Here is a 143,765-nt window from a genome sequence, read left to right on the forward strand (position 1 = left end):
GTGGAAACTTAAATTCCTGTAGAGCTGCTTTGCAACGATTTGTATCGTAAAAAGCGCTATACAAATAAACTTGAATTGAATTGAATTGAATTGAATTGAATTGAATTTAATTTAATTTAATTTAATTTAATTTAATTTAATTTAATTTAATCAGTGAAAGTGAATAACGGTCAGATCATAAAGAGCACTAATTACCAAGGTTATTGAAAAAAAAAAAAGAATATAAAGATGAAGTATTAAAAATTTAATGAATACAGTATATTAACAAACAACACATTGGCAATATATTTTACTTTTGTATTTTACATTTATACAAAAGTAAAATATTTTGGTTTTTATTTTTCTTGCCGTTTTTAACCATTTCAATTGGACACTTTCATGGCATAATATTTTATTAATGCAGCTGTTTGATGTTTATTTATGAATTATAAAACATAAAATAACTTATTTATTATTTATTTTAAAGTGTCAGGTCCATCTCATGCATAATGTTCAATTTGGTGTTCTATTACTTTCTGAAAATCCAATACAATATTCTTTATAAACATAACTATTAAATGAGCTATATTATCAAACATAAAGTTAGCTAGTTTTAAACACATTTACAGTATGTATTTATAAATGGTGATTTTGTCCGAATCAGCTGAATTGATATTCTGTTCTTTGTAAAAAATGAATTAATAAAATTACCATAAGCATGATGTGTATCCTATAAAAAAAATTAAAATGAAACATTCCATAAAATCTTGTCATATTCAATAAATAAATGTTTATTAATATTTGCAAACCAACATTTGGTACCAAACTGTCTAGGCTCTCCTGAGTGATAGCTTCATTTAATCTAAATATGCAACCCTGTTACCCATTCTGGCATATTTACTGCTCAAGTCACACCGAGCCATCATTAAGAAAACATTACCGCACTAACTTCCTCTTATCTTCACCGTAACTGCATCATGTGCCGTTTTTTGTGCTAATCTAAAGCGGGTTGACAAGCACAAATACCCTTTAGCTGAGGACTAACATTTCACTCAATGCTGGCATGATTACTCTTCATTAGGCTGTAATGTGACAGTTTGACAAGTGCAGTGGCTGTTTTAGTCACCTGCTGATGTGCGTACATGGCCCAGTGGAGATGAGACCTCTCTGGAAGTGGCCATTAAGCACAGTTCATCTGTCAGACTTCAGTCCATACTCAACCTCCACTACACTTCATTTGGAAAGAGAAATCCCAGCGGGCTTTGTGTCATTTATAGCAGCGCTCATGTTCATTAAGACCTCAGCGGTGGCCATGTATATTTCAGTGCTACACATCGTGTCAACGCTTGCAACGATACTCTTTTTGTAAAAAGTGAACTACATTTTTACTTGTATATCCAAACAAAAGCCTCATCCAAACTGTGTTAGCGTTTTCCTCTAATGCCAGAAAGCAGAAATCAATCAGACTAGAGGTGAAGCTACCTTCAATAAGACGTCACATTAAAATGTCCCAGCTTTCCACATGTTACAGCTGTTCTTGCCTCCATTTCCACCGGCTTGTCTTTCATTAGACAAGAATGTCTCAGTAAAATGTCCCCCCATTCAAGTCGGTTTAAACAGTCAGCTCCAATGGGTATTCATTACACACGGATTGGTAACTGGCGAGGAATTGTTTTCCTATACATAACGGTCGGATGTGTAATCCAAGCCGTTTGCAATTAATTAAGAAACACTGTGTGCATGTGGCCACTTGTACTTGGACAATGGCTGATTCGTTTTGGACTGCAGAAAATTTAAAGTATTTGATGTTTCCGAATACTTGAGCAATGAAGTCATTCCACTGTTAAACTTTACAGTAATCTAATTAAAGCTGAAGATTTGGCATTGCGACAACAGGCTTTAGTTTGAAGTCTAGATGAACAAAATGTAGACTAAACATTACTTTGAGTGGCTTTATTTTGATTATAGAAGAAAAACAGAATGACAGTTGAAAGATGTGCTTCTGTAAACATATAACAATCTTCCAGCATCAAATAAAAACAACAAAACAACCCAAAAGCAAAACACACACACACACACACACACACACAAAAACTCAAAACAACACACACACACACACACACACACACAAACTCAAAACAACACACACACACAAATCATAAACAACAAAACACAAACACAAAACAAAAACCTTAAAAAAAAACACACAACAACAAAACCCAAAACAAAACACAACAAAACAAGACACAAAACAACCAAACAAACAGAATCTGGTAACTTGTTGCGCAATGCTCAAAAGAAGACTAGGATATTCATCTGCAGAGAAAAGTAGTTCAAATGCAAGATCAATATAACTGCACATTTTTGAATGGAAGATATAATAAAAAATAAATAAATAAATAAACATTTCTGCACATTTCTGCTTTAAAACTGAACGCCTTGCCTCATAGACTCCCATTGTAAGTGTATACTGTTCTTGTTTTTACAAACTAATATGACAAACAAGTAATCAACAGCAGTGTTGGGGAAAGTTACTTTTAAAAGTCATGCATTACAATACTGTGTTACTCCCTAAAAAAGTAACCAATTGCATCACTTAGTTACTTTTTACGAAAAGTAATGCATTGTTACTTTTGTGTTACTTTTTAAATATGAGCAGGGCTTGATTGTTTGTTTTTTCATATAAAAAAGTTATATTTATAGCAAATGTAAAAGCCCTTTCACACACAAAAAAACTGTAATGAATAAACCTCAGGCTGAAGGAAAAGTAAAATCATGTCTGTACAGTAGAACGCATGAGAAGGTGTTCAACACTCTTCAGCAATAAAAAGACAATGAAGCACAATTGTTAGTTTATCTAAAGTCATTTTTGCTTATTAATATGGTCGAACTGGATCATCAAAGTTCAGCAGCAAAGACATTGGTTAATAAAATGGGATTAGATACATTTGAGTTATTTAACATTTAATTATTGCAGGTTTGCGTCATATTCTGAGTTTGAATTTCACTGTTTTAATTCGTTTTGATGAATACTAAATCTGTATTTTTTTTTTGCGAGTGGGATGAATTAATGCACATTCACATTTAATCTAGAACTACAGTGACATCATGTTCACACAGCGCACACAACACCTCTGTACATCTGATTTCTCCCAACATGGGGACAGGAGACTTGTCGGACAATAAATGGGAAAACAAAGTAACTGGCGTTACTTTTTTGAAAAAGCATCTCAGATATTTTCTTGCAAATTAAAAAGTAATGCGTTACCCCCAACACTGACCGACAATATGTCACAGACATCCACAGAGCTCGACTTGTACTAAGCCCAGAACATTCCTTTAAGCACAGAACACATTTTAGCTAAAAACAACTTCATTAATGTTCTGTAAAGTGTATTATAACAGCAGGCAACAAACAGGGAAATCAGACCCGATGTTATACCACTATGACAAGCCTCTGAAAAAATGTGCCACAATGTTCCCCCTGCAGCTGCTGCGACGCTTTAGCTAATCCACTTGCTTTGATGTGTCCATTTCCATCTACTGACATGTGATATCCACAACAGAGTCTGAATACTGCAAGGCTCAAAGCCATAGGATCCACCTGGGGTCAAAACACAGCATGGGACATTGAGCAAGGAGTGGCAAAAGGACACCAAAGAGGAAACGACACAAATTCACAAACAAGAACTACCTTACAGGATAAACGTAAAACTGCAGGGCAAATAGAAACAAGCGGGCCAGGACTAATCTTTGCATTAAAGCTCAGTTAAGCTGAGGAATTCCCTCAAGACTGCAGAAAGGAATTCTGTATAAACAAGCAATTGGTAAACATGGATATAAATAACACGATCGAGCGATGTTTGGGTAAAACGGCCACCAGTTACTCCAGTGACTGCTGGGACAGGTTTACTCACATCACAGCTGTTATCACTTCTTTTTTAGCTTAACTGTAGATATATCATCGTGTTAGGACAAACATGTTTACTGAGTTTAGAAAGCACTAAATTTATTCACATTCCTGAGAGGAATCTAAGCGAGCAAACAGCATAAATGCAACCGACTGGATCCGTCTTTATGAACAAAGCAACTGCATAATGAAGTCATATCACCATAAAACTGACTGCGATGCATCAAATCTGATAACGTTTTGTGGAAAGAGAACATTATTCATGCACCATTATAGTCAATCAATGTTAATTTAGCCGTTGGAGTTATTGACTCTTTCTAAATAAAAGTATAATCTTCCGAGACAAACGATTAGACACTGTAAAAAGTGAAAATGTGCAGCTGATCTGATCTGTTACTTTCGTCGGTTTAACCCAATGTAGTAAAGGTGATTCCGTCCAATTAAATATTTTGGACTTTTAACTAATTCACTACATATGTTTACATTTCCTGACCTTTTTTACGGTGTAAAATAATATCTTTTTACTTTGAGGAAGTTATGGTAATCACGGTTCTCTGCATTTTATATATAACACTTTTTGCGGTGAGAGGTTTGAAATGAATAATAAGCTAATGGAGATCTCATTTTAGAGGTTTATCAGCTAATGAAAAGGATCGGGCTGATCTTGGACCAAAACAAACTTTAGACATGGGTCGGGGTGTTGGAAAGAGGGGCTTGTTGTATTATTCAACATTTCAACAGTGCAAATTTGCTTATAATATTGCACACCAGCGCATATTTGGCATCCTTCACTGGATACAAAACATGTTTATTATCACTTTTTGTGTCTATTGAGCTTAACAACTACCTTTTCCTTGCCTGAAAATGCAGGTCCTTCTTGATCCATGAAACCAGATTAAAAAACACAAATCAATATACTCATTACAATGCTCAAGGAAACAAATCAGGACTAAAACTATAATAAACCCATCTATAATTATAATAAAATGTTTAAATGCCCCAACCGATATATAATTGTCAACAGGTGTCTAGACAAAATGTGAAAATCTCCATTGGCAATGCTTTTCATGAAGCCTAATAATGTCTTATACACACAAATAATTTATCATGAATCATTTCTTCCACAGATATGATGCATTATAGATATCAAAGAGTAGTGCATCAACACACCGATTATATTATAAGCCTAATGCATTATCCTCTTTGGTTATGGGTTAAAGGTTTGATCGAGATCACCTGCTTTATATATAGACCTCAGATACTCTTCTCGCATAGAGTCATGCTGCATTAAGAAGCACTTATAGTAGACCTCGCAAACGAGATTAGTCACTTCTCTGCATGGTTAAATTGTTCAAGGAATGCAAGCGATAGTTTTATGTTTTGTTAAGAGATAAGAGATGCCTAAAAATAGTTTAGGCGAGCATCTTTAATGTAATAACCTGGCCAACGTACACGCTCAGGTGCTCGCATATAAAGAGGTTCTATAAGAGCACCTGCTCTGTTTACCTGCACCAGGTGTATATTTAGAACAATCGCACAGAACTCCATCAAATACACTTTATAAAGTATGGCGCGTGGATCCCTCCAGTGCGGTTCGCATTTGGAGCGCTGGATAAATGTGCAATGCATATTCAGAAAGAATATGACTTCTAAACGCATTATTGATTTTATTTATCTTTTCTCTCATAGCCTACACTAAAAATAGGCTACTAAAACAATTGTAAAATAATCTAAAATAGCTATAAAGCATCCGTTTGAAACTCTTTGTAACAATCAGATATGAATTATAACAGGCTAAATATAGGCTATTCTGGGAAATAAATGATCAGCATTAAAAGCGCTCTGTGGGGGTGTTCACACGGGAGAAATTCTCGCGCCCAAAAACGCAATTGGAACACAACAGATTTGAGGCCATAAAAAAATGTGAGCAGTTCACACAGGACTAGTTCAAAAACAAATACACCAGCAGACTGGGTCTTTAGACCGAATTTGACGAGGTGAATTTTATGGCAAATACTATAAAAACAGCATGTGTTGCAACTATCAAATAGAGAAAGTTTATGGCATTTACTTCGAGGTGCACTACTGTTTTTAACTTGACACTACTTGACATCTTTGAATGGGTTAGCTCCCTCTTACCTGCCAGAGCTCCTCCTGCTAGGTCTTTGAGGTCTTCTGACCACTCCATGTTAATTGTTCAGAGGACAGAGTACAAGCGAAGGGGCTTTAATTCGCGGTGGCGGAGAGTTGCTCCCCTAAATATCTTTAAAAGACGTCTGAAGGCTCATTTTTTTTATGTTTAGCTTTTGAGACCGTAGTGTGTCGAGGCATCGGTCTCTGCTTGTATTGTATCTGGTGTTTTGTTATTTGTGGAATCATTTTTATTATTGTACAGCACTTTGGTCAACGCTCTGTTGTTTTAATAGTGCTTTATTAATGAATAAATGAAATGAAATTACTTAAAAATTCAGTGCTCGTAGTAAGAGATGTTGGGGGGGGGGGGGGGGGGGGGCAGACTGGACACAAGGTGTGCACTGAACAATTAATCGTGTATGAACGGCTCTTATGTCAAGACCAAATGAAGAGGATAGCTTGAGAAATTGAGAGTGGGCGCGCGCGAGAGTGTGTGTGAGAGAGAGAGAGAGAGAGAGAGAGAGAGAGAGATGGAAAACTCAGCTTGAGCTCTTCTTTCACTCTCCCTGAGGAAGCGTGCAGAACTCGAGACACTCTTCTAGCCAGTTTACCGAAGACACTGATCATGCGAGCGACCTCGTTTAATTTCCTAATATCGGGAGTTGATGAGCTTTGAATCCTCGGTTTCTCCTTCGATGGCACCTGGGATGAGTGCGCTGACTCTTGGGCTCGTGAGGAGACTGTAATCTGGTCATGGCGTTTCCTCAAGGATACTTGTACCAGTCGTCGCTGTCTCTGTACTCGTGTCCTCCATACGGCTCCAGCGCGATCACCGGACCGCGGACGGATGATCTGGGACGGTCCTCTAGCGGATCTGCTTTCGCCCCGTACGCGTCCACAGCCTTCAACTCACTCCAGTACAGCCCCGAATCCACAGCCCCATTCACTTCCTATGGGGTGAGTTTCATTCATAATAAAGCCCAAGGTGTATTTATTCTTGAGCAGTCTGGAGGTTTATTATGATTATTATATTATGACATCATGCCAGTGCCCACAGCTGGAGCTTTGTATTGTTATCGCTATTAGTACTTAGTTTTTCACAATATAGTGTTTGCTTGACGCCTAAGCGAATAGTTTTATCATTTGCCAAATATACGCTATGAAACATTTGTCAAAATATATTTACATTTGTGTTAAGCACTTTGACTAAAGCTTAGCGATAACATAAATGATCAAGAAACGTAGTGAACATAAGAAATTTAAAATATAGATAACGAATAGAGTTCTGTAATCGCGGAATTTACATTATATTGTTCAGAATATTCGTTTTTGTTTAATTTGATTTACGATTAGGATACTTATATTTGTGTGTGTGTGTGTGATGAGCTTTCATATAAACTTAGTCTACATCAGATCAATATAAATCGAATATTTTGACTGTGATTAAAGTTTACTATTAGGCTATTATTATAATATACTACAGTTAATAACGAAATATTCAAGACAATGTTTAACAGTAGCCTGGGAACGGATCCTCGTGGAAAACGGATAGTCTGCTCTGCTTCCCCCCCCCCTAAATTGTAATCTTTATGAATTCATTGCCCAGGGCTCCCCATATGACCCTTCTCCAGGCATGACTGGCTCTATAGGCTATCATCCGTACGCCGGTCCCCTGGGCCCGTACCCGTTTGGAGACCCCTCTTACCGGAAGAACGCCACACGAGATGCCACCAGCACCCTGAAGGCCTGGCTCAGCGAACACCGGAAAAACCCGTACCCCACGAAAGGAGAAAAAATCATGCTGGCCATCATCACCAAGATGACCCTCACTCAGGTGTCCACCTGGTTCGCCAACGCCCGCAGAAGACTGAAAAAAGAGAATAAAATGACTTGGACGCCACGGAACCGGAGCGAGGATGAAGATGAGGAAGACAGCATTGATTTAGAGAAAAATGATGAGGACGATGAGCCGCTCAAAACAGCCGAAACAACACAGACGACCAAAGATTTAGGTGCTCATTTTTTCTCCCTTGTTATGTCACGTATACGCGTGGCTGCATTGATATTATATTTCTTATATTTTATTAACATTTTTATTTTAAATAAATAGATTTTGTTTGAACAAATGTTAATTACAAATATTATCAGATGGCAAAAAGGTTCAATCTTTTGTGGTTTAACCATCAAGTAACTAATGCAATAGCATTATTACACAATGCTTGTTATGTTCGATATTATGTTCAATAATAATAATATGCTAATAGTTATCAAATTCAGGAGCTTCTGAGTTATGAATATTAATAAGCCTCCAAATGGGTTTAGATAATTTTCATGAAAAATAAAAAAATATATAATTATTTGTTTGTAAACAAATGAATAAAAAATGACCTTGACACCATGTCATGAGGGTCTATAGAGGTCCTCTGTAAAATATACTTTAGTGTTTTATGTTTTTCATGTCACATGATAACAAAATAACCCCAGTGTGTTGGTTACAGCATATTGCCTTTGATTTAGAGGACACACGTTTAATAACAAAACATCAATATTTTAAAAGAAAAGGGGGGAAATAATGTACAGCCTTTGAACTAACAATTTTTTCCTGACAAGTTTTACAATCAAGTTCCCACAAACCTTTACCGTCTCACACTTATTCTACCTATTGTCTTTTTGTTAGAGGAAAAAGAGCGTCATTGTTACGTATTTATATAGCCTATATATATTATAGAATCTTCTTTGTTAATTTACAAATATTGTCTATATTCCATGCTATTTGTCTGTTTCTAACAGGCATTTCTAACACTAATGAGTCTATTATCGTTTGATCGCAGTTGTCGATGACTGCACAGAAAGCCGCACGGAAGATCGGGACGCGGCGGACGCGGAGGACGCGGTCATCATCGACTGCGGAGAGGAAGAGGAGCCCACGACCTCCTCTCCCCGAGACGAGCTGAGAGAAACCGAGAAGCCCCTCCGTGAGAACTGCAAACCCACATCTGTCATTCATTCCCCAAACCCGACCCCCAAACCCAAACTCTGGTCTCTGGCCGAAATTGCTACGTCGGATAAGAGGAGTGACGAAGCGTCACAGCCATCAGGGGCGTTATCGCCCGCCGGGTCACCAGCGCAGTGCCCCTTTCCCCCCAGACACTTATACTACACATCTCCTTTCTACGCGGGCTTCACGAACTATGGCGCTTTCGGAAACCTGAGCGGTTCAAACCCGGCGCATCTGAGCGGAATTAATCAGGCTGTGTTCCACAGCAAACTGACCCTGGAGATGTGCAAAGAACTCACCTTCGAGCACAAGAGGGCGAATATGTAGTGTTTATATTTATTATCTCTTTATTGCAATGTAGGACGAATGGCAAAGCGTTCTTTCTGAACTTTCCACGAAGCATAAAACTTTTTATATTTAAAAAGGAAACATTCTTTTCTTAAAATATCTATCGTTTATTGTGAGGTATTTGTGTAAGAGGCCAAAGCACTAATTTCAAACCTTTTATTTTTTTGTTAAAGCTGTTAAATCAGCTGTTAAAATGATTTCGAGTGTCCTTGTTTGAACGGATCTTCACTTAGGCTAAATTGATCATCTGTGCCATTTTTTCTTTCTACTTGGACCACTTTGGATTTTCAAGCAAATTTGGCAATGCATATTCTAGAATCAGTTTTGTTTGTGGATAGTAAATTATGCACATGTTAAACTTAAAAAAAAAATATATATATACCCATTTTATTAAGAAATGTTGCAATAGTTATGTTGAGAGTTTTATATGCTTCAAGAGGAACTATATTAGGGGTGGCATCAGGAAATTCTCTCCCTGGTCTGTAGACATCAGTCAAGAAAATTTAGTTTCTGCAATGTTATTGCATCCAAGATTCTTTACATGTATTTTGACCCATTATGGATTATTCTATCATCTGTTCTTTGCAGAATGGTGTGCAGTGCCTTCCTGATTTGCTCACAACTGTGCTACACCTACATGGACTCAAAGAAAACACTCAATAGCTGTAAAACTCACCTCCTGGGCATAATACGGTGGATAAATTGTAAATTTAAATAGCACAAGTCAACATTTATTGCAGGGGGATTATGGGACAGTACTCTTAAGTGGAGGAGATATTAAATTTATGCTCCATAAAGCATCTTCTCATGAAATGTGTGTTGCTTTTTTCCTGTGATGCGGAAACAGCGAGGGGCTAAACATTTTAAAAGGTATTAAACGTGTAAATTCAAAATTTAGTAAACTCTTTGCAAGAAAGACAGGATTAGCATAGATTCCCCATTTCTGCTCGAGTCCGACATCAACAAACATCAGAGAAGCGACTCAGGCCCCGTGGCTTACAGGGGTAATACAACGTTTTTGTACACAAAACCATGAAAAGAGGCTGCAAGGACTTGAAAAGCTCTCTAATCCCTGCAGTAAATTCTGAGTTTGGGTATATATATTATACTCGGCGCAATGCTATTTCACAATTCACTGAATTCAAGGCTTTGTAACCGATGAAACTATCCAAACTATCCAATCATTTTACAGTCAACACAGTCATTTTATCTTTTTATTGCTTTACAAGAGGGTTTTGGGGATGATAGAGATGAGTTTTCGTTCTGTCTCTTTTGGTGTAAACACAAAATATCACTAGTAATTGCTGTAAAATGCAGCTGATGCATTCGTTCCAAAATATCTTTCCTCTAGTTCTGTTGCCAGCTGTTAAATATGCTTTCATGCATAAATGTTGAACCTCTTAAAAGGAGAAGACATATTGCTTTCTGTAATTTTAACGATATTTCATATATAAATGTCCTTTTTTTTTTCAAATGGCAAGATTTAAAAATCTGATATTATACATTAGGAACAATTAAATCCAATGATTTCAAACCTAAGTTATACAATTTTCTATCAAAAATTTACCCAAGATGACACATTCTTATACCATTATGACTCAAGTAGTGACCAAAAAAGATGCATTGATAACATAATATATTTTTTCTGTCACACTGTATGTTTCAGTCTATGAATTGTGGACAGTTCATATGAGAGAAAATCTTCATTCCACACCGTAATCAATATAGGTGGGCCGTTTTGAAGCATGCACGCTTTTGCTCTTAACTAAAGGCTATGTAAGGCTTTTAAAAGCATTGATTTGGAGCAGATCGATGGGGTCTGAGGGACTGTTTTCCTACATAGTGAGAAGGCAGTAACAGGCCGCTGATGAGCCAGACAGCACGGGACAAATTGTGGGTCATTGAGAGCCGGGTTGTTCATATTGCCACTTGACTACATCACTCTGCAGTTAAACTACAGAATTTAGAAACTGTTTTCTTAACTTTGTCTGGCTGACATTTATTAAATGTTTTACATTTGATAATGCATTGGAAATTTGTTTCTTTTTTTTTATTAAATATGAAGCTTTTATAACCACTGGGTCTCATTGACTATTTAAATTAGTCAAAAATGGGTCGCAGAATTGTTGTGATATCAAACGGAAGCGACAAAATGTCAAACAATAATATGAATGTAAATGCACGTGTTGTCAATGCTGCCACTTTCCAATCAAATTCATCTGAATTCATCAAAAGCTAGTCAAATGATGCAGATGGGATTTAAGACAGTTGAGGTGGGATGGAGGGGGGGGGGGGGGGGTTATTAAAATCACTTGCAATTATAATAAACATGGTTTGTGTTGAGAAATTGTATTTTACAGGAATTGTTAAGAGAACGGTTTTTAAAAGAACCTTTTTTTAAAGAATTTGAATATTTTTTCACCTTTTATGCAAAGAAAAGGTTCCATGGATGTTTAAGGTTCTTCTTGTAAAGAACCTTTATTTTTAAGAGTGCATCACGCTATCCAATGTAAGATCTGGATTCCAAAGCAAAACCAGTCGAGAACCACTGATCTTCCGATTTAAGGGTGAATTATTTGTGCAGTTATTATTCATTCTCCTAACAAGCACGCCATCCAGTGTATTATTGCATTACACACTGACAGTCCTCCAGGCTTTTGGCAAATAGATTTCATTTAGGGTTCAAAACGGCCAAAGACGCTGATGGCTCAATTTACTTAATAATAGATGGGAGGTAGTCTCTAAAATAATATTGACTTAAATACTCCCGCATGCTGAGCAGGCTCAGGCGGGCATTAAGAGAGGAGGCGTTTTAAACAGACAGCTGTGCTACAGCCTCAGGGCTCCTCTTTAATTGAAAGGATCATTAGGAGCCTCGGCGTCCCTTAGCAACTACAGTCCTCGCCGTGCAAATAACATGCATCGCTCGCCACAAACGAAACACAAGCCCGCTGTCGTCGCACGCCACATTCAATAAGAGCGCCTGACGCACGGATAATTGTGTGCTGACGGATGATTGGCTAATTAAGACATGCCACCTCACATTGTCTTTGGATGCCAAGGCTTGCTTGCTTATTTACATGAAAGACTGTGAATAATTTAGTACACCTGGAGACAGAAAACAATACGCCTTGTTTATTGTAATGGGAAGGAATACCAATTCTGAGGATTTGTGAAGTGAATTGAGCTGAGCATTATAATGTCCTGTGTCCAGCAGGTTAACAAACTGAAATAGAGTTAGAATTGCCAACAATAAAATGAAAAGTGTGCAAGGGAGGTCGGGGCTAGTTGTCACACTCACTCCAGTGAAGATTTCTCAGGGAGGGTTAAAGTTGTGAAAGGTCAAATCTGCATTGGCGCATACCATTGACCATTTTAAGTATTGACTATAAAAAATCTCACTGAAAATTGTTGATTTCCAAGGAAAATGTAGTCCGTTTAATCAATGTTAAAGCATAAGTAAGTTGTCACTATGGAAATCAGCCATTAGATGGCCTATTATAGACTTTTTAGACAAAACTTTAAACAATAAACTGATTAAGAAACAAAATATTTCATTAGAAATAGCAAAAAATTAAGGAAAAAAGGATCAAATCATAATTTTGGCCAACATAAACTAATAAATAAGTTTAAAGATACAAACCACGTGATCCACCTTCATAAAATTGTGACAAACTGCCCCAATCTGAGGTTTATGAAAAATACTCAACCTTTTCTCTTGTATAGTTCAGCCTTATACCTTGCTTTAACGTATCCTTGTGTTTTTATTATGTTCACTTTTTACCCAGCAGCTATTATAAAAATATGATGTTGGGATTTTATGATATGATGTTTGGAGGACAAAATGTTCTCTAATTTATGTACTTTTGAACAAGGTGTTCACAAACTCACTACAGAAAAACAAGCGTAATTGGAGTTTTGACTCCAAATCTTCCAATTACCTAGCTGTATGCCTTTTTGACAACGTCCCATTGTGAGACAACTAGCCCCAGTCTATTCTACTCATAATCAGCTCATGTGTTCCTTTCTGTCTGATTGCATTATTTCATGTAGGTGCAGGTATATTCTTTAAACAGCACTGAGCTGAAATCACATTAATATAAAGTGCACGAAAAGTGCATCCTAGATCTGATTAGCGCGCATCTTAACACCGCGAGGAACACATGAAGCATTTGCAGTTACGCGCTGACTTTGTAAACCAATGCATTCATCTCATCTGTTAGAGCATTTAGTTAAGCTGAAGGAAAGAGAATGTTATCCGGAAAGCCGGAACAAAGTTTGAAAGGCAGCGCTTGCAGGTTTAATATCGCTATATCACAAGCACTCCCGCATTACATCTGTAAAGCAACGCATTCAGCAAGAACAATTGACAGAGTGCCTCTGTATTCACAAGGGTTGAGTTATCATATTAAAAATACATTTATTCTAAGTCAATTTTTGAGATTGTTTGGCAGTGCTGGAAACAATAACATCATGGAGGACTCCATATTCCTGCCAGCACCCTGGGGTAGCGCTATATTTCTTTTTGATGTGATTAAAACACAATGATGAATATGGTTTGCTTTGTAGTTGAATAATGGCCCAGAAAGCGAGACTGCGCTATTGAATGGATTCCTTCATCTGAAATGGAAAGACACAAATATATGATTACATTTTTATCTATTCTGAAAGCGCTTTCCCTGATAGCACACCTACATCTCGGACACGTCTATTTTACGTCTGCATTTACATCTGCGAGACGTATTTTTTAGGGTGTTTGCTCATCTGCAATACGTCTATAGGACGTTTCCTTTTAGATGTCAAATAGACGTCTATTAGATGTCTTTAAGATGTTTATGAGTGTATGTAAAACTGACATTTGAAAGACGTCTGCCAGACGTTTGTAGACCGCAGATGCTTTCCAGATCAAGAGATCTTTAACAGACGTCTTGCAGACGTACGTGTGCTATCTGGGTTAGGTGATTTGCTGTAAATACTGCGGATAAAAGTTTTACATATATTATTTGAGGTTGCAGGTATTACCAGCAGTGGCTCATCCATTTTAATATCAGCCCAGCTGTTTTTATTATAACATTTTTTCTTTTTTACTAATAGGCAGTGGATAGATGAATTATTCACAAAAAAATGCTGCCACAAATCTAGGATGTTTTCCAGGCATTGCTATTTGTATGCTAAGGAGTTTTGAAGGGTTTTAGCACATTGTTAAATTCATTGCTTACTTGTCTAAAATAGCTCTCTTTGATATATATTGTCTTCAATAACTTCATCTAATACACCAGCATTCTGGCAACCAAAAACATTCAGCCGTAAAGGGGGGAACAAAGACGAATTGGTGGTTTCCGCCAAAATCGTTGACTGAACAAGTTAGCTCTTCTCCGATGTTGCGTTTTGACGCATACTAGTGTCTATTTCATTCACACCTAAGCTACAGCAAGAAAATATGTCAGCAATGTGGATGAACTCCACCGTGGACAAAACCGATGCTTTAGAGTAGCAAAATGCACATTTTGTTTAGCTAAAATATTTTGAGAGGCGGTTTATTGCCAAAGAACTTTAGTATGCCTGGATTATCACCTTTGAGCACGACACCCTGAATTCAAGTTAAATTACCCAAATTAATTTTTGATTTTGGGCCAAATGAACACATTCGGTTTTGGTGTTTCCGTAAAATAAAATCACTTTGGTGCATCACTGTTCATATCCATTTTTGTAACTGCTCCACATACAGTATAACTCTAAAATATTATGAAGTCATTTTTTCTTGTCTGTTTGTGTGTAGAATAATATTTCCGCCTGTTGGCTGTTGCCGCGGTAGGCGTCTGCGGTCATGTCTGCGAGTATCTCCTGCTGAGAGAAGCTCGAGGACCAACAGCTGTCAGGATCTGTTCTATGCCAGCCAGCCCTCTCATAATTCCATCTCGGAGTCATTTTTCACCCCAATAATCCATCACAACTGCCCCTAATCTGTACCAACTGCATCCTAGTGTTCTGATGCGTCACCTCCAGCAATCCACATATTAAACGTGGATTCAACCTGCAGTGAACATTTTCGGTGTTGGTTGGCGACATCACATCACAAACATACACTATTATCACAAACATACCCCCTACGATGCCCCTCCATCCAACTCTCTCCAGGATCTGGCAGTGACATATGTTATCACACCCCTGTTTTTCCAGTAACCCGCTACTCGCTCATACTCCAGAGATCTTGCCCTGCAGTCGCCTGAGCCACTGAGAAGATGCCAACATGCACTATAAATCACACATTATATAGATGGAACATCACATATACACATAAAACATCTTGAAGACATGACAATTCTTAGTGAAACACAAATTCCCCAGAAGACACAAAGTGATACAGGTTTGGAAAGAAATAAAGATGAGTAAATGTGACAGGAATTTATTTTTTATTTTTTGCTGAATTATCCATTAATGGTTTTCTAAACCATCATCTTGGGAGAGGTTATAACAAAAGCTGCTGATAAAAGCAAACCAAAGAAGAGGTGTTACATGGCAAACTAGCAAGGACAATGAAATGTGCCAGTAGCCAGAAATGTGCTCATTACTCAAAAACATGTATTTATTGCTCGTTACTAGTTACTTCTTTCAGAAGTAATATTATTACTTTACTTATTACATTCTGGCAACAGTAATTAGTTACACTACCAGTTACATTACTTTTCCTTCAAGCCCCACAGTTGTTGTAATTGCATATCTTACCCAAAAAATTCTTCTGAAATATTACTAAAAATATATTTCTGCCTCATCATTTGACCAAAATCCACATTGGATCGCAGTCAGAAGTTATTACAAACACTCAATGATTTTAAGGTGTCCATGTTACACGTTACTATTATAATAACAAAAAATATGCATAATTACAGCACGTAACCATAAACCAAACTACGTACATGTAGTTAATTAATATTACTCAGTACTTAAATGTATAGTTACACTTTAACAAGGACACCTTAAAATAAAGTAAAACCAATGATAATAGTGACTTTTAAGTGTTGTATTAACCTCATAATTTGTCATATCTTGAAGCTAATTGTAGCTATAATTTCTGTTACCCGCATACGATTATATTTCATGATGCAGTTGATCAAAATATATAGCATGAGTTCATTAGAAAACGTTTCATTTTCTAAAAATATTTTTAATTATAGTAATACAGTTTATATCGGGATCTACGTTGGAGGGCAAGCCATGTAATGCCAGAGTAGAGTAATGCCACAACTTACACATCAATGTTCAGATCATCTTTTCTTCTCTCAAAATCAATGTAATGGCATAAGCTTTTCCATATTCCAAGCTTGCCTGATGCTCCGGTGACTTCATGTGTTCATGAGTCGTGAAAATTATGAAAATAAATCTAGGAGTTATTGGATTGTTTGACTTCAAAGGGGTTAGGGTGACCAGACGTCCCGAAAAATTCGGGACAGTCCCGAAATCTAAGCTGCTGTCCCGAATCCCGAATCCCGCTCTAATTGTCCCGAAAATTATACTGAAGCAAAATCTTAAATAGTTATTGTCTGATAAAACATAAAAAACTGTCCGTGGAGCGAGGTTGAGTCATCCTGCAGCCTGGCAACCAGCCCCTGCCGGCTGCTCATTGGCTGCAGCATTTTTTTTTGGTTCATTAACTTCAGTTTGAAGTATAAAAATAGCCTAACGTTACTTCTATATTATATAAAATGATATGTATATGTAGGCTACTTATATTAATAAAAACATGATTGGTTCAGTCACTTTCGTTTGAAATTCATTATCTTTATTATTCATTATTCATTACCCCCCCCGTCCCGAATTTCAACCAATCTCATCTGGTCACCCTAAAAGGGGTTGAGGCATCAACAATAACCAAGTACGGTAACTAGCTGTTTTATGGATGGTAACTATTAGTAATTAGTTACACTACTAATTGCTGCACAGAATACTATTACTGTAACTAGTTACTTGTACGCTGGTCAGGAGATGTATTTAAAAGCTGCTACATGAATTGATAAGAGTGTGAATAAATGCAGACTTTGGCAGTTTACCATCTTCTTGAGTGGCAACTGATCACAGTCTATTATACATTTGGCTTCCAACTGATTCCATCTGCATTGCTAGTGGACACCTGTCACGGGACAGACAGTTCGCAGCTCTTCCCTTTTATTCCGCTTTTCACATCTGTCTGTTTTAAAAAATTGAAGTGACAGCAAGAGCGTGTGGGTGTTACCTAGTAACAGCTCCCTCGACTCCTGGTATTTACATCTAAAAAGTGAATCCTTGATGAGATGAGGAATATCAAAGACAACCAAAGAAGTGTGGAGTTTTTAATAATGTACCACCTGTTCTAAGCAGAGGCGTCAGTATGTCATGGGAGTTTTTAAAGCTTATAAATTCAGAATGAGGCGAGGTAGATGTCTATCATCATGAATATGCGGCTGCACTGTTCAAACCATCATGATTTTAGGGTAAGGCAATTTGAAGGGTGCAAATATAACTAGAGAGACACTTCTTGAGTCTGTCTGAAAGGCAGGCCTTTGAGAAATAATGATAGGTCACCGTTTATGTATGCCTCTGCCTCTTTTCAATTTGAGGCCCTCTTTTGTGTATTGTGTGTTGTACCTTCTAACCCTTGGCATTTTGAGTGTCTAGCTGTGCCATGTTGCTAGTCTGTCAATGGGGGTGGTGAATATACCACCCTCTTCAACTGAAGATCACACAGTAGGTAGCAAGTGCCATGGGCGGCAACGAGGGGGTCCACTATAAGGTACATGGCATTTGTGGTTTTTGCTGCTCGCTGATGCTGGCTTCCCTGCTGATAGCTGCAATTTCTGCTGAACAGTATACCATTATCTAAAGGATGCTCAGAGAGTTTGAAAGACAAGATAAAGAGAGAAATGGAAATATGCATCTACTGCACATAAAACAAAGAAATGTACATATGTGGATTAACTATCAAGTCTGAAAACTACGACACATATCCCCATATTCGAGATGTCCTAGATAAGAAACAATGACCAACGCTATGCCTCTCTGGGCTCAATTAGTTTTGTCTGATGGGTTGATCTGTCCGGCAGTTCAGATGCAAATAGACCAGAGCAGACAAGCCCAGACCCAGCACAGGTGTTACTTAGCATGGGGTCTGTCATCTACATCAAAAGGACACCTTTGACACTCCACATAACTTACAGATCCTTCTGCTGCCACCAGAAAGGAAGAACAAAAGAATAGGCTTGAAAGAGGAATCAATAGGCATATGGCAATTAATAAAACATTTTCCCACTGAATTCACTACAGAGGAAATTTCTTTGTTCTGTTTTCACAAAAGAAGGAGACTAGACAGAGCAGATCACTTAATGTTGTTTAAAATTTCGCTCTTCAGTCAAATTCTTGTCGGTGCCAAAAGGAGGGCTCACATGGACTTTCTTGTGCAGAATGTAACAATAATTCTCAGGAAGATTCTATGTAAATAGAACATCACTTAATTGATCAGTGAATGCAGGTGGCTCCTACTTTGGAAACCATAATGAGCATCGTATTACCCTAATGAATGGTGTAATCAATGGTGTAATGTAAAGGGTATAAACCAAGTGCATTGCTTTCGACTGCAGTAGAATTAAGAGTCATATTCAGAGACATTGACTCCAAGGCATATGACCATTCAGACTACACCTCTGGCATTAGGGAGGATTACAAGCCTCACCATGTGCAAGTACCCTAACCTCCACCTCCTTGCTCTTAATAGTGGTTCAGCAGAAAGGGAATTTTGTGATTATAGTGGAAATCCAGTATTATGGATGGATCCGTAATACCTAAACCTCTCAGGAACATTCCTGAGGACTGTAGCCATTAGAGTCTACTAGATAGAACATTTGACAATGTCTGGAATCCAGGATATCCTTGAGTAAATAGGGTTACTAGACATGGAATAGTCTCTATGTCTAGAAGTTAACAAAATAAGTTTCATTTGGAGGATATACTGATATAGGAGATATAACTGATATGAAACAATTACTTTTTCCAGTGAAGTTAAAAGGACCTACATACCTGGGACTGAATTTGTGGTTCCAGGGCATCCTCAGTTGTAGAGAGCACTTGTAGGCAGCCAGATTTGTTGAACTGGGTGGAATGAGGGTGCTGGTCTGTGTCTACAATATGCCTGGATTTACTGTTGATATATAAATCAACAAAGTCTTAAATGGTCTACTTTCCATATAATCGTGCTTCACTATCTCCGGTCATCCATTGCTGGGAAATCCAATGGTTCAACCAAACAAAGAAAGGGATAATGTTTATGAACTAGAAAATATTGGAAAGACTCCAGGACATATTGGTAACTGAGATCCGGGACTTCTCCATTACAACTGAAACTGACAACAGTAAGAGAATAGATATCTACCTCCTGGTTTAGCGTACTCCTCTAGACTAGGAAAGAACCAGGATATAGGACTAAGTCAGAATGGACACACTTTATTTTAAAGTCCAATTCACGCTATTAATAAGCCTTTAACTTCAACTTTTACCTCAATAAACTCCCAATTTGCTGCATATTAATAGTTAGTAAGGTAGTTGTTAAGTTTAGGTATTGGGTAAGATTAGAGATGTAGAATATGGTCATGCAACTATGTATGTACAAGTAGTTAATAGTAAGAATTGGTCCATATACTAAAGTGTTACCGAAATAATATTTATGAAATTATATCCACATTCAAGATATAAACTATTTCTCTTAACCCCACCTCTGAACAGCACATAAAAGTAGTTTGTTTACTTTACATATTGGTCAGAAGTGACTGGTACTAGGCTATAATAACATTTAAGGTAAACTAGACTGCATTCTGTCTGGCTCTGTATATCTAAACATGTGTTCACATCAGAGTCGTTCACATAGAATAGAAAATTCTAATATACTACAATCATATAACTTTCTCAGACCAAAAAACAAAACAAAATGACCATTCAAGAGCAATTAAACTAGCTTTAAACTACTTGTAATTCATATGCCACTCAACCCTTCTACAAGTACACAGGCACATACACACATCACTACCCTGTCCTCTTATCCAGTGAGAGTCTTGACTGTGGGGAAACAGCTTAGGATAAAGTTAATCATGCATATAATTGGGTTTTGACTCTTGTGTCTGCAGGGGCCTGACCTGCCGGTATCAGGATGAGTAGCCCATCACCTGAGTGATTAACACATGTAAATGAACACAGCCCATAATTATAAACCACGTTTACCTCCTCTCGAGATGATGAGTTTGGACTCTCTGCAGATAGACATAACTCATGGATACATATCGAACCAGAGTTTGAAGAAGAAGAGGGATTAATTTAGGGTTGCCAGGGCATGCCCTCGGCGGGAGCAAATAAAACTTACAAAACAATGTGGGAAACGGCTGGAAAATGTCAAGGCCAAGTATCTCCGAGGAAGAGAAATCAATATAGCATGTGCTTTCTGGACAAGGCCACTCTGTCACAGCTTTCATATTCGAACACAGGCCTCACAAACAGTTTAATTATGAATCACAAGCTTGAGCCATACAGGATCATGACAGGTTCAGGCGCCCAACACAATGCCTACTGCATAATTTAAGACCACAACTATAGATGGTGAAAGCCTCCAATACATGAATTCAGGGCATCGGGTGTAGTATAGGATTGCTGAGAGGTGGCCCTCTTGTGTTTATTTGCCTTTAAAATAATGTCCTCTTCTTCCCCAAGGAATAATTACTAGGATTAAGAATCATTTAATCATTTAGTAAAAATGTTATCGTTCCTTTAGTTTGATATTTTTCATGGTGATGCTTTAAAGGTGATGACTCAAAGAAGCTCTGAGGGTACTTGAAACATGCTGTGCTTAACTGACAGACATGGTGTATAACTCCCTCTGATATCCCTTTTACTGCTGCTACAGCCAGTGCAACATCTTTGTAAAAACATCATTTTTGTGAGGACTATGATAGTTTTCCACTTTACGCCATGAGCAAGATGTGTGCCAAGTTAAGAAATGGTTCAAATAACACAGTGTCTACAAGCCATTTTAGAATGCAAAACGTGTCTGATCAATGTCTAGTGGACATGACCATGAACCAGTTCAATTACTATAAGAAGACTGACTCAAGAATTGCCATGACACAACAGAGCTCTTTACAGGTCTGGACACTTTTGAACAAAAAAAAATGCACCAGGCTATAAACTTGATTTGATCATACTGCAAACAAAAACCTATCAAAAACTTTTGCCCACAAAAAAGAAGAAGATCCTAATGCGTTTACAAACCGAGACAGAATTCTCGAATACACGCATTAAGAGCCTTCATCTTGTGGTAATTGCCAACAGCATTGCAACAGCCTTTATGAGATGCTAATCCAGCCACCCTCTTGTCAGGGACAGAGCATGAGGAGCGGCAGAAGCAGTTTGTTGTCCTGTTCCCGTCTGGCAAGCTTGACATTTTCCCCTTCTGCTTTTGTCCCCTGCGCTCTCGAAGGGCCTGGCTCCCCTGGCCCTCCTCGAGGCGTGTATTAAGTATGAGTCTTTCTCTGCACTCTCGGATAATCTCATCAGAGAGTGGGATGCTGGGGGTGTATGTAAATCCACATCTGTCCTCTGCAGGGAGAGAAAGTCGCTGGAATGCTCATTGAACCTGGTCTCCCAACCCACTTCCATACAGCGAGTGGAGACCATGACCTCAGTTTAGATGCAAACACAAGAGTGCATGCTGCAGTACATATTACAGACTGTCTGATGGCTAACATCTTGGAAATCTCTAGCTAAGATCACCTTGTGTACATGGATGTGCTAAAAGGGATAGTTCACTCAAAAAAAAACAAAAAACAAATCTGTTACAAAAACATATGATTATATTTCTTCTGTGGAATGCAAAAGAAGGTATTTGAAAAACCTCTGAGCAGTTTTTGTCAATGGAGACAAAGGTTTCAAGCTCCAAAAAGATATAACGGTATCATATAAATGATCTATACTGGTTTAATCCAGTTGTTTAGTCTCATATATAATCATGCTAAAATCCAGTATGGTGATGACACATCAGTAACATCAATCTTCACTGGTTCTTCCATTAAGTCAATTAGCATGGGGACCAGTAAGGTTTAATGTTATTGACATGTAACCATATTGGATGTTGAGGTAAAAATGTATCCGCATCTCAAAGAACTTTGCATTTCAGCTGATGTCTCAAAGCTCTTTCATTTAATAAGGTCCAGACAAACCAAACCAACATCAAAGAACTAGCTGTGATGAAAGTCACATTCTGCGGTGTTGCCTCAAGCCACTTGTGTCTGGGCCAAAATTTGCGCTTGAATATAGCGCAAAGATTTCCAACAATGGCCAACTAGCCAAAAATATTTGCACCTGCCTGTGGAACAAAGCACAAAAACTCATCCAACGGAAGCTCAACAATGGCTTGACACCGGCAAAGACCAAATATTGGCTTGGTGTGTCACAGCCCCTACTGTGTTATGTAACACAGATTTTACAATAAATTCTCAATGAACTTTTTCTGTCTCGAATATCCTGATGTGGGTTGTACAGTCTAACTACTGCATTTTTATATAACATTTTTTACACTTGCTCATATTGTTTCACCCAAAGGACTTTTTTCTGGGCCTAAACTGTACATTTTAGTTCGAATATTAAGGAGATGCGCACTAGTGTGACTAAACGTTTCTCCATTTCTGACTTAAAAGAAGCCTCTCTTTCACATTCACATTACTCTGATTTAAAGGATTCTACTGTTAGTATCATTCTACAGTGTTCGGCAAACACTCAACACTCTAGATTAAAACATTAAACCGCAATTTACATTTCAGAAAAGAGCAGCAGAAAGACTACCGCTCCTTTGACTTCATTCTTTCCTCAAACATGAAATAATGATTTTCTGCCAGTCTAATTACAGAGGCAACATCTGATCTGTGCTGCATCCGAGGGGGATTAACTCCAGCACAGGCATTAGAGCTCATTACCAGCTCCAGTGCAGAAATATTACATCTTGTAATTGGATGGAGAGATTTATATACTGATCAGATGGGGTTTCTCTAATAATATTGTGATTAGAGGCTTAGTTTGGACTGGGGGTTTATCAGTCAGAGCAGGGATGAGAAAAGGAGGTTTTTATTAACCTTTAACCCATAGTGAAGACGCTCACCTCTAGTCAGTATAAGGAAAAAATAGATAATCGACCAAGTTAACCCAAATTGAATTGAATTCAATTGAACAAGTTAGCTCATGTCTAGCTTGATGATGATGTTATTCCCATTCCTTGGTTTCGTTGCTTTCTCAAGTTCAAGTAAAAAATTCAAGACACTTTAAGTCAAACGTGCTCAATTAGAAAAACTCTGATGTGTGGCTTGCTCTACAAAACGATGTTAACTGACTTCTTAAAACTTTAAAAACCTACAGAGAAATAAAAGCTGCCTCTCAAAGTTATGCTTTCAGCTCAAAAAAGGTTAAATCGAGGTAATGGAAGCATTCAGAGTCGCGCGCTGCTACTTCAGATGGCGGGAAATCAAAGTTGCTATTGATTCACGTCATCCGCGCTGCGCGGGAAAAGCGACAGAACAGCCGCGAAAATCAGAGGAGAAACCTGCCGTGATTTAGTGAGAAGCGCTGAAGAGACACATCAAATCTGCTTGAAGAGCAGTCGCCGAGCTGAGAGGGTGACAGCAGAGCCGCTATTGATTTCTGCCGGTGTAAAAGCACTCAGGGGAAACATTTCAACCCGCCAACGACCTCAAACATCTCCAAGCTTATGACAGATGCCTCTGACGTCACACAAACATGAATTTTTCAGTAGAGCTGTCTGATCTAAAAATCACCATTTTTTTTTTCCTTTCTTTTTTTTTTTTTTTGTCTAATATTATAAATTTATTTTTAAATATTCACTGTGTTTTAAATACGAACACATTTCCAACCGAATATATAGGCACAAATAAAATAGTGGAGCAAGCAAGATGTCACTGTACTACTTCAGTGAGTACTTTAAGGGTAGGTTTATTTGTGAAATTTAATCTATGTAAAGAAAAAAAATATATATATATATGTATTTATTTTTTTCCTGACACACAAAGTTGTTAGAAGGAACTTGACATTTTCCGCAAAATGTAAACAGTAAACAAAAGTACAACAGAAAATAAAAGCCATTGTTTTGGCCAAACTGACAGCTTCTCTATTAGCCTATGTCTGATTTTGATCGATAACTCCCAATGTGACAACTCTCACCTATATGTTTTAATTAGCTATTCAGATACAGTTCCTTTTAATAACCTCAATGTGAAAATGTGCATTTAAAAAAAAAAAAAAGTAACTGCAACTTCATGTAAGTGGATTAAGCATTGAACATAATTGAACTGACTATTGATTAACTAAAATAAAATCCTCTTGAGATCTTCGCTGGAAATGAACAAACCCATTAATTACCATCACAATGTATGCAGACAAGAGCAAAAGCACTTAACCCATAAATGTATGCTTCTTTTTTTTTTTGTCCTTGACTAGTCCTAGAAAGTGTACAATTATGAAATAGCACTTAAGGGACTGTATCTGATATTCACTCAAGCTCATTAGGCCTATATAGTGTAAATATAGATTTATCAGTGATAATGTTAGTTTATAAGGAAATAAAGAGTATGCATGTGTATGAAATATGTTGCTGCCTTCTTAACCATTTAAGGTGGCTGACCCTATTCCTTATGAAAGCAAATCGTTATTTAGCCTATACTAACTCTCCTGTTGTTCCAGACCCATATGACTGCCTAGTTCAATCGCACCACTGTATTTCGAGTTAGTTAGGGCTTAACTGATGTCAGCAACACATATCAGTGACCTCAAGCTAAAGCTCTTCTTTTATGAGCAGAACTGATGGCTGCTAAAGCGTTAATCAATGAACTCTTCATTAGAGACTGAGCTCAGTCAATACATGAATACAGCTGAACACAAACGAATTGATCATTGCAATTATGTGCTCTTAGCTTGAATAGCTTTAGATTTGTAAATTGCATTTAATCGTATACTTTCGGAAAATGAAATAATGCAATTAAGTGTCTTATCTTAAGTTTATATTCTGGTGATTTGGTGCCCATCTGAAATTTCCTGCAAACATTTGAGTTCAGATTTTGTTCACAGATGGATCCGTGGCGCCCTCTAGTGCCAATGAACACACATGACACAGTTTCACACCGTTCACATGCCCTTATTTAAACAATAATAATTGCGATTTGAATGAATGAATGAATAGTATATAAATTCACCTCAAAGTGCAAATTATTCTGAAGTAAATCTGTTTTGTAGTGTTACGAATTAAATGAAAATTGCATTTTTTTTCTTGACTTGTGAAAAATTGGAATATAGTATCTCAGGGTTGCCACCTGCAATGCTTTTATATGTTTCTGTATTGATTGAACGGGAAACACACCGGTACACTGGGAAATGTGGGTAAAAGCTTCTAAAGCAACTTTGACTTTTATTTTGTACAGGGTCATTTCACATGTATTTTACAGTCTTTATTACAAAATTATTTACACAAATCAAACTATTATTGATCCACTGCAGATTTGAGGCACAAATGAATGAATTGTGTACATAAAGCAATCCAATGCCTCCCTCTGGTTTCCAGCAAACAGCTTGACCGCCCATCAAATTATTATATGAATCATTCCAGTGGACATTTAATTAATCCTTTTTTTTTTTTTCTTTTTTAGGAAATACTGCTGAAAGGTGCATCTGTGCAACTAAAACAAACATATTATACATCGACCAGCGGTCATTACAATCACAACAACCAGCTTCATTATAATCACTATGAGAGTCTTTGGGAAAGTTGACCAGGAAACAAATATGAACACAGAGTCAGTGATTTCAGGCATAGAAAAAGTGAAAGTTTACAAAAACAAAAAGTGATCAAAACCACAAAATATTTGATCGAATAGATTCACAGTGTAAAACATCGGACAATTCTGAAGACACTACTTTTTCATGGTCGACAAACTGGCTATCAAGCCAATACGTTCTTGTATAAGTAGCCACAGTTATGATGGTTGAACTTGAGATTATGGTTATTTAACAGAAGGCAAATGCAAATTAAATGTCACGCGCTATTACATGAAAAGCTTGTTAACTTCAAACTCAACATGCAAGATTCTGAACTGCTTGCAAATTATCCTGTGAAAATGCCTTATGAATGCTATGGGCCAGTTAAAAAAAACAAGCATTTATAGGCATTAGTACGCCGGGTAATAAATGTCTTTAAAACCATTCAAATACAAACAGAATAAAAAGCTACAAAACTGACCTAATGACCACAACTGTGTTATGTGTGAATAAATCAAAAGGACCTTAGTCTGAGTAGATGCTTCATTTAATTTGAACCTAATGGAAAACGTGTGAAAATTACAACATTGAACAGACTCACTAAATTAAACATCTAGCCTGACTGTATATACTTCTTTACTGGAGCACAAAACAGAGAGGAAATGAACATTTCCTCACTATATAACCACCAGTCCAAGTTTAGAATAATATTAATTTTAAATGTCTGTTTTGAATGACAACACCATGTAACTAAATGAACACCTTTTATGATGCACAGAGCAATTCGTTGTCACAACAATGCGAGAACAGACACTAGGATCTATGCCACTTTCCTTTTAAACAGTCTTCGGAGACTCTAAAATGCTGGGGTGGCATTGTAAGCGTAAGAGACGGCTCCGACTCGTAAGACTGTCTCTTTTCGAGCACATGAGCCAACTGACTTAAAGGCAGATTCATATGCTAAACAGCAGCAATATCGTGTGGATATTCGCCGGCAAAAGAAAGATCAACCGATCAACCTCAGCATGTTGTTTGTTGCTTAAGCTCTAGAGTCGAACTGTTAGTATGCAACATAATATTATTAAAATTGTCAGATTTGTACAAAGACGTTTAAGAAATGCAAACTCAGGAACCAAAACCAATTTTTGTTGTTATTGTTGTTTTACATATATTAACAGCGGTCCAAACCATGCTCTTGTTTAGGTACTAACATTTTACAAATTTTGTCTATGGAAGACACATGAATGAAAGATGCATGTGTCTTTTTCATTAGATTTTTGATGGGTACATGTATAGTTGCATCTAGCACAAATGTGCATTGATCAGCCCAAAATTGAATGACGGCAAGGCTGTACCATAGGTGCATCATGCATGTTTTCGCTCGATTCAAAATGGAGGAGGCTCCTGCATCTGTATGCGTCGCTCAGCTGCGGCCGCCAGTCGTCTGCGCCTCAAGGTCACTGAATCCGAGTCTTCATCCTCCATGGAGGGCATGGCATCATCAGTATCAGCGACAGGAGCAGAAAACACATCTCCTTCATCAGATTTTCTGTGTAGATAACGTCTAACAAAGAGAGAACAGTGTTATATTAAAACTTAACCGGACCTAAAACAAAGCCTTGGGGCACTCCCACAGATCATTGAAGATACTGTAAAGCTTTTCACTATCTCTAACATATGACAGACCGGAAGTCATTTAATTTCAACAGAGTAGTACCAGTGCTGCTTTTCTGACTCGATGTGAGCTTTGTGTGTGTTAAAATATTTGAAATTTTGCTGCTAGACCATATGTGACCACCCAACTGAATGTTACGTAATCTAATCAGACAAGAATTATTGGTGTTTTCCCACTAAAATGTTATTCTACAAACACAAATGTGGTTATAAATAACTTTTTCTGAAACAATTAAGTAATTTGTGCCCTAGAAAACCTGCTACTTCAAACTTATTGGTGGACATTTGTTTTGTGTGGATATACTGATAATTAATTCAGTGAATGAACAGAATCAACTTGAAAGTTCTGTACAAAGGCCACTAGGGGGTGAAATGCAGCAAACAATGAGAATGACGATGGCGATGGTGAAAAGATGGCTTAACTGTTCCACGCAAATAGAGCAAAGTAGTATAAGCTGTTCAGCTCAGACCTGTTTAGAAGTTATAGGGAGACTCACCTGCGAGCTCTCTGGAGTAGCTCCTCCTTCCTCAGCATTAGCATCCTCTGTCTCTCATCTGCAGACTTGGAAAAGCGGCTCCCCCGCACCTCAAAGTCTTCCACCTCAGGGGCAGTGACCTCTGAACTGCTGCTGGCACCCGCTGAATCTTCAGAAGCAGTGTTTACCTGTATGGGTGTGCGCTCCACAGGCTAGAAGAGAAACATGCTTTTAAATTAGTGTCTATGCAAGCAACATATTACTTCAACAGCTAATAAACACCTTTAGGTAGAGGTGTTAACCTCACCTGTGTTGGGAAAGGTACCTGGATCCTGCCCTCCAAGATGTTATCAGTGGTAACCTCAACAGAGCGAGTGAGCTGCAAATCCTGCAGGATCAGATGGTAAGGGACCTGTGGAAACATTTCCTGGATCTGATGGGCCTGTGAAGTTAAAGGAAAGTCAGGTTTATAACATGGAAACGTGGAGAACAGATGAGGCTGTTTGTAAACATGCTGGATGCCAGCAGAAGGACTCACCATGGCATTGAGCTGAGAGTTGTTGGCCTGCGCGATACCAAGGATGTTGGTGGTGTGCATGACCTCTACAGAGAAACTTGGCAGCCAACTGGCAATGCGGGACCCTGAGGGTGAACCAGTGGAGATTAATATATCATATGATGCTTTCATTACCGTAAGCCTATTTGTTTATTATAGGTTATTAAAAATAAGAATAATATCTTTGATGTATCCAATAATCGATGTTGTTATATTTTCTTTGGTTCTTATATCCATGTTTTAATTTATAACCTTTTTATTGATTTATGCTTCTTATATTAATCCTCATCTAATATTCATATTTAAGTTATTTACCGTTTATCGTTTATTTTTTTTTAAATTTATGTTCATATTTAATATTTGTAGTATTCTCCAAAAACGTGTGTTATGCACATTTATCTTCTTTACTGGTGTTTGTTAGATACTGGACATCATACTGCCCGAGTAATAATGTTTCTCAGAATTAGTCTTTAACGGTACTAGATGTTCTTTTCCAGAAACTGTGTTTTTGTAATATGCAAGATATGATATTTGACCGTGCTAATTTTGCTGTATTTGTTCTAAAGGTGTGAAATCCTTGTCTTGCCACACATCTATTTTTTTTTACTGTAACATCTGACTGGCCATGATGACTTAGCCTGACCTGACCTATGGTTGATACAACAACATATGACACAAAAGATGAGTGACATAACGGATAAGTCTATTTGACCTTTTCTTATTAGACATAAACACCATTTCATTTTCCTTCATATATTCCTTATGCCCACTGTGATGGCTTACGTAACTATTTTTTTATTAACTTCTGCTTCTTTTGCTTTCCCCCTTTCCTTTTATTCTGCTTACATCTTCTGGACTTTTCTTCTGATATTCACTACTTCATCCCTTAGATATAACAATTTGGAATATTCTGCACTTTAGTATAAATTATTGAATAAAATTAGAATTAAACTTGTATATCATTTTCATAGTTACTTTGTTTTATTGTATTAATAAAATTGTATTTAATAAATAAGTTTTTCCTTATTTCAAAATTGATCTCTGACATAGCCATTACTCGTCTACCTGGATCTCACTGCATCAATATTAAAATATAGATAGTCAGATATTTTGTGCAGTCATACAGTTTAGTATTAACATTTTTTTTAACTATCCATATAAACAGGCTTTTTGCTACTGTCCCACTAACTAAGACTTCAATAAGTAAATGTATTCTTCTATGATTGATTGGCTAACCTTTGTTCATTGTTGTTTATCAGGGCGGATCAACTTGCTCAGCACTGAATAGGCATTATGTAAGTTAATGATAAGCATATGATAGTTGATAAGATTTTGGCAGTGACGTCGTAAACATGAAGATTTCTAAAGGAGCCACTGCCATAGCTAACTTTCAGTTAATGGTCTGGATTTTGCGTGAATATGTAAAGAAACGCCTCACCATCAAAGTGGAAGAAGTGGTTATGCTGGTTGATGTGCGGTCGGGCCTCTGTTCCTGGTGCAGCAGCAATGTTATCATCCAGCGGCTGCCTCTGGCCCTCCTCTCTCTCCCTCCCGCCTTCATTAATGTTCAGTGACATACGGCATGTGGGACAGGAAGTATCCTGCTCCAGCCAAGAGCGCAGACAGGAACTGGACATAAACAATTAATGGTCAGATTAACATTCAAACATTACTACACTAGAGCGCTGACAATAGCTGGTTATTGCTCACTTATGGAAGAGATGGCCACAGGGCAGCTTGCGTGCTGTAGTCATTGAATCCCAGCAGATGGCACAATCATCGTTATTAGCCACCAGCTCATCAGGCGTCGCCACAGCAAACCTGCACAACAAGGAGAGTTGTTCATGTCAACACACAAGGTCTGGTTTATATCAGCCAATGGAGCAGTCTGCTCACTTCTGATTCATAATATACATCGAAACACACATTCAAACATATGATACACATGAAGACTATGTTTAGAACTTTTTTTCTTCAGTGGAAATTATTTATGATAATTAAGTACATTTTAAACCAATTATTTAATTTCAATATATTAAAAAAAGTTGAAAATGAAAATAATCCTATCTGAACATTTGTTTTTTTTATTAAAATCTGCATAAATTAAAAATATTAAGCAAACAGTAACATGATGTACAAGGGAACACACAAACAAATAAATTGTTCATCTGTTTCTGGGGTTGGTAAGATTTTTAAGTCCATTATGCTCACCAATGCTGTATTTATTTGATCAAAAATACAGGGGATAATTGTAATACGAAACATAATTACAATTTAAAATAACTGTTTTCTAATTGAATACATTTTAAAGCTGCAGTCCGTAACTTTTTGGGGTAAGAAATTATCCAAAATTAATATTTGAGCAAGTACATAACCACAACTATCGCCTTACTTTAGCCCGATTCACAGCGGTTGGTTTATAATAATGTTTTCTGATTTGAGGGTACTGGTAGGAATTTTCAGGAAATTTCAGCATGCTGCCGTGTCATTACGTCACGTCTGTGAACATAAAGACGTTGCCCCGGCTAGTATGCTAAATCGCACGTGAGGATCCTGCAGGTGGAGGATCATTTATAGCCTTTTCTCACAGCAGCTAGAATAATTAAATGTAGCATTTTGATGGTGGATTGTGATCCAGAAAGGATTAATTAAATTATATTGCAGTTTTAAATATGTTTCTGATTACAGATGGAATTACACACGATTTGTATCTTAAAAGAAAACCAGTTCAAAAGAAGAATAAATAGCTTTTTGGGTTAAAATAATTTCTCGATATGAAATTCGAATGGTATGACAATTAGAGATTAGACTGTACAGAAATTGAAATCTACATACACACTATATACACTCAGTCACACAATTCTGATGTTGTTGACATTAACAATTTTAGAACAAAGTATAACAATAATAATTTGATGTGATATGAGCTAACCGATCGCTAGATTTAATCACCATTGTAGCGCGGTTTATTGTAATGCTTTTTTCCTCAGTTGGTCAGAACAAATGTGACAGACTTGCTACTCACTTGTTCAGATGACGCAACTGTTCAAACTGTGCAAATAACTGCAATTACAGGTTTTCAAACAGAAATGGCGACAACGAGGCAAAACTTACGGACTGCAGCTTTAAAATTGAGTGGAATTAATTCTAATATGCTGATTTGATGCTCAAGAAACATTATTATCAATGCTGGTTGATTGTATAACGGTTTCAATATTTCTGTAGCAACCAGAACACATTTGATAAAAAAATAAATAAAATAAAAATCCTTCTATTTTCCAATTTTTCAGGAAAATAACCTGGAGAATTAATCTCATTAACTATATTAATGTAGATAAGTAGTCACACACATGCAAAGCAGCTTATCAAAGATAAAATCTCTTTTAAAAGACCAGAGGTGATATGCTGTGCAAACTTCCGGTTTCTAGCCAAAAGCTGTAGCCATTACGCAACGAGTTATCTACTTCAGCGTCTTTACTTACCAGTTGTGCAATATAATTCAATGCCTGTAGAAATGCAGTTGGTTTATTAGTAAGTCTGAAAGCATCAGGCTCCTCACCTGGACTCCATATTGTCAATAACACGCAAGTAGTTTTTATGGCGGCGGATTCTTCTCTGCACCTCGTGAAAGAGATAGCGCAGCTGCATAAAGATCACGAGACTAGCCATGGACAACCAGATGTTCCCAAAGAGCTGCAAGGGAGTAAGAAACAACAATACATGATCATACAGACACTCAAAATTAGGGCTGTGCCTACAGACGATAGTATCGTGTATCGATGAAAGTCAAAAGATATCACCGGCAGCTGATACCTTTGACGATAACAAAACAATTATCATTATTATTATCAGACTAGTAATACTAATTAATATCAGGGCTTATTTGTTCCATAACATTTCTTTTTACACGTTTATACAGTGTTCATGGAACAAATAAGCCCTAATATTAATTAGATAGTATTACTAGTCTGATAATAATAATGATAATTGTTTTGTTATCGTAACATTATGTTAGACTCAGGACTCTAATAAAAGTCGAATGAGTCCTATCAGATCAGGTTCATCAATCGCTATTGGCAAGTCACACACTCTTTCTTTTATGTAACCATATTTGTCCATTCACGAGTATTTCTCTCACCAGCATATGTATGTGATGCATCAGGTCCAGGCTGAGGATGGCCAGCTCCATGATGAAGTCTGTGTAGTAGATATATGAGCTCTTGTTCTCCCAGGTTCCCTCATGGTTCAGGTCCCACAAGTGAATGGAATACCTATAAATGACAGATCAAAACCTTCAGATTCATGCTTCTGCTCCCTCACGATGAAGAAATCTGATGGCATTCTCAACAGAGCACACACCGTATGATGACGTGTCCTGTGCGCACTGTCACCAGCAAACACTGCAGGACAGGAGACAAGATTTGGGCTTGATTCAGAATGTATCAGTCAAAAAGAGACGGCCAAAATGCGGAATGACAAATGAGAGCAACTATTTTTCTCTTTACGGTCACTTATAAGGGTTTGCAAAGTTACCTCAGCCGCCATGAAAGCGACAGTGTGCATGCCGTGGAGATGCCCGACTAGAGCGCAGAGCACAGCTAGACCGCCACAGCACGTCAACACAGACACCAGCAGAGCCAACACTCGCACATGACTGCTCATCGGAGTAGTGGGAGAAAACGACAGCTGCCAGAGAGAATAACACCATATATACATTAGTGCTAGCAAACGATTAATTGTGATTAATCACATCCAAACTAAACGTTTTGTTTACATAATATATTGATATATTTGTGTTTATTTATCATGTACATATACTACTATAAATAAAAGCTTCCACTCTTCACGAACATTAGTGTTTCTTGATGTGGTGAAGACGTGTTGCTCACATATTCAAAGCGGTCTTTGCAGAGCTGCACCATCAGATGAAGGAAGATGAGCATGGAGAACCACAGACACCACAGCACCACCTCCTCCACCCGCTGCACGTTCAGCACGCCGAAGATGAAGATGAACTTGTAGAAGATGAAGTTCCAGAACTTATCTTTCAGATGCTGTCGGGACAGAGAAGAGCACAAGAGCAGACTGACAACGAGCATCTTCAGCGCATGCACTATACCCTTTACATGCTGAACACTTCAAATTCACAGGAACTTACACAAATGTACACCAGTGATCAAAAGTTGAAATGTTTTTGAAAGAAGTCTCCTCTGCTCACCAAGGCTGCATTTATTTGATCAAAAATACAGTAAAAACAGTAAAATTTGTGAAATATTACTACAATTTATAATAGCTGTGATCTATTTTAATAAATTGTTAAATGTGCTGTATTTCAGTGGTCAAAGCTGAATCATTACTCCAGCATTCGGTGTCAGATGATCCTTCAGAAATCATTCTAATATGCTGATTTGCTGCTCAAGAAACATTTATTATTTATTCAACAGGTCTGGCAGTAATCAGGCTTGGGTTTGGCTGGAGAAATTTAACTAAAATAATGTGGATAATCACAGTTCTTTCATGATTTGACAGGAGGGGGCAATTCACTATTCACGTAGGGCCAGGTAGGTTTGCCATTAATAAATCAAATCATCATTTACAAACTGCATTTTGTATTTACTTGCATTATCTTTGTGTAATATTAAAATTAGTTTGATGATCTGAATCTTTTAAGTGTAACAAATATGCAAAAAAAAAAAAAAAAAAAAAAAGGAAGGGGGCAAAAACTTTTTCGCACCACTGTGTGTGTGTGTGTATATGTATGTATGTATATACAGGTCATTTTCAAAAAATTAGCATATTGTGATAAAGTTCATTATTTTCTGTAATGTACTGATAAACATTAGACTTTCATATATTTTAGATTCATTACAACACAACTGAAGTAGTTCAAGCCTTTTATTGTTTTAATATTGATGATTTTGGCATACAGCTCATGAAAACCCAAAATTCCTATCTCAAAAAATTAGCATATCATGAAAAGGTTCTCTAAACGAGCTATTAACCTAATCATCTGAATCAACTAATTAACTCTAAACACCTGCAAAAGATTCCTGAGGCTTTTAAAAACTCCCAGCCTGGTTCATTACTCAAAACCGCAATCATGGGTAAGACTGCCGACCTGACTGCTGTCCAGAAGGCCATCATTGACACCCTCAAGCAAGAGGGTAAGACACAGAAAGAAATTTCTGAACGAATAGGCTGTTCCCAGAGTGCTGTATCAAGGCACCTCAGTGGGAAGTCTGTGGGAAGGAAAAAGTGTGGCAGAAAACGCAGCACAACGAGAAGAGGTGACCGGACCCTGAGGAAGATTGTGGAGAAGGACCGATTCCAGACCTTGGGGGACCTGCGGAAGCAGTGGACTGAGTCTGGAGTAGAAACATCCAGAGCCACCGTGTACAGGCGTGTGCAGGAAATGGGCTACAGGTGCCGCATTCCCCAGGTCAAGCCACTTTTGAACAGAGAAGCAGCACTGGACTGTTGCTCAGTGGTCCAAAGTACTTTTTTCGGATGAAAGCAAATTTTGCATGTCATTCGGAAATCAAGGTGCAATCGAGTCTGGAGGAAGACTGGGGAGAGGAAAATGCCAAAATGCCTGAAGTCCAGTGTCAAGTACCCACAGTCAGTGATGCTGGTGTTGGTCCACTGTGTTTTATCAATGGCAGGGTCAATGCAGCTAGCTATCAGGAGATTTTGGAGCACTTCATGCTTCCATCTGCTGAAAAGCTTTATGGAGATGAAGATTTCATTTTTCAGCACGACCTGGCACCTGCTCACAGTGCCAAAACCACTGGTAAATGGTTTACTGACCATGGTATTACTGTGCTCAATTGGCCTGCCAACTCTCCTGACCTGAACCCCATAGAGAATCTGTGGGATATTGTGAAGAGAAAGTTGAGAGACGCAAGACCCAACACTCTGGATGAGCTTAAGGCCGCTATCGAAGCATCCTGGGCCTCCATAACACCTCAGCAGTGCCACAGGCTGATTGCCTCCATGCCACGCCGCATTGAAGCAGTCATTTCTGCAAAAGGATTCCCGACCAAGTATTGAGTGCATAACTGAACATAATTATTTGAAGGTTGACTTTTTTTGTATTAAAAACACTTTTCTTTTATTGGTCGGATGAAATATGCTAATTTTTTGAAAAGGACCTGTGTATATATATATATATATATATATACACACACATATATATATATATACACACACACACACAAACACATATATATACATTTATTTTTTTCTTGGAGTCCATGAAGATTGTCACAAAATTTATTTTATATTCAGTAAAAAAAAATCATGAATACAAAGGCATTTCAAAGGACTAAGCAACGGTAAAATACATATAGGAATTTTGTACTACCACGTTTGACAAATTTAATGCAACCTTGCTGAATAAAGTATTAATTGCTTAAAAAAACTAAATTTAATAATAAAAAAAACATATATTTATAATGATTATTTGTGTCTGTATGTAACTTTTTTTTTTTTTATTATAGTCTTCTATAATCATTGATTTGAACCGTTATCTTCCCCTTTTCAGTTGCAAATTCTATATGAAAAAAAAATATGAATAATAAACATCTGTTTTAATATGTAAACCCTGGCATTATATTAGTTAAAATTGGTATTTCCATCGGCCACTAAAAAATATGAATCCATTAAAAACAACAAATTCAATTAAAAAAACACCAACAGACTGACCATATGCATCTATATGGAACTGGATGTAGTGATGTTGTTGTTATATATTTTTGTTTCTATTTATTTATTATTTAAACATGTTGCAGCAAAGACAGACTGCATTGTATTGCGGTCTCCTACCTGCTTCTCGCTGACTCTGAGCGGCCCAAACACAATGCACTGGATCACTTTAGCTATTAACATGAGGATGCAGCACGCCGTGTTCACCATCACCTGCGGGAACAAGACAGCTTCTTTAACAAAAGAAAGAAAGTCACAGATCAACCCTTGTGGGTTTAAATCTACACCACTGGGGTCTCACGCACCCAGACGAAGAGGCCGTCCGTGATGAGGTACAGCAGCACATTAGTGGCCACACTCACGATGTGGTCCAGCTTGATCTCCTCATCAGGCGTGCTGTGGGAGTCCTCTGTCAGTGCAGACGAGTACTCAGAGTCCCTGACTGTGCTGTAGGCACTTAATATGGTCCCGGCCAGCAGAACTGTGCTCAGGGCTGTGTATGTCTGTAAACTGGGCCAGGGGAAGCGCTCCAGAAACAGCAGAGGCATCCTGACTGCTTCTCAGCTTCGACTTTATAGTGTTCCTCTTCTGATCTACCAGTCCCAGTGCAGGAGAAACCAGGTGTCCTTCACAATCAAATTTAAACGCCTCTTAAATACAAACACACATAGGATCTGTTCTAAGGCTGTGTTTATATAAATACAAGCACTGCTCTCTTGTTGTAGCTACGTGTCCTTTTCTGTTTACATGCACGAGACTCTATAAACAAACTCGAAAAGACAATATATCGTTATGTATTGTGTTTAAACACCATTACGACGAGTGCAGTTCAATTCTTTTGATTCGTAAAACCAATGTTTATATTTAAAGAGCATATGATTATTTTACATTAGCATGGAAGCTAATCTGCTTCGGCTACGTACTGGATAAAACACGACAAACAGTGTCATAAACTCATCGGACGGTCTTTAAATCCGTCCCGTGCTGCTCGACGATCAGTCTGATATCTGCTTGGTTTAAATAAAACGGTGAAATATCATGTTTAGATCTGTTTCTCTGGCTGCTTCTGGCACTTTCTGTCCCTCATACCTGTTTCCGCTGCCTCTGACGTCATCCTGTGAACTTCCGGTGATTATGTGACAAAAGGCGGGTCTTCTTCTCGAGTAAACAAAAACATTTAAAATAGCACAAGCCATAATAGCCTTACAAAACATAACCGTGATAACCACAGTCAAGGTCTGTTGTTATGTATTATTATAATGTTGTTTATATATGGCACTCAACTAGAAGCTCATTGTTGGCAAGCTCAAATTAAAATTAATTGTGTGTATAAATTACGAATAGTATTTTATTTAATTCTTAAATGCATTTTAAAACCATAAACTAATGTGTAGGCCTATATTCCGAAAAATCAAAAAATCTAAAATATTAGGAGTCCATTAACAATGAAGATTGTCACAACATTTATTTTATGTTCAGTAAAAATTCATAAATACAAAGACATTTCAAAAGACTAAGCAACAGTAAAAGTGTGAGAAACAGAAATACTGAACACTCAGCAGATTCAAACATGGGATTGTGCTTTATATGCGCAATTCTGCATATTGTCATCTTAATTTATTCTTATCTTTATGATTATCAGACATTTCAAGAATAGATTTTACATTTACAATCAAATTATCAAAGTTATAATAAAAGGCCTGTTTGGTTAAGGCATATATTGAATCAAAAACTATAACTGGTAAATATTTTACATTCACATTTGATATGTTCAGTCAAAACTAAAACATAAAAGCATAATAATGATTGAATGCATCCTCTATTAGGCTGAAAACTTTATTGCTCATAGAAAATCTTTTCTACATGTGCAGTAATGCAAGATGCTGAGAACAAAACAGTTACAATGAGATGTCCAGTTCTCTGATTATCAGTTCAGTAGCAGTGCTGACGTCCTATGAAAGATGCACCATTTCCATTGATCTTCTGATCGGTGGGACACTTCATCCAGGAGTGAAGCTACGGCACATTCCCTGAATCTGGAGTCTCGAACAAGTCTCTTACAATGATCTCACTTACTGCAAAGGAAATAAAGCAAGCGATTTAATACGAGATGCTTAGTCTCTCTCTCTCACACACACACACACACACATCTAACTAATGCATAATTAATTTTTGCCAATCTACAGTATATTAAGTCCATATGAGGGCAGTGTTGTACATTGAGGTTTTCCTGCAGGTCTAATTCTAATTCAAAACACACTTAAGCAGTCGCACAGAGGTGTTAAACCACAAAGGCTGAAACTGAGTTTTAATTAATACGGTAGTTTGTTGTGCTGTTTTTAAGGTTTCTACTTAATAGCTCAAACCTAGCTTCAACTAGTTTCTGAAATGCCACTCATTTCTTTGACTTTCCAATAACCAAGCAAATCTATTAATACTTAAACACACAAGAAGTTATTTACAACAGAGTATACAGTGTGGGCTATTAATATATCTAAGCAAGAAAAGGGTAGCTGTGTATTTGGACAAGAATCTGTTTGAGAGAAGATAAAATACAACACACAGACACACACACACAGACACACACACACAGACACACACGATGCTGGACAGCAGCACTCACTCAACAGGGGTATTCCAGTCCACTGCACCTGTCCTCTCTAACACGGATAAGTGCTGAGACATAGTAACAGTGGGCCAGGTAAAAAATGAGTGCCGCAAACAAAAATAATACAGTCAGTCCTAGGGTTTGGAAAATTATGAACGTAAATATTTATGATTAAAATGTACAATATATAATTTAATATTTCATCTAAACCCTACGTTTCTATATTTAAGTATACAAATTATATTTTATTTTCATTATTTCATATTTTAAAACGTATAATAATGTAATTTATTTGACTTTGTTATATATTTTATACTTGTATATTATACTATGCATCGCATTCTGGTAAAAATGAATAACTAGTAACTTAATAAATGTATTCTATGCTATTCTAGCCATAGAAAAATAAAAACAAGGAATGGACAGTTCATTATCAAAGATCCAGTTCAGTCAAGGCCATGTGCTTCTTCCAGGCTGATGGCAGCGATATCTTATGTGAAGTATGTAAGACTGTCACAATACAGCGGTGTAAAACTAGCGGTGGATTAGCCTTCGAGGTATATTTAGCTGTTTAGGTGACTCCATGCAATGCCAGTATCCTCTTTCCCACCGCACTGCGGGACAGTGGACTATAATTAGGCCCAAACTAAACAGGCTTCCAGACAGCTGCTAGTTTTTCTTGAGAGTAAACAAAAAGCTTGGTTAGCATATGCCACAAATCTAGCGCATATTTTGGTATTGCAGCTTGAGGTGTGCTATTGACCCAGCATGAGACACAGTAAGAGTGTATTACATGCAAACAGATAACATGGTCTGGAATAAACAGATACAATCATAATAATATCGGGAGTTGAAGTGAAAATGTTCATGGTTTCCTTTATTTCTGGATCACTAAAGAAGGACTTGTCAACATCTTTGGCATAATCTTGATTACCAAGTTTAAAAGCAGGAATGTGAAGCTTGTATGTGTCACTTCGGCAGTAAAATTGTCTAAATCTTGTTTTTAGCATTGAGATTACTGTTTCAGGTGGTTTAGAAGAAGACTTACTGTTAGTTCTTATGCCTAGACCTTTGAAACAGTTGTATTTTATTTATTTTGGAGAATCCCTTGTCCTACCAAATTCTGGAGCTCAAGATCCACTTTCCTGCAGAGATTAGCGCCAACCTGTCTGCAAATTTGTAGTAATCCTGAAGATCTTGATTAGCTTGCTCAGGTGTGTTTGATTAGGGTTGGTGCTAAACTCTGCAGGGCAATGGATCTCGAGGTCCAGAGTTGAGGACCCCTGTTCTACTTTGCTTGTCAAAACTAATTTCTGTGGTAATCAACATTGTCCACATATCTTCATTGCTTTAAAATGGTTCTCCTTGGAGTCTTACCATCATCAAGAGTGATATCCTGTAGGCCTATGGACCGGAAGGCTAGCTCTTTCTCTTCCTTTGGTTCCTGTTTAATGTTGAGGCGTTGTGACATACTGTAACTTTTGCTGGACTCCTGAAGAGATGCACCTAAAGGTAGAGGGTCCATCAAGCTCTCTCTGGCAGACGGTGAGTTAGAAGGCACTTTGGCAAGAGAAGGCTGATGAGAAAGAGGAAGCACCTGGGAAGACGAGGACTGTGGGAATGGCACCGGACCCACTGCATGCAGACCAGATGTATTCACATTTGGGCTAGTTATCATGGGTGTATTGGACACTGAGGCAGGCCCAAGGTTGTGGAGATTATGATTGTGTTCTGAAGGAATGCCTTGGTATCCTTTGCCTAGTTGAGACCTTGGTAAGATTTGGAGTGACTTGCAGCCTTGCAGTGAACCACCAGCCATTGGAAGACTAGGTTGTCCTTTATAAGACAGATCCTGTTGAGGTTTCTGGAACAAAGAGTTGTTGAAATCCACCAATGAGGGGTGGAACATAGGGTGCAGGTCTGCTCCAGCATTGGGGCTTCTGTCTGCTGGATGAGAACGGCTCAGATACAGAGGATCCTGAAGTGAGTAACTGAGATGGCCTGAAGATGGAGCACAGACTGTCCCTTCAGACAGGAGCCACTGCTCAAGAGGCTGGACCTCGTCTGAAGCAACTGGGTCTCCAATAGTGGTAGGATGCTGCCCTGCAAGGTCATTGGTGTTAAGGTCCGTCCTTATGCCAAACTCTTGCTTGACCTGCACTGCTTGGAAGAAGGGCGTTCAGCACATTACAAATCAGCGTTATGAGCATTTCTTCATTTCTGAAAACATTTGAAAATTGATATACCATCTTGACCAACAGAGACCTAAATCAGTCCAGTTCTAAAGTAATCTCAGACAAAATTGTGTATTATACACATAAAAAAAAATCATAAACTACTAGATAAAAGGTTGATTATCCCAGGAGTGCCCAATCCTGCTCCTGGAGTGCCAACGTCCTGTAGTGTTTAGCTCCAACCAGCTTAAACACACCTGACTGAAAGTTTCTAGTGAGTCTAAAGACTTATGATTAGCTGCTTCAGGTGTGTTAAAGGGACAGTTCACCCAAAAATGAAAATTCTGTCATTAAGTAATCAATCACCCCCATGTCGTTCAAAACCTGTAAGACCTTCGTTCATCTTTGGAACACAAATTGAAATATTTTTGATAAAATCCGAGAGCTCTCAGACCCTGCATAGACCGCAACACAACTGAAATGTTCCTAAGAACCAGAAACGTAGCGAAGACATAAGTACAATAGTCCATGTGACATCAGGGGTTCAACCGTTATTTTACGAAGCTATGAGAATACTTCTTTGTGTGCAAAGAAAACAAAAATAATGACTGAGTATCACGACGCATGTGCTTGCTTCCTCTTTATATAAACAAGGAATATGCGTGCTGATGCTTACATTGGACACGTGCATGCATCGTCTACATGAAGCATAAGCAAGCACATGCGTCGTGATACTCTCTCCACAATGGATGTGTGCCACGGCAGACGGGATAAGGAGAAGAATTGTTGAATAAAGTTGTTATTTTTGTGTTCTTTGCGCACTATGGAGGATTAGAGAGCGCTCAAATTTCATCAAAAGTATCTTAATTTGTGTTCTGAAGGTGAACGAGGGTCTTATGGGTTTGGAACGATTGTCCCAAAGTAATTAATGACAGAATTTTCATTTTTGGGTGAACTATGCCTTTAAAATTAGGGTTGGAGCTAAACTCTGCAGGACAGTGTGTCCCCAGGAACAAGTTTGGACAGCCCTGGGTTTGCTCACTGGTAGCCACTCTGTTCATGGAGGACTAACTTACTACAGATCTTCAGTTTCAAACCTGGTCCAACACATCTGCCTGTTACTTATAAATCCTGAACAGCTTGATTAGCTGCTTCAGGTGTGTTTGATTAGAGCTAAACTCTCCAAGACAGTGAATACACACTTAACAACCTGCCAAGTAATGCTCATTTTTACCAGTTATCTGGCTGATACATTGAATGCTTCAGAATATCTGCTTATCCCTTAGATGTTCAGTTTTGTTTGAAACACTTAGGCCTCTTGAACTCTTTACTATTTCCAACTGGTATTACTATGCATTTCAAATCAGATTATTTTTGAGACACTCATCTCTTACTTCATGACACTCTACATCACTTTCACACGATTGCTGGGTACAGCGCACAAATACTACTGATTTAACAAAAGTATATTATGTGGCTTACAACTAAATGGGAAAGAAAGCAAATGAAAAGGGCAGCTGAGATTCGTAGTGCTGGGTCTGAATCCACCTCGTTGAGTCCAAGTTGAGTCCTAGTTTTTAACCAATTGAGTTGAAGTGGGAACCATCCATCTTTGTATCTTAATTTCACATTGTTAATTATTTTTTATCTTTCCAAGTCACACGTGACATGCATTTGTGTGCCCAAAATGTCCATGTCTGATTCGAAGTCCATTCACAATTGCAGTCTGAGTCAAAGTCCCAAGGCCCAACTAGTGGTTCCCAATGTAATTTGTGTGTTTTGGTACAATACAGCTAACTTTGAATTGCTTTTTGGTGTACTCTCTCGCAACACGTCCCAGAATGAACACATTTTAGGTACTTCACTGTGGTCTGAGACGCATTAAAGACAAACAGTGTTTCTACTACAAATGCAATGCGTTTTTGACTCCCTCCATGTGTGGTTTCAGTGATCAGATCAAATGTTTTACCCCTTTCTTTTACATCACTCATGATTGGATCACCAAAGATGCATCTTAATACCAGTGGAAACAGGATATCCTTTTTCACTTTGAGCTGTGTAAGCAACCATTATGAGTTCGTATTTCTTTAAGATATATATTCTACACATATCAAACAGATATTCTGCATCTACGTACATTTTCGGTCCCGCTTTATATTAAGTGGCTTTAACTGCTATTTAATCATTTGGTACAATGCACTCACTGTGTACATGCATGTTGTTACATTTATAGTTACACTGTTGACCCATCCCAACCTTACCCATATCACACCTCAACAGCAGCAGAAGTGTTTTGCAATGAATATGAACACAATAAGTGCATTGTACTTATTTTTTTGATGTAAGTGCATAGTAGTTAAGGCCACTTAAAATATATAGCGGGACCAAATTTTCTACTAATTGCTTCTGGGCAGACTGTACAAACCTTCCTAGAGACTGAATGAGCTACTGCCTTGATGAACCAGTTGGATATTGTTGATTTTTAACTGTAGTTGGTCTTTGATATATTACTTGGACTTCCTCTTGCTATCTAACTGGCAGTTCTTGCCACCAAAGTGGACCAGACATGCTGATAGAGTGACAATTACCTGAGAGATAGGTGAAGAACTGTGAGGCACTTCTCTTCCTCTTGCCATTGCTAACATAGAACTGCACCTCGAAGGAGGAAGCCGTGGTTTTCTTGTAGTACGGAGGAATCTTTACCACTATGCTTGTCTAAACAGGAATGGGAACACAAGAGAACTTCAGAGACACCTGTAACTTTAGATCTCAATGGGAAGTGTATGTAACATAAGTTATGATGTTAAAATAAATTGAGGACTTTTAGTGTTTTATTACTAAATCAATAACATACTGTGCTTACGTTTTGGCTCTTTTCTTGTAAAGCCCTTACATCGACCTCCCATTGTGTTTTACCATCTGGAATGGAAAAAAGAGACAACAAAAGGTCTTTTGTTATTACATAAACTGTCATCCAAAATGTATTGCAAGACTACTGATCTAAAAACTGCCCCTAATTACAGCAGAGGAACTAGCTGTGAGAACAGTTATTGTAATAGATGACTTCACTCACCAGAGCCCTTTTCTAGGAAGACAACTGCTGACTCTGGGTTGATGTTTTGGCCTGTTATAAGCATCTCTTCTCCTCCAGTCACAGAACCACAGGCGGGACTAAAGCTCTCGATTTGGGGAAGTTCCTGAGCTAATCGTTGAGCTAGTCAACAGAGAAAGAAAATGGCTGTAAATTGCTGAGGAAACGTTCATCAATGGTAAAATTGGTAAAATTTTGAAAATCCTAGCAACATCATCTTGTTCAAAAGGCAAATGCACTTTGTATCCAAAAAATTTTTACATTGAAGATACATATCGACAGGAAGAACTCACAGCATTCTATAGGTGTGGACGCCACCTGCAGTGACAGCACTTTCCCATGGTGCTGAGGGATATGAACACGAAACACAGCACGCACACGTGTGTTTTTACGCCCGATATCAGTCTCTCCCTTCCGCAGCTCGATGTCTGAATTGCGTAGCTTCAGGATCCCAGCACAGTCAATGCTTTCAAGGAAATATGACAAAAGTCAGTTCAATTGTGTTTATTTAATAAAATTGCACTTATCTATGGAAATGAAGCCAGAGTGACATAACGGGCACTGTTTGCTGCCAGTGGCCCAAAGCAACTTTTAACTATAAGCTATAAATCACATTTCAAATTCATTTCACTTTGTATGTTCATTCATGAGACATGCGTTTACTGAATGTTTATATTGAATGTTTGCTGAAAAGTTTATATTAAAAGCCTGGCCAATATGGGTGTAGGTGGATGCATCATAATGCAAAAGCAGTAGTTTTTTTTTTTTTTTTATCACCAAAGCCATGTCTGTTTGTGAAAACGCCAGATAATAAGGTGGGGTACCAAGATAAAAAAGATTTATTCTATGTGATCTCAATAAGTCGGCTTCCATGATGTAACCCACTCCATGTAAATAAATCAACTTTAATTACGGTGCTGATATAACTAGAGTTATAACATCGAGTGTAAATCAATATAAACATATTTATTAAAAGTAGTATTCATTTCTTGAATAGTAAAACGGAATAGATTGCACCTTTATAAATGTTCTGAATTTCACATATTTTCCATTCAGCGCTGACATCATCTTGATTTAAAGACTGAACTGTCAACCATGTCAATACATCATTTATGCAAAAAAACTCTGTCTACAATGCATGCAGGGCAGGGTGCATGTAAATCAGAGGTTTGTTCGACAGGTACCTGGCACACATATTGTTTTCAGGCAGGAGAGGAATTTCGAGAACTTTGGTGCAGGATATCACTGTCTCCTGACTCGGCGTAGCGATGGTTTTCCCAGTAATCCTGTGCACTTGATAGAATGGGTGTGGCCTGATGTAACGCTCATCCGCTGTCCCGATGAACATCTGCAGGCTGACGGGTTTTTCATTATACCCTAATAGCTGCAGACACAAGAAGAAATGACGTGAGTAAACATGTAACCGGTAATTTCAACTGGATCATTCCTAGATGTATCTGCCTAGCCATCATCCATCAAAACTTTAATGCTCTATAGCTCTTAAAGTATTCAAAGTAGCCCATATCAGACTGACATTTCAAACCAGCATTCAAAGTTTGTTGACAATCTTCCCTTTTCTAGTTTTACATGTGATCATCCCTGAAAAGCTTGCAACATCTGTTCCTTTAATGTCAGGAATGGTTGTTTCATAGGTAGCTAGGGTAAACAAACAGTCCAACACATGTAACATTAGCTTGCACCCTGTTAAAAATACCACAAGCTGACTGGATCAAAAATGCTGTCCATAAGACCGACTGGTATTTATCACATGAATCACATAGCTCTCCTTCTCTCATAGGTGGATTCTAGTATCATTAATCCAGTAATATCTAATACAGCTTTAAAAATATAATGTATAATCATGTTAATTAATATTATAATATTAATATAAATAATTAAATACACCCAAACAATAATCTGGTACTTTTTTCTTGTACTAGAGCAGATGTCAGATGAGCAACAAACCTTTAGGTATGGAACCCTTTCTCAATTTATCAGAACAATGAAAACCACAATTCATTGAACTGTTCAAAATGTGCACAATACAGTCTGTACGCTGTGTGACGAACATAAACAGCATAAAAAAGTAGGTAATGATGGATGAAATACTCCATCAATAATTAACCATAATCAATAAATCACATGTAAGAAATTCCATGTATAATTCACAAGTGACACCAAATGGAATAGTAAAAATGACTGTTTCCAAACAGGTTTTCACTCCTATTTTTTTTTCTCAGAAAAACAGGTGGCCAGGCCTCAAACGTAAACCATTGTAAACTGTGGGGGAAATCATAAAAGGCTAATCTGATATCTGGTGTAAAGTCTGACCTTTACAACAGGGTGCCTTCCGCAGTCTGATTTAATGGCCCCTCGACTGCCCTCCGTCTCATAATGGGCTCTGTGGTGAAGTTTAGGTTGGATCTCCATTTTTAACTCACACTGGCCACACTGACTGGGCAGAGGAGAGTCCAGTGGAGGTAAAGATGTGGACCTGAGTGAGAAAAAGAAACAGCAGCGGCTGTAACAAATGTGGCTGTTGTTTCTGAGCATTGACCAATGAAACAGAACACCCATTGTTATAGCCCTAACAGGTTCATAAATGATGGAGCAACAAGACCAAAAACTATTATGTAACTCAGGGGTCCCCTGTTGAAAAAAAAAAAAACAGCATATGCTGGTTAGGTATGTTTTGAAGCAGGCTGCTGGTTTGGGCTGCTTTAAGCTGGTCATGGGCTAGTTTAAATGGTTACTCCACCTCAAAATTAAAATTGTGTCATTAATCACTTACCCCCATGTCGTTCCAAACACGTAAAAGCTTCGTTCGTCTTCGTAACACAATTTAAGATATTTTGGATGAAAACCGGGAGGCTTGTGACTGTCCCATTGACTGTAAGTGATTAATGACAAAATTTTAATTTTGTACCATGGGTGCAGCAGGCGCAATGATATTACGCAGCGCCTGAAAGTAGTCCCCAGCTAGGTAGCTAGTTATGATATAGCTGGGGACTACTTTCAGGCGCTGCGTAATATCATTGCACCTGCTCAAGTTCCTTGATTATTCGCCGGAATGAGAGTATAGTTTCTAGCCATATCAGACTAGAAAATCACAACTTTTCATTTTCCGTCAGTTTTAGTACACGATGTAACTACATAAGAGTCAAGTTTTAAATAGAAACTCTTCGGTCATTTTTGAGCGAGATGCTAATGGTCTAATCCGATTCAATGATCTATGCTAAGCTAAGCTAAAAGTGCAACCGCAAGACCCGGAGATCAGCTGAATGGATTCGAAAACTGTAAAACTCAACTGTTTAACTCTTTTTAAGTTGGAAAATTAGCCTATTTCCAAAAAAAGTGGAGTGTTCCTTTAACACACCTGCCTGGAAGTTTCTAGCATGCCTAGTAAGAGCTTGATTAGCTGGTTCAGGTGTGTTAAATTAGGGTTGGAGCTAAATTCTGCAAGACGTTGGCCCTACAGGACTGAGTTTGGAGACCCCTGATGTAACTGGCACTTGTTCAAAACCAAAAGGTGAACAATTGAGTCCAATATGCACATGCAGTTTACCTGTATAAAGGAGTGCTGACTAGTTTGGGTCTAACCCAAGGATGTGTTGGGACGGCTAAGAAATGTTCCACTATATCCTCTTTCTTTAAACTGGGGAGGGACACGGTTATGCCTGAGTTTAGCAATGGATTTGCAAGACCTGGGTCTTGAAGACTTGAGTCCTCTGGCAACAGAGCCACTTGATGCTGGTTGTGGTTGGTCTGATACGTTCTTCTCGTTTTGGACGGGATGTCTACCTCCAGTGGAGGGGTCTGGTAGGGGGCAAATGTGGCACCTCCCAACCATGTGTCCTCAGTAACACTCCCCCGAGGAGAGTGAGACGGTGTTACGTTGGGGGAAAGGTGCGGAGATGCCAAACAGGGAATGCCCTCTGCACTGGAATGTCGCCTTTTTCCACATGGCGAGGTTGGCCGAGAAGAGGGCCGCGAGGATGAGGATTGTGGACGGGGACTGAGCCAAGTTTCCTCAGTGATACTGGTGCGGGGCGACTGATATGGTGACAGCGATTGGGCGTAATGATATTGTAGAGGTTGCTGATGATGTTGTTGGTATCGGCACCAAGGGTCATCTCCATATGTAGCCAGAGGAGAACCAAAGGGGGACACAAGCGGAGAAACTTGAGGAGACACCTGGGGAGAAGTAAGTGGGGACGGCAGAGGAGACACCAGCGGCGACACGAGAGGAGAAGCCAGATGAACTTGAGCGGCTGCCTCATTCAGTTCTGCCTCCACGTCATCGTAGATGTGCGAGAAGGATTCGCAGGACGAGGCGTCAGACAACCAGCTGCGGGAGGACAAACTACTGCAGGGGCTGGGACACAGTGAGGACGTGTCCCTGTAGGATGCATCCAATGGCAGAAAGAGCTGGTCCCTTGATAGAGACCCAGCACCGGCTTCCCCACATGCACCTGCCAACTCGTCCAACTGGTGCGCGCCCAGGTCCTGGTGGCAGTTGGCTGGGATAGAGGTGATTTGGATGCTAGGACAGTCAAATACCCTGCTGGGAGACTCCATGGGTTGGAGGGAACCAGGGTGAGGGGTATCATAAGACGGGTTTGCATAGCTGTCCTGCTGTTCTGGGGGTTGGTGAGGCCCAGGAGGAAAGAGAGGGTAGCAGTTGGCATCATCATCCGATCTGGTTTCTAGAGTAACAGGGGAAAAGTTATTTTTAACACAAGACCACTTAATATGCCTATCCTGGTTTATGCCATATGACATTTTACTTAAGGTGGGAATACACTACAGACTTTTGCAGAGATTTTTGCCTCGATTTACAGCTGGAAAAAGTCAGAGCCAGTCTGCAGATTTTTTATGGAGCGTATGATGGGCACAGACTCTGATTGCATAAAGTGATTTACATCCCCTAATTTTTGTATTGAAGTCAGGCTTTGTTTTGTCCATTGGAAATTGACCCTTCGCAAAGAGCTTGAGTGACAGGCGATCTGACCAATCAGAACGCCAAATCCGTCATTTTGTCCGACAAACATATCATACATGAGAGTAGATTAAAAATTGTGTATATTGACGTCTTTCCGCGGTTGAAATAATACACGTTCTGATGTTCATTCATGTTTATTTTGCGCTTTAAGTAAATATGAAAAGGTAGGTTCACGTGTGCTGCTTGAACTGAGGCAATACAGCGATCTGTCAGGACACATTAAAGAGCCACAAAACGGTGTTTATTATTTGAATTTCTTACAAAATGGCAAAATTTGAAAGCTGAGGCCATGCTTCATACCAGAAGTAACTGTTCTGTCTTGTCTGACGGTGTGTTGTCAGTTTCCTCTTTGCTCCGCGATGTATTTTTCACTGTGTGAGAACATGATGTGTAGTGTGAGAGCCACATGGCTGGTTTTTGCGAAGGGTCAGTTGCTTGCATTTCTAAAGTGGCTTATTATATTAGGATATGAGCCATAGTGAGCTGTAGAGGAGATACTACTAACTTATCCCACACCAGACTCCCCTACTTTGTTTAACATTATCCTGAAGCCAACTGTGACGACGTTACTACTTATGAGATGAAGAGGTGGACTAAATTCTTCATTTTATTGAAATATTATGAAACAAACTTAATTACAATATGCACTGATGAATTGTGTAGCCTACAATTTTTAAGGTCGGTACTGTTGATAGTTTTTGTCCTTGCTGAAATCAATCTAATAACTTTTTTAAACAGTCAGTGATATCCTGCTGCAAAACGTTTTTTTTTTTTTTTATAATAATCCTCCAGACAAACCAAAACCAAGGAAATTATGTTCCCAAGAGCATGAGAAAATCTTCACCGTACTCCAACAAAGCAAGGCCGCATAGGTTACGTACTTGGCATACCGTAGGTACTTGAGCAAATGCATTTGGAGAGATGCTCTTATGGCTCATTCAGACACATGAACAAACTGACAGCTGGCAGAAGTGCAACAGTAGCTAACCATAAATATCACACACTCACACAGAGACCCACGAGCTAGGGATGCTGTCTCACTGATAAGACTATCTGTCTAACATAATGTAGTTATAGACCCTCATTACACTCAAGCTTCAACAGTCCAGCAATAAAACCGTGAAAGGTGATTTACTGTGAGTTTAACCCGTATCAGTTGGGTTTACCTACAGATGGATTGCAGTGGACAGAGTAACTTGCATAAACAATTATAAGAGCAGCCTACAGTAGGGACGTACAGTAACATATGCGTACAGTGCCTATTACAAACAGACCTATCATATCAGTTTTACTTCTACTGCTACATACACGAAAACTGCGAAATTATTCGCATACATACTAAATACATGCACGCATGCATGGTTTTGAAAGATGTTTCGCATGATTAGACTTTGACCTTCCTCTTTATGCGCTTCAACTACACGAACTTCTACATTTGATGTCAAAAGATAAGGAAGTGACTAAGTATTAAGAAACACAGTTTCATTTATTCATTACAAACAGATGTAAAACATTCTTGACACGCGACTATCGCTCCCATGTTAACCGCGCACGCTTGCACGCACTTCATTGATTATAATCGTCGCGTCGCGTCGCGAGCAGTGAAAGTATCGTACAAACCTGCGTGGCCCAGCGAAGACGGATAACTGCTCTCCCCAAACATCAGTCTGAAGTCCAGCTCCTCTCTGTAGTTAGTAGTCATTGCATTAGAGACCCGGAGCTCTGCTTTCTTCTATTAAATTACAAAAACAAACAAGTCCATGCGCGCGCAAACGCAACTATAACACTTCAACTTTCTGCGAGCGTCACTTAGGTTGACAAAACAGAGATGGTGTCATAACCCGGAACACACGGTCCAAAATGTCCTTTTTTCCCTGAGAAGTTGGTTAAATCGAGGCTTCGATGTCGTTTCTTCTCGGACTTTGTTGACTTCCCGTCGTGTTTAATAATCCCATGCTGGGTTTGGTGCTGATCTGGAGTCTCGCGCACATGTAGACGGCTGTAGTAAAGTTACATGTAACACTGCGACTCCAGACGTGACGTCACGACACTTGACAGACCACAAACAAACAACAACAATGTAACTAAGCAGTGCGCGAGACGACGAGAGCAGGTTAACTCAGTCTGTATGAATGCGCGCACATTATATCGGTTAAAACGCATTTAGTTTGCAAGGTCAGGATATGGTTGTGCCTCAAAAGACACGAAGCGCCTTAACTCAGAAAAATACCATGGTAACCACAGTTTCCGCTTAAATAATTGCATTACAGTTCATGCTAATACTGCAAAATGAGCGACTTTCTCAACACAAAGCATAGTTTGTTAGAGTAGACGGCATTCTCTATTGGCCCCGTTTTAGACGAGGACTGGTTAATTAAAAACGAAAACGGCTGGAAAGTATTTGGTAACGCTTTTTATAAAGACACAATGTGTCCTTGTTACACGTTACATGCACTTACTATTATAATAATACATTATGCATAAATACAAGTAACCCCAAACCAAACTTTAATCATGACCAAACATTAAGTCCATGTAGTTAATAAATATTACTCAGTGCTTAAATTTAAATGTATAATTGCACTGTAACAAGGACAGCTTAAAATAAAGTGTAACCATTATTATTATTATCACTGTAGTTACAATAAAACGCCGTTTTGGCTGACACTTTTATTTTTTGTGTCATTACCAAGGCTTTTGTACAAAGTATTACATTTCAGTAGTTTTTCCCTCTATCATTCCATTTGATTACACAAATTCATTTCTGAACTTATTTTAGTTTTCTTTGTATGTATGGATTACTTGGGTTATTACCGACATCTGGTGAAAATAGCATGACAACAGCAACTTTATACACACACACATATATATATATACTGAGAAAAATGGTGACGTATTCAATACTTATTGGACCCCCTGTGTATGTATGTGTGTGCGTATATATATATATATATACACACACACACACATGCTCTCCAAGGTGATTATGAACATGAAATTATTCAGCCATGGCAGAAATATAAATAGGAGGGAAAACAAAGCCCAAATTCCCTTAATCATCCATCACAATGAGAAAAACCAAATAATATATTTCTGATGTGCAGCAAAAGATAATTGAGCTTCACAAATTAGTGAAGTGGCTTTAAGAAAAGCGCTAGAGCAGTGAAAATTCCCATTTCCACCATCAGGGCAATAATTAAGGATTTCCAATCAACAGAAAATGTTACAAACATGCCTGGAAGAGGACGTGTGTCTATATCGTCCTAATGCACGGTGAGGAGGAGAGTTTGAGTGGATAAAGACTCTCCGAGGACCACAGCTGGAGAATTACAGAAAACAGTTGAGTCTCGGGGTCAGAGAACCTTTAAAAAATGTCAAACAGCACCTACATCACCACATGCTGTTCGGGAGGGTTTCAAGAAATATTATCGTAGCTCATCCAAAAAAAAACGAAAGCATATTCAGTTATCAGACACGACTGGAACTTCAAATGGGACTGGCTTCTATGGTCAGATGAAACTAAAAAATGAGCTTTTTAGCAGCAAACACTCAAGATGAGTTTGGTGCACACAAGGATAAAAAGTACCCCATGTGTACATTGAAATATACTGCTGTATTTTAGATGTTGTGGGCCTATATTTCTGCTGGAGGTCTTGGACATCTTATTTAGACACATGGCATCATGGATTCTATCAAATACCAACAGATAAAAATCAATAAGTGACTGATTCTGTTAGAAATCTTATAATAGGCCATGTTTGGATCTTATAACAGTACAATAATCCAAACACAAACCACAAAAACAACACAACATGGGTCACTGAGCACAAAACCAAGCTTCTGCTGTCCATTCCAGTCCTCTGACCTGAACCCTGTAGAAAATGAGTGAGGTGAACTGAAGAGAAGAAGCACCGTCATGGAGCTGTGAATCTGAAGGATCTGGAGTGATTCTGGATGAAGGAATGGTCTCTGATCTCTTGTCAGGTGTTCTCTAACCTCATCATGCATTATAGGAGAACATTTAGAGCTGTTAAGCTGACTAATGGAGGTTTCAAAAAGTATTGAATAAAAGGGTGCCAATAATTGTGGCCAATGTGTATTAGAGAAAAACATTTATTTCATGATGATATTACCCCCCCCCCCCCCCCCCCCCATTATAAATTCTTATTCTCCAATGAAAGGTTACATTTTTGTGAATTTTTTAAAATAAAAGATCAAAAGGATTAACAAGGATTAACTATTTTCACAACTGCCTTTGATCATATTTATCAAGGGTGCCAATATTTTTGGCCATGACTGTATATACATTTAGATATATTTGTGTGTGTATGTATATATATATATTTATTTGACATTATATGTGTATTATATTGCCCAAAATGCTGTCTAGTAATACAGCTTACAAGGTTTTGACATTTGTGAGTCACTGTACATTACATGGGGGAACAAATAAATAAATACAATGCATAGAAAAAAGTTAAAATGGTTTATTTCACAATAATGCTGAAGAAAAAAAAACAAGAAAAAAAAAAAACACCTAAAATAAATAAGGTATTATCACGTTTTGGTACTTCTGATACTTCCTTGTACTGAGAGTACTTGGAGATACACTGCACCCTTCTGGTGAAGGGTGGAAATCTGTCAAAATAATTTTAAAAGTGTGCTTAATAAAAATCTCATTATTCCTCCAGGCAAAAAATAGTGGCATAAAGCAAATAAGAAACCAGCACTAGTGTGCAATAAGACAGAGATGGCACTTGAAATACTGAATTTAACAAGCAAATACAAAGTGCACCGTTATTTGTCAGATTAAACTGCACTCTGCACTTTAATGAAAGGGACTGAATGTCTTTCATATTACGTTCAGATGGTGTTTGGCCAATGTTAACGTGTGGTCTGACCACAGACACCATTCACAACTTGCGTCCTGCATATCATTTCCTCTTTCTCTTCCTGTGGGACTTCCCTTATATGTCTCTTTCGTGCTGCTGACTCTTTGGCATCTAATGCTGCACATTTTTTGTCGTCCCTCTTGCGTTTATTTACCAGTCCGCTGTGCTCCTCTCCGATTTTACCCTCTGGAAGCCCCAGAGTGCGTAAGCACACTACAGCCGCAGCCTGCTCTGCGAACTTCTTTGATTTCTCCCTGAGGAGAGCAAAGCAGAGACAGAAATATGGTACAGTCGTTCTCTCTGCATTACTGCAGCGTGTAACTGTATCACAAACCAAACTCACCACAGAGTAGAGCGGTACTTCTTATTGTCCACAATAACCGTAGACTGAAAAGCTCGATCTTGAGTTCGCTGTTCCTGAGAAGTGAACAAACTGTGTTTTAATAGCCTTTCAAAGGTTAATAGATTAATATCCTAAGGCCAAGAAACACTTCCAGTTGATCGAGATTTACTGGATATAGATTAAATAAATAAATTAGTGCTGTCAAACGATTAATTGCATCCAAAATAAAGGTTTTGTTTACATAATATAGGTGTGTGCACTGTGTATATTTATTATGCATATATAAATACACATGCATGCATGTATATATTTAAGAAAAATATGTTATGTTTATATATTAAATATATTTTCATATAAATTATATGAATACGAATATACACACACACGTAAATAGATGTATTTTCAAAATATATACTGTATGTTTGTGTACAGTACACACATATATTATGTAAATCGCTAGACAACACTAAAATAAATAAAGTTAAGCAAGTAAGTTAAGCGAGTAAATTAGTTAAGTAAAGTAGATTAAGAAAGTCAGTAAATTAAGTCAGTAAGTTAAGCTAAGTAAGTAAATTAAGTCAGTATGTTAAATTAGTTAAGCTAAGTAAATTAAGTCAGTAAGTTAAGTAAGTAATGCAAGTAAAGTAAGGCCTGGTTTCACAGACAGGGTTTAGACTAAGCCAAGATTAGGCCATAGTTCAATTAGGACATTTAAGTCATTTTCATTAACATGCCTTAGAAAAAAACATTACTGGTGTGCATCTTGAGACAAACCACAGGCACTGATATTTTTAAAGATCAGTCAGTGCAAGTTTATTTCAGTTGAAACAGCTCAGAATTACACTTTAGTCTGGGGCTGGCCTTAAGCCTTGTCTGTGAAACCGAGGGTACGTTAAGTAGGTAGAGCCAAGTAAGTAAATTAAGTAAGTCAGTAAGTTAAATTAGTTAAACTAAGTAAATTAAGCTAAATTAAGCTAAATTAATTTAAGCTAAACTAAGATAAGCTAAATTAAGTTAAGCTAAGCTAAACTAAGTTAAATTACGATAAGTTAAGATAAATTAAGATAAATTAAGCTAAAATAAGATAAGATAAGCTAAAATAAGTTAAGATAAGCTAAACTAAGTTAAGTTAAGATAAGTTAAGCTAAGATAAGCTAAGACAAGCTAAAATAAAATAAGCTAAGATATGGCAGGCCTAGAGTGGTCTAGAGATTCTTCAGGGGGTTCATCCAATACAAATAACATTATTTAGTTTTTGAGGTGGTGAATTCAAATAATTTAGAGTTTTTGTTTTAGCTTATTTTAATGCTGGTTTCGTCTGAACTCCTCTCTAGTTGAGAACTGACCGTCTCATATACAGGTTGATCAAGCTTTTCCTTGCGGCTCCACTCCAGCAGGTACATCTTTGGCGTGATCTGAGGAGGGTAATCTCGCCTGGAGAACACAGACACAGTACAGTAAATATCAACACGCTAAAGTCCTGTCTGCTTTAATGGGCCACTGTTTTAAGGGTCGCTCCACCGTTCGAAGCGGACAGGCATGGTGAGGACATCCTCCTCCAGTCGTGGGAGCTGCGGCTGATCAGCATTGGTCTGCAGAGCAGCTTTTCTGGCCTCCAGTTCAGCTCTGGTCTTGTTGTAGAAGTCAGTCATGCCAAACACCTCACTGCAATGAAAACATGTCCAAGTCATATTTAAAAAGAAATACTTTTTTGACAATTAAGCACATTTAATAAAATCTCAGACTCATTATCATAGTCATTTATCTTAAATACTGCATTTTCTGTTTTGTGGATCATATAAACCATTAACAAATTAAAAATCCACATGTGCAATGCATGACGTTACCATATTTCTTCGTTGGTCTGAGCTGCATGCAACCGTTTTCCAAATGGAGACTCAACTCTGTCTCTGAGCATCTGGCATAAGCAGTATTTGGTGTTAAACGGGTTATTGTCATAACGAACAGCCTGTGGGTAAATATAGGGAAGAAAAAAGACTCAAACAACATATTCTTGCATTTTTTATTTACAATATAATATACTGCACAAGTGGAAGCATTAGAGTTAAGATATGTTCATTTGCTATTTCATCTTATACATTTACTTTTAAAGAGCTTTTTTAATCATACAATATTATTTTATTTTATTATGTTTTAATTTTATGATGTATTATAAAAAGAGCTAGCTAATTACTCCTGTCCATAATAATAATAATAATAATGACTATTTTTGTCATGAATTATTGGTAACACTTAAAGTTCCATTTGTTAACTATATTTAATGCATTAACTAACATTAACTAAAAATGAGCGATACATTTGTTACAGTATTTATTCATCTTTGTTAATATTAATGAATAAAAATACAACTATTAGTTCATGTTAGCTCAGGTCCATTAACTAACATTAACAGATACTTTTCATTTGAATAATGCTTTAGTAAATGTTGGAATCAACATTAACTAAGATTAATAAATGCTTTAGAAGTATTTCATGTAATATTAAAAACTGGAACCTTTTTGTAAAGTGTTACCGATTTCATATGATTTATTCTGATTTGAAGCAACTTATGCCTGAGCTTGCGAACAATGCAAATGTTGTGTCACTCACATATCTGATGTACTCCTCCATCACCTCCTCCACAGACAGCGCTCCCTGCTGCCGGAAGATGGAGGGGTTCCACATGGCGGCCCGAGCCAGCATGACAGACAACGCTCCTGTCGCCTCTCGAAACCTCTCGATGTCCTCGAACGTCTTCACTATGTCTGAAGAGCCTCCACTAAAAACAAACAGAGAGGAAAAAAAACGGGTTAAACTATGAAAATATTATAAACAAATAATACCAACTGCAAATGTCAAATTGATTAACAGATTCAAAGAGGTTGCCGATTCAATCCATAGACAGCTTCTATTTGACAAATACGTTGAGTAACTGTGGCATGAATGTAATGTATGGTGAAGACTGACTTGGCGATGACAGGTACGGACACGCTCTCAGCCACGGCCTGGATATAATCACAGTGGACTGGATGCCGCGGTCGCTCTTCTTTCATCCTGACAACAAAAACAGCAAAATATAAAGATGTTCTGACATAGCAGAGCTGGGACCAAGTCATTGCTTTGCAAGTCACAAGTAAGTGCATTCAATCCTTGAGTCAAGACGGACAAGTCCAAGTTAAATTAGCAAGTCCTAAACAAGTAATTAGTGCTATTTGCCCAAATTATCATCTTTGTATTAATTACTATGTCATTAATTGTCTATAGTAAGTATAAGTATAAAGATATAATAATTAGTGGTGTTTCACAATGAATCATTGTTTGTGAACAAATACAGGCTTAAGTGAAAGAAGTATTTCTTTTATGTCCAGTGTTTCATTTGTTAATGATTCAGTGATTTTAATGAAGTTTAATGAACTTGCTAATATGTAATACAGGTGCACTGACGTAGGTCTAGAGAAATACACATCGCTTTATTGACAGAAGCTAAAGAAGAGTCACAGGGCTCAAGTCCAAGTCAAGTCTCGAGTCAAAAAGTCGAGTCGCAAGTCCTCAAAGTCCGAGTAAAGTTTTGACTCGAGTCCCCAACTCTGTAAATTAGGAATCGATCTATAACCAGACTTTTAAAGAAAACGTCTCACCTGCCGTGCACTGCTATGGCCGCCACTCCTGTTTTTTCAATTCTCTGCACTAAATTCACCGTGTCCTCAAGCTGAGAGAGCACATTAGGTCAACGATACAATACATTACTAGGAACAGTAAAGAATGTGATTCATATCAGGGTTTACAAACAAAGCAACAACAAAACTGCTTGTAAAATACAATGAAATATACGGTCACTTACTGTAGGAAGGATTCTGATTTTACATGTAACCGGTTTTGAAATTCCATTCACAAGAGTGCTTAGTATCTATAAAAGACAAGTGGTTAAGAAATAAAGAGTGGGACAGATTTTATACTAATAAATGGATATAGTTTAAAAAAATTAAACTTACAGATTCAATTTTCTCAGGGTCAGAGAGAAGCGCCGAACCCATTCCTCCCTGTGTGAAATTCATGTAAAATGTATAAATAACAGCAGCAGAAATTAATAATAATAATAATAATAAATACTTTACATTCCTATATTACTGCAATACTAATTCTAGATTTTTTTCTTTCTAATGTTATACTTTTTAATACAAATTAATTTGAGTGAGAAGTTAAATGTAAACATGAATGTCTTTGTAGTGCATTTCCACTGTGCTGATGGCTGCTACCCAGCATCTTACTCTTATATTTCTGTTTTAAAATATGATTTTAAATGCCAGATTGTCCGTGTGGTTTCTTTCGAACCCCACAGCATGTTTGACACAGAACCAAATCTGTACCTTTGTAGAGTATTCTTTGGGACAGCCCATATTCACATCCACAGCCGCCACATCATTTTCCCTGTTCAGGATAAAACAGACGAGCTACACTGAACTCTTGGTCTAATATCTAATACTTGGTCTACTTTCAAGTCAAGTCACATTCATTTATGCCATACAAGTTTTTTCAATGCAGCATGACAGTAAAAAAACAGAAAATTAACAGTATTGTTGTGAAATTCATCAATTATGAAACATTCAATTTAGCTGTAAAGCTCTACAGAAGATAATAGTGCCGTAATTCAGTTCAATAAAGTCAATTTACCAAATTTTGTTCTCATTCGACAATGTCAGTGCAGTTAAATCGATACTATTTCTGAATATTAATTGTCTTTAAACCCCAACTAAAAGTAAGCCAGGTCACATGACTATATGATACTAACAGAAACAAAAACATCCAACTCACACAAGTTTAGCCACAGCCAGCGCTCTCTCCGGATCGGCCGTTCCCTGAAACACAAGCAGATTGGGTTTTAAACTCGTTTTATTTTATTTCTTTAAATAAATTCAGCTGATAACAGTATACACTCAATCTGAAATGCTCAAATGCATTCAACCTTAGCACATAACTCATCACTAACATGCCCATTCAGAGACATGCTTTAAATAAACGAAAGTGAAGGAGTTGACGTACTGACCATCTGAAAGACCACACGGCCCTCCTCTTTACTGCAGGTGCGAAACATCACACGCTCATCTGGAGCAACAAAATCAACCGTCTCCAAAACATCTGAACACACATGAGAAGGTTTAGTCACCTCGTCGTTCATGAGATGAACTTCTGGTGGCTTCAGTGAGAAATCAATGGGATCTTTATAACAGCAGAGCAGATACTATACAGTAATCACTGAGAGATGAACAAAGAAACACTCCTCAAAAGCCTGAGGATCATATCGGAACAGAAAAAAAGGATAATCAAGTAAAGCTGAGCTGCTTCAGTGCAATAAGTGTTATGAAATATTATAATTAGTGCTGTGAAACGATTAATCGCATCCAAAATAAGTTTGTTCACATAATCATATTTATTATGTGTATATATACATACACAGTATATATTTTGAATACATTTATATTCTATATAAATATATTTAATTTATAAACATTTTTTTAAATATATACATGCATGTGTTTGTATTTATATATGCATAATACATATACACATTATGTAAACAACAACTTTTATTTTGAATGCGATTAATCGTTTGACAGCACCAATTATTAACAATTAAACAGTTATTCTTGTTTACTATATAAAAAAAAAAACTGTAAACGTTCATGCAATTACAGTAAAAGAGTATAAACTATATCAACCAGACGACAGAAGGCATGTAGTAGATTGTGTACAAGTGGTTTTTCAACAATATTTCATCATGTTGATCATTTAGAGGAAATATGCCTATCAAAAATGATACAGTAAGCTTTATAGGGTTAATACATAATGAGTTGGTTTGATTTCTCATCACTTAGAGCAGTTCAAACGCGTTAAATGTGCCTGAGCGGCATACTGTATAATAAATAATAATGTACCGTTTACCACTCTCTCACACTGGGCCATTTTGATGTCAATCAGCTCCTGAAATACACAAGGGCCATGAGACCGTGTGCACGTTTAGCAGATTTCAAAGCAAGTGCATGAGCTTCAGATGGAGTGAAACATGTTCATCTCACCTCACAGTACACCAGATCTGCTCCGTAGTCCAGGGCCAGCAGCCTCATGGGCAGAGAGCCCACCCGCACCATAGGGGCCAGAACAGTCTTCTGAGCAAAACACAACCTGCCCATCATCCTCTTCACCACCCATGCACCAACAGAGCCAATGTGAACACTGAGACACAACATGCACCAACAGGATCTTATAAAAACAGCAATCCTTACATAAGCATTTAAATGACTCTCATTTGTTACCCACTTATGGTTTTAAAACCAAAAAACATAGCTACTGCTGTAACGTTAGTTAAACCATGGTAACCACAAATTAACCACGCTTTTTGTTGTTAAAATTGTGGATACACACATGGCTACTTCATGTTTACTACAATAAAACTACGGTTAATGCTCATAAGGGTAACACAGACAGCTACGTTCAGTATTCTGAGTGAATATAGCCATCGAGAATAACAGTAACTGTGTGTTGTTATCATTAGAGTGATATATTTACATGATATCAGAGATGAACTTACACGGATCAGACCGAACTGCATCACGCTGCACACGCTTCCGGTTCTGACGCCATCGCCGCGCGACGGGATTTCTAACATGTGGAGTTTTACATTTCAGCACATATTTTATTATTTTACCACGAAGTTCCTCACATTTAAAACCGAAGATTATAGTGGAGTACTATAGTAGCCAATGCTGTGTTATGTAATAATATGAAGGTAAAATAATGCCAAACAGACTTGGGCTAAATGACTAAGCCACCAAACAAGCAAATGTTATACAATAATGTAATATCTGACACCGTCTGCAAGAGTCGTGTTATTCTGGCTGCACGCGGTGGCGCCGTGGCTTAGTTGGTTAAAGCGCCTGTCTAGTAAACAGGAGATCCTGGGTTCGAATCCCAGCGGTGCCTTTTAACGCGTTATCATTTATTAACGTGATGTTAAAAAATGTGGTATCCAGTCTCGCTCATGCAACTTTTGGGGCTTTAAATGGTAAAACTTCAGAAAGTTAGTTAATAAAGACGCTCTGAGGCATTTCAAATCTAGCAGTTGTATCAGATATGTAATGTTTTTTTCTACTTTTAATCAAAAAAAGAGTTATGACAAGTTCAGTGTGTTTGCAGTAGTATTTTACCTGCCAATGAATCACTAGAAGCCTTAAAGTGACTGGATCTCTAGGCATCTTCTAAATATAACAAATCACAGTACAGAGTACTGAACACTGATGTTGTTATTAACAGAGAATAATCTATAAATATAAAAAAAATGGAAATTCCTTTCAATCCCTTGTAAATCATTTTAAGCAGTTAATTTTGAAACCATATCAGAAGATATGCTTGCACGTAACCATATCATTTGAGACTAAAGACCAAAGCTGTGAAGCATGAGCATTGTTAGAAGCACTTTAAATGTATTTACATCAGTGAGGCGTGCAGTGCCTGTAGAAATTGGTATGTGGTTGGAAAGACATCGCAGGTGAAGTATCATACAAAAGAGAGGAGAGATTCTGTACATGTATTAACAATTGAGCCCCAGTAGCAACTTACAGGGTTTGGAAACAGTAGAAATAACACACCTAACCAAAAAGTGAGCGTTACCCAGTGCAATTTACAATCCATGATAGCTGAAACAGTACCATTTAAACCCACTGAAGCATACAAATACAGTCCCCATTTAAACAAACGAGGCGGTTATTGATTCATTTCTTTTTTACTACTACTACAAGCCTGGGAATTGTGGATTTTAAGTGAAGAGCTGCCAAATTAAAGTAGCAGAAAATTCAGAGAGGTCCAGAAGCTTTGCTTGTGAAGGAAGATCTGTCAGTCCATTCTCCCACTTCAATAGGATCGATTTGCGGGAAAACGACAAAAAACACTCTTTGTCCCAGATACGTAGCCCACTCTGTAACAAAGATGACATACACACACATATATTTACTTCACAAATACATGATATAATTTCAAGGTTATAAAACGTTCATCATCTATCATTTACTCATCTATATGCCATTCCAAAGCACTCGACTCATGCAATGTGTGTTCCAAGTATTCTGAAGATGATAGCTTTGTATGAGAAACAGACGTACAACGAAGCTGCTATTCAGTTCAAACCTTTGCTTCCACAGTTGTGAAAAAATAAATGCACTTCATTGAATGTGTACATTAACCCTTGTGTGTCAATAAAAAAAAAGTTACACATAGGTAAAAAAATAATAACCCATGGCAGATTATTGTTGAAGTAAAAAAAAAAAAAAAAAGTGAAACCAAAAAAAAGTTACAGAGGTTTAAGTTTATGAAAATGATTTATGAATGATATGTTACATAAAATACATATTTTATGAAACATGTTGAACTCTAAACCTGCTAGAAAATCAAAGCCATAAATCTAAACAAGTTGTGTTCCCAGAGGTTGATATCTCCAAAAATGAGCTTTCAGTAAGATTTTGTTTGGGCGCAGTACCAAATTTTCCCCATTAGATGCCAGCAAATCTCCGCTGGTGCACACAGTGCTTGGATTTTTGATTTACAGTCTAGCTTCTCTCTCTCTCTCAAATTTTACAAGAACACACATAAACACACACACACACACACACACAATTTTCTTATGACACACATACAAACCACACTCTGACAGCCATACCAACACACCCACACAATTATAGCTGCATTATTTTCCAATTGGCTCTATAATATACAGAAGCAGAAAACAGGAATAAAGTGAGTATATGCTTTATAGACCAAACCTGAAAAAAATGGCACCATCTGGTAAAAAAAAAAGTAAAAAATACAACTTTAAAGCCTTGTGAACAGAATGAAAGCCTATTACAAAAAAAAAAAGCATAATTTTACAGTTAAGCAGCACTGCCAGTAAAAATTGCAGTTTTAATGGGTTTCAATGGGGACATTTTTGTCCAAAAGGTCCCGAGAGGAACAATTTTGTGTCCCTAGTGTAAAATAGTTTTATTAAAGGAAATGAGGGTGAAATAGTACAATTCCAATAAAAATACACACCTGTGACAAAATTTATGCAGTTGACATTAACACAGACAAAATGATCAAAAAACAAAATTGCAAAGGACAAAAATGTCCAAAACGTAGCACAAGGGTTAAGTGCTAGTGTACTTCAAAGCATAAAAAGTATATATATATATATATATATATATATATATATATATATATATATATATATATATATATACACACACACATATATATATATATATATATATTTTTTTTTATAAATATATTTTTCTTTTTAAAAACTGTACTCGTAGATATTATATTATACACACAGATTTAGATATTATATTACTGAAATTAAAAGACATTTAGTAAGTGTACCTAAAGAGACACTTTTATGACACTTTAGTAAACTTAAAAAAAATTCACTTTGTAATAATGCCAAAATAAAAGTTTCACTTTAAAGTGCATTTTAAATAATTGTTTTAATAACCTTTTGTCATGCTTTAAATAAAGAGGTACACAGAGGTACACAGGTACACTTGAGAGGTACACAGTGCATGAGTCAAATGGACTACCTTATAACGTTAATTTGCCATTTGTACTTCTGCAGCTGAATGGAAAAGAGCAGCATGAACATTCTACATAATATCTCATTCTGTTTTCCACGAAAAAAAAAGAAAAAAAAAGTTTGGAACAGAATGAGGGTGAATAAATAATTATTTTAATATGCATGATATGTATTTTTTTACTGTACCTATAGTGAATATAAATTGCTCATCCAGTCTCCTTACCGATAAAGTCATATATGCATTTTGGCTTGTCTTTCCAGTAAACTCCCAGGAAATAAACAGGCACTCCAGTGAGCATAATGACCAGCCCCACTCCACACACCAGCGGCTCCGAGTGCAAACTGAAGCCCAGCAGGAGAACCCAGAAGAGCAGGTAACACACCGGCACTAGGAGACTCACCTGACAAGAGACAAACCCTAAAACTCTCATATTCACCCAGCAGCTGGATCTATACCATATAAACATGATCTGGAAGTGACTGTCCAGCTGACTACTGCAGCAAACCACATGAACCCGCTGGATGTACTGCACTGTATAATGCATCATTTTGTTTTATGTGATGTAGAATACGTTCATGAACAGGTTGTTGGTAATATTTGTATATAATTGAATACCTTGATGGGCCTGTATAAGTTTGGCTTCTTCCATCTGTAGTAGAGCAGGCCAGCAATAGTGACTCCATAAGAGAGGTAGTTGATGAAAGAGACATAGTTTATAAGGCTGTGAGTCTCTCCAATGCACAAGATCACAATTGTGGCAGTGCACTGGAATACAAGATAAAGAGGAAAAATACAGAAAGAATCAAGTTAAACAGAACAAGCTACACTCTGAGAAGCAACACGAATGGCTTGTAGCTATAACACAAACTGAAAATCACATACACAGACGAGCAGAGCTGGAATCGGCGTGCAGTGCTTGAAGTGGATCATAGCAAGAAGGCTGGGTAAATGTCCTTCTCGGGCCCCAGAGAAACACAACCTGTGTGTATTTAAACAAATGCACACGCAAACAGTAAATGCATGACAACGAATCTGATATATTCTCCCTATACAAAAAGTATGCAAGTTGCGTAGGGCCCCTGAACCACAAGGGGGCCCCTTGCCCTCAAATATTATTTAATGATTAGGGTGTATAGAATTATTATTTTTTTCGGCCTCCAGTGATTATGAAAATATGATATGTCGCACTTCCTACATAACATCTAGTTTTTCATGAAGAGTTGGCAAGTTTTGACCTAAACACAGTCAATTATGCCAATTAAATTAACATAAACATTTGGGAAATTAATATTATTACATCTGTATTTGGTCTTAAAATGGCAACAGCCAATAAACCTGCTGCTGTCTCTGTTAATGTTAATCAAACAACAAAAGAAATTCAAAACAAAATTCTATTCTCTGATTAACTTTAGTATATTCAATAAGAATTTAATTCATATGGTAAAGACTATGCATTGCACTAAATGTTAAGAAATATTTTCAATTTGACTGAACTTACATTACTGGATGAGAACAAATCTGAACTGAATCAAGTTGCATAATGTCTTATAGAGCTGCTTTATAGCTGAAACAGTTTGTTTCATAATTGATGAATTTTGCAACATGGACACTAATTGTGACTCCTATTCTTAAGGAGTCCTCACTTGACCGTGCGGTATATGATAATTGCAGACCTATCTCTAATCTGCCATTTTTTTCTACAATTCTTGAAAAATATGTCTTTATAAAGCTGCAGAATTATCTGCATACTCACTTAATCTCTGACATGTTTCAGTCTGGCTTCAACGTGCTTCACAGCACTGAGTCGGCTCTTTTAAAAGTTGGTGACGCTGGTGACACTATAGCTTTAGTGCTTTTAGATCTGAGCTCAGCTTTTGATTTCATTGACCACACGATTCTCTTATATCGACTGAAGCGGTACATTAGTATCACAGGTACAGTACTTAAATGGTTCCAGTCCTTCCTATCCAATAGAAGTTTCTCAGTTAGTTTAGGTGCCCATTCGTCTTCGGCGACTCACTTTACTTGCGGCGTACCCCAGGGATCGATTCTGGCACCTCTGTTATTCTCTTTATACATGTCACCTCTAGGATCTATTATGAGTAGATTTGGTGTGTCTTACCACGGCTATGTGGATGACACCCAACTCTACATACCTATACAACACAAGAGCATGTCGTCATGAACTTAATCTGTGGCTCACTAACAAGTTCATGTTATTGAATGACGATAAAACACAAATTATCCAATTTGTTCCAAAAGAGCTCTCTAATGGAAATTTTATCGACCTGGGTACCCTCTCACCATTCCTTACGTCCAACATTAAAATTGTACGATTTTATCTTGACAGCAGTCTTAAACTCGACAAACAATTCAAACAGTTATTCACGCTTTTATGTCCACATGACTAATGTTAATTCATTATATGTCGGGCTATCTCTCTCCTCAATTTCTTGATTCCAAATGGTCCAAAAAACGTGATCATATCAATCCAATTCTACACTCTTTACATCGGCTGTAAAGCCCCTACAACACAGGGGTGATCGAGCTTTCGCAGTGGCTGGCCCTAAGCTGTGGAACAACCTACGATTACGTGTTAGAACTGCTTCTACATCAGAATTTAAATCCATGCAACTCATCTTTTCTTTTGTGCTTTTAATTTGTTGTCAATTTATTTGTTTCGGTTTTTTTTTTCTCAGTCATGTACAGCACTTTGGCCAAACAAGGTTGATTTTAAATGTGCTTTATAAATAAAATTTGATTTGATTTGACTTATTGAACTGAACTGAATCAATGTCAAATTGATTTGAGCTGAATACGATACTATTTTCTTCTGCTTAGCTGAACTGAACTTGTTTCATAATTGATTAATTAAATTAATTTACACAGTTATTGAACTGAATCTACTGACTGGAGCTGAATAATGACACTATTGTCTTATTAGAGCTGCTCTGCAGCAAAACTTGGATTTGTCTCAAGTTTGAAATATTTTGCACCACTGATTCTCTTATTTTCCTGTGAAGCTGTTTTGAAACTATCTGTATTGTAAAAAAAACCCTTTATTAATAAAGTTGACAAAATGCCAATAGAGTAGGGAAACCTAAATCTTAATCATGAACTTTGATTAATATAACTGACAGACCTAGAGACACTTTTTAAATGACTGAAGTTACTGTTTGTTTCCCTTTTTAGTGTGAACGTTCATATAATTAGAATGTGCACATTTTGTCACAATATATTATCACACTTGTTAAAAAGTGACCCAATTCCTCATGAGGTAAGTTAACAGTAAAATGGAATAGAAATACTCTGACCTGGAGGAGGTGAAGAGGTAACCATTGATGCCCCCAAAAGTGGAGAGTGCCACAGAGATTGGCATGAGGGTGGAAAACACCCCGAGAAGCTTTTCACCGAAAGTCTAAGGCAAATTAAACAGAATTAAACATAATGTCTGGCCTAATGATAAGCACAGTTTATTTCCATCTGTGTTGTTTTTGCACCTTTTTTTTTTTTTACTAAAGAAAGCATTCAAAACATATGCACCCACAAAATCAGTGTTGATCACAATTTAAACAGTACAATTCTGAGTTTGTGAAGGATGCAGCACGCTACTACGATCTGACATACTTTAATATCACTCCACTACTACAATCCAGATACCCCAATCAATAGATACACATTAAACCTGCTTATAAATCTTGCATTATTTGATCCAAGGTTATTTTAGTTAACTAAAATGAAAAGTAATATACTCACAAAAAGGCTTGTACTTACAACAGCCACTGCGTTGGAGGACAGCAGTTCCTCAGGAGACATGGAGGAGAAATATGCAATGTTTGTGAGCGTGTACACACATGTGACCAGTGGAATGGAGATGTATATGGCTCGTGGCAGATTCCTGAGGAAAAAACAAACATAATATGTAAATGTATGTAACTATGCAGTAGATAATAATTGTAGGTTCGACAACATAGTCAAACAAATAATGTATCTGTGCCTGAAATATTAGCATTTGTATACAGTGTATATGTACATTTTTGAAATATCATTCAGTATCCTGAAAATTATATTAGTTGTAAGTAAATGTAAATGGAAATACACAATATAATCCAAAATAACGATTTATTTAATACCAAAGAAGAACAAGAAGACAGGAATCGTAATCACATGCAACTCAACAACAATACCGGACAAGGAATGCGAGGAAACACAGGGCTTAAATAGACAGATAATCAAACTAATGTGAACTAATTAGGAAACTAAGTAAGGCACAACAGGAACAGAACACGAAACCAAACAGAATATACACTCAGAATTGTTCCAGCAGATTTTGTCAGTCTAGCCAAGTTGTATAAATGGTATCAGACGAACCTCCTCGGATTCACCACTTCCTCCGTAACGTAGTTGAGGAAGTTCCAGCCGCTGAAGGCAAAGGAGGCATGAAGAAAAGCCAGAGCAATCTGCCCTATGGAGGGAGCTTTATAAAACGTGAACGCCACCTGTGGAGTCAGGCTCTCATAGTTACCTGAGGAGACAGAAACGGCTTTGTTAATAGGCCAATTAACCATATTTCAAGATCAACATGTGCTGGACTGAAACAACTCAGGCTTACTTGATTATCCATTAATAAGTAGAGTATCAGATATGACACATCAGGCTTTTGAGGAGTGTTTATTTGTTATTATATGATATTTAAGTGACAACTAATATTCACATGCATTTTATGTAAGTTGTCTGCTGTTGAAACCCGATCTCATGACAATTCATACGTGTTTTAGGAGGTGGCTAATTTGTACGAATTCATACGAGCTCGCTCGTACAAATTTGTAAGTTTTGTGAAAAATCTTACATATTTTGCAAGGTGACAAATTCGTAGGAATTCTTACAAATAACCATCCCTAAACCTACCCCTCACAGAAAACGTGTGAGTGAGGTCGTACGAATTAGCCACCTCCTAAAATACGTACAAATTGGTTGAGATAGCATTGAAGCATCTCAATGGTTTAGATTACAAATGTGACCCTGGACAAAACCAGTCATAAGTGTCCATTTTGTGAAATTAATTTGTGAATATATAATCTTTCCATTGATGTATGGTTTGTTATGATCGGACAATATTTGGCTGAGATACAACTATTTGAAAATCTGGAATCTGAGAGTTCAAAAAAAAAATCAAAATATAAAAAAAATCCCCTTTTGTCCAAATTAAGTTCTTATGCATATTACTAATCAAAAATGAAGTTTTGATATATTTACGGCCGGAAATTTACAAAATATCTTCATGGAACATGATCTTTACTTAATATCCTAATGATTTTTGGCCTAAAATAAAAATCTATAATTTTGAATGTATTTTGGGCTGTTGCTACAAACATACCCCAGCGACTTAAGACTGCTTTAGTGCTCCAGGGTCACGAATAGGAATTTCATCTCACTTTTTGCCTATATAAATAGCAGCAACTATTTGCTATAAATCTGCTAAAAGTGCATATTTTTTTTCTCAGTTTGTTCCTCTGAATAAAACAGAGATGTAGGGTGTTTTTTCTTCCTTTTACCTCCAAAGATCTGCACTAAACCGACAGTAATGATGAGCCCCAGAGCCAGCAGCTTCCCCACGGTAAAGGCGTCCTGGATCCGTGTGGCCAAACGCACACTGTAGCAGTTCACCCATGTCAAAAACACTGCAAATATCCACACACACACAAACATTAAACATTGCATGAGATTGAATCTCTTTAACGTGTGACTTTAAATACAATGGTTTTTATAATTAGCGTTTCAAAGTTAAAAAAACGATATGACTTGTTGGCATCAGGAAACACTGTTTTAGGATTAGTTTGTAGGGGGTTCTTGACAGAAATGTGGGAATGCTAAAAAGGGGAGTGGATTTGTAATTCTATGGGCTCATCCATCAGTGTCACAGCTTACACACTCTTTCATAATAAACTTCCCTCCACCGAGAGAAGTTTAAGCCCAATTGAAACAAATAGATTTGAATGAGAACAAAACACGGGAGCAAAGAGCAGGTCTGTGAGGAGATGGAAGGCCTTGCGTTTTCCTGGCGCTCTCTCTTGCTGCTGTTGTTTTGGTTTGTGTGAATGACTCCACATATCGGCCTTGAATAATGAGAGCTAATGCAGCAATCACATGCTATAGAGCCCCGCCACTCCATCACTGAGCCGTCAAGTGCTGCTGGCACAGATCCAGAGCCGTAACTGTACCCGGGACATTCTCAGGGAAAAACATTCATGAAGTACTTTAAAAAATACAAAAAGACAAGCATTAAACAAAACATGCTCCATAACACCTATCCAAATAAATAAATGTACTGTATATATATATATATTTGAATGATTTCTAAAGCATCATGTGACACTAAAGTCCAGTAAACTCAATATCACTGTATTTACTGTATTTTTGATCAAATAAATGCAGCCTTAGTGAGCAGAAGAGACTTTGTTCAAAAACATTACAAATTCTTAATTATTCTACACTTTTGACCAGTACTATAAATCATTTTTGTAATTCAAAAAAACAAATGTTCTTCAGGGTTCATTATTCTTTATGTCCAATGACTTAATAACTACTTCCATGACTTTTTCAGAACTAGAAATCATACTCTTAAAATGATCATATATTCAAGTTTTTCAAGACAAAATACAAAAATATGATGCCACTTTTCTTGGTCTATCTGGATTTTTTAGCTGCTTTAGCTTATTTAAAAAAAAAAATTTTTGGCCACAATATTTGAATATATTTAATAATTTAATAATTGGAATATATTTAATCATATATTTAAGGAATCTTGTGGAGCCCTTGAAAGTGTGCTGGGTCCCAGGCAGCCCACAAGTTTCACTTAAGGTGCAAAATATATTGTTTTTAGACCTATGGACTACTTTTGTGATACGTTTACGATAATCATGCACACTTATTTTTATTTTTGAAGTCCGACAGCCCCAGTCCACATTCATTATATTGGAAAAGTGGAAGTATTCTTCAAAAATTCCCTTGTGTTCGATCGCAGAAAGAAAGTCATACAGGTTTGGAATGATGTGACATACTTTTTATCTAAACGCAATTCAGGTTTTGGGAAACCTGTTTGAAAACAGTCATTATATTTGCACTTTCGCTTAGTTTACTTAGTTTAAATTTGACTTCAATCTTGCGATTTAATTCTGTTGAATCCTCACGTTTACTAAAGCCATTTCAAAATGTATGCCACTATGCTTGTCTATTTTTCAGTTTAAATAGCAGGCTGAATACATTCAAGTATAGAATAGATACAGAGAGAAGTCAAGCACTCACGTATGCAGATGGCGGACAGCATGCGTGTGGCTATGTATGGAGGAACGCAGTATGGGAAAACAGGCTGAAGCACATAGTTAGAGAAAGTGAGAGCGATGACTGCCAGTGTGGTGGGATACATGATCAATACTGCACTCCACAACAGCAGAAACCTAGAGAGCAACACGACACATTCAGCATCTGTGACGGGCGTTTGATTTCCATTCACTGTTTAGTAGAACATATATGGACCTGTCGTACCCCACGAGACCGCCAAAGATCTCTGTGACATAGGAATAGTCTCCTCCAGATTTGGGGATGGTGACCCCTAGTTCAGCGTAGCACAGGGAGCCCAGAGCAGCGACGCCTCCTCCTAACACCCACACCACCAGCGCCAAGCCAACCGAACCCGAATGCTCCAGGACACCTTTAGGAGAGATGAAGATCCCTGAGCCAATAATGTTACCTGAGGAAAGAAAGAAACTCTAATGGTCATTTCCTGAATCCATAGAGCAAGCCTGGTGTCTTTGTCTGTTCAGAATATTTTATACATAAAGCTTCATATTTTATTAACCAATATATAATGATGATGATGATGATGAAGTTTGCATAATCATCAGAATGTCACTTTATAAACATGCACAATATCTGGAGGATTTTTTGTAACAGAAAATACACTCTCAGATAAACTAGTGAGCACAATAAAAACTATGTTTTTATTGTTTTTTTAATGTTTTAATTTGAATTTAAAATTTACAATATTTATCTTCTGCAGTCACCGGATTCCTCATTTTACACTCAACACACACACACACACACACACACCCACACACACACACACATACACATACACATACACACACACACACACATGTTGGGTTTCCATGTTTTATGGGGACATCCCATAGGCGTAATGGTTTTTATACTGTACAATCTGTATGTGCTATTGCCCTACACCTAAACTTAGCCCTCACAGGAAACATGCTGTATTTTTAGATTTTCAAAAAACTTTATGCTGTATGATTTATAAGCTTGTTTCCTCATGGGGACCAAAAAATGTCCCCACAAGATTAAGATTTACTGGTATTACTATCCTTGTGGGGACATTTGGTCCCCAGGACGTGATGAATACCAGGTGCACACACACACACACACACACACACACACACACACACAATAGCAACAGGTTTATCTTTGCCAAATTAGTCCCAATGAACAAACTTCCCTTTGTGACAACTTACCCCATGTGCTGTGCCCTTTTTTTCTTTTTTAATTAGAGTCTAATTCCAGACTGAATTTTGTGATTGTGGCAACTTGGAAAAAAAAAATCAGAAAAAAGGGACCTTTACCGCTAGTTTACGTGGCCATTTACACTAATTTAGTTATTTAATTAGTGACCTAAACATAGTGCAGAATCTTAATCTTTTTTAATTTGGTCACAACATTATTTCAACATTTAAATGAACATCTCAAATTACCAGTATGATCTCAGGTATAAACAACAAACAAATACATCTTCACTGGAGCAAAGACTAGTTCTGCATGCCCTGAGCTGATGTAACCAAACTGATTTGACTCGTTCCACCCTTTTGTTTAGAATTCTAAGCACTATAAGAACTAACCCAACACCACAGCAAGCCCCAGTACATGGCCGGTCAACATCAGCCGTGTGGCCCGCTGTAGTACCTGTGAGAGTGTTCACAGGCAGACAATGATCAGCCCCCCTCACTAGCCCACTTCCAGCAGCCTTCTCTCAAGCACCCAAGTGTCGTACAACGATATTACATAACAGCAGGCATAAATAATCTACTGCTGCCAGTCTCAGAGGCGGCTGCCATCAGGAGCAGGGAACAATCTTTAGCTTTCATTCGGCTCCTTTCAGAGGACAAACACATCTGAGAGTTTACACCGAAGTTAACATCTACAATTAAACATATCTGCAAACTTAAGTTGTTTTTTAACACTTAATTGTTGAGATGATTGTCGATAATTCAGTATCTTGTTTTCCGAGTTTTATTATTAAATTAATGAATAAACAAACAAACAAATAAATAAATAAACAAACAAACAAACACGTAATGCAGTATATTAAAATGATTATAGTTATATATATATAAACTAATAATATCCAATATATACTGAACTAAATTTATTTCATAGCCTATAATACAGGAAAATAAAGCAATAGCAAGCTAATCTGACTATGGTAAGCAATATAACATGCATTATAAAGTGTGTTCTAGTGTGTATAAAATCACCAAATATATATGTGGACTAACAAGATGGCGAATATCTGCGATGCATTTGTCTTCTTAAGTCTTGATAAATCCACATGTTGGCAGAATGGCCCACGGTCAAGAAGAAAACAAGTTGTAAACTTTCCTTACCAATGATGATCGTGCACGCGCTCAGAAGCCCGATCTCCTTCTTGAGTGTCACGCGCTCAGGGATGCCGGAATCTCGTTTAAGATCGCTGTCTTTCATCATCCTCTGACTCTCCGTCCTTTTCCTCTCTACTCCATCCATTTCAGCTCGCGCACGAACAGAGAGCTGGGCTGCCTCTCTTGAGTCGCTTCTGAGGATTGAAGCACGGTGAAAGAGCCGCGCAGGCGCCGCGTCTCGCGCTCCGGACAGAATGTTAACGAGCATCTCTCTACTGATCCACACTCAAAAAACCATCACTGCATACTACACATGACCTGTGCACTGATCCAAACTCACCAAACCATCACTGCATACTACACATGACCTGTGCACTGATCCACACTCAACAAACCATCACTGCATACCACACATGACCCGTGCACTGATCCACACTCACCAAACCATCACTGCATACTACGCATGACCCGTGCACTGATCCACACTCACCAAACCATCACTGCATACTACACATGACCCGTGCACTGATGCACACTCACCAAACCATCACTGCATACTACACATGACCCGTGCACTGATCCACACTCACCAAACCATCACTGCATACTACACATGACCCGTGCACTGATCCACACTCAACAAACCATCACTGCATACCACACATGACCCGTGCACTGATGCACACTCACCAAACCATCACTGCATACTACACATGACCCGTGCACTGATCCACACTCACCAAACCATCACTGCATACTACACATGACCCGTGCACTGATCCACACTCACCAAACCATCACTGCATACTACGCATGACCCGTGCACTGATCCACACTCACCAAACCATCACTGCATACTACACATGACCCGTGCACTGATGCACACTCACCAAACCATCACTGCATACTACACATGACCCGTGCACTGATGCACACTCACCAAACCATCACTGCATACTACACATGACCCGTGCACTGATGCACACTCACCAAACCATCACTGCATACCACACATGACCCGTGCACTGATGCACACTCACCAAACCATCACTGCATACTACACATGACCCGTGCACTGATGCACACTCACCAAACCATCACTGCATACTACACATGACCCGTGCACTGATCCACACTCACCAAACCATCACTGCATACTACACATGACCCGTGCACTGATGCACACTCACCAAACCATCACTGCATACTACACATGACCCGTGCACTGATGCACACTCACCAAACCATCACTGCATACTACACATGACCCGTGCACTGATCCACACTCACCAAACCATCACTGCATACTACACATGACCCGTGCACTGATGCACACTCACCAAACCATCACTGCATACTACACATGACCCGTGCACTGATGCACACTCACCAAACCATCACTGCATACTACACATGACCCGTGCACTGATCCACACTCACCAAACCATCACTGCATACTACACATGACCCGTGCACTGATGCACACTCACCAAACCATCACTGCATACTACACATGACCCGTGCACTGATGCACACTCACCAAACCATCACTGCATACTACACATGACCCGTGCACTGATGCACACTCACCAAACCATCACTGCATACTACACATGGCCCGTGCACTGATGCACACTCACCAAACCATCACTGCATACTACACATGACCCGTGCACTGATGCACACTCACCAAACCATCACTGCATACTACACATGGCCCGTGCACTGATGCACACTCACCAAACCATCACTGCATACTACACATGACCCGTGCACTGATGCACACTCACCAAACCATCACTGCATACTACACATGGCCCGTGCACTGATGCACACTCACCAAACCATCACTGCATACTACACATGACCCGTGCACTGATGCACACTCACCAAACCATCACTGCATACTACACATGGCCCGTGCACTGATGCACACTCACCAAACCATCACTGCATACTACAAATGAAATGTTAAATGAAATGTCATTGTGTTTAAAGATATTTTTTGTGTTAAAGGAAATAGTATGAAGGAGACATTACAAATTGTAGCTTAAGAAATAACTATTTTATTTGATTCAACATAAAATTTCTACACATAAACATTTAGACTACAGTGGCCTAACATAAACTATGGAACTATAGATGATAATTTGAGAAACATCTGAACATTTGTTCCTTAAATAATATAAATACATAATATAATATTAAAATTAAAATGACTATTTTTTTAAATACATCATTGAATTATTAAACACAAACATTTTCGGACATAGTTTTTTTTATTGTTGTTTGTTTTGGTTTGTGTGTGTGGGGGGGGGGGGGGGGGGGGGGGCATCAAATTTGAAATGAGCGCATTTAGTGGATAAAATTGTAAAAACTTTTCCGTTTAAACATTTATGTCAGCTATGTTCTATTGTGAATAAAATATTGGCTCGTATGATTTGACGATTTGATTTGACAAATAAACAATTGCAGATACATAGCTACTAAAGTGCATTGTATGTACAATAATTCAATTATTATTATTAGACAAACACTTTTAAATGAAACAACTGCAAATAGTAGATAAATTAATTCACGTAATGTTTGTACTGCTAGGCATCTTTGGTTTTCTCTTTTTGTGTGATTTAGATGGAAAATATGTGCCTTTTTATCATTTGAGTCACTTATTGCTAAAATAAGTTACAAAAAGTTGCCAAATAAATAAATAATAATAACAAAAAAAAGCTAAATGTGTTGCTTGATGCTTTTGGAAGAAATTTGCTAGGGTTGTCTGAAAAGTTGCTAAATGGCAACAAAATTGCAAAGTTGGACGGGATCGGGACTCGAACTCTAGACGCCAGAAGCACAACAGCCTTGTTTGACGACGTACTCTCAAAAGGACGGTAACTAATACTTCACAAAAATTATAATGCAACTAAACGTAGTTTATGCCATGTTTACTGAGGCAAGTTCAGCCAATAAAATGATCTACAGAAGAGCAGCTGAAAGAACGGGTACAGGGCGATCGCAGATATGTGTTTGCAATGCAGAGGATTCCTCACTCGCTGAAGGGAATTTAGGAAGTCAAGTCGTGAATTTGTGGCTGTAGCTTTTCCCTGCATGCAGATAAAGGAGGCCAGTTTTCAGCTGATCTCCCTGAGGAAAGCCGTTGAGAGCGAGCTGCTTTGTAGTCCAGCAGGAAAGCTGAAACTCTGCCAGCAGTGTGCTACGCTTAAAAGAGGAAGTCGAGCAGAAAACCAATAGATCACAGGAGCTACAGACAGAGCTGTACTGTATGTGTGCTGACAGAGGGAGACAGAGGCCGGATTATATACTTCAAGAAGAAGAAAAAAAGAAAGCAGCTGTGGTTACAGTTAAAAAGCACCTTATAGCAAGTTTTAGAGTTTTAAGATTAAATTAAAAAACAGTTACATTGTGTGTGTGCACAGTGCCATAAAAAAGAATAAGATTCAAGACACCAAAACACTATCAACATAACAAACATTCAACTAAAATAATTTTATACACATTAATTTTACAATATAGGATGTTACATAACATACTAATGTATGCAACTGGGGAGGAGAAAAAAAAATCACTAAGAAAACAGGACAAAATTAATTAATTTATAGTTTCAACAGTAAATTATACATTTTCAAAAACTGTACATTAAAGTTGCATTCACAGCAACAGATTACTGTAAAATAACAAGGAACTTATTAACCAGTTAACAGGTTGAACTTTTGAATTTAAAGATTTAGCTCAGTTTAAAACGTATTAAACTGGCCCAGTTTAAAATCTGAGATCACAAGTGAAAATGCTGTTTTACACGCTCTAATTTTGTACTGAATTTGATATTTTTGACATTTTGGCAGAAAGGAAATCCAAACTTTACTGTAAATAGGTCACATGGTCAATGCCACGGATTTGGTTATTCGATTTGTGACATAAAACAGGGCAGAATCTTAAGTATTTATAATCATTTTGTATTTTGTCCATTTTATTCTTAAATCCAAAAACTTCATTACAAAGTTTCAATGAAAATCTCAAACAATCAATGTGGTCTCAGGCCCAACTGTACAACAAACACATTATATCATCCCATGTTTCTAGAAATACCCCATGGTATTTTTTCATGCAACTCAAAAACAGATCAAGTAAATAAATGCATGAACAGGAACATAACAACAACTCCCACTTTGAAATGGGACCTGGGTAAGGAACATACATGAGTCTTTAGCGCCACCTGTTGTCTTGTTGTTGAAAGTCCTTCTGTTGTTGGTAACATGCAGTCCTATGTGAACTGAATGTGGAAGAATGCTGTGATATGCTGGGCTGTGGCCTGTCCCACGATGGGCTCCAGATCATGCACTGAAGCTCCACAGAGCTGACGGATGCTGGGGAATCGCTGGAGGAGTTGTATGGCCTTCACCTTCCCCACGCCAGGGATCTGCAGAACCAGACTCAATACCACCGGCTCCAGCAGTCGGGACACACTCTTCCTGAGGAACGGGTTCTCCTTGTTCTCTCAAGAACCTGCGCAGGACAGATGCGTTAGGATCTCTGGACTGAGCAGCACTGATACACATCACCTATCTCTGAAGTATATGGCTTTTGAGAAATGTCTAATAGGATGATCAAGAATGTATCTTTTATTAGGTGCACCTGTTTAACCGCACATTAACACACACATATCTAATAAGCCAATCACATGGCAGCAACTCGATGCATTTAAGCCCGAGACGCACTGATTTCTCCTAATCGGTGGTCCTGTGTCAGTGAGAGAAATTCAAAGACGGCCATTGTCTCGGTCTTGCGATCAAAGATAGTCTACGATACAGTATGATCATCTCACACTGTGTTTGCTGCTACAACCCACGTTTACTGACCAACCAATAAAAATGCAACATTGTAATTTTTCATCTTGCTTACATCTTTTAATGTCTTTTTTAACATCTTGTTGCAACATTTTACAAAACTCAAGACAATCACAATTTGGTCAAAATCCCATGTTATCAAAGATGAAGTGCTATGCAGGCTATTTAAGACAATATTGGCTGATTAGACGGCAATGCTGACCTAAAATGACCTCTCTCTCTCTTCACCATTCCCACATCTCAGACCTCAAATACATAAAATATTACCCTTTTTAGACATAGTTTTTGAAGTAAAGACTAAAGAAAACTTATTGAAAAAACAGCTATTTACCCTTGCAAGACCCCCCATAAAAACACTTTCTCATTGGATCTAAGTAAATCTCATAGGTGACCTATTTTGATCTGAAAAATTGCTGAAAAATCTGAGGTTGCATCCTCAAGCTCTTATCCCTTTCTCTTCCACTTTTTTTCAGCACACATCAAATCTAGGGCCTACAACTGCTAAAGTGTGATTTATCATGCTCTTTTTGTTAATAATAATAATAATAATTATTATTATTATTATTTTATTTTATTGAGAACATACTTTTTTTAGTTTGTCTTTTATGTATTTTTTATTAGATCAGATTGATTTTAATTCTAAAAAAGCCATTATTTTATTTGAATAAAAACATAAATAAAAAAAATAAAAAATATATAATAATAATTCTTATTTTATTTTATTGACAAAATATTTTAGTTTGTCTTGTATATATATATATATATATATATATATATATATAATTTTTTTTTTTATTAGATCAGAAAACATTTTAAGCTGTCATAAGGTCATGATACAACGTGCCTCTCAGACGTTACAGTGTTCGCTACCTACGGGGCATGTTGTCACTTTTTTGGGGGGTAAATAAAGAAAAACATATACACTGTAATTATGAAACAAAGCGGCATATTTGTTCTAGACAAGTGTGAAATTACTGTGGATAAAACTCATACTCTGAACCCCAAGAGGATTTACACAAACTGAGAAAGGCGAAGAGTTGTTGTTGTGCCCCGCTCTCCACTACACAAATATGCTATTTTATACAGTTAAGATGATGCAGTTCGTTATGGAGTTGCGACGTATTCTTACATAATGAACGCGTATAGAGAATAAATAGTTGTTTATTTACAACCTCTCACTTCCCATTGTCTCAACTCTCGTCAGATCTCGCGATGTTTCGGTGTCGCTGCGCTGCCGCTGATTGGCTGCTGTGAGCCCATTTAAACAGCTGAATGCTCCCAGCAGTGTTTGGATGAGTGCTGATGGGTCGAGCTCGGCTGTAGTCTTTATAAAGCAGACTGTGGCGCATATCGAGGTGAGTGCTGTGCATGTGTTATTACAGACGTTCAATGCAATCGAGATTAAACCGTAGATTTTTATTTATTGTGTGTGAATATAATGCAGATTTGTGAGTGTCCAGTTGTGCAGCCGGAGATGTTAGATCTGTGGAGGATCTAAGCCCAGACATGTTTCAGAGGCACACCTCTCACACACTGGTCCTATTTTACAGTAGTACATCTCTGTAGGTCAAGTGTATCATATTAATGATGTTTATTACGCTTCCTTACCAACACACACACATGTTTTTACTTCTGTTGTAGCGTTTCTGCATCTTCTTACCTTTTGTGTGTATTTGTTTTTCCACCTTTTATACATTTATCAATTTTCTCAGTTATTATTTTAACAATTTGGTATTTTACTTATTAAAAAAATATATATTTGATCGTTTTCTGATTATTTTGAGTTTCTCACCCTTATTTTAAAAATAGTTTTCTCTGTATTTCAGTTTTTCCACTTATAAGTTTATTTATTAATTGTTTATTTTTTGTTTTTGTTTAGAAAATAAGGTTTCTCTGTATGTATTCATTTAATGAGCTTTCTCATATTAAATGTTAAAACAGGCTATTTATTTTATTTACTTAAAGATAATTAATTTGTCTATAATTGAAAATCCAGTATGTTTTTAAATGATCTGCATGCAGCACCTGTTTTATGTTGCTAGCTAGTAGTAAGTGTTTCATAATAAGGGACGTATTTAAGTGTGCTGTTTCTCACACGTCCTGATCTTCTGTGTGCAGGATGGGGCGCTGGTTTGTGATGCTGTGGGTGTTGAGTGTGCAGTATGGCGAGGTGGATGCTATCTTCGACTGGCTGAAGCCTGCCCCCGCTCCTGCTCCTCCACAGGAATCTATCGCCCCGATTCTCCTCCATGGAGAGACCCCCGCCTTTGAAATGAGTGTTGTGGATGAGAAGTTTTTGGCTGAAGCAAAGCAGATGGAGCTCAGTCCTCTGGACAGCTGCCATTTCCGGGTAAGCACACTGTATATGGCATCTTACTTATACAATACATATTGCTTCAAAGCAGTTTGTCACCAAGTTCAGCAATACAGAACAAACATACAAATCAAATAAGCAGTGCTCAAAGTACTGTATCCACAGCTGGGTAAATTACTTAAATTGTTGTCTGTTACGATTACAAATTGTAGTTAGTAACGTTATCTGTAACTCAGTTTAGGTCATGTATTCTGACTTTTTTTTTTAGATTACTTTTTTCTTTTTTTAAATCAAACCGGTTTTACACTTACCTTAAAAACATAACTGTAGTCTGATTACGAATATTTTAAAATGCAATTTACTCTAATTACAAGTGCCTCAATTTTTGGAATCAGATTACATGTAATCAGTTACTACCCAGCTCTATGTAGAGGATGGTGAACGAAAAGCTATTGGCCATTTTTATAAAAAGATTTGAGTTCATGCAGATTTAAAGCTGTTAATCTGCCCTTAAAGACACATTGCTTGTTTTTTTTTTAATAGGTTGTTGCTCAGCTCAAAGCTACTTGCAGCGGCCTATCAGAGGAGCAGCTGGCCAAACTGGGCGTGGCTTTGTTCAACTGCCAATCAGAGGTGGAGGGCCGCAGGACTTTCCCTTGCACTGAAGACATGGTACACAACCTTGCTATTTTATTGGTGCAATATCAGCTGAACTGTTTGTAAGTGACTCTCGTCACTGTGCAGGTCAACGTGAGCAGCTCCAGTTTTCTAGAATTCATGGAGTCTGATTAAGCTATATTTCTCTCTCCCTGCAGTCTATAAAAGAGTGCACAGCGGACATGGACTCGGACACGTGGAATGCATATCACATCGTCAGCAACCGAGCGCGGTCCGTGTGTTACGCCACGCGCCAGCAGCACTTCCGCAAGCGAGCCGAGCTAACCGTCAACGCCCTGATCTCCACCGCAGCTAGCCAACTGGATACCATGAAAGACCTAAAGGTGTGTTATATAGATCGGTTTAACTTTGATGTTCTTCCTCTTCTGACTGTGCGGTCATGTTTATTCTAAAGGAAGGTCACTTGGGTTCTTCCATCTCAAGAAATCCATTCTGTAATCTCACATTATGGCTCACAGTGGGCCTCATTTACAAAGTACGGTTGTTTCTATGCAAAACTTGTAATTTATTAATATGGACGTGAACGGTGGCTGCGAGCAAATATCACATCTGATCTCGGCTCATTTTTGAGTTACCTGAACTTAATAAATCTGGTGGAGAATTGTATAATGACAGCATTTTGATTATTTCCCTGTAGCTCAACCGAAGCTCATTAGGCGATTGTTGACCAGTAAGACCCCCCCCCCCCCACACAAGTTTTACATTTAAATGCGTGAATAGCAGCATAAACAGACCATAAGGATTCACACGTCATGTCACGCACCTGCAGCGCTTCTCTGAACGGAGAAAAACAAATTAAATCTATAAATTTCGGCCTCCAACCATTATGAAAGACAATAACCGAGATAAAACCATTATTGTGCCCCTTTCCAGCCCAATTTCACGCGCAAATCAGTAAAATCATGTAACGAGACGCATGCAAAATGGGATGTGCTTGATTTTTTTGAAGTGCATTAGATTTATTAATGTTTTTAAAAGTGTGAAGGAGAACTTGCTCTGTTCCTCAGTAGGATTTCTGTGCCTGCGCTCAGAGACGGAAAACAACACGGACATGTAAAGTCATCTTTTAGCTCAAAACATGTTTTAAAGCCATGCTAGTTTAAACTTGTATACGGTTTTCTGAGCGCACACGGACAAAGCGTCTGTCACAGCATGCGAGTACTAAACTTAAGTTCTCATTCGCACACAAGTTTGTTAAAAACACACAAAAACTGTCGGTTATGTCCGTGAATGTAAACCGCTGGGAAAGAAATGGCATGTTTGCATTAGATCTGTGTGGCAGCAGCAATATACAGTAAATCAATAAATAAATCCTCTGATCTAGGTTGTCTCCTCTGAGGCTGGGACTCTAAACAGTGTTTTGTGCTCATCTGTGCCGCCTAAGGCAGAGCAGTTAGCATGTTTTGTTCAGTTAATTTCAGGCATAAAGATGTTTCCTGAACCCTGTCGTAATCTATGCGCTCGTTTCTATGTTAGATTGATAGAGGCCCACTGATTGTGAATGCAGTTTCATGTTGACTGGACGGTTTTATGGTTTGTGTTTGATCTGCAGGAGGGTCAGAAGGAGCTGAGGGAGATGACCGCTGCGTCGCTGGACAAGCTGCTGGAGGGTCACAGCACACTACAGCTCCAGCAGGGGGCTCTGAAGGAAGGACAAGAGCAGCTGGATACCTCCATCAGTGAAAACCTGCAGAGACTGGCGCAGGAGAAAGCTCTCATCAGCACCGGCCAGCAGCTGGTGGCTCAGCTAATTCAGGGCATTACACAGAGAATGGGTCAGTCACACAAAAATGCATTTGCTTCAAGGTGCATTACCTGTAAATTCTCACTTCATCAGTGGTTTTAAAGGGGTCATATACGATTTTACCTTTTTAACTCGTTAGCATGTAATGTAGCTGTGTGAGCATGAACAACATCTGCAACGTTACGAAGCTCAAAGTTCAATGCAAAGGGATAAATTGTCTTTTATAGAAGTAGCATAGCATCGCCTACAGCGAACGGCTGGTAAGGGACTACAATAAAATAATTCCGGGCTAGTGACATCATAAACCCCACCCCCGGGAACATGCTGCCATGCTGCGCTGCTTTAGAGAAGAGGAAGAAAACTCAAATTGATAAGCAATATAAACGATGCCATGGTTTACAATACAACCAGAGCACATGCCGCTGAGCTGAGGGGTGGGTGGTTTAGCCAATCACAACACACTGGGCCAGCTGACCAATCAGAGCCCATCGTGTATTTCTGAGGGAGGGGCTTCATAAAAGCAGGAAATCATCAGCACATTTATCAGAGAAAGGACAGAGCGGTGTGGAATAAAGGTAAATTATGTGAAAAATAATGCATTTTTTAGCAAACGAAGCATTAACACATGTTAGATTGCACCCCATAAACGCAATCAAGCCTAGAAAAAATGTCAACCACCCCTTAAATATCTTCATCGTAACTAGGTTAACATTATCTGTTGCTCTTAACTTGTCAGATCACAATCATATTTGATCAGCAGTGGTTATGGAATGCTTTATATATTTCTGTTACGTATTTACAGAGAATGTAAGCGGGCAGCTGAAGGGTCAGAGCGCAGAAGTGCAGGAGGGACATCAGGCGATCCTTGATGACCTGGCTGTGGTCCGAGGAAGTGCTCAGGACATCTACGAAAAAATGGGTAATTACTTTGTAATCCTACCAAATGTCAAGTGTATGATTTCAAATGTTATATTTTTGTTTGCGTTTGAACAGTCTCTTCTGTTCCCCAAGTTTGCATTTATTTGATCAAAAATACAGTAAACGCACTCTAGTGAACTATTACAATTAATAACTGCTCTGTTTTAAAATGTAACCTGCTTCTGTAATCAAAGCTCCAGTCTTCAGTGTCACACGATCCTTCAGAAATCATTACAATATGCTGATTTTCTGCTCAATTATTATCAGTTATTATTGGTGCTCAGATATTAATAATGGTTCTTGTGACTGTTGGGAGCATAAAAACAATTAGTGGAAAATGTTTTTGCTGCTTAGTATTTTTATTTTTAACTAATTCGTTGTATTTAAAATGCGATTGTTTGTAGACTAATACGTTATAGGAAGTTGTAGACTAATTAAAAAAGTCTTCTCTAACATAAGTATCTTTTGTCGCTTTTGATCAATAACATAATACTGAATAAAAGTAACTTCTATACTTTTCTAAAATTTATTTAAACAAAAATAAAAAAATCTTACCCCAAACATTTGGAACTTTTGGTGGGGTGTCGGGGTTAGTTCACCCAAGAAGATACAGGTGACTGTTTCTTCAGGAGAACACAAATGAAGATTTTTAACTCAAACCGTTGCAGTCTGTCAGTTATATAATGGCAGTCAATGGGACTCACGGCTTTGAGAGGAAAAAAACACACACAGACAAAACCAAATTAAACCCTGTGGCTCGTGACGATACATTGAGGTCTAAAGACATGAAACAATCTGTGCAAGAAACTGAATCGTGTCTTTTTTTTTTTTTTTCTTTTTTTTTTTTTTTTAAACCTCTGATCCACCGCACTCTCCGGAGCAGTGTGCGTTCCACTCCACTTTTAGACACGCACTCGCAAACTTCCCTAAACCCTTCCCCTCAGGCGAATCCCTGCTGCCATTTTGAAGTGTGTTCCACTTCGTGAAGTGGACGAGGGAAGTTTTTATGGACAGACCCTCGATCCCTTGATTTTGACCGAGGGAGCAAGTCCGCTTAATATGCACACTCTAGGCCACTCCATAGACCACAATGCAACACTATTATGACGTCATTGCAGATTGCATTTTATTTATCCCCACTCCAAACAACTAACTATATATATTTTTTTTTTTTCTAACAGCCTAAGCATTCTTATATACATAAGATACTGCACCAAACAAATTCGTAAGGGGAAAAATGTAACCGATAAACCAACTCCATTGCGGTTTCTAAGTGATCAAGGGCTTAGGATGTTCCAGTTCAGCCCATTGCAAGGATTCTGCCAGAAGTGGACACTCGTGCAACGTAATCCATGACGTACATCCGAGTGAACAAGACTGAGGGAAGTTTACGAGTGAAGGGCATACAAAAAATAGACTGGAACGCAGCCAACATCTGGCACATAGTAGTCTTGCTTTACGGCGGATCGCAGATTTAAAAGTGCGTTACCACCACCTATCTCTCAAATGGACCACTGACACTCCTAATTGAGATTGTAGATGTGTCAGTGGTCTGTTTGAGGTCTGAAGCCGATGTGTGTGCGTTACAGTGCAGCAAAGCATTAGATAAGAACGCAGATTAATTTACCTGTACAATAAGCTGTTTAAAACGTGCATTCTCCTGTTCAATTTTGAGCATCCAGTAATTTAATCGTGTCTTGTGGAGCGCTTTCGGAGTATGTTTCCAAACAGATAAAATGACAAATAAATGCAGAGTAAATGTGAAAGTCCTTCAAAGATTTCTTATCCTGCTGTGCCCTCTATAGGACCAGCGACTAGTCGACGTCAAGCTTAAAGCATCATGGCAGAGCATTAAAGTCGATTAGTCGGTGCAACCCCTAAAGGGGGTTGAATATACTTCAAGCGAAATTGAAGAACGAACTGATGACATCATTTAGAACAAAATCAGGCCAAAACGAAGTTCGTTTTGAGTTTGTTTCGGCAGTTCGAACCAGCTCCCCAAAGTGACCTTTCTGGGGAGTTCGTTTTGGCTCCTAAACTTGGCTCCTTTTGAAGCTACCATTGGTCCGTGGCGATTGCTCAATCGGTGGGTTTGTTCTGGAACGCCGCCGCCTTTGACGCACTTTTTTTTTTTTTTTTTTTTCTCCCCGGTTCATTTCTCATTCAACGGAGCTCAGGCTGGAGAACAACATCTCCAAGTCACTAGCAACATAAATGCACTGTCGAAATGACTGAAGTGCTCAAATAAACACGTACGTTTGTTAATAGATGATTGAGCCACTATATTTTTGCGTTTCAGAATTAGATCTAGAAATGTACACAACACCGTGCCACCGGCAGTAGTTGGTCCATAACCACCGCGGTGGTAAAAATCTGCCACCGTCACAGCCCTATCAAATAGCTGAGCTGCCACAAATAAATCCGCACCTGTGCTTTCTCTGAATCTGTAAAGAAATCGCAACGAAGCTTGGTGTCGACGACCCAGAGTTATGCTAAAAGCAACATAGAGAAACATCTGATGCAAGTTTTCCAAAGCCATGGAAAGAGTAAAGATATAAGGTAGCAAGTACCAGATGAATCCGGTTCAATTAAATGTTACACCATACTGCTGCTTTGTTCTTTTAATAAGTGAATTTAAAAGGTATTCAATAAATTAAATGCCAAAAGAACACGCAATAAACCTTTTATTTTTATCAAATCATGACATCACATAAAATATTAAAATGTGTAGTAATTTATCCAGTTTAATAAAAGACCTGGATACACCATCATTGCATCGTTGTTGTGTTTAAGGCAGACACGTTTACATTAATCTACAGTCCAGTATACCGTCGCTCAGCCTTTTCAAACTTTTTGCCCTCAAATGAAGAACGAAAACTAACTTTGAAGTATATCGGGGCCTTAACACACACACACACACACACACAGTCATTATTCCCAACGTTTGGCTGGCAGTGTGTATTTTCTTTAAGAACATCTTAGTCATTCTCTGGAGACATTACAAAACAACCCAAAAACCACCTAGCCATGTCTTTGCAAATATCCAAAACGCATTAGCACTATTTCAGCTAATAAACTCACATGGTTCTGCCTGTGTTAATCCTGTGATGCAGAGCTGAATCTGAACGGCTTCCTCCAGCAGCAGAACACCACGGCTCAGTTCTACTCTGAGCTCATGAGTAAGCTGGAGCGCATGAACGGGACTCTGGGATACATGCTGATGTATCTGGACAATATGCAGAATCGCCTGGAGGACAGACTGCGTTTGATACAAGGCTATCTGGGCTGGGCAGGTGCGTGCATTGTGTACAAATGAATAAACAAGAACAATATTTGAATATGCTTTGGATAAATGTGTAATCCTCCTCCTAGGCCTGAGCCTGCGTGCTATGTGGACGTGTGTGATGCACGCTGGTTATTTCCTACTGTCTGCGGTGCTGCTGTCGTTCCTGCAGTGTGCCACTTTCTCCCGCGTCACTCTGCTCCTCATGGTGCCGATCAATGCCATCGCAGAGATCAACCAGCAGTCTGCGCTCGACTTGGTCTCGCTCACGTTGCTGCTGTTCACACTTTCACTAGGTATCTGTACTGAGAACAAATGATTCATCTGTGTGCTTTTAAACATTCATGATAGTGTTTTGAGTTGAAGTGTTTCTGTACTGCTCCTGAGACCATAAGAAGTTAGTCGGACAGTCGTAAAGTGTTTTCAGACATGCAGACAATTACTGGTAAATTAGCATTAGTTGATGACTGTCCTCTTATGATTCTTGTACTTGTGGTGCAGGTCGCTGGTGTGTCCTGCAGATGCTCTGGGCGTTATCTAAAATGAAGGACCAGACCTGCAGCGCCTCTCCTCTATCTATAGGTCCTCCTAAAGAGAAGACTCCAGAAAAACGGACACAATCAACTGAGCGCTGCCTTGCGACCTCCTCCACTCCTGTCCTGTGAGTTTACTATTGTGGAAGAGAGAGGAAACTAATCGCTAACTCTCAGCATCTCTTATGTTTTGATGCCATTTCAGACTTAAACATGCTGTTGTGTGCTTACAGGTTTTTTTTGTTGAGTTTTAATTCTCTTGTTGTAGGAATGACCCAGACTGCGATTTGGAGGTGGAGAGCTTCATGATGGGTAATTTCCTCTTGTGTCTTTTGTTCTATGTATTCAGTCACCGTCAGTAGATCAGCCGCAGAACTGTACTGAACGGTGTAAGCTAAAAAACACAGATGCAGCTGGATCATTTCCATAATGACTGACGCAATCTACCAAGAGCAGTGCAAGTTAGCACAAGGTCATAAACGAGCAGAGCAAAAAATAACGTAGCGATGCAAATATGTTTGGATATCTTCCTCTGGAGTTCCAAATGAATGAGTGGGAAAATATTCTCTCTTCTACGATGCGCTCTGTTGCTGCCAGAATGATTATGGCACAAACACCAGTAAATTGACTAGCGCAAACCTTCACGCAACTCGTTGTGTGATCCCTTTGATAACTCCTCACATAAATTTAGCATCTGAAAGGGAAATTCATACAAATTAATATGCAATAAGATCAGCTGCAAAAATAACCATTCATGCCTGTTCGGAGCCAATTTTTTTTTTTTACTTCACATCTTTAGTAAATGCTGACGATGGTTTATTTACTTTGATGCACTTTTACAGTTGAATGTGTGCCCCAGCCCATTAAATTGATTTATACCAGGGATTTGCAACCTTTTTGGCATGATGTGCCATTTTTCTGGTTAACCACTGTGCCAATACCACCCCCCCCCCCCCTTTTTTTTTTTTTCAGGATTTTCCTGCAAATGTTTTTTTTTTTTTTTTTTCATATTTATTTTTAAACTTTTCAAGTTTCTTATATAACGGTAAACGGTGTGACCGTACTGAACACCACTGTGTGTGTGTGTGTGAGACAAGGCCAGTTACAACCAATTTTAAAGGCCATTAAAATCATTCATTATCACCGTTCTGTATTAATGCGCTGCTTTTGATGCGCACACACACACTCCTTGCAAAAAGTAGCATTCAGAAGCTCAAACTTCTTGTCAGTGCTGCCACGCGACTTTTATTAATCAATACTGAATCACTTCATTATATTTCTCAGTAACGAGGGGGTAAAATCGCTGTTTTTAAGAGTCTACAAACAATGAAGCTGAGTTTAGTTAGAGACACAGACAATTTTCTTTCTCTTTCTCTCTCTCTTTCTCCCCCCCCCCATGTTTGAGAAAAACAAATCAAGTAGTTTGCATCACTGGATCTAGCTGTCGGCCATTTAACATTTCTTTCGTAAAACAGTTGACTAATATTAAATGATTTGCAGCTTCATCTTACCTCGCTCTTTCAACGTTAAACTGACGCTTCGTGCTCAGTATCTGTGAACAGTAAACCCCGCCTACTTTGATTGGATTGGACATCTCAGTCATTTTGACATTGAGGAGCGATGCTAGACCGCTGAGGATTTGATCAGAAGCGCATATTATGTGCATCTGTAGACTAGCGCAAGTTAATTCTCACTTTAATAGTCACACACCATGTTTGGAGCTATAAATACTGAGAAGGTATTTCATCAAAATGTACGTCAGTATGCAGTTTTCCCCATTGCTCACGTGCCGGCGTTGACACGCGTACCACCGTAGGTTGCCGACCCCTTATTTATACTTTACATGTGTTGTAGATGGTTGTGTAATTACACTATTAGAACCATGAAGTAAACATTGTCACAATTCTTCAGCTGTAGATCATAAGCAATTGCTTGGCATAAATGAACTATTTATGGAACATTTCTGAATTTAAGACTTCCTAAGATGATTAGGCTAAATCCAACCATAAAGTCAGTCATACAGGCCTGGAATGACACGAGAGAGAGAGAGTGCATGGCAGAATTTTCATTTTGTGGAACATGAGGGTATTATAAAGAATGTTGATGACCAAAGAGTTTTGGCTCTTATATTCCATTTTATGGACACAAACTACAATGGAAGTGAGTGTGAAACACGTTTTTGCTTACCATCATTCTTCAAAATATCACCATGTTCCACAGAAGAAGAGAGAGGAAAAAAAAATTGGAATAGCATGGGGTGAATAAATTAGGATATCATTTTTTGGCGGGGCTAGACTATCCTTTTAAGAATTTTTATGGTCTTAATTTTGATCAAACTGAATATTAAGGATCTGCGGGAACCCTGTTACATATTTTAACAATCACAAAACTCGAAGCGTTAAACTGTGACTTGTTCTGTTCTGCATTGTATCATGTGGCTTTTGAAGACAGGACTGACAACTGTTATCAAAATAAGATGAGATCTAAATTGCTAAGAGTGTCAATGAACAATGCAACAAAATGCCAACATTAAGCCATTTAAAGTTGCATGTGCAGATGGGTTTTGAACCGGAGAATGTTAGCTGAAGCGTGATTTATACTGCGTATTAGATTTAGATTTGCACCTCTAAAAATCACAATCCCTGGTTGTCAAAACTTTGCAGTGCTTGCAATGCCATAAAGACTTGAGAGTGGGGTCTATTGACCTAGAGTAGTGATCGACCAACTAGAAAACACCCTAGAATCCATATAGCAACACACTAAAAGCCTCTCCGAGCACAATTGTAATCCGCTGCCAACCACTAGCATGATGGTGGTGGGTTTTCACTTTCACACAGACGACCATAACTCTCATCCGCTTCAGAAAATGTAAAATCTAGATTGATATTTTCCCCTCCTCTCTTTTCACCACTTCCTTTCCTGGTGTAGGTGATCCATGCATACTTTCCCCATCTCAGTCTCATGGTCCATCAAAGTTCAGTCATCTAATGTCAGCCACACCCAACCACTCAACCCCCAGACTCAAGACTCGCTACAGCATTGGAGCAGTGAGTAGCTGTTTTGTATCATACATGGTAATTAGATTGTAAACTGCACATTTCTTTGAGCATGTTTTGAAGTCATTGTCTGATTGGCAGGCAGTGCTGGAGAATGTTCCTCAGAGGAACCTAGGAGGTGTGTTGGAGACCGTGAACCACTCCCGAAGCTCAAGCCCCAACCATTCACTTGCCAGCAACAGGTATCTTTGAATTGATGTTGACTTTAGTAAGAGCTCAAAGTTGATCCTTTATGCAGATTAATAAAGGGAGGGCAGATGTAAATGGTTTATAGGAACCTATTTATTTGACTTTGATCTTAGGTCTTTATGGATAGACATGTAAAAATGAATGTAACGGTATTAATTTCATGCTATCGCGATAGTAAAATTCTCAATATCATTGTGGTCACATGACTATGAAACGATAGGTCTTCGTGCAAAAAGTGTAGTTTTTTTTTTTCAGCCCGATAGAGCGGAGGGAAGTGGGAACTACAATTCCCATCCACCCATGCATGCCCATCATCCTTTGCTCTCTGCTGCCTCTACAATCTATCCAACATGACTTGAAAGCACCAGTATTTACAAGTTGAATGCACATGAAAGCCATCACACAGTTGTCCTTATGAGTGGGAAACGAAGATTTTCTTAAACATGCCGGATGCAATGGATTCTTCTACTACAAAATAGTATGTGACCCTGGACCACAAAACCTGTCATGAGTAGCACGGGTATATTTGTGGGTGACGTCACACCCTTATAGGAACACCCTCCTGGAGAGCAAAACGAAGCTTTGCTCCTCTGACCGCCAGTTATTTTTACGCAGATTGCATAAAAATAAATATGCAATTGCATATTCGGTCAAACTCTGTTGAAGAGCTCACTGAACTATTATCAATGACTTCAACAAAGGCTGGAGAATATTTTGGAGGCCTGTAAATAGTGATAAACAGAGTGCGTGTAGCTCCTTTCAGCACAATACTTGTATTCAAAAGACACATACTGACCAAATGACACTTGCTTGCATTGATACTCTTTAAACAGCAGCTACACCTCCACCTCTCCTAACAGTCCTGCAGACGCTTATAAAAGTAAAGTTAGGAGGGGCTGTTTCAGTGAGGACCGTTGCACTACTGCGGTCTTCTAGCCAGGTTTAATTTAGAAACAGACAATCCAGGTTGTTAGTGGTTATTAAATAATTCATCAAATTATTTATTTTTTAGTGAGCGAATGTTTAAAAATGCTAACTTGATGGAATTACATTTTGTCTCTACAGCAATCTTGGATTGATGCATTATAGGCCGCAGGTTAGATGGGTCAGCCGTACGGCTTGAGAAGGCCTTAGACTTTCTATCACGTGATAAAACCGAAATAGAGGAGGCTACAGGCACACTGGGTTCCCGCTTGTTCTGTAAACATTTGTGAATGTTGTTACTAATATAGCGGGGACCTGACGCGCATCACTGAGAGCTGTTATCAGTTGTTTTTGTCTCACCTACACCAGATGGAGAGGGGTTTGGGCCCTGGCGTTGTGTCCAGGGTCACATATTAGTGTATGATTACCATAGAACATATGATTCATACAGGAGAAAGAAAAGATGATGGACAGACAACAACAAATTATATGCAGACACTACCAGACTGCGGCGAAATACATGTGACTTGACTGTTTTTTGCCCTTAAATTAATACCTAATCTAACATTTTTATGCTACTACCTACCTTCCTCATAGAGGAAAAAATAATAGACGTTACCTTTGTCAAGGTGCGGCTGGTGCAGTTGCTTTATTTTATAAAAGGACGTTTTAGGTCATTTGACCCATCTTATAATATCCATACCTCTAAGCAACAGTTATGATTAAAGAAAAGAGGACACGATATGACATGGAAAAAAGTGCCATAAGTGTTTATTAAATGCTTGAACATTACAATGATGTACAAATTAGCAAAGTCTTCGGTTTTTTTTTATTTTTTTTTTTATATTGCAATAAATACTTTACCGTGCACTTTATATCAAGGTATTATTGTACCGTCATATTTTGTAATAGAACAGTGAAAATAATGCATTTCCATGTAACGCTCACTTAACTTTTCAAACTTTTTTTATTTTGTGTGAAGTTCTTTTCCAGGTCGCCCGCTGTGCAGCGGCATCACTCGGCTGGGTCAGCCATGCAAAAAGAGGGCTGTGGTGGGTCAGGACTACTGTAGACTACATGAGGGCGGTCACACCTCCTACAGCCGACTCTGACATGGATTCAGCATCTCTTGTCTTTTATTAAAATTCAGAAGTGTTTGCAGAATATACATTGAATGCTAGAGAACTTTTACCTATTTAATGTTACTTTGTCTTTTTGGTCATAGTGGGTTTTATTTCATGTACATAATAAATGATTAAAAGTAAGATTTAAGATGCATGCTTTTTAAATTTAAGTACTTATGGATTTCACCATGCTGTCTGCAAATGCGTTGTCTTACAAACATTTATTAAAGCATTTTTGGAAGAAAATGATCTAGTAAATGAAGTGTCTCTTTAGAGTGCATTTGTCTTTCAAGTTAATGATTGAGATGGTGAGAGCTGTTAGCATTTCTATTTTCATTATTCTATAGTATTAAAGACTCAAAGTGCGCATGGCCTGTAATCGCAGTTTACACCAGGTATTAATGTGAAAGGGTCCTTGTTCTAAACCTCTTCTGTTTAAGATTTTGGAGGCCACAATGCTCTTGGGAACCTTCAATGAAGCAGAAATCATGTCTGAGTCCTGCAGGTAGTTCTTTTTACTTAAAGACTTTGGTTTCTGTGTATGCATTTTCATCTGTTAAACCCTGTATACAGGTCCTTTTAAAAAAAATTAGCATATTGCGATAAAGTTCATTATTTTCTGTAATGTACTGATAAGCATTAGACTTTCATATATTTTAGATTCATTACAACACAACTGAAGTAGTTCAAGCCTTTTATTGTTTTAATATTGATGATTTTGGAATACAGCTCATGAAAACCCAAAATTCCTATCTCAAAAAATTAGCATATCATGAAAAGGTTCTCTAAACGAGCTATTAACCTAATCATCTGAATCAACTAATTAACTCTAAACACCTGCAAAAGATTCCTGAGGCTTTTAAAAACTCCCAGCCTGGTTCATTACTCAAAACCGCAATCATGGGTAAGACTGCCGACCTGACTGCTGTCCAGAAGGCCATCATTGACACCCTCAAGCAAGAGGGTAAGACACAGAAAGAAATTTCTGAACGAATAGGCTGTTCCCAGAGTGCTGTATCAAGGCACCTCAGTGGGAAGTCTGTGGGAAGGAAAAAGTGTGGCAGAAAACGCAGCACAACGAGAAGAGGTGACCGGACCCTGAGGAAGATTGTGGAGAAGGACCGATTCCAGACCTTGGGGGACCTGCGGAAGCAGTGGACTGAGTCTGGAGTAGAAACATCCAGAGCCACCGTGTACAGGCGTGTGCAGGAAATGGGCTACAGGTGCCGCATTCCCCAGGTCAAGCCACTTTTGAACCAGAAACAGCGGCAGAAGCGCCTGACCTGGGCTACAGAGAAGCAGCACTGGACTGTTGCTCAGTGGTCCAAAGTACTTTTTTCGGATGAAAGCAAATTTTGCATGTCATTCGGAAATCAAGGTGCCAGAGTCTGGAGGAAGACTGGGGAGAGGGAAATGCCAAAATGCCTGAAGTCCAGTGTCAAGTACCCACAGTCAGTGATGCTGGTGTTGGTCCACTGTGTTTTATCAAGGGCAGGGTCAATGCAGCTAGCTATCAGGAGATTTTGGAGCACTTCATGCTTCCATCTGCTGAAAAGCTTTATGGAGATGAAGATTTCATTTTTCAGCACGACCTGGCACCTGCTCACAGTGCCAAAACCACTGGTAAATGGTTTACTGACCATGGTATTACTGTGCTCAATTGGCCTGCCAACTCTCCTGACCTGAACCCCATAGAGAATCTGTGGGATATTGTGAAGAGAAAGTTGAGAGACGCAAGACCCAACACTCTGGATGAGCTTAAGGCCGCTATCGAAGCATCCTGGGCCTCCATAACACCTCAGCAGTGCCACAGGCTGATTGCCTCCATGCCGCGCCGCATTGAAGCAGTCATTTCTGCAAAAGGATTCCCGACCAAGTATTGAGTGCATAACTGAACATAATTATTTGAAGGTTGACTTTTTTTTTGTATTAAAAACACTTTTCTTTTATTGGTCGGATGAAATATGCTAATTTTTTGAGATAGGAATTTTGGGTTTTCATGAGCTGTATGCCAAAATCATCAATATTAAAACAAAAGGCTTGAACTACTTCAGTTGTGTTGTAATGAATCTAAAATATATGAAAGTCTAATGTTTATCAGTCCATTACAGAAAAGAATGAACTTTATCACAATATGCTAATTTTTTTAAAAGGACCTGTAGACCACTTTGAACTGATTGGACATGATTCGAGAAGGTACACAGAATTTGTGCTCTGCATTTAACCTGTCCACATATTGAGTAAAGGTCACACTAACATCATGAAAGGAGTTTGTTGCACTCTGGGATTGAATAATTTGTAGTCAAAACTTTCACATGTCATGGAGAACCTGTACGTCGATTTGTTTTTTCATTAATTCGCAGGTTGCGTTTCCTCTGCACGGCTCACTTTGAGTGTGCTTGGAGCACAAGTATGTTCTATAGAAATAAAGGAAATTCTACTGTTTAGACGCATTTAGGTGGCTCTGAAAAGAGCCTTTGGGGTTAAAGACTTATGAAACCAGGAGTTTAAGCGCGCTCTCCACGGATGCGGCGGGCCAGCTGGATGTCTTTGGGCATGATGGTGACTCTCTTGGCGTGGATGGCGCACAGGTTGGTGTCCTCAAACAGACCGACCAAATAAGCCTCGCTGGACTCCTGCAGGGCCATGACAGCGGAGCTCTGGAAGCGCAGGTCCGTCTTGAAGTCCTGAGCGATTTCTCGCACCAGACGCTGGAAGGGCAGCTTGCGGATCAGCAGCTCGGTGGACTTCTGATAGCGACGGATCTCTCGCAGAGCCACGGTGCCGGGCCTGTAGCGATGAGGCTTCTTGACGCCGCCGGTGGCCGGAGCGCTCTTACGGGCGGCTTTGGTAGCGAGCTGCTTCCTCGGGGCTTTGCCGCCGGTGGATTTACGAGCGGTCTGCTTGGTTCTTGCCATCGCTGCGATGCACTTCGTTCTCCGTTCTGCGTAGGAAATGTCGCTTTATCTCTTACGCGCCTGCTTTTAAAGCATCAAACGGCCACGAGTTTATGGCGTCATAAAGGGGCGGAGGCTTATGATTGGCTGATGTGTGACATCTGCGCAGACTGCTAGCCAATGACTGCGCAGCTTCTGTTTGCAAACGGGGCTGTTTGTGTGCTTTGTCCTGTTTATTACTTTACGCGGCAGAAGTCCCTTTCAGGGATTTATTAGTCTTTGTTTACGCATCAAACACATTCTTTACACATTTCATAGTAAGGTTTAATGTATTCATTATGAAATATTAATTTACTCTTTGGCTTAATCTTCAGCTGTTGATGGTAACGTTAGAAGTAATTATCGAAACTCAACGGTTGTAATTTATTTAGTCAACCATCTCTTTAAAATTATGCATGTGTAGTTACTGATGAAACTAACAGAAAAGTGCTCTCTGGTAGATGAAGTGGGTGGCTCTTAAAAGAGCCTTTGGGTTTGAGAAACACAGGAATCTGCTTATTTGGTTTTGGCGGGTTTCTCGGTCTTCTTGGGCAGCAGCACGGCCTGGATGTTGGGCAGCACGCCGCCCTGAGCGATGGTCACTCGGCCCAGGAGTTTGTTCAGCTCCTCGTCGTTGCGCACCGCCAGCTGCAGGTGACGGGGGATGATACGGGTCTTCTTGTTGTCCCGAGCGGCGTTTCCAGCCAACTCCAGGATCTCAGCCGTCAGATACTCGAGCACAGCGGCCAGATAAACCGGAGCACCGGCACCGACGCGCTCGGCGTAGTTACCTTTGCGGAGAAGCCTGTGAACACGACCGACAGGGAACTGCAGCCCAGCTCTGGAGGACCGAGTCTTAGCCTTAGCTCTGGCCTTTCCACCGGTTTTACCTCTTCCACTCATGATGAAGTTCGTTTAAGCTGATGTAGAAATAACAGCACTCCAGCGGGACAGTCAGTATTTAAGAGAGAGTGCTCGTCGTCTATTGGTCAGAATCTGTCACAGCTGTAAACCAATCACAGCAAGCCCCGCCAAAACTCCAAACCCCTCCCCTTTCTGCCAGCCTTTCATTCTCATCTGTTGTAATGAATGGAGGAATGAACAGGACAAAAATAAACAGAAAACTTAAACGCAGAAATCATTACCTATTATTTTATATATGTACATTTGATGAATAGAAAACAAAACAACAACATGGGAAACAAATGTAGTTATCTTCAGGCAATGGAAGCCCAGTCGCAGCAGGGAGCCCTTTGAATGCTGGAAAGAGACCATCCTTAGGTGATGGGAGTCCAAACGGTCCCTCTTCCAAAAAATCATGTGCACACCCCCCTCTGGATGTGCGCACGGACCTCACTGGACATTTTCCACTGAAGACAAAGAGAGGACGCTGCAGAAATTGCAGTAAAGGGTATACTAATACCCAGTGCAGCAAGTGTGATGTCCGCCTCTGTTTTTCAGAGGACAAGAACTGCTTCTGGGACTATCACTGTAAATAATGTAAATAAATGTCAAAGTTCTTGTTGTTGGAATAAATGACTCTTCATAACAACATGACTGAGATTATTATTCATGTTATATACTGGTTTGGGAAAAGCAAAAGCCTGCAAATGAATCCTTAGTTCTGTATTGTTGCTCAGACAGTGAGTGAAAATACAGGATCTTCTGCTCCCCATTATGCCCAATGTTGCAATATTACAACATTTCTGTAAAAACTTACTAAATTTTGTTCATATTCTTACAGTATCTTATGTATATAAAACACTAAAAATGCCTGCACTTCATCAATTTGTAAATACTTAGCTTAATATAACAGCCACAGGCCTAAAGTGTGAGCAGATGTTTGAATATTTGGTTCTCTCCTCTATCATAATTAAACAGGACTTTCATGTTGCGTGTGCTGAAGCTCCTCCGCGTGAGCGCGATCTGGCTTCTGAATTGCGCATAACAAAAATGCATCATAGACAAATGTTTGAATATTATTGCACATAAAAACATCTGGCGACATATATATATATATATATATATATAGAGAGAGAGAGAGAGCAACAATAAATGTATGTGTGTTTTCTTAATTTCTCCAATACCGACAGAAGTACCGATAACGTCAGAGCTTATCGATACTCTTTCATAATTTAGCCCCGAGACCGATTTAATACCGAGTTTCGGTACACATCCCTAAACACGATACAGTTCAGGAGCATGTACTGGGTATTTATGGAAATCTCAAGCTAATTTAAGAGGGCTGGCTGCTATTCCCCGATTGTGTCTTTTCCAGACTGTAAAAAAAAATGGACGTAGTGTCCGTGACGTCACTCGTAGGTTTCTGAAGAGCGTTTTTGAAGCCTAAAGTGGGCGGAGCCGACCGCCGCCATCTTGGCAACGCGTCACTCCCGGATTATCCAAAATGGGCAATGAGGCGGGACGTGGGCGGAACTGAGGTGCCTGGTTGTCTGTATATAGTATGCTTTATTAATCATGTTCTCACTGAGTTTCGTCTTTTAAAAACAGTTTTAATCGGTTTTAATTCTTTAAGCCACAGAGTTTGTATTATAGCCTAACAGTTTTCTATTGGAGGAAAACGCTTAACCAGTAACGTTAATTACAGGCCTAACGTTACAGCCAATCACAGTCTGTCGGATTCTGGAGTGTAGTTAAGTTTTAAATAAAATTATAAAGAATAAATAAATAAATAAATAAAATTACATTACAATATCACTCACCGGAAAAAATGGAGCCTAGACTTGGACGGTCTATTAGTACAATTAACCGCACAACAAGCCATTTTATTAGATAATTTTAAGAAATAATAACGAAAAAAGCCATAGACTGAATAAAACAAAAGCAGAAACACGGCAGAGATGCCAAGTTCAGCGGCTGAGGTAACGTGACGGCTAACAGACGTCAATCAACCTGTCACTCAAGTGGCCACGCCCTTAATTATGCAGAAATTTAAGGCTTTATAATTTATATGGATGAGTTATAAATAAATTCACCCCCCTCACAGTTGTCACGAAGGGCAAAATTAGCTATATAGACCAAAATAAATTTTTGTACCAGGCTGTAAACATGTTAAAATGCCCAACTTTACAGTAGAAAAAAACATGGAGAGTCAATGTGATTGACTCCCTTTTGGAGCCAGCCTCCAGCGGCTAGTCGATGAATTGCAGTTTTAATCACTTCCGTGTTGGTTTCACTAGAGGGAGCGGGAGGTTGCCGCTTGGTCTTTTCGCACAACGACTGAAAGAAACTAATTTCATTGGTTAGAAATCTGCTGCTAGACAGACATCAGCCAATCACAGGCTTCTACATTTGAAAGCTGTCGCCTCCCACACAAGCTTCTTTGTCTCACTTTCCCGCTCAACATATCTTTTTGATAAACACAAAGAATTAAAAAATATATTTGTTTTACACCGTTTTGCACATTAAGTCAGCACGGAATTCATAATATTAAATCAGTTAATCCACCAATAAAACCATATAAATTCGGTAAGAAGTAGAAGCGTTTGTGAGTAAAACTTTTACTTCAGAACAAGGGTCTCTCTGGAGCTACTTGCCATATTTTGGGGACAGAATTGTAACGAAAGGCGCTCTAAACCGAACCAAATATTCCCATAAAGATAGTAAAACCTGAAATCCACCGTTATAATTTTATTTAGAAAGTGCAAAAACGTTTTCTGTAAGAATTAGGAGTAAGATTTAAAATCTAAAGACTGTACAGAGCATAAAAATATTTCATTTATACAAAACCTTTTATTATTTTTATTAACTAGTCTGGTTTAAGCTTGTGGGGATTCTCCATAAGTCTGTTTTTTTATACAAACAGTATATTTTATATTTCTACACCTAACTCTGATGCACTGAGAAGAGATCCAGGCAGACGAAGTGTTTCAGTTAGAAGTGTAGTTTATTAAAAATCAATTAGGATAAATATATCAACTTAGAAGAGAGTGCTTAATACCAAGAAAAATTAACCAAGCAACATCTGTGCATAAGAAAAAACATTATGCATAAAGAATGAGTTTCCGACATCCTGTCCAACATAAAGGGAACAAGGTGTACTTATGTCAGACATAAAAGGGTGGTGATGGCGCAGTGGATAAGACACATGCCTTTGGTGTGAGAGACCCGGGTTCGAATCTACTGTGAGACACCAATGTGTCCCTGAGCAAGACACTTAACCCCTAGTTGCTCCAGAGGCGTGCGACCTCTGACATCTATAGCAATTGTAAGTCGCTTTGGATAAAAGCGTCAGCTAAATGAATAAATGTAAATAAAAGACAAATGCAATACGTCACTGGAATATGAGCATCTAACATTAGGTATTAAAACAGACAGATATGAAAAATAAATGCAGTACCTGTGCACTAAATCTATGAATAACTGTATTAACATTAAACTATAAATTGATAGAGAATAAAATCATGACATGATATCAGAAATACATAATTCTGTATTTTAGACACACCAACCTCAAAGAAAACTATCTGCATTTTCAATTATCTTCCTGTTTATCATCTTCTTGTTTACCCAAAACCTCAATCTAGATCCAGGATGACACGAGTTGGTGTATATTCACAAGTTTCCATAAAAATATAATAACGCATATATATTGAAACGCTCTTTTCAAAGATGTGGGTGGCTCTTAAAAGAGCCGTTGTGTGTTTCTGATAATACGGACGTGTTTATCCTCCGAAGCCGTACAGAGTGCGTCCCTGTCGTTTCAGAGCGTACACGACGTCCATGGCGGTGACGGTCTTTCTCTTGGCGTGCTCGGTGTAGGTAACGGCATCGCGGATCACGTTCTCCAGGAACACCTTCAGCACACCGCGGGTCTCCTCGTAGATCAGACCGGAGATACGCTTGACTCCGCCGCGGCGAGCGAGACGACGGATGGCGGGTTTGGTGATGCCCTGGATGTTATCCCGCAGAACCTTCCGGTGACGCTTAGCGCCTCCTTTCCCGAGTCCTTTACCTCCTTTACCTCTTCCAGACATTGCTTAGACAGATCGAAAATATTTGTCTTGCGACTGAACTTAACACGCCGCAGTAGGAGCTTTACAGTCAATAAGAGGACCTGTTTGAAACATATCAAGGCGGAGCTATGCAATGTCACACTGGGCTGGAACGCATCACGTGAGACCCACTCTAGACCCGCCCTGCGTCCCGATGTATCCACCCTATCTGCCGTAAATAGTATTGAAATGACTAATATCACATAGAATTTAGCCTGGATAGTATGCACATTGGGACGCAGACCCAGTGTCACCAAGTAGTTATCCCTGCACAGTGCTCAAGATGGAACAGTAGCTTACTGCTTACAGCCCAGTACACAGCACATACTGCTCACTATATGTAGTGAATAGTAAGAATAGCATGTGAAACAGTATACAATAATCAGCAAATAATATTCCAGAGTAGTATGCTACAGTGTCATCACATGACAAACACTGAACATTAATTCAGCACAGTTGTGGAGGCTGTTACCTTACTAATTAATGTGCTAACTGTTGTTTTTACAATGGCTTGTTAATAAGGGGCTATATTAGTAAACAATTATATTGCCCAATTGAACTCATTTCGTAATCAATGATGAACTTTACATATTGAACAGAACTGAATCAACACTGAGCAATTTCTTCTTTAAAGGGCATATTGCAGGTTAGAGACTCCAGTGAGTCGATGTATAGAAAAATACTGTAGGAACAAGATTTTCTTTAAAATATACTTTAAAATACGCTATTAAGGCTTCTGGAGTCGTTTTTGTGAGAGAATATTACTTCCGCATCTGAAACGCGCCAAAACTGGAAGTGACGCATCAAAAGGGATTTAAACCAGAGGAAAACAACGGATCGCAGACATTTCGGAAGCTGAGGAAATTTTAAATGTGTATTTACACTCGTATGACGGACCACAGATAAAATGATGAGCCTGCTATGCAGCCAAGAGAGCAGGACAGGCCAGGATTAGACAGAACAAGGGTCAGGGAAGACAAACTGAGTTAATGTGAGGAGAACACGGCAGGTGTTTGATGAGAGATCAGTGTAAGCTAATGTAATCAGGCAATAGCAATGCTAGTATTGATACTACCAGTAATAGAAACTAATAAGCGTTGATCAGGCATGTCACACTCGTTAATATCCGACAGTAACGTTACGTGATAGTGGTTTCTTATCACCGCAGGAGAGAAAGATAAACACGTTTTTGATTCATAGGTGCTTGTGTGGGAAATGCGAGGAAAGCATAGACCTCTCCAGGCCAGCAGACACATGTTTTAGGGCAGAAATAATGTATTACTCTAAGCTAAATACTTGTATACATGTATAAATACATAGTTAAAGATTTTAATATTAAAACAGTCTGAATAAATTTGATTATCAGTTACAAGTTAACTCTATTTAGGTCATGACTACCTATAAGTAACACTTTTTGATGCCATTGGTATAACACAATCAATAATGATAGCATACAGACAAGTTGTCCGCTGGGCCTATGGTGCATGTGTTGTGTCAGCCATTAGAAGATTAGGCCCCATTTTGTTGACAATCAATAAAAAATAAAATCACAATCAAGCAGATCTGCATTTATGGTTAATTCAATTCAGTTTTATTTATACAGCACTAAATCATGAATATTATTTCATAGCACTGTTAATACCCAACTCAAAACACAACATTTCAACTGTTAATATATATATGTAGATGTACCAAACATATACTACCAAAATAAATACCATCTGACCCATTTAAAAACATTTAACAATCTTTCAGTCTGGGTATCACACTAATGTGTTGTTAAAGTGTGTTAAATGGTGAAGGCTGTGCTAGATATACATCAAACATCAAAACATCAACATCAAAACCAGCCTCCCCAACACACTCGTCCCGCTCCAGTTTGCATACTGTCCAAACCGCTCTACGGACGATGCAATTTCCTCCACCCTCCAACTGGCTCTTACCCACCTAGAAAACAAAGAATCATATGTTAGAATGCTGTTCATTGATTTCAGCTCGGCATTCAACACAATAATCCCACAACAGCTCATAAATTAACTAAACCTGCTGGGCTTTAACAATTCCCTAATTGGATCCTGGACTTTCTAACCGGAAGACCTCAGTCAGTCCGTGTCAGCCACAACACCTCGAGCACTACCACACTGAGCACAGGTGCCCCACAAGGCTGTGTGCTCAGCCCGCTGCTCTTCACACTGCTGACCCACGACTGCACTGCCAAGTTCAGCTCCAACCACATCATCAAGTTTGCTGATGACACAACAATGGTAGGTCTCATCAGCAACAACAATGAAACGCACAACAGAGAGGAAGTGGCACAGCTGGCTGAATGGTGTGGCACAAACAATCTGTCCCTCAATGTGGAGAAGACAAAGGAGGTTGTGATGGACTTCAGAAGAAAATCCGTTGACCACCCCTCACTGACCATCGACAGCCCGACTGTGGAGAGAGTCAGCAGCACTAAATTCCTGGGGGTGCACATCACAGAGGATCTCACCTGGACCACCAACACCATGTCACTCTCCAAAAAGGCACAACAGCGCCTAGTCTTTATCCGTCGGCTGAAAAGAGCAAGTCTCCCTCACCCATCCTCACCACATTCTACAGGGGCATCATTGAGAGTGTGCTGACCAGCTGCATCACTGTCTGGTACGGGAACTGCAGTGCTGCTGACCACAAGACCCTCCAGCGGACAGTGAACACAGCTGCAAAGATCATCGGTGCCCCTCTCCCCTCCATCCTGGACATTTTCCTTACACGATGCTCCAGCAAAACCAACAGCATCGTGAAGGACTCCACACATCCCTCCCACAGTCTCTTCCAGCTCCTACCATCAGGAAGACGATACCAGAGCATCAGAGCCCGCTCCGCCAGACTGCTCAACAGCTTTTTCCCCCAGGCTGTGAGAACCCTGAACTCAAATCACCCCGCCCCCCTCTGAAACCCCATGCACACCCCTACCTCCTGAAACATTGACTTGGCTTGACATACACCAACAGCCTCATCATGTTGATCCCCTGACTGGAGGGATCTGGAGAGGAGCAGGTGCAGTGGACATGACAGTGCTGTGTTCTCCTGCAGTATTCCTCTCTCAGACGGCATATGCTGGGAGAAGCAAACACATGTTTAGATCACATTCACTGCTGACCATGCTTTTCCACTTGGCCTCCATCACATCTGTTAAGTTACACACCACCGCGGTGTTTGAAGCAGATGCATTACTGAAGTCTCTTCAGCTGCACTAACGCACCGAGGCCTGGAAGATACAGTCCTATTTCTTGTTAGGAAACCTGTGGAGGCTGGAGTTTGTGCAACCTCCACAAACACAATAATTTACCATGACAATGATACATTGAAATAAAAATAACTACCGAAAACACACTGACACACGACTCCCTTATGTGACATAATATGACGCGATGATGAAAAAAAGCGGTTTTTGAGAACTGACTTTTATAACGGCACATAAGTCAACCTTAACCTGTTTAATCACAAATTTTCCCAGACATCAAAATATCCAAATGGTGTGTCATTAGTAACCCTTTGAAATAACCATAACTTTATGTATATATGTATTTATTATTATTTTGGAAAAGTGTGAGAAGAATTGTGTTTTATGGTTGGCCACAATTGTGACCGGTGGGTTAATGTGTATACTAAATTAACGCATTTCTGCAGTCATAAAATGTTATTTATTTTAAGCTATTTTAAACTCTGTTTCATCACATTCTAGGGTTACTATAGAGCTTGGCAAACTACGTCACTGTGCATTGAATTATGAGTAGTCGCCGCCATGTTTTAGGGCACGGTCGTCAGCCGTCAGTATTACAAGATAGTAATATTAAAAATATTGCACCGATCCAAGGAAAAGCAAAATCTTCCATACCAAGAAAAGCTTAAAGAAGTGTCAAAGGTGAGGTATTTAGAAAAACTAAAAATAATCAACGGGCTAGATCCGTACGAGCATAAAGAGTGGTCGGATGATCTAAATGAGTTACCGCATGTAGCATTCCCAGATGTGTTTTCCTACCTTGTTTGTGGTGTCAGTGCGTACACATCTGAACAATTTCAAAATTATAAATCTCTTGAGGCCCACCTGCGATTCACTAATGGATGGGTGCAGGACCTTCAGATTTTCCACGTTAACGAGCAGAAAACTGTTGTTCGCACAAAGGTATGTCAAAACCTTTGTGCGATTGGATTCGTCTGAAAGAAGAAAGTCATATACACCTAGGATGGCTTGAGAGGGAGTAAATAACAGGATCATTTTCCGTTTTGGGTGATCTAACTCTTTAAGTACCAACAATAAATTACCTTTTTTATGTCAACACACTGTTTTATTATTGCTGTATGTAATACTTACAATGTCTTATGCCTCTGAAGCAACTTACAATACATTACACCTGAAAACACTGACTGGCTTGTGGTATGTTTGGAATAAAGAGCTTTAATAATGTTAAAAACTTATAGAAATGAAACAACTGAGTTGGCAGAACAAACAAACAATTCTATTTAACACCCCCACAAAAGCAGCACAGCTCTAGCAGTATGTGCACACATCTACGTGCACCATTCATCCACATTTAAACCGAGAGAACAGTGAAACTGCTGTAAATACAGATTGATGATGATAATAATAAAAAAAACCTGCTTTAAAACCCATCAACACAACTCGCTGTATAAATTTTACAAGAGCAACACTACTTTAACAAAAAAAAAAACACACAAAAGAAAACAAAAACAGCAAGATTTATTTGACAATCGCTCTGATATCAAACACAGTGTGGTCTGTAAAGTGCTGCTTCAAGTCAAACACATATACTTGTGGTTTTTAGGAAACGCAGCAGTTGTTCTGGGGCTTTATAGGTAAATATTTTGTTTACACAACTCTAGAAGAGTGATTACTGACAGGCTGTCAAAAAGAAAAAGAAAAAAAATTCACATTTTAGAGAAGAACAAATCAAAAATAAAATCACACTTCAAAGCTGCTACATAGTAACGACTTTCTACTTTGGGGACCTACTGTAAAGCTGATATAAAGCCACCCAGCTTTATATCAAGCCGATGTAAAGCTGCTGTGACACAGTTTGCATTGTTAAAAGCACTATACAAATAATATTGACTTGAGGACCTTAAATGTAGTGGAGCGAAAAGTGCGATATTTGTCTTTTAAAAGTAGTGAAGATATAAAGTCTTAAGTTTCCAGAAAAAGCGTTTGGTAAATGACTAAATGTACATGTGAGTTAAGTGCTGATACTCCAAAAGTGTACTTAAGTACAATACTCAAGTAAATGTACTTCATTACTGTGCACCTCTGATTATTAATATATCGTCTGCTGACCAGATATGAGTCACAGACTCGAAGCTTCCGGGTGTTTGTGCTTCAAGCTGCCCAAAACAACAGCTGTATGAAACAATACACACGCCCTTCATTGATGCTCATTACATTATATTCACTTTCAAACGGTTTCTGAAACACACAGAGGACGATTTTAATCTCTTATCAACTTTTCCACTTAAACAAGGCATTAGATTTACACGCGGCTTTGTTCCGTCGCTGATGCTCGCCTTGAGTTTGATCTGACCGGGGCACAACAAACATTTCTTCTTCGCGTATTACAGTCTCCAAAGAAAGCCAAGAGCCTCTGCTTGGTGTTCGCTTCGTTTTTACTGCGTCAAACTGTTTTAATACTTGAGTTTACCCTTCAATGTAGGAGAAGAAAACACAAGCGCGAGAAGCTCGCAGACAGAGCTGCGGGTTGAGTCTATAAGGTTCTCATGTGTTGTTTAAGAGCGCAGCGCTGCTGGTGTGACACTCATCTTTGAACTCAGTGTTTGAAAGATTGTGAATCAGCTCGTATCAATGGCAGAAACCGCTCCAGCCCCGGCTCCAGCCGTATCGCCGGCCAAAGCGCCCAAGAAGAAGTCCGCTGCTAAAACCAAGAAAGCAGGTCCAGGCGTCGCTGAGCTGATCGTCAAAGCCGTGTCCGCGTCCAAGGAGAAGAGCGGCGTGTCCCTCGCTGCGCTGAAGAAAGCTCTCGCCGCCGGCGGCTACGACGTGGAGAAGAACAACTCCCGCGTCAAGCTCGCCATCAAGAGCCTGGTGACTAAAGGCTCCCTGGTGCAGGTCAAAGGGACCGGTGCCTCCGGCTCCTTCAAGATCAACAAGCAGCAAGCCGAGACCAAGAAGAAGCCGGCCAAGAAAGCTGCTCCTAAAGCGAAGAAGCCCGCGGCCAAGAAACCCGCTGCTGCCAAGAAACCCAAGAGCGCAGCGGCAAAGAAGCCCGCCGCTAAGAAATCGCCCAAGAAGGCCAAGAAACCCGCCGCTGCAGCCGCTAAGAAGGCGACGAAGAGCCCCAAGAAGGCAAAGAAGCCGGCATCGCCCAAGAAAGCAGCCAAGAGCCCCAAAAAAGCCAAGACTGCCAAACCCAAGGTGGCAAAGCCTAAAGCTGCCAAGCCTAAAAGGGCAGCTCCCAAGAAGAGATAAATATCTACTGTTTTATTCCCAACGGCTCTTTTCAGAGCCACCCACTAACTCTAAAGAAAGAGCCTGTTTGAATATCATAATATATTATTGTAAGACTGCATCTGAGTTTACCTCGAGTCGCAATGATATGTTGACTGAATATAAAGGAAAGGAAAACAAAGTTATTCACGTTTATTGATGTGAACAGCTTTAATGGGTCATCGACCTAAATTTAATTCGTTTTAAAAACAATTTTAATGCTTTTAATATCTTTATAAAAAAAACAACAACAAAAAGTTTTATAAGCCCCCCCCCCCCCCCCCCCCCCCCCCTTTTTTATATCAACCCCCATCACAATTGTGTTCAGTTTAAGCCCTATTCGCACGGGATTAGTATTATCTGGGGACCATGTGTGATTTTGAAATTATTTATTCATGTGTATTGGTCATTTACCACTTACAAGTTATTTATGGTCGTTTTTTATTTTAATATCAGTATATGCTTTACTGATACATGTATTATTAACATTTAAAAGTTAAATATTCTCAGCAAGTGTCATGCCTTAAGATGCTATTAAAATTAATGGTAACACTTTACAATAAAGTTCATTAAACAGTAATGTGTTAACTAACATGAACTATAACCATGAGCAATACAATTGTTATTGTATTTACTAATCTTTGTTTACATTAGTTATTAAAAATACAGTAGTTTATTGTTTGTTCATGTTAGTTAACTGTATAAGTGCAGTTCATTATTAGTTCATGTTAACTAACGAATCATATTGTTACCAAATTAATATGGATTTACTTGATAATGAAAATACCAGCAATGTTTGTATATGAATAACATGCCAAGACAATTATGTGCTTGTTATTTATTTAGGTATGAAACAGTTTAATTCTGATAAAGAAAGGTGAAATTTGTACATCTGTATATAACACATCTTTTTGTACATATAAATGTCTGGTTAAACATGAACATCCTTTACACACTTTCTTCCTTTATTACTTAATCTCCTTTAATCATTAAACCTTCCCTCTTTATACACTTTACTGGCACATGAAACAGCAGTCTGGGTCCTCAATGCTGTCAGCCTTTGATGTTTCACTCCATTTTCCCCAGTTCACAACACCTGTATCCAAAAACACACACAAAACAGAACAGAAAAGTTAAGTCATTGATCATTGAAGCTTCAATGGTTTTTATAATGCGATTGTGACAGCACACCAAAAATTAGAGTGTAAGTTCAAAAATGTAAAATAAAAAAAAAAGAAAGAAAACAAACCTCAAGGGGAAATTCTCCAATAGCAGCAGACACCACCACCTTCTGATGCAAGGCACATCAAGCTAAAATAAACATAAATACTCAGTTACATTTTAATATTATGGGGGTTTGCCATTGCATATTTCACTTACCTCTGTAAAATCAAAGGCCCCTGCAGTCACAAAGCTCAGCGAATACTGAAATGGTAAACATTACAAATACATTTGCTAAGATACATATACTGGATAAACATCTAGCAAGCAACACATCAGCTTTATAAACTTACCATCAGGATAAAGACACCACAGCTGTCACTGAGATGTTGTAGTGGAAGGCCCAGTTGATGTTGTCATGCACACTGTCAAGCTACTTTGAAAAAGTAAAACAATTTCCAATGCTTTTACCGTTATTAATTTAAATGAATATTGGTACCGTAATATCGTTGACACAGTATTCATGCCAAGGCCCAGGAGACAAGATTTGTGCAATGTTTCTGCACTACAGCAAACAAAACAATACAAGAGAACTGAAATGTGTGGCAGAACCTGAACTTCCCATGAGTATTATATAAACATTTTCATTGACAGTTTACAAAAAAGTGATCCGTAAAAATAATTTGATCCTAACTCCAAAACCACTTAAATAAGCCTCCTAAAAATAAAGTCAGATGAACAAATCACCAGCTGATAAACCTACATGTGGTTAATAGCAGCCACATTTTTAGGAACAACCACAATCTTATTAAAATGTGGTTAGGAACGACCACAATCTCTGATCTCCGAACAGTGCACTATAAAACCTGTAGATGAGCATGTATTCTTCCTGACTGAATGTTTGGCGGTGCAGAGGATCAAGGGAAAAAATGTCATGCTCTCCTGGGTTCATAATCTGTTGATATGTCACAATATATATATATATACACACAAAGATGACTGCAGTTTATAGATCAAAAAGTATCTCAAAATTATGCAGACATAAGTTATCCGCTAGAACCGCTAGAATCGACGTAATGACTTGACGCCACTAACCAATGAGAACAGTTGTAGGTGGGACGAGATGTGCAGCCCCGCCCCAGATACAGCCCCGCCTCGGACCACGTCATTACTTTGCCACTAACCAATGAGAAGCAGTGTGGGCGGGGCGACACGTGCAGCCCCGCCTCGATCTGCAGGCTGCAGCCGGGTGCTTCTCGCACAATCTGAAAGCCAGTTGTGGAGGCGTGGCTTTGGCGGTGGGTGTTGGAGGGAAGTTCAGTGATTGGTTTAAAATATTACAAGGCTCTAAACCAATGGGCGACTAGCAGGTTCCTTTAAATACAGTATAGCGAGGCTCCTAGGTTTATCATTTCTGCTTTACGAACGTAGGAGTTTCTTAATCGATAATGAGTGGAAGAGGTAAAACCGGTGGAAAGGCCAGAGCTAAGGCTAAGACTCGGTCCTCCAGAGCAGGGCTGCAGTTCCCCGTCGGTCGTGTTCACAGGCTTCTCCGCAAAGGTAACTACGCCGAGCGCGTCGGTGCCGGTGCTCCGGTTTATCTGGCCGCTGTGCTCGAGTATCTGACGGCTGAGATCCTGGAGTTGGCTGGAAACGCCGCTCGGGACAACAAGAAGACCCGTATCATCCCCCGTCACCTGCAGCTGGCGGTGCGCAACGACGAGGAGCTGAACAAACTCCTGGGCCGAGTGACCATCGCTCAGGGCGGCGTGCTGCCCAACATCCAGGCCGTGCTGCTGCCCAAGAAGACCGAGAAACCCGCCAAAACCAAATAAGCGGATTCCTGTGTTTCTCAAACCCAAAGGCTCTTTTAAGAGCCACCCACTTCATCTACCAGAGAGCACTTTTCTGTTAGTTTCATCAGTAACTACACATGCATAATTTTAGAGAAGCAATCGTTATTAACCAAATAAATTACAACTTTAGTTTGGATAGTTACTTATACCATCAACAGCTGAAGATTAAGCCAAAGAGTAAGTGAATATTTCATAATGAACACGTAAATCTTTACTATAAAATCTGTAAAGAGTGTTTGATGCGTAAACGAAGACTAATATATCCCTGAAAGGGACTTTTGCCGCGTAAAATAATAAACCGGACAAAGCACACAAACAGCCCAGTTTGCAAACAGAAGCTGCGCAGTCATTACATAACAGTCTTCTTGCTTTACGGCGGATCGCAGACTCATAAGTGCATTACCGCCACCTATCTTTGAAATGGACCATTTACACTCTACCTACAAACTCCTGATTAACCTCCCAACTCATCTTCAAACACCTTCAACCTTCCCTTTCTCCTGTCTCTCCTCCACCCTCCCAGAGTCTTCATAGAGCTTCATCCAGCGCTGCGTGTTCAGCGTCCACCCTCACCCTCTCAAGCGGTATTAAGAGAAAGTAAAAAAAATATATATTTATAAAAAGGCTTTCCTGTAGCTCAAATAGTAGATCATGGCACTAGCAACGCCAAGGTCATGGCTTTGATTCCCAGGGAAAGCAAGAGCTGATCAAATGTAAAAACTGTAACTTGAATGCAATGTAAGTCACTTTGGATAAAAGCGTCTGCTAAATGCATAAATGTAAAAAAATATATTAACACTCACTCGCTTGTTCAGACCCGTTCTTCCTAGATATTGCAACAATAATGATTTGATATTTCTTTCCGGATTTAATAAATTCTTAATTGTAAACTGTTCACCCTTATCCTCTAGTTCCTCTTTCAATTAATTTCTTCCAGCTGTATACTTCCTGCGGTACATTATAACATGTTCGACTGTTTCATTAACATCACATACCACACCCCTGTTGGATGTTTATTTATTAAATGCATTGTATTGTTCAACCTCGTATGCCCCAATCGTAACCTTGTAATCATGTTTTCCTCCCCTCTGCTCCATCCTGATACTCTTCCTTTACCCACTGATGACTGAATATGATACAAATGCCTACCTTTGGTATCTTTGTCCCATAACTGCTGCCATAATTTCCATATATTCTTTTTGATAATTGATTTCATTTCTGATATTCTGAATCTGAATATCAACTGTTTCTTGCTCTAATGGCCTTTTTAGCTAAATCATCTGCCTCTTCATTACCTTTAAACCCAATGTGAGCCGGTACCCACAAAAACTGAACTTTTATACTGAGTTTAAGTGACTGTAATTCTTGAATAATCTCTATTATCATATCTTGTCTTGTTTTTGACTTCTGTTCATTCAAACTTATTAGAGCTGAACTTGAATCTGAACATATTATCTTGGGTACTTTAACTTCACTAATCCACCTTATTGCAAACATCTCTCCAGTAAACACTGATAAACAATCTGATATTCTACTGCTCTTATTCACTTTTAACTTTGGTATTATGAAAGCAGAGCCCACATGACCTGTTTTTGGATCTTACTAAACAACCATAATCAATTATAGATCTTATCATGGATGTATATATCGTTTTTAAAGCCATTCTATCTGCTCCCCATTCCTGACCCAAAATACCCCTCATCACATTCATTACTCGCTTACATCTTCCCACCATCTTTTCTATATACTCTCCAGGTTAATCTACGGTCAAACCATGCTCCTAAAAACCTTACTGTATATCCACGTTCTTGATCTTGTTTATATAGTTTTAACTTAACTTCAACATTCCTCTTCATATTTATGAAAAGTATTATTTTAGTCTCTTCCACTGAAAACTTAAAGCCATTTTCCCTTGACCACTTTCCTACTTAATATAATGCACACTGCATTTTATTTCAATTATAATCTATATTCTTTCCTTTAAACCAAATAGCCCCATCATCAGCAAACAGATTTCCCAGACTTGAGTTTACCCTTGAAAAGACATCATTAATCATGATAAATAGTGTTATGTTCCCCTCTATAGTCTAGGGGTTTCTGAGCAGAAGTAACAAAGTCAAAAGATGTGATAAATAAGCGAACGTTGAGAAATCTCCTTTTCCTCTATCCCAGCTCTTACCACTTTCACCATTAACACTTCCAATAAAGGTTTACACAAAACCCCATATTAAACAATGATACAAAATAACAAAAATAGACTTAAATGTTTTATTAAGAGCTTAACACAACCCAAAAAAAACACATAATGAAAATACACAATATCAAACTAGATAGTCAACTTAACCAATTCGTCAGGAGAGAGCAAATGCCAAAATAACAAACAGAACAGTCTTTCTAAAGGTTATAACAAAAACTTCCCTAACAAAAGAAAAACAGAATAAAATACAATAATCTTACCTCTCTCCCTGACTAAAGAAAACAGGAGAAAAGTTTGGAAGAGGATAAACCCAAATAAATCGGCGCCCAACTCCCTACACGGTATCACAAAACTAGACTCACACAGAGTCTCCACAGTAACGTTGTTGCAACCACACTTGGTAAGTTTACATTTCACAGATTGCTCAAGAGCAACTAAACAAACAACATCTCTGGGATCGCAGATAAGGGACTCCTCCCGAGCTGTGTCTCTATGCTCCTTTATATCCGCTGCACACTGTGTAACAGGGAAACCACGTTGCCGCTAATTGCAATCAGCTGCTGATGATTTGGAGAGCTGCTTAGCAGAGAGATAGAGAGAAAGCGGGAGGAGAGAAAAACATGTGACAGTCTCCCAACATACACAACATTTACGTCATGGGACGTAACAATAGCAGTGGACTTATTACACTGCCCTGAGGTGTTCCATTATCAATTACTCCACTAGAAGATATATAGTCACCAACCTTCACCCTAATACTTCTTCCAATTAAAAATTATTTAATCCAATTATACATTCTTCCTTTTATACTCAACTTATCTAATTTTATTAACAATCCCTCTTTCCACAACATATCGTACGCCTTCTCTATATAAAAAAACAGCGATGACACTCTCCTTATTTACAAATGCCTTTCTAATATCATCTTCTAATGATACTGAATCCAAAGTCCCCCTACCCCATCTAAACCCACTTTGATGAGGAGAAAACAGTTCATTTTTTCCAAATGATATGTAATTCTGTCTGTTATCATTCTCTCCATAACCTTACATAAATGAGAAGTTAAAGCTATTGGACGATAATTTGTAAGTCTACTTGGATCTTTCCCAGGCTTTTTAAGAGGTATAATTACTGCTTCCTTCCAACTCTGAGGAAGTGTACCTTCCATCCATATTCTATTATAGAATGCTAAAATCGCCTTCATAGATTTTTCACTAAAATGTTTCATCATACTATAACTTCATCCATTCCTGACACAGATGGTTTCACTCTTCTTACTGCATTCTCTAATTCACTCATAGAGAATGGCACCTCTAGCAAATTATTACCGGTCACCTTTTCCCCCAATAAATCTGGAAACTCTTTTAACACATTTTTCCTTATTTCCTTACTCGGTTCAGTTAAACTTCACTTAAAGTCATAAATTCTTCCCAATTCGCTTTATCATACTTCCAATTACAAACATCTCCTTTACTTACATATTTTCTTCTTACGTTTACTCTCACTGATGTCATAATGGGATAATGATCACTCCCAATAGTATCTTGTCTCATTATTTCCAATTCAGCACTCCCTGCAACTATGTCAGACACCATTGTTAAATCAAGTACGGACTCTTTACCTGTTGCCACATTTACCCTTGTATTACTCCCATCATTCAAACATACCAAATTTCTCCTATCTATCAAATCTATCACCAAACCATTATAATCAGTCAATAAACCTCCCCATAACACACTCTTCGCATTAAAATCCCCACACCAAATCACCCTATCTTCATTTTGACCCTCTATTTGTTCTCATTCAGCATTAATTTCTTACAGGGGTTATAATAATTTATTATTACATCATTTTCCCCATTCACCCACACCTCCACTACCACATAGCTACTCTTTAGTTACTCCTTTGCCTAACGTTCTATATTTTATACCCTCCTTAATCAAAGTAATACACCCTCCACCATTACCCTCTTCACGGTCTCTCCTCTCACTTAGCTACATATCCTTTATAACAAAATCAAATCTGGGTTTAAGCCATGACTCTTGTATACATATCAAATCAGGTTTACTTTCCAACCCATTAATAACACTTTTAAATTCCAATCTGTTAGCCACAAGACTTCTTGCATTCCATTGTAAAATTAAAATCACCCCGCCTATCCTATCCAAGCTTCCTGACTTGACTGATATTCAGTCATCAGTCCATCCCTAATCTTTACCCATGATACATCCTTTACTCCTAAGAATCTCTCAGCTGCTTTTACTATAATTTGAATCTTCATTGTTTTCTTTTCTGTTTGAGCTGTACAATTAATTACCTCAGCTATGAATAACAAAAAGTTTACTTTGCTCACAACCATAGTGTCCTCTTTGATCCTACTTTCCAACTCTGAATTATCCTCTTTCCTATCCTCCTTTTGCACTACTTTCACTTTCTCTTTATTCCTTGAATCTACCACTTTAACAGCTTCTGCATATGTTATGTTCTTCTTAGCCTTCTTTTTCTGCACTTCTATAGCTCTTTTCTTCACCTCACATCCTCCAAAGGCTACGTTATGACCTCCTCCACATTTGCAACACCTTATCCCTGCTCCTTCACATTTCCCATCGTCATGTTCCCCCCGCATCTTGCGCATCTTTTCCTAGACTTACACACAGCAGCTACATGCCCATACTTTTGACAATTATAGCAATTATACATCTAACAATGTAACTTATAAATCCACGATTAACCTTATTAGGCAAAACATCTCCATCAAATCTGATTTCATTGGCTAACAGTCGTGCGCAGATGTCACACATCAGCCAATCATAAGCCGCACATTTATGACGCCATAAGCTCGTGGCCGTGTGATGCTTTAAAAGCAGGCGCGTAAGCGATAAGGCGACATTTTCTACGCAGAACGGAGAAAGAAGTGCATCGCGGCGATGGCCAGAACCAAGCAGACCGCTCGTAAATCCACCGGCGGCAAAGCCCCGAGGAAGCAGCTCGCTACCAAAGCCGCCCGTAAGAGCGCTCCGGCCACCGGCGGCGTCAAGAAGCCTCATCGCTACAGGCCCGGCACCGTGGCTCTGCGAGAGATCCGTCGCTATCAGAAGTCCACCGAGCTGCTGATCCGCAAACTGCCTTTCCAGCGTCTGGTGCGAGAAATCGCTCAGGACTTCAAGACGGACCTGCGCTTCCAGAGCTCCGCTGTCATGGCCCTGCAGGAGGCCAGCGAGGCTTATTTGGTCGGTCTGTTTGAGGACACCAATCTGTGCGCCATCCACGCCAAGAGAGTCACCATCATGCCCAAAGATATCCAGCTGGCCCGCCGCATCCGAGGAGAGCGCGCTTAACCCTTGTATTATGTTCCGGGTCAATTTGACCCATTTAGATTTTTGAGCTGTCGGAAATACCAGTTAACCTGTGATGTTATTCTTGATATTTTGTGACTTCTTCTCATTTAGGGCCATGAACATGCATGCAAAGTGAGGATACACTGATGTGTTTTGAAGTTTACACAAATAATTTTCTAACGATTTTAATGTTCGCGGGTCAATTTGACCCACTTTTTTTTTTGTTCCAAGGCAACTGTACAGACCCAAATTAAATATATTTATTGGGTATATATTGTTATGTTGGTGTTTTTCCTACCCTGGAAAGGGAAAAATGAGCTTTTCCTCACTATATTCAGTACTGAAAAGGACTTTCTCAGACAAAGATGGTAAAAGTAAACTATCATTTCTATTTTCAACAGATATGAAATACTACCTAACTTATCTTTTTCTTCAAGAAATTGTGTGACTTTTTCCCATTTAGGGCCATGAACATGCATGCAAAGTGAGGATACACTGATGTGTTTTGAAGTTTACACAAATAATTTTCTGACGATTTTGATGTTCGCGGGTCAATTTGACCCACATGTTTTTTTGATCCAAGGCAACTGTACAGACCCAAATTAAATATATTTATTGGGTATATATTGTTATGTTGGTGTTTTTCCTACCCTGGAAAGGGAAAAATGAGCTTTTCCTCACTATATTCAGTATTGAAAAGGACTTTCTCAGACATAAATGGTAAAAGTGAACTATCATTTCTATTTTCAACAGATATGAAATGCTACCTAACTTATCTTTTTCTTCAAGAAATTTTGTGACTTTTTCTCATTTAGGGCCATGAACATGCATACAAAGTGAGGATACACTGATGTGTTTTGAAGTGTACACAAATCATTTTCTAACGATTTTGATGTTCGCGGGTCAATTTGACCCACTTTTTTTTTTTGTTCCAAAGGAACTACAGACCCAAATTAAATATATTTCTTGGATATGTGTTGTTATGGTGGAGTTTTTATACCACCCCGAACTTTTCCTCACTATTTTCAGTACTGAAAAAAGATTTTCTGACACAAATGGTAAAAATGAGCTATTGTGTATCTGAAAAAACTTTGTAAAACTAAGGTCCCGTTTCTACTTTCTCTCAAGTTACATGAAAAACTATTTTAATTAGTTTTATAATCCAGTCTTTTATATAGGTTAGAATGACACACTTGCATTTGTTCAAAGGCAGCTGCACAGACACAAAATAAAAACATTTCTTTTGATGTATGTTTTGTTATGTCTGTTTCTCACTCCCCTGTGAAAGTATTCCCACACTTTTGCTCAGTGTTGCAGCAGACTTTTGACAGAGACAGCAGGAAAAATTATCTCAAAAAGATTAACAGTCAAAGAAGTAATTTCAGAGATTATAGAGTCTGAAATTAGCTGCAGTTAGGGATGTATGGGATAAATGGATTGATATCCTGCCTCTAATGTACAATCCTGGACCACACGTCACAGTGGATGAACGCCTTGTTCCATTCAGAGGACGCTGTCCTTTTCGCCAGTACATGCTCAAAAAGCCTGCAAAATATGGCATTAAAATTTGGGCAGCCTGCGATGCCAAATCTATGCATACAACATGCAAATTTACACAGGCAAGCCACTAGGTGAAACACCTGAGAGAAACCAGGGGATGCGGGTTGTTCTTCAAATGAGTGAAGGGCTGCAAGGTCACTGCATAACCTGTGACAACTTCTTTACATCCTACAAACTTGGTGAAGAGCTACTCAAGCGAAAGCTGACTAAAGATGCGAGGTGTGCCCCACCAAACATGACACCAAAACCAGCACCATGTGTGTAAAATGCAAGAAGTTCATCTCCAGAAAGCACATGCTTGCTTTGTGCACATCCTGTCAAGAGTGACTTTTTTTATATTGTTCCGTGATCCTAAAGAACAAAAGAGCCCGTATAGGGAAGCCAGTTTATGGAAAAAAATAATTAATTTAATTTCACAGCAATATTAAATTGTTTATTTAGGATGTTTTGAACATAAATGTGGAAAAAAAGAAAAAAAGAAAATGTTGAATAAAAAATTTAAAATGTTAAAAGTTACAGTAGTTTATTTTCAACATTTGTTAAAACAAACATGTTTAAAAAATTGTGGTTAAACATTTTTGAAAATCATACTTTTTGTTATTAATTGTTTGCAATGTCTGGCAAATGCTCATATTAAAATTGTTCTGTTCATACCTGATTCCTCCTTGTTTTTCATAATGTGATATTTAGGGAATTGCATTGAATTCAATTAGGGTCAATTTGACCCGCTCCATCAAAATTGTACCCGAAAATCGAACATAATACAAGGGTTAATAAACTCCTGGTTTCATAAGTCTTTAACCCCAAAGGCTCTTTTCAGAGCCACCTATATCACACTGAACGAGAGAATTTCGGCTGTAGCGCTAAATATAACGTAGAAGGTAACACTGCCTTAATCTTTTAGGGAATTTTGCTTGGGTTTTAATTTTATTTGATTCATTAATTTTAACTTCACATTACTAAGAATTCACATATAGAGTCAAGACATAAGATGTGTACTGTTACATAGAGTCCTGCACGGGCTTCAAATTTAGGCCCTAGCCCGCCAGCGTCTGAATTCTGCCGTGAAAATTTCCCCGAAGCCCGGCCCTAGGGCCGTAAAAAAATGCAGGGCTCTACTGTTAAATCACTGTTTCGCCAAGTGTGCCATAGCACACTTCTCTAAATAAGTTAAAAATATATATTTCTAATGTGTATAATTCAGCTAAGCGTAACTTCACAGATGTTAAGTTAATTGTATAAGTTGTCAAAACGTCGTAGCTGTTTAATGTGTGTCGAGGTAATTTCATTAAGGAAGAATTGAGAACCACTGATTTAATGTCTGTTCTCAGTTTCCTTCGGTGCGCGTTCCTGCAGCTCAAATGATGAAGATATAAAAGTCACAGCGTCTGCCAAATGCATGTAGATATGATTTTATAAATCATCTTTGTCAAATTAACATTTGAAAACGAACTTAATTAACAGGACAGACATTGTTAGATCAAGGTTGGGGTTATAACCCATATTCTTTCCTGCTCTAAACAGCGGGGGTGGGGGTGCGCGCCAAGTGACGCGCGGTGGGTTTCAGTTAGGTCCTGTAAGCAAATGTAAAAGGCCTCCCAGAGCCTATAGCTGAACACATTCGTCTTCGTTTTGTAGAAGAGCTATCTTAGCCATGTCTGGAAGAGGTAAAGGAGGTAAAGGACTCGGGAAAGGAGGCGCTAAGCGTCACCGGAAGGTTCTGCGGGATAACATCCAGGGCATCACCAAACCCGCCATCCGTCGTCTCGCTCGCCGCGGCGGAGTCAAGCGTATCTCCGGTCTGATCTACGAGGAGACCCGCGGTGTTCTGAAGGTGTTCCTGGAGAACGTGATCCGCGATGCCGTTACCTACACCGAGCACGCCAAGAGAAAGACCGTCACCGCCATGGACGTCGTGTACGCTCTGAAACGACAGGGACGCACTCTGTACGGCTTCGGAGGATAAACACGTCCGTATTACCAGAAACACACAACGGCTCTTTTAAGAGCCACCCACATCTTTGAAAAGAGCACTTCAATATATGTTATTATATTTTTATGGGAACTTGTGAATATACACCAACTCGTGTCACCGTGAGAATCTAGATTGAGGTCTTGGGTAAACAAGATGATAAGCTGAGTTTTTTGAAAAGTGAAAATGCAGGAAATTTTCTTTTGAGGGTGATGTGTCTAAAATACATGATTATACATTAATTTTTTATTCATTTATCATCGATGTATTTTTTCTGATATCTTGTCATGATTTTAATATTAATTATTAGATGTTACTTATGGTTCTTTGTAAAATAGTTAGAATCATCTGGCTCAGAAACTATAAGAAGGAAGTTGGGAGACAACATTTGTCTGGAACAGGATTTGCGTGGAAGGAACAGGAATGGGCAAAATAAATGAAAATAGAATTGGAAATATTTGCACCAACTGTATTACAGTAATCTCCATTACTACCTTGGTTTTTAAGTCAGACACAAATTGATTTTACAGTACATAACAGAATACATAAAGATTGGAGGTGAAATTAAATTTTAGTGAAAGTTCTATGAAGGTGATTTTAGCATTTTATAATTGAATATGGATGAAAGTTATACTTCCTCAAAGCTGGAAGGAAGCAGTAATTATACCTCTTAAAAAGCCCGGGAAGGATCCAAGTAATCCTATGAATTATCGTCCAATAGCTTTAACTTCTCATTTATGCAAAGTCATGGAGAGAATGATAACAGACAGATTGACATATCATTTGGAAAACAGGACCTGGTTTTCTCCTCATCTAAGTGGGTTTAAGTGGGGAAGAGGGGCTTTGGATTCAGTATCTTTAGAAGATGATATTAGAAAGGCATTTGTAAACAAGGAGTTTTTGTTTGTTTATTTCCGATAGAGAAGGCGTATGCTATGTTGTGGAAGGGGGGGGGGTTATTAATAAAATTAGAAAAGTTGAGTTTGAACGTTTCTCTACAAAGCTGAAACAATGGCTGAAATCTTTACAGCATTGTGAACATTGAGTACGTACCTCAGGCTGGTTTAGTTTTCATTTTCTTTCTGAATGCAAGTTGATTTACATTTTGTTTGTGACTTTGTATAAAGTTGCCCATATGGGCTCGACAATATGTACTACGCACACAGTTATCTGTATGTATGTTTATTTGTACTCGCTTTGTTTCTTGTGATGACTGTGCTTGTTTTTTATTTGGTTGTTTTGATTTTAAATAAAAGCCTAACCAGGGACCAGGCCTGCAAACTATATTTATGCTATATGCCCTATGTACACGGCATCGGTTGTCCGTGTGTAACAATGCCTGTATTGTCCCTGTTAAATAAACAAAGAAATAAAATAAAAGGAAGAATGTATAATTGGATTAAATAATGTTTAATTGGAAGGAGTATTAGGGTGAAGGTTATATCCTCCAGTTGAGTAATTGATAATGGAGCACCCCAGGGTACTGCAATAAGACCACTGTTATTTATTATCATGATTAATTGTGTTTTTATTCAAGGATGCATTCAAGTCTGGGGAAATCTTTGTTTGCTGATGATGGGGCACTTTGGTTTAAAGGAAATAATATAGAGTATAATATAAAGAAAATCCAGTTTGCATTAAATGATGTAGAAAAGTGGTCAAGGGAAAATGGTTTTAATTTTTCAGTGGAAAAGACAAAAATAATACTTTTCACAAATATTGAGAGGAATGTTGATATGAAGTTAAAACTATACAAACAAGAACTAGAACGCGTATAGATTTGTATGAGTATGGTTTGACAGTAGATTAACCTGGAGAGAGCATATGAGAAGATGCGGGGAAGATGTATTCAAGATGAAGCTCTGTGAAGACTCTACAGATTCAAGGTGTTTGAATGCGGATGGAGAGGTTAATCAGGAGATTGTAGATCGTGTCAATGGTCCGTTTAGAGAGATAGGTGGCGGTAATGCATTTATAAGTCTGCGATCCGCCGTAAAGCAAGAAGAAGAAGGAGAAGATTCAGCCATTTCACATTAGAATGGGCGCCAAAGAGAAACAGGCCAATGATTTATGTGTAGGAAAGACGAAGCGTAAGGAGAGGTATCACTTGTTTCTGTTCTAATTTCTAACGCTGCTCTGACTATACACATCCGGAAATATGGTAATGATCTGATTTGAGCCGCAGAAACACGATAGACTGGCAGCACATGTTTAGCTTTGTTGTCATTTGATCAGGATGGCACACTCGCGCGAGGAAGTTCTCCAGACGATCGAGGACAGCGAGGAAGAGTCGGCCTTTTCTTCAGAAGACGACGAAGATGTGGAGGATGAAAGCTTTCATTTGAAGGAGCGATTTGATACAACAAAGGATACAATTTGTAATGAGTAAGTCGTTTATTCTTTCTTATAACATTAAAAACTTATTTCAGTCTGGCAATAGACCTGAAACAGCTAACGTTATATGCGCGGATTTTTATGAGTAAAATGTGCTGTTCTGTGGATTTTCATACCATTTAACTGTCTTACAAACTGTGTAAATGTTCAATACTGTGAGAAAAATAAATAATAATAATGTTTGAGATTATATCGATGGCATATAGTTTTAGTTAAGGCCGTTGTTTAATGTGATATACTACATACACATAATCAAATATTTGCGAACGTAAATTGGTGTGTATATATACATATATATGCATGTTGATGTCCCATCAGTCCATACGCCTACAATTGCCCATCACTTTTGCATGCACTTATGCTACCTTTGTCAATCTAAGAAAACAAATGTTTTTTTGTTTTTGTTTTAGGAATGTGGTGCCTTCAGGTGCATATCACACAAGGGCGGCAAGCAAGCGTCGTTCCACTGCTGCAGACAATCTTAACCAGTAAGTGTGCTTTATTTATCTTTTTAACCTGTTAGTTTACCTTTCTTTACATAATTGTAGATATATATGTATATGTGTTTGTAAATTGCTTCTTTTAATGAGTGGTTGATGCACTAGATCAGAGGTCCTCACTATTTTTTTCATGGGAGCCGCACTGATAGGGCAAAGTCAATCAGAAAGCCACTTGTACGGTAAAGTATCAAAAGTTACATCCAGTCATAAATAGCATGTCTTTTTATCAATCTGTCATCCCTGATATGCAATGCAACACAATACAAAAGGTATCATTCTTTAACATATACCAGTCAAATTTGTAACTAGGACAAGTTGATTTAAAAAAAAAAAAAAAGCAGGATTACCTTAATGCTGGGAAGACCTTATTTATTTATGTTTTCTATACTAGCCCATCATGTATCTATTATCTAACCATCCAAGTGCACATTCGCGTTAAGAGCTGGCAAAAAACTGGCAAATGTCACTGCAAGAGTCAGTGTCATGGACATAGGACAGAGCAAGTGTAAATATCTCTAGTCTATATTTCCATCTTGTAATGCCGCTGTTTTAGGTATTTTTTTAAATATAAATGATTTGTAATAGAGCACTGTCTGGCCGTGTTTACACCAGACCAGACAGTTGTCGTGCCGCGCCCCTCTGCGCTAAAAGTCTGTCAACACTTGACGCGAAAAAGCAACCATTGCAAATCATTTGAACTTAGTGCCAGTACAGTTCGTCATAACTAGAACGAGGCATCAGTGTAGACAACATCAATGGGTTCCAGAGTATGTGAGCGAAGCCAACAATTTCCTCTCCGTGCTCCGAGCATTTAATAATCTCCGCTCCATCTTCCTACCATTACAAGCTAAAATCAGCATTAAAAGGTATACCTGCTGCTTTTTGCAGTGCCAATTTAGTTTCTGATGAAAAGAACTATAAATTCCCGCTCACGTCATCATAGCCTTCACATTCTTTTTTATTTGAGTGATCCATCTCTATCAAGCTAGCTAAATATGTTTAACATGAATTCTTGCTAAATATGCAGTTATATTACAGGTAGTTGGCATGAATTGTACTCGTGCTGGAGCGGTGGTGCAGAGCTCTTGGAATGAGTGAAAACGACGCTCCGACTTTTAAAAAATCCGTTCCTCTCTCTTCAAAATTACACCGCCTGTTGTCACCATGCTCACTTTTTTTTTTTTTTTTGCTTGCAGATGTAAGAATGACAGTGAGCAGATTCCTGCTGCAAAGAGAGCCAGGACTCTTTCATGGAAAGCAGAGACGGATGTTGACCGGGCTCCACAGACTCTGAGATTCCTGCCTGCTCGGGAACCTGGACCGCAGTTATCTACTGCTGACGCACACTCTCCCATGAGTCTCTTCAAACTGTTTTTCACAGAGAGCGCCGTGGAAAACCTGTGCCACAACACAAATGCTCAGGCTGACAGAGCAGCTGCAAAGGGCTGCAAGTACAAGTGGACAGATGTCAGCGTTGATGAGCTGTACCGCTACATCGGACTCGTATTGTACATGGCCACGGTGAAGATGAGCTCCATCGCTGACTACTGGCGGCAGGGCAGCCATTTCTCTCTGCCTTTTCCCGCCACAGTTATGTCAAGGGACAGATACCGCACCATTTCATGGAATGTGCACATGAGTCACCCAGACGCAGACAAGGAGAACGACAGAAAGAGGGGCACAGCCCAACATGACCGTCTGTTCAGGATCAAACCCCTCATGAACATTATCCGTCTTGCGTGCAAAGCCTTCTATCATCCTAGAATAAATCTAGTTGTGAATGAGAGATTGGTGGCATGCAGAGCAAAGAGAGAAGTGACACCATACATGAAAGCCAAGCTGACAAAGTTCAAGTTTTTCATCCTTTCAGACTCATCAAATGGATATACTGTGGACTTCTCTGTCTACACGGGCAAGAATAGCTTTCCCACGGACCGTGGGCTTTCGTATGATGCTGTGATGTCTCTCCTGGACCGTAAAGTTTTGGGCTCTGGGTACCATGTGTACATGGATGATTTCTACACAAGTCCAAAGCTCTTCACAGACTTGTTTGCTCTGAAGTTTGGTGCTTGTGGGACGTACAGAGAGCAGAGGAAAGACTTCCCGAAGACTGCAGCTAATTCACTGAGCAGAAGCTCCAGCAGGGGATCCATCAGATGGATTCGGGACGGGCCTCTTGTGTGTGTGAAGTGGATGGACACGCAAGTGGTGTCTGTTTGTTCCACCGTTCATGCTGCCTATACAGGAGACCGTGTGAAAAGGAAAATCAAAGCACAACACACATGGAAGGCAAAGTCTTTTCCATGTCCTGCACCTGTGACTGCATACAACCAGCACATGGGGGGTGTTGACCTGTCCGATCAGCTGTTGCAATACTACGCTGCACAGCACAAAACCATGAAGTGGTACAGAAAAATCTTCCTACACTTCTTGGACATTGCCGCCAACAACGCTTTCATATTGCACAAAGAGCTGCTTGGCAACATGACTCACGATCAGTTCATGGAAGAGCTTATTGCAGAGCTCTGTGGCGTTTCACAGAAAGCAGCACCAAAACAGTTTAGCACAGACCATGTGCCGGTTCCAGGAGCTCAGCTGACTTCAAATGTCAGAAGAATTGCTACGGTCGGTCGCCGGATCTGTGTGCATTGCAAAGCCATACATGGAAAGAAGCAACAAACACCTTGGAAATGCCAGGCTTGCAACGTTCACTTGTGTCTTCAGTTGAACAGAAACTGTTTCCAGGAATGGCACAAAAGTCTGTGATTGTTAAAATTGGGTCTGCAAAAAATGCGATGATAGATGTAAACCATTTGGAAAATAAATTTGGCAAAGCTCAGGCAAATACATTTAAGTGTTCATGAACAAAATCTATGAAATGGAAGGCCAAAATGTTCAGAATGAGACCCATTAACAAAAATTTAAAAAGACTTGAAGGGGAAAAAAACAAAAAACCTTACATAATGCCCATGCATTAAAAATAGGCCTATCAGCTTTGAAAATTTGTCATTTTTGTCTGTTTGAAAACTTGTTTCTTTTTATTTTTCCTGATACAAATGTACAAAAGATGTTTTGCTCACTTAAAGCAGTAAGCTACATTATTAATGCTCCAATAAAGTACCATTGACACTGAATTATTAGTTGTTGTTTTTGTTTTTTTCTGACATTGTTAATACTTGAAGAGGGATTTGATGGTTTTATTGTGTATATCTAAAACGTTAAGCCGTTTGAAGGCCTACTCTTCAACAATTTACTTCTACTACTACTGTATGTATGCTCTCACTTGTCCTTTCTGTGTAGACTTCTGATTATACACACTTGTTTATCCAAAGTGACTTCAAAAGAGGTACAAAAACACATTTCGGCCTAAAATCAGACCAATCTTTCAGAATTTACAAAATTGGTTTCAGATGGCCAAATTGTGGACACAAGTTTATAGTGTGCTACTGGCTTAAATTACAGTTTCAGGAGCGTTGCACTCATTTGGCCTCATTTATAAAATGTTGTGCAGAAACCATCCTAAATTTGATCTTACAATAATATCGGTGTTCGTGTGTGATTCATGAACCTACAGTACGCACTGAAAATGCACGTACGCGTCTCTTTCAGATGTGAAATCTATGAATGTCAAATGATTTTGAACTTGCACGCAAAGGGTTTCAGCTATCTGCTTGTTAACGACTCCTACTTAATGTTATTAACATAAAAGATCACCAGTCATCGTCCAAATCCTTTAATTTAGAACAGCAAGCTGCAACATTTCCAAAAACCTGAAGTACTCCCACAAGACAAAGTGTGTACCTGCCCAGACCTTGACGTGATGCTAAGCACTTTTCCACGTCAAAGCCAGTTTTTACGAATATGAGCACTGGCGTGGATTTAAGAGCATGCGCGCACTTTATAAATGAGGCCCCTTATACACTATAATTGCTGATGTAGAGCTTACAGTAGTTCTGCTTTAACTACACAGTTTGTGCACTGAAACACCAATGGCCTTAAAATATCACCTACCTATCACTGCTGGAACATGACACAAACAGCTTTAAGAGGAAACACTGTTCACAATACGGTTACCTACTACAAATGTAGTTAGTGCTGTCAAGGTTAACGCGTTAACGCAAATTCATTTTAACGGCACTTTTTTTTTTTTTTACGCAGCGCAATACTTCTGTTTAACCCATGGCCCAATCCGTTACCCGTAGTTGGAGAAATGGAGATGCACAGTGTTGCCAACTTAGCAACATTGCAGACCCCTTCAAAAAAGCGCCCAAAGCTTATTTAGTTTCTGAGAATCACTGCTCATATACAGAAATCCAACCCCCTGTGAAAATCGTACACATTAATACGCAGTGCAGCAACTTAAAATGCATTTCGTCCGGCTTTTCTTCGTTTTTTACTGAATATTTTTCGATGTTTCACACTTCCACACTTTTCTCGTATATGTATTCTCACATATATATATATATATATATATATATATATATATGAAGAGTTAAGATGCAAAGGCCTCTAAGTGCCATCTGAAATTTTCATCAAAAATTAGCATTTTTATCAGGCTCCTATGTTTAGGTTTAGTAATTTTACTCTAATGGCAATGTATAGATCCTTTTCTATGCAATGCAAGTGAAATAACAACATAAATATAGGAGCTTGATAAAAATGCTCATCTTAGAAGAAAATTTCAGATGGCACTTAGAGGCTTTTGCATCCGAACTCTTCCTACATATATATATATATATATATATATATATATATATATACATATATATATACACTCACCTAAAGGATTATTAGGAACACCATACTAATACTGTGTTTGACCCCCTTTCGCCTTCAGAACTGCCTTAATTCTACGTGGCATTGATTCAACAAGGTGCTGAAAGCATTCTTTAGAAATGTTGGCCCATATTGATAGGAGAGCATCTTGCAGTTGATGGAGATTTGTGGGATGCACATCCAGGGCACGAACCTCCCGTTCCACCACATCCCAAAGATGCTCTATTGGGTTGAGATCTGGTGACTGTGGGGGCCATTTTAGTACAGTGAACTCATTGTCATGTTCAAGAAACCAATTTGAAATGATTCGAGCTTTGTGACATGGTGCATTATCCTGCTGGAAGTAGCCATCAGAGGATGGGTACATGGTGGTCATAAAGGGATGGACATGGTCAGAAACAATGCTCAGGTAGGCCATGGCATTTAAACGATGCCCAATTGGCACTAAGGGGCCTAAAGTGTGCCAAGAAAACATCCCCCACACCATTACACCACCACCAGCAGCCTGCACAGTGGTAACAAGGCATGATGGATCCATGTTCTCATTCTGACTCTACCATCTGAATGTCTCAACAGAAATCGAGACTCATCAGACCAGGCAACATTTTTCCAGTCTTCAACCATCCAATTTTGGTGAGCTCGTGCAAATTGTAGCCGCTTTTTCCTATTTGTAGTGGAGATGAGTGGTACCCGGTGGGGTCTTCTGCTGTTGTAGCCCATCCGCCTCAAGGTTGTGCGTGTTGTGGCTTCACAAATGCTTTGCTGCATACCTCGGTTGTAACGAGTGGTTATTTCAGTCAAAGTTGATCTATCAGCTTGAATCAGTCGGCCCATTCTCCTCTGACCTCTAGCATCAACAAGGCATTTTCGCCCACAGGACTGCCGCATACTGGATGTTTTTCCCTTTTCACACCATTCTTTGTAAACCCTAGAAATGGTTATGCGTGAAAATCCCAGTAACTGAGCAGATTGTGAAATACTCAGACCGGCCCGTCTGGCACCAACAACCAAGCCACGCTCAAAATTGCTTAAATCACCTTTCTTTCCCATTCTGACATTCAGTTTGGAGTTCAGGAGATTGTCTTGACCAGGACCACACCCCTAAATGCATTGAAGCAACAGCCATGTGATTGGTTGATTAGATAATTGCATTAATGAGAAATTGAACAGGTGTTCCTAATAATCCTTTAGGTGAGTGTATATAAAGAAAAAAAAAATATATATATATATACACTGAACAAAATTATGAACACAACACTTGTTTTTGCCCCCATTTTTCATGATCTAAACTCAAAGATCTAAGACTTGTTCTATGTACACAAAAGGCCTATTTCTCTCAAATATTGTTCACAAATCTGTCTAAATCTGTGTTAGTGAGCACTTCTCCTTTGCCGAGATAATTCATCCACCTCATAGGTGTGTCATATCAAGATGCTGATTAGACAGCATGATTATTGCACAGGTGTGCCTTAGGCTGGCCACAATAAAAGGCCACTCTAAAATGTGCAGTTTTATCACACAGCACAATGCCAAAGGTGTCGCAAGTTTTGAGGGAGCGTGCAATTGGCATGCTGACTGCAGGAATGTCGACCAGAGCTGTTGCCTGTGAATTGAATGTTCATTTCTCTACCATAAGTCATCTCCAAAGGCGTTTCAGAGAATTTGGCAGCACATCCAACCGGCCTCACAACCGCAGACAACGTGTAACCACACCAGCCCAGGACCTCCACATCCAGCATCTTCACCTCCAAGATCGTCTGAGACCAGCCTCCCGGACAGCTGCTGCAACAATCGGTTTGCATAACCAAAACATTTCTGCACAAACTGTCAGAAACGGTCTCAGGGAAGCTCATCTGCATGCTCGTCGTCCTCATCGGGGTCTTGACCTGACTGCAGTTCATTATCATAACCGACTTGAGTGGGCAAATGCTTACATTCAATGGCGTCTGGCACTTTGGAGAGGTATTCTCTTCAAGGATGAATCCCGGTTTTCACTGTACAGGGCAGATGGCAGACAGCGTGTATGGCGTCGTGTGGGTGAGCGGTTTGCTGTTATCAATGTTGTGGATCGAGTGGCCTATAGTGGTGGTGGGGTTATGGTATGGGCATGCGTATGTTATGGACAACGAACACAGGTGCATTTTATTGATGGCATTTTGAATGCACAGAGATACCGTGACGAGATCCTGAGGCCCATTGTAGTGCCATTCATGTTCATGTTCACGTCGAAGAGCAGAAGGGGCGTGCGGTCTTCCCGCGCACTGCACTGAGGAGGAGCGGGAACGTGCAGGAGGTTTCGCGCCGGCGCGCTTTGGTAGGAAGTGGCTAATGGCCTTCGACTGCTTCTGTGCTTCAACGAAGCGCTCCGTGAACGTCTCCATCACCGCTCCGAAGAGACCTGAGGGGTTCGCGGGAGCGTCCAGAAGGGCCGTTTTGTCTGAGTCCTTCAACTCTGTCAGAGTAAGACACAGGTGACGATCTAGCACCACAAGATTCCCCATATTACTCTCTGCATCTGATCAGTTTCTGTTCAGCGCGCGGCAGAGAGGAGCAGCGCTTTAATTCAGTTAAACATATATTATGTTGCTTCTCTAATTTTACATGTATAGCCAAAATCACAACCCAGCTATTGTCTTCATCTTATGTGCATTTGATTTCATCAGACGACAGTGCGATTATCATGATTTGGAACATCTTCTAAGGGAGAGTAGGTTATGATTCTTAATGGATCGCGTTTCAGTCACTATTTCATATTCATTCCTTGTCTGACAACAGAGACAGTAAAATATACCAATGAAAACAGTTTTATTGAGAATTTTGCTTCATCAAAATACAGTATGTGGGCACAGAGAGGGAAGCAAATGTAATAATAAATAATATATGTACATCTTGCATGTTCAGAAGAAGAGCTGCCCTGTCCTGCAAAAATGTAAACCGGTTTGTGTGAGTAAATTGCTCAGTGCAAAGAAAGAGAAGTAATGGGAAGCTGCTATTTCTTTTTGCATGTGTCTAATACCCAGCTAACACAAATACGTAACTGTTACGTAACTACAACGTAATCTGGTGACCAAAGTTTCGTTGTGGCAACCGGAAAAGTTCTGGGATGTGGGGGTTATACGGGCTATTATCAGGATAAGAACAGCACAACAAGCCATTAGACTGCATTGATTGAAATCGGTGGAATGTGTGAATTCTGGGAAATGTGTGATTTCTGCCAAATTGGTTAATTATCTAAAATGTTTAATTATGATTGGGTTTGACTTGCATCAAGATTATTTTTCTTTTCTTTTTTTCTCCCTTTCAGAGAGCTACAGGTAAGGTCATAATTTTATAATGTATAAGATCCAAAATGGGAACAAATACTTTGAGATGGACTCTGATACAAATGATAAAAAGTAATATAAAGATGCCTGTGAACTGTTCAAGGAAAATGACCACCCATTTTTGTTGGCCCATCTGATTATTATGCCAACAACACCAGGCCATTCAAGAACACAGACCATGCACCTGATTAGCATTTCTCTGATGAGGATATCACTAATGATGCAGTCTCCCATCATACACACTGGAGTACTTCTCAAGGTCTGTGTCAGAAGATATGTTCAAGGCTCTGACGTCTAACACCGATGAGATTATTTCCCAAAAGAAAGGAGCATTTATAAAATCATTATATCATTATGAGACTATGGGAATTGAACATGGCTATGAACAGACATTGTAAATACCAGTAAATACTCTTGATTGAACATATTTTTATAATAAATATAATATTCATAAAAAACATGACTTGTCTGATTAAATTATTATTGTGTGATTAGTTGTGTATGAATATATAGACTGCTGTTATGTGTCTATAAGCATATACCCTGGAAATGAACCCTTATCATCTTTAGATTTGTTCAAACCGAATTTTTTTTTTTCAGTTTTATTTAATCTAAATTTGTCTAATTTTAACCCTGTATGTCTTGCATGGATTAAACTTGATCTTTTGTAAACACAAGTGCATAACTCTTCAGATGTTGTTTTCTTCTACCTTTGCAATCCGTCATGGAGAGTTTTCTTTAAGCTTTCTTAACTCTAAAAGGGGCAAGACATCAGGATCTTGAGGCAAATGATACAAATCTGTGACTTTTATTTATTTATTCTTTTAATGTTTATATCCCCCAGGATACCCGACCCCTTTGTGCTGGAAATAAAAATCACTCACAGAATTACTATATGCAACAGAAATAATCAAAATTAAAATATTTGTTATTAAGCAAGAACATCCATGGACAAAATAGAAGACAAATTGAATTTATTTGTCTGAATAAAGCATAGTTTACAATATTACATGCATTTTATCTCGTTTAACATGCATTTTAGAAATAAAAATGTAACATTTAAAAGTAGCATTTTAATTTCAGTGTATTCAACAGTTTTCTGTAAATCACTTTTCGAAATAGTGCTATTGTCGTGCCATGTGTTGCTGAAATCTGAGCGACTAGCCACAGACTCCTTAACCTGCCCATAAACAAACATAGGTCTACTGAAATTAGAGAACATAATTACAAGTCCAATTAAACTAAATTCAGTATTATAACGAATAAAATCAATTTAGCTTATGCAAGGCAAAAGGTGTTTCCATCGTGCAAAATCGACCTCTGCCGATGAAGCTGACTCCTCCTTTTATGTTGAGGTGTGTATAATATAATTTACAGCACAGTACAGACTTTATAAAAGACATAGAATTTATACAAACCTTTATTTCGCCAACGATCTGTAACTCAGCAGTTGGGTTGTTTCGGCGCATAAAAACCCCCAGCATTTTTAGTTCCAGATGCTTCTATCCTTATGACTAAAAATGACAGAAACACACACACACACACACACACACACACCACACACACACACACACACACACACACACACACACACACACACTACACACACACACACAAAGGGGTGCATTCATGCAGCAAATGTTTTAAAAATAGCCACAACAAATAGTTGTAAAAATGATTGATCAAGGTAACAGCATGCATAAGTGATGGACAATTAATGGATATATAGGCCTATAGAGGCGCGCTTTATGTCTGTTGATGGGGCATCAATATCCATGTAAAGCACCTCCAAAACATTTGCACCTGAGCAGATATTTACAAACACATTTAGGTTCTGCTGAAGAGACAGTCAACAAATGTTAACCAAAACTAGGCCTTTGGGATAGTCTAAACATTCATTTGATATAGTATTACAGAACGCTCACATGGTCAAAGGTCTTATAAGACAGCTCGATAATGAATACATTTCAGTCATAATATAGGCTAACTAACTGATTTCATTCTGGCTACAGGTCTGAAACAGCTTCATGATCATGCCCTAACTAATAATGTGACTCTAGTCATTAATCGAAGTTCGAATAAATGACTGACTCATTAGAAAATCCACAGTAGTGTTCATTTTGTCAGCCATTTTCAGTCTTAGTCTAATCTCGTGTTAAATGTCCTTGTTAGTTTTTATTTATTCATTTATTTTTTTAATCAAATTTCGTCAGTCTTATCCTATTTTGGTTTAGTCAAGATATGGTTGACTAAAAGTCTCAACATTTTAGTCTAGTTTTATTCAATGAAAACTTGGCATTTTAGCAAGAAGATTATTAATTAACCGTACAGCAATATTAATTTCGGCAGCCATATTTTATGTAGTCTTAGTGTGACTCAAATGTACATTTTAGTTATCATATTTAGTCAACCCTGTCCTGTGTTTGTTTATTCATGTTTAAGTCAATGAAACGCATGAACATCTTAGTCAGATTTTCATATATAGGCTAATGCTTAAACTGATAAAAATGAGTTTTGCTCCAAATTATAATCGTAATGATTGTTGTCATTTGAGAAATGTGCTTTTGTATTTGAGGTAGACCTATTGTACTTTCATCAGCACAAATCAATAGAGTGTGGACTCATACTCATGGTTTATTTTACCTCATATACTGTAATGATTTGTTACAGGCTTTTAAAAAACGTTCTCTTTATGAAAACTGGTCAAACAAATGAGAAAAAGAATAAAATAAATATATATATATATTATAAGAGTGAAATTCCTAGTAATTCCGCTAATACTAAATTGCAATAGCCTATTTCTATGTACTATTGAGTAAGTGTATTCATTCATTCATTCATTCATTCATTCATTTGTTTGTTTACTACTGAGTATGAGCATTTATTCAGCAACCACAATCACAAAAGATATCGTCGAGATCTCATGGCAGAAGTCAGACTGGCTGAGTGACACTCATTTAATCGCTAAACTTCAGCTTGTTTGTCGTGTTTTCAGATCATCGGTGGTGCTTCAGCAATGAGGAGCAAGCGCGTGCGAACGGTTGCAGAATGCTTCAAATAACAAACAGCGGGATGGAAATGCATCAGCGAAGCTTTGATTCGGGGATTTGAACTCTTGATATCCTGCAACCGCACACATGAAAGCTGACCTAGAGGCATGTAGCGTGGTGGCACTATGATGTCACAAAAACCCAGAAGCGAGTTAGCATTATAGCTCTTCCGGCTCCATCGGTTTTTTGAAGGGGATTTTGGTTAAAGCCCTTAAATTAGAGATTATAAAGACCAAACTCAATATTCTGAGTATGGGTGGTGATGGCGCAGTGGATAAGACACATGCCTTTGGTGTGAGAGACCCAGGTTCGAATCCACTGTGAGACACCAATGTGTCCCTGAGCAAGACACTTAACCCCTAGTTGCTCCAGAGGCGTGTGACCTCTGACATATATAGCAATTGTAAGTCGCTTTGGATAAAAGCGTCAGCTAAATGAATAAATAAATTCTTATTAATTATGTTTTAATAATGAAGAGGAGAATATTGAGTTTGGTCTTTATAATCTCAGTCCGTTATGGCACATTATGCCACGTTTTGAGGCATGGGAGGAAAACACTATATACATATATATACATTATATTAATACACTGTATGTTGAATTTGATCTTTTAATAGCACTATCTTAACACATTAAGCCATATAAGTGTTTATTTTCTTCAGAGGTTTAAAAGCGCGCTGTTCTGTGGCCATGGGTTTGTGGGTCTCGTCTTTTTCTCTTACAGATGACTTGCAGGAACCTGAATGTTATGATAGTAAATTAGTCTGGGGGCTGAAATAGTTATTATTATTCAGGCTTGTATCCATTCTTTTTCCCATTTTTAAGCATTGTTGTGCCGTTCTTCCCAAGTTTGATCGTCTTAGTGATCAAACCTGTCCTGCTCAAAATGACCCCAAAATACCATGAAGTTACTTAACATTAGTCTGTATTCCAAGTCTAGAAAAATAGCATTTTTTCTTTCCTTTTTACTGTTGCACAGATATGATCATTATGAACTGTAAATATGACAAGAGCAGCATTTTAAATTCTTTAAAATACTTTATTTCTTTATTTAGTTTGGATAAACCGTAAATGGCTGTTGCATTAAATGAGGAGTCCATCATCTATGTACCATAAATAATCAAACTGCTGAGATCAGAGAGCTTTTTGAAAAAAAATGCTGTATTGGTAAAACAAAACAATTGACAGTGATAATCAAAACATAAAGTAAATGAGATAATTCAGAATGATCACGTTTCATGCAATCAGGTTAATGTATTTTTCATTAATAATTAAAATAAAGTTCTTATGCATTTATAAGAAATGACAATTAATTGAGAATATATATATATATATAGAATCACATGAGCCAGTATCCACATAACAAATGTTTAAATATTTTTTACAATTTTATGCACAAAATGATCTAATTTCAAATTTGATGGAACTTCGCTGGACTGACGCACATTATGACGTTGCATAATTCCACCTTGACATGTTTCAACTAGGTCCTGTAAGCAATTGTAAAGCTCTTCTTGCGTCTCCACAGCGTTCAGTCAGTTTCTATTATACAACGTAGAAGTTTGAAGATCTGCAGCAATGTCTGGAAGAGGTAAAGGCGGTAAAGGACTCGGCAAAGGAGGCGCTAAGCGGCACCGGAAGGTTCTGCGGGATAACATCCAGGGCATCACCAAACCCGCCATCCGTCGTCTCGCTCGCCGCGGCGGAGTCAAGCGTATCTCCGGTCTGATCTACGAGGAGACCCGCGGTGTGTTGAAGGTGTTCCTGGAGAACGTGATCCGCGATGCCGTTACCTACACCGAGCACGCCAAGAGAAAGACCGTCACCGCCATGGACGTCGTGTACGCTCTGAAACGACAGGGACGCACTCTGTACGGCTTCGGAGGATAAACACGTCCGTATTACCAGAAACACACAACGGCTCTTTTAAGAGCCACCCACATCTTTGAAAAGAGTATTTCATAATATTTTGTGAACACTTTTGCACAAATGTAATCTGAATCGGATGATAAACGTCTTTTAATGAAGTGAACTTTTCAACACCGACAGATGAGATGTTTTTGCCTTAAATATAGTTTAAATAGTTTTATTGGTGGATTAACTAATTTGATATTAAATAAAACCCGTGTTAATGTTAAACAAAAATGTGTGTGTGTATATATATATATATATATAATCAAAAAGATATGTTGAGCGGGAAAGTGAGACAAAGAAGCTTGTGTGGGAGGCGACAGCTTTCAAATTTAGAAGCCTGTGATTGGCTGATGTCTGTCTAGCAGCAGATTTCTAACCAATGAAATTAGTTTCTTTCAGTCGTTGTGCGAAAAGACACAATCAGGGAATAGCAGCCAGCCCTCTTAAATTAGCATGAGATTTCCATAAATACCCAGTACATGCTCCTGAACTGTATCGTGCTGTTTAACTGATCGTTAGTTATCATGCCTGAACCAGCAAAGTCCGCCCCTAAGAAAGGCTCCAAGAAGGCCGTCACTAAGACCGCCGCTAAAGGAGGAAAGAAGCGCAGAAAGAGCAGGAAGGAGAGCTACGCTATCTACGTGTATAAAGTGCTGAAGCAGGTTCATCCTGACACCGGGATCTCTTCTAAGGCGATGGGGATCATGAACTCTTTCGTCAACGACATCTTCGAGCGCATCGCCGGTGAATCGTCTCGTCTCGCTCACTACAACAAGCGCTCCACCATCACATCGAGAGAGATCCAGACCGCCGTGCGTCTGCTGCTGCCCGGAGAGCTGGCCAAACACGCCGTGTCTGAGGGCACCAAGGCCGTCACCAAATACACCAGCTCCAAGTAGAGCTCGCTCCAGCTCCCGACACACAAAGGCTCTTTTAAGAGCCAAACATCTTATCAGTGAAAGAGATTTTGTAATTTTCAGTCGTCTTCGTTGTTGTGTGAACTTAAGCAATATTAGTACTAAAACTAAATAATATTTGTTCAAGTTCGCAATTCACAAGTTTTTTTTTTTTTTTTTTCTCTCCTGGCAGTGAAATATACAGGTCCTTTTCAAAAAATTAGCATATTGTGATAAAGTTCATTATTTTCTGTAATGTACTGATAAGCATTAGACTTTCATATATTTTAGATTCATTACAACACAACTGAAGTAGTTCAAGCCTTTTATTGTTTTAATATTGATGATTTTGGCATACAGCTCATGAAAACCCAAAATTCCTATCTCAAAAAATTAGCATATCATGAAAAGGTTCTCTAAACGAGCTATTAACCTAATCATCTGAATCAACGAATTAACTCTAAACACCTGCAAAAGATTCCTGAGGCTTTTAAAACTCCCAGCCTGGTTCATTACTCAAAACCGCAATCATGGGTAAGACTGCCGACCTGACTGCTGTCCAGAAGGCCATCATTGACACCCTCAAGCAAGAGGGTAAGACACAGAAAGACATTTCTGAACGAATAGGCTGTTCCCAGAGTGCTGTATCAAGGCACCTCAGTGGGAAGTCTGTGGGAAGGAAAAAGTGTGGCAGAAAACGCAGCACAACGAGAAGAGGTGACCGGACCCTGAGGAAGATTGTGGAGAAGGACCGATTCCAGACCTTGGGGGACCTGCGGAAGCAGTGGACTGAGTCTGGAGTAGAAACATCCAGAGCCACCGTGTACAGGCGTGTGCAGGAAATGGGCTACAGGTGCCGCATTCCCCAGGTCAAGCCACTTTTGAACCAGAAACAGCGGCAGAAGCGCCTGACCTGGGCTACAGAGAAGCAGCACTGGACTGTTGCTCAGTGGTCCAAAGTACTTTTTTCGGATGAAAGCAAATTTTGCATGTCATTCGGAAATCAAGGTGCCAGAGTCTGGAGGAAGACTGGGGAGAGGGAAATGCCAAAATGCCTGAAGTCCAGTGTCAAGTACCCACAGTCAGTGATGCTGGTGTTGGTCCACTGTGTTTTATCAAGGGCAGGGTCAATGCAGCTAGCTATCAGGAGATTTTGGAGCACTTCATGCTTCCATCTGCTGAAAAGCTTTATGGAGATGAAGATTTCATTTTTCAGCACGACCTGGCACCTGCTCACAGTGCCAAAACCACTGGTAAATGGTTTACTGACCATGGTATTACTGTGCTCAATTGGCCTGCCAACTCTCCTGACCTGAACCCCATAGAGAATCTGTGGGATATTGTGAAGAGAAAGTTGAGAGACGCAAGACCCAACACTCTGGATGAGCTTAAGGCCGCTATCGAAGCATCCTGGGCCTCCATAACACCTCAGCAGTGCCACAGGCTGATTGCCTCCATGCCACGCCGCATTGAAGCAGTCATTTCTGCAAAAGGATTCCCGACCAAGTATTGAGTGCATAACTGAACATAATTATTTGAAGGTTGACTTTTTTTCTATTAAAAACACTTTTCTTTTATTGGTCGGATGAAATATGCTAATTTTTTGAGATAGGAATTTTGGGTTTTCATGAGCTGTATGCCAAAATCATCAATATTAAAACAATAAAAGGCTTGAACTACTTCAGTTGTGTTGTAATGAATCTAAAATATATGAAAGTCTAATGTTTATCAGTACATTACAGAAAATAATGAACTTTATCACAATATGCTAATTTTTTGAAAAGGACCTGTATTGTTTGTGTTCGTTCTCCACTTTAATCATGTTTTCTAACAACTTATATATTTTTTTATGCTTTATTAATTCAATACCGCAAGAACAAGAGTATTATGTATTCACATGATCAAATTAACATTAGCTGCGAGAGAGAGAGAAAAAAGGGAAGAAATTACACATTTAGCTAAGTGCTTTCATAGCATGTGTTTTCAATGTTGTTGTTTGTTCCAAGGAATTTGCATATAATTTAAAGTCATTTATAAAATGTGCAAATTCGGTTTACCTTGAACCCACTTCTTAGTATATGAGATTTTCCCAACAAAAGAAGTTAGTATAAGATGTTCTTTACAATTAAAATTTTCGTTTTCTGTATAAAAAAAGTACATCAAATATACAAATTTCTATCATAAAATCATTAAATCTTTCCAAAACATGCATAGCAGGATAAATTATCTGAAGTATTTTGTAAAACACTTCCTTAATTTTGTTGTTGATACAAAACTTATTTGGCAGTTTCAATGCTTTAACCCAAGAGATATTACCAAATAAAAAAGACCAAAAAAAATCTTGCTGCCAGTCAGGACACAGAACAAAGAGCATCCCTTATGATCTTATTTCTACACCGTTGTTTTAAAACATCAACATTTTCAATGAAAACTGAAATTACAAGGATTAATGATGCTGATTTCTACTGATTTACAGTGTTTTCAAAGTAGCATCACACTCTTTGGAATTGCATCCAAAACAATAGCAAATTATCTTGGTTTAACTGGTAATTGAAACATATATATAATATCCTTGTTATTCCATATGAAATAGTTGTTGGGTGAAAAATTGTGCTTTTACACCAATTTCCATGCTAACAGGGCTTGTCTATGAAAGCCGGCCAATTTAACAGGAATTTTGTCAACAGAAATATTACATTTCAACAAAAAGTCAATGCCTCCAAGAGTATTAAATATAATGCATTCCAAGGACTTTCTCTACTCTTCACAAAATCAACCGTTTCATTTTAAAAGTGCCATTGAGAGTATTATAATCCAAGACCTCCAGTCCCCCTTGCTCTTTAGGATTACAAATGGCCTCCTTTTTTAAATAATGTTGTTTCTCTCTCCAAATAAAGTTATAACGAATCTGATCTAGATATTTAATAATCTTGGGAGGCACATATAATGATAATGAGACGGGTCTAGATATACCTTCCGCCTTTGACAATAAATATTGAGATGTCCCTCATTAACCAAAAATTTAATTTATTTTTAGTTTGATCAATAATTGGTTCATAGTTTAACTGACTGTTTTGTTTTTAATTTTTCATAATTTATGTTTAACTGGAATATTCTCTATTTCTGAAGAGGAGCGGTCTTTGAGGGGAAATAATACAGATTTATCTATTCATTTTAAGGCCTGAAACACCAGAGAAATCCTCAATATATCTAATTATGTTTGGTACTTGAAATGAGCAAATAGGCTAAGTTTACATTGTACACCTAAAGCTGTGATACCATTAAATTGATTTCTTTTTATATGCGATGATAAAACCTGAGTGAATAACAAAAATAAAAATAAAAAGGAGAGAGAGGGCATCCTTGCCTAATGCCATGATCAAATCTTTGTGAGGAACCGTAGAGGTCACCGCTTTGGACTTTGTGAGGTCACCGCTTTATAGAAATTATTTTTGTGATTATTTGCATCGATACTGTAGTATATGTATGTGCACTGCATTTCAAGAACTGTTTATCTGCTCATTCAGCTGTTCATTTATGTTAGCTGGAACATCTCTCTTATAGAATATATATATAGTTTTTTTTGTTTTGGAAAATAATAAATATAAACATACCTAATGAAGCAAGGGATGTTTGTTTATTCATCTTTAAATATGTGGAGGACCTGGACACACTTCATAACCTGGACACACTTCATATGAAGTTTTGTTGATGAACAAGTCCTGAATGTCAATGCCATGTTACTCGTTATAATCTATCAAAGCAAGCGATCTCTGTTCAGCATATGTATGTGCGGACTACTGCACGTGGAGAGCTGACAATACTATCATTCATATATTAACAATTGATAAGTGGAACAACATCTTTAGAAAATTAAATGACAATTATAAATTATAAGGGGAAAGGAAAGGGAAGTGGTGTGTGGCCAAGTATGGTGACCCATACTCAGAATTTGTGCTCTGCATTTAACTCATCCAAGTGTACACTCAGTAGTGAACACACACCTGGAGCAGTGGGCAGCCAATGCTGCGGCGCCCGGGGAGCAGTTGGGGGTTCAGCTCAAGGGTCTCACCTCAGTCGTGGTATTGAGGATGGAGAGAGCGCTGGTTATTCACTCTCCCTACAAGTCCAACTCTCTGTCCATTAGGCCACGGCTGCCCATATACAATGTGTTGTGACTTTTACAATAACAAAATCCAATTGTACCCTTTAAATGTGATAAATCTAAAAGGTGTCTTAGGTAGTTTAAAATCAGTAAATTAGAATTTATCTCATTACATACATGAATAAGGTAAGGTAGAGTTTTTTTATTACAATTAGCCTAATTTAATCAACTAATGCAAGTGTTTTACAGGCTGTTGTGATGAGAAATCAGCTCTGTACAGTAGACATATTAAATATATTAAAGTTGTGCCATTTTAGCCTAGACGTCCTTTAAAGAAATGAGAAAACATGTATTAGTAAAATGAAAGGCAAAATTATTTTTAGATTCCCGAAACAGCTGTAAATTGCTTCAACCTAGTGTTACTTCCGGGTTTCCCCAGTACAGGGAATCACAAGAGGTGACATATATGATAGGGGCGTGGTTTCTAATGTGGGCGTGACTGTATTGATATGGGCGTGGCTTGTGACGTCACACTTGGATGTGGGCGGGGTTGGATGTCCACCGCAGGATGCATTGAGCCCTACTCGGAGGAATCAGGGAACGAGACATTGCTCTTATTGCCGTGTCACCGAGCTCAGGTTTGTCAAAGAAGTCGCTAGATTTGTCGCTAGTCACATTTTGGGAAAAAAAAGCACTGCCTTATACAGAGTGGGATTCCCGCTCATATTTCTCGTGCTTGAACACCATTGGCCAGTTTCACTGGCGTGATTCAATAAGGCTTCAGTAGTATTCTAGGAAAATGTATTTCCCAAAGCAATGTCTCCTTCCCTCATTTCAGGGAACCGAGGTTACATCGCTGCATCCCAGTCTGTCTGATTTACTCAGCAAACATATTTAGCTTGTTATCAAAAAATAATCTACTCTAGCTGTTGTTACTGATTATATTTGGATGTCTACCGGAAGCTAAGTTAGGGCCACAAAAGCAGTAATGTTTGTTTATGTTGTTGCCGTTGAAACCGTCTATATTAATATCTTAATATATTATTTTAACCATGTGCACACAGGAGCCGACTCGACTCCTGCTGACCGCAGACGCAGGTTTACAGGCCACTTTTTCCTGCGTTTTTCAGTCAATTTCTTGACTTTTCCTCCCTTACGAACAACACATTTTCATACACGATAAAAGCTCCTTGTGTTTTCTCGGTTTGACCGATTTGAGCATTCATAAACAACGCAAAACACAGGCATTTTGAGTTTCTGCTACTGATCACTTCCGGCCCTCCAGCTGCATTTCGCGCCACAGCAATGACGTCATGTGCAAACAGCCTATTTACTTTACTTTTAGTCATTTAGCAGACGCTTTTATCCAAAGCGACTTACAAATAAGAAGAAGTAACCAAAACTAAAAGTTAACACTCTAATACTCTATTGTATTACTCTAACACTGTAAATACTCTATACGCACCCATTTAAGAAAAAACAGAAATTAAATAAAATTGACAAATGCATACAACAACATTTCAATAGTAAACATATAAAGGAAAAAATTAAATAAATTCAGTGTGTTTTACAGCACCGCTTCACTCCAGCAGGCGGCGGGAAAGCACCACTGCTTGTTTGCCAACCACCATTAAACTCAAACGAAGAAGAAAAACAATAAAAAAGCAGTTTGCTAAGCGCCAAACACGAAAAGAAGAAAAATCAGCAACTATATTGCTTTTTCGTCACGATGCCCCGCCGCGCGCGCAAGGATGCTGGCCAGACCGGCCTGGACAGCGATGACGAGTTCACCCTTTCTTCAGAAGAAGAAGGAGAATACGACGATGAACGCTTGCATTTCGAGGAACGATTTGATCCAGCCGAGGATACCATTTCGGACGAGTGAGTTCTTACTTTCATTAGTTATTAGAGTCTCATATGCCTTGCATAATAAGTTTACACGCTCGTTTTGTCCGATTTAAAATAAAAGGGAATGGACTATATTTCAGTAACGTTAGCGTAGTTTTGGCAGTTTGCTAAGCCCAGCTCTGCTTGCAACAGGGATGCAAACTTGTCACCTAGTTTTGCATCCAAAATAGGTAATTTGTGTGTTTTTCGTGTAGATCCGCGGAGTTTTTAAATTAGGAACTGCTTGCCTGTGCGCGCGCGTGCTCTGAGTTCTACATGGTTTCTGTTTGCAACGTGTTGTGCAGCGTTGAGCTTTGTGGCCAATCACAGGCGTGTCTGTTGAAAGCAATGGCCAATCAGAGGTGTTTAATGTAGGTTTGTCAGAATCCGCTGAATGTGGTCAAAACACAGCGTTTTTTTTTTTTTTTTTGCAGGTTTCCACATGCTCTGAATTCCTCTCATTATAATAAAGTTTAAAGGGTGGAAATCATGTAAATAAGAGATTCTTTGTTTTTTTTTCAAGTGACCAAAGTTTTGTTTGTCACACTTCTAAGTATTTATTTCCACGTCTAGTGCAAAGTTTTTAATTGCGGATCTGCTAAATTGTTTTGAGTTTATAATACAAACAAGTCTAATTTCATGTGTCAAAAAGGCATTTTATCCCTGTTTCCACTGCTGATGAGTTTGCATCTCTGTTGCAAATATCTGCTCAGATGTAAATGTTTTGAAAGTGCTATACATAAGTACTTTAAAAACAGACATGAAGAGCACGGCTATATGTCTAT

General features: G+C 38.7%; 17 protein-coding genes across 38 annotated transcripts in view; 10 read left to right on the forward strand and 7 right to left on the reverse strand.

Annotated features, from left to right (window-relative positions):
• Positions 1-6,775: 6,775 nt before the first annotated feature.
• On the forward strand, positions 6,776-9,347 carry LOC306866580 (Iroquois homeobox protein 5a-like; the record flags this gene model as incomplete). Its single annotated transcript, XM_079411840.1, has 3 exons — positions 6,776-6,979; positions 7,629-8,034; positions 8,872-9,347. The coding sequence occupies 3 exons, from the start codon at positions 6,776-6,778 to the stop codon at positions 9,345-9,347; spliced, it is 1,086 nt and encodes a 361-aa protein (XP_079267966.1).
• A 16,464-nt stretch (positions 9,348-25,811) lies between these two features.
• On the reverse strand, positions 25,812-37,732 carry LOC306866320 (E3 ubiquitin-protein ligase AMFR). Of its 13 annotated transcripts, none has more exons than XM_079411422.1 (14): positions 37,692-37,729; positions 36,908-37,228; positions 36,723-36,815; positions 33,788-33,952; positions 33,432-33,584; positions 33,258-33,298; positions 33,037-33,169; positions 32,458-32,591; positions 30,609-30,719; positions 30,337-30,527; positions 28,881-28,984; positions 28,650-28,784; positions 28,364-28,554; positions 25,812-27,756 (listed from the first exon to the last, which is right to left on the reverse strand). In XM_079411422.1, exons 2-14 carry the CDS (start codon positions 37,148-37,150, stop codon positions 27,579-27,581), a joined length of 1,872 nt encoding a protein of 623 aa, XP_079267548.1. In that variant the 5' UTR covers positions 37,151-37,228; positions 37,692-37,729; the 3' UTR covers positions 25,812-27,578. The 13 variants fall into 13 exon arrangements, with proteins under 13 accessions (XP_079267548.1, XP_079267554.1, XP_079267559.1 ...); XM_079411428.1 differs by having other exon boundaries at positions 36,908-37,195; positions 37,692-37,721; XM_079411433.1 differs by having other exon boundaries at positions 36,965-37,228; positions 37,692-37,721.
• A 311-nt stretch (positions 37,733-38,043) lies between these two features.
• Positions 38,044-51,508, reverse strand: LOC306866357 (nuclear factor of activated T-cells, cytoplasmic 3-like). Of its 4 annotated transcripts, none has more exons than XM_079411521.1 (10): positions 51,098-51,508; positions 48,041-49,181; positions 46,807-46,969; positions 45,660-45,859; positions 44,769-44,941; positions 44,458-44,598; positions 44,248-44,303; positions 43,973-44,099; positions 40,588-41,370; positions 38,044-38,677 (listed from the first exon to the last, which is right to left on the reverse strand). In XM_079411521.1, exons 1-10 carry the CDS (start codon positions 51,177-51,179, stop codon positions 38,619-38,621), a joined length of 2,925 nt encoding a protein of 974 aa, XP_079267647.1. In that variant the 5' UTR covers positions 51,180-51,508; the 3' UTR covers positions 38,044-38,618. The 4 variants fall into 4 exon arrangements, with proteins under 4 accessions (XP_079267647.1, XP_079267646.1, XP_079267645.1 ...); XM_079411520.1 differs by having other exon boundaries at positions 40,588-41,373; XM_079411519.1 differs by having other exon boundaries at positions 44,239-44,303.
• Positions 51,509-53,573: 2,065 nt separating this feature from the next.
• LOC306867113 (tRNA-dihydrouridine(20) synthase [NAD(P)+]-like) lies at positions 53,574-61,346 on the reverse strand. 4 transcript variants are annotated; one of them, XM_079412638.1, is made up of 16 exons: positions 61,299-61,346; positions 60,787-60,943; positions 60,646-60,691; positions 59,757-59,848; positions 59,525-59,568; positions 59,080-59,140; positions 58,705-58,752; positions 58,554-58,619; positions 58,351-58,421; positions 57,680-57,766; positions 57,323-57,491; positions 56,560-56,681; positions 56,234-56,377; positions 56,059-56,146; positions 54,713-54,786; positions 53,574-54,623 (listed from the first exon to the last, which is right to left on the reverse strand). In XM_079412638.1, exons 2-16 carry the CDS (start codon positions 60,901-60,903, stop codon positions 54,362-54,364), a joined length of 1,491 nt encoding a protein of 496 aa, XP_079268764.1. In that variant the 5' UTR covers positions 60,904-60,943; positions 61,299-61,346; the 3' UTR covers positions 53,574-54,361. The 4 variants fall into 4 exon arrangements, with proteins under 4 accessions (XP_079268764.1, XP_079268766.1, XP_079268763.1 ...); XM_079412640.1 differs by having other exon boundaries at positions 60,653-60,691; positions 61,299-61,343; XM_079412637.1 differs by having other exon boundaries at positions 60,787-60,906; positions 61,299-61,337.
• Positions 61,347-61,899: 553 nt separating this feature from the next.
• LOC306866629 (asc-type amino acid transporter 1-like) lies at positions 61,900-74,287 on the reverse strand. Its single transcript, XM_079411894.1, has 11 exons — positions 73,983-74,287; positions 71,857-72,061; positions 71,617-71,768; positions 69,867-69,992; positions 68,683-68,836; positions 68,086-68,209; positions 67,626-67,729; positions 65,194-65,290; positions 64,927-65,076; positions 64,534-64,711; positions 61,900-62,681 (listed from the first exon to the last, which is right to left on the reverse strand). Exons 1-11 carry the CDS (start codon positions 74,242-74,244, stop codon positions 62,560-62,562), a joined length of 1,674 nt encoding a protein of 557 aa, XP_079268020.1. The 5' UTR covers positions 74,245-74,287; the 3' UTR covers positions 61,900-62,559.
• A 5,824-nt stretch (positions 74,288-80,111) lies between these two features.
• Positions 80,112-96,558, forward strand: LOC306866404 (protein brambleberry-like). Of its 2 annotated transcripts, XM_079411604.1 has the most exons (15): positions 80,119-80,190; positions 80,310-80,406; positions 80,954-81,185; positions 81,693-81,821; positions 81,965-82,150; positions 83,380-83,602; positions 84,374-84,490; positions 87,603-87,782; positions 87,862-88,068; positions 88,274-88,433; positions 88,574-88,617; positions 91,234-91,352; positions 91,443-91,543; positions 93,457-94,163; positions 95,752-96,558. In XM_079411604.1, the coding sequence occupies exons 3-14, from the start codon at positions 80,955-80,957 to the stop codon at positions 93,584-93,586; spliced, it is 1,827 nt and encodes a 608-aa protein (XP_079267730.1). In that variant the 5' UTR covers positions 80,119-80,190; positions 80,310-80,406; position 80,954; the 3' UTR covers positions 93,587-94,163; positions 95,752-96,558. The 2 variants fall into 2 exon arrangements, with proteins under 2 accessions (XP_079267729.1, XP_079267730.1); XM_079411603.1 differs by lacking the exon at positions 80,310-80,406 and having other exon boundaries at positions 80,112-80,199.
• On the reverse strand, positions 96,106-96,516 carry LOC306866405 (histone H3.2-like; the record flags this gene model as incomplete). Its single annotated transcript, XM_079411605.1, has 1 exon — positions 96,106-96,516. One exon carries the CDS (start codon positions 96,514-96,516, stop codon positions 96,106-96,108), a length of 411 nt encoding a protein of 136 aa, XP_079267731.1.
• A 492-nt stretch (positions 96,559-97,050) lies between the features above and the next one.
• On the reverse strand, positions 97,051-97,437 carry LOC306866628 (histone H2A-like; the record flags this gene model as incomplete). Its single annotated transcript, XM_079411893.1, has 1 exon — positions 97,051-97,437. The coding sequence occupies one exon, from the start codon at positions 97,435-97,437 to the stop codon at positions 97,051-97,053; it is 387 nt and encodes a 128-aa protein (XP_079268019.1).
• Positions 97,438-100,422: 2,985 nt separating this feature from the next.
• LOC306866394 (histone H4) lies at positions 100,423-101,560 on the reverse strand. Its single transcript, XM_079411580.1, has one exon. It carries the CDS (start codon positions 101,529-101,531, stop codon positions 101,220-101,222), a length of 312 nt encoding a protein of 103 aa, XP_079267706.1. The 5' UTR covers positions 101,532-101,560; the 3' UTR covers positions 100,423-101,219.
• A 5,849-nt stretch (positions 101,561-107,409) lies between these two features.
• On the forward strand, positions 107,410-108,033 carry LOC306866509 (histone H1-like; the record flags this gene model as incomplete). Its single annotated transcript, XM_079411760.1, has 1 exon — positions 107,410-108,033. The coding sequence occupies one exon, from the start codon at positions 107,410-107,412 to the stop codon at positions 108,031-108,033; it is 624 nt and encodes a 207-aa protein (XP_079267886.1).
• A 2,627-nt stretch (positions 108,034-110,660) lies between these two features.
• Positions 110,661-111,047, forward strand: LOC306866515 (histone H2A-like; the record flags this gene model as incomplete). The annotated part of the gene is made up of 1 exon (XM_079411766.1): positions 110,661-111,047. The coding sequence occupies one exon, from the start codon at positions 110,661-110,663 to the stop codon at positions 111,045-111,047; it is 387 nt and encodes a 128-aa protein (XP_079267892.1).
• Positions 111,048-116,192: 5,145 nt separating this feature from the next.
• Positions 116,193-116,603, forward strand: LOC306866511 (histone H3.2; the record flags this gene model as incomplete). Its single annotated transcript, XM_079411762.1, has 1 exon — positions 116,193-116,603. The coding sequence occupies one exon, from the start codon at positions 116,193-116,195 to the stop codon at positions 116,601-116,603; it is 411 nt and encodes a 136-aa protein (XP_079267888.1).
• A 3,214-nt stretch (positions 116,604-119,817) lies between these two features.
• On the forward strand, positions 119,818-120,129 carry LOC306866525 (histone H4; the record flags this gene model as incomplete). The annotated part of the gene is made up of 1 exon (XM_079411776.1): positions 119,818-120,129. The coding sequence occupies one exon, from the start codon at positions 119,818-119,820 to the stop codon at positions 120,127-120,129; it is 312 nt and encodes a 103-aa protein (XP_079267902.1).
• Positions 120,130-122,136: 2,007 nt separating this feature from the next.
• On the forward strand, positions 122,137-126,161 carry LOC306866504 (piggyBac transposable element-derived protein 4-like). 3 transcript variants are annotated; one of them, XM_079411750.1, is made up of 4 exons: positions 122,137-122,225; positions 122,371-122,520; positions 122,940-123,017; positions 124,226-126,161. In XM_079411750.1, exons 1-4 carry the CDS (start codon positions 122,206-122,208, stop codon positions 125,793-125,795), a joined length of 1,818 nt encoding a protein of 605 aa, XP_079267876.1. In that variant the 5' UTR covers positions 122,137-122,205; the 3' UTR covers positions 125,796-126,161. The 3 variants fall into 3 exon arrangements, with proteins under 3 accessions (XP_079267876.1, XP_079267875.1, XP_079267877.1); XM_079411749.1 differs by having other exon boundaries at positions 122,142-122,235; XM_079411751.1 differs by having other exon boundaries at positions 122,166-122,296.
• A 9,595-nt stretch (positions 126,162-135,756) lies between these two features.
• Positions 135,757-136,068, forward strand: LOC306866527 (histone H4; the record flags this gene model as incomplete). Its single annotated transcript, XM_079411779.1, has 1 exon — positions 135,757-136,068. The coding sequence occupies one exon, from the start codon at positions 135,757-135,759 to the stop codon at positions 136,066-136,068; it is 312 nt and encodes a 103-aa protein (XP_079267905.1).
• Positions 136,069-136,616: 548 nt separating this feature from the next.
• Positions 136,617-136,991, forward strand: LOC306866518 (histone H2B-like; the record flags this gene model as incomplete). The annotated part of the gene is made up of 1 exon (XM_079411769.1): positions 136,617-136,991. The coding sequence occupies one exon, from the start codon at positions 136,617-136,619 to the stop codon at positions 136,989-136,991; it is 375 nt and encodes a 124-aa protein (XP_079267895.1).
• A 5,728-nt stretch (positions 136,992-142,719) lies between these two features.
• The window catches only part of LOC306866507 (piggyBac transposable element-derived protein 4-like), a 19,808-nt gene continuing 18,762 nt past the window's right edge, over positions 142,720-143,765 (forward strand). Inside the window, exon 1 of the mRNA XM_079411757.1 lies at positions 142,720-142,974. Coding sequence (XP_079267883.1) covers positions 142,823-142,974 — 152 coding nt within the window. The 5' untranslated portion in view covers positions 142,720-142,822. The remainder of the gene's footprint in view (positions 142,975-143,765) is intronic.

Source organism: Barbus barbus (assembly GCF_936440315.1).
Source record: "Barbus barbus genome assembly, chromosome: 48".
NCBI classification, from domain to species: Eukaryota; Metazoa; Chordata; class Actinopteri; order Cypriniformes; family Cyprinidae; genus Barbus; species Barbus barbus.

Bases quoted from the DNA above. Each gene is read 5' to 3' on its own strand.
- LOC306866357 (XM_079411518.1), bottom strand. From the start codon at position 51,179: ATGACTACTAACTACAGAGAGGAGCTGGACTTCAGACTGATGTTTGGG. The intron at 45,860-46,806 runs GTCAGACTTTAC...TTGTGTCTGCAG, and splicing joins GAAGGCACCCTGTTGTAAAG to CTATTAGGGTATAATGAAAA. The intron at 41,374-43,972 runs GTAATTGTCACT...CCTTCTTCCAAG, and splicing joins GTTCTTCACCTATCTCTCAG to CAGTGCAGGTCAAGCAAGAG.
- LOC306866404 (XM_079411603.1), top strand. From the start codon at position 80,955: ATGGGGCGCTGGTTTGTGATGCTGTGGGTGTTGAGTGTGCAGTATGGC. The intron at 82,151-83,379 runs GTGTGTTATATA...TTTGATCTGCAG, and splicing joins ATACCATGAAAGACCTAAAG to GAGGGTCAGAAGGAGCTGAG. The intron at 88,434-88,573 runs GTGAGTTTACTA...CTCTTGTTGTAG, and splicing joins ACCTCCTCCACTCCTGTCCT to GAATGACCCAGACTGCGATT.
- LOC306867113 (XM_079412637.1), bottom strand. From the start codon at position 61,319: ATGCAGTTCGGTCTGATCCGT. The intron at 60,692-60,786 runs GTGAGATGAACA...TGTGTATTTCAG, and splicing joins CAGATCTGGTGTACTGTGAG to GAGCTGATTGACATCAAAAT. The intron at 59,141-59,524 runs GTGAGTTGGATG...TATCCTGAACAG, and splicing joins CTGGCTGTGGCTAAACTTGT to GGAAAATGATGTGGCGGCTG.
- LOC306866320 (XM_079411422.1), bottom strand. From the start codon at position 37,150: ATGCCTCTGCTGTTTCTGGAGCGCTTCCCCTGGCCCAGTTTACAGACA. The intron at 36,816-36,907 runs GTGCGTGAGACC...TTGTTCCCGCAG, and splicing joins CGGACGGCCTCTTCGTCTGG to GTGATGGTGAACACGGCGTG. The intron at 33,170-33,257 runs GTGTGTGCTCTG...TGTCATTTATAG, and splicing joins ACAGGACACGTCATCATACG to GTATTCCATTCACTTGTGGG.
- LOC306866394 (XM_079411580.1), bottom strand. From the start codon at position 101,531: ATGTCTGGAAGAGGTAAAGGAGGTAAAGGACTCGGGAAAGGAGGCGCT.
- LOC306866629 (XM_079411894.1), bottom strand. From the start codon at position 74,244: ATGCTCGTTAACATTCTGTCCGGAGCGCGAGACGCGGCGCCTGCGCGG. The intron at 68,837-69,866 runs GTAAAAGGAAGA...CTGTCTCCTCAG, and splicing joins TTTAGTGCAGATCTTTGGAG to GTAACTATGAGAGCCTGACT. The intron at 64,712-64,926 runs GTATTCAATTAT...GTCTCTTGTCAG, and splicing joins ACTTATACAGGCCCATCAAG to GTGAGTCTCCTAGTGCCGGT.
- LOC306866504 (XM_079411749.1), top strand. From the start codon at position 122,174: ATGGGCGCCAAAGAGAAACAGGCCAATGATTTATGTGTAGGAAAGACG. The intron at 122,236-122,370 runs GTATCACTTGTT...TCATTTGATCAG, and splicing joins AAGACGAAGCGTAAGGAGAG to GATGGCACACTCGCGCGAGG. The intron at 123,018-124,225 runs GTAAGTGTGCTT...TTTTGCTTGCAG, and splicing joins GCTGCAGACAATCTTAACCA to ATGTAAGAATGACAGTGAGC.